This window comes from Salarias fasciatus, chromosome 10, assembly GCF_902148845.1.
Source record: "Salarias fasciatus chromosome 10, fSalaFa1.1, whole genome shotgun sequence".
NCBI classification, from domain to species: domain Eukaryota; kingdom Metazoa; phylum Chordata; class Actinopteri; order Blenniiformes; family Blenniidae; genus Salarias; species Salarias fasciatus.
In genome coordinates, this window is record NC_043754.1 from 3,591,186 (window position 1) to 3,735,364 (window position 144,179).

Below are 144,179 nucleotides of genomic sequence, written 5' to 3' on the forward strand. Positions count from 1 at the left end.
TCAGACAAAGGGAACTCATTGTAACAAACTATTTCACAAAGTGCTTGTCAGATTCCTTCATTTTTTTATGTATTTATTTTTTTATTTTTATAATTGTGCAGGTTGTTGTTCCAGCTCTCATACGTTTATAATGTAGAAATATTTGGGATTCTCAAGAAAATCACGGGGAACCGCTGCCTGTGACGGCAAAGAAAAATGTTCGCGTGCCTTTATTATGTGGGAAGTGTCGGCTTCCGCCTGTCGCGTGCGCGCGTGCCTGCCGCGCGCTTGACGCAACTCTGACCACGAACGAGCCAATCGGCGGTGGAAGGCAGAGTTGTCCCTGTGGCCGCCATTAAAGAAAGGAATCCATGAATTCAAATGGAAACCAACAGGAACCGAGGCTCCAATAATGATCGAAATAATCGTTAAAATATAGGCCGGCGCCACCTTATCGAGACGTCCGCGCAGGATGTGTTCCGTTTCTGGACTGAATTTGGCGATGGAGGAGTGAGACAGGACGCTTTTATTATTTTTTATTTTTTAAGCGGACACCGTTTTAGGGCTTAAGGGGGAGGGGGAGAGTTGCTTCTTTGCTCTCCTTTTCTTTTTGTTTTATCAACATTTTTCTGCTTCCTTCCACTGGGTTTGACATGTCGACCTAAAAGACCACGCCGTCTCTTTTTATTCTTTTTTCCCCCCCTCTCTCTCTCTCCCTCTCTCTCTCTCTGTCGCTCTCTCTCTAAATCGGGGAAGGTTGTTGAATTAACTCTCCTCCAGCCAAATGTTGCAAAAAATATCTCTCGCTGATTAAAGCCGTGCAACATCTGAGAAAACAACGATTGTTCTTTATTTCCACCGGGAAGCGACACGATGGAGAGTTGGACCTTGCAGTGAAGAAGGATGAGTTCTTGTTTTGTACCAAACGGGGCCAGCTTGGAGGATTGCCATTCCAATCTATTCTGTCTGGTAAGAGATTTAAAACTAAAGGAAAGCAGCCATTTTTAACTAGCTGAACGGGGCTAGGCTAACGTTAGCCACATCACTTGATAGCAGCTTAGCCAGGCTTACGGCCCTGTCGGGGCTCACATCGCTTTATCCCAATAATGTTATTACATACTTCCACTTCTTGTCTTTGTTGTCTTTTTCCTTTTTTTAACACTTTGTCTCACAAGTTGTAACGACCAGTCTGTTATAACCCCCCCTCCTCATGCCCCCCCCCCTCTGTCATCCAAACACTGAGTTTGTTAAAAGCTTCATCTTAAACAGAAATGAAATGTTTTTTGTTGTTTATTTTAGTTTTGTTGGAGCGCATTCTCCTTGTGTATTATTAACTATTTCACATGTTTTTACATTTTCGTGCGCTTGCAGCTCGGATAAAATTGTGAATGAAACGGATAAAGTAAACTAATATTATAGAACAGGCGTTATTATCATAATGCAATGTGCAACGAAATTACGGAGCTCCTTCTCTCGGTGCAGAAAACAACAAATGTAACATACTAGTACAGTGCAATTAACAGTAAATAGTTCACCATCTTCACAGTAGATGGTTGAGCTGTCATGATGTATATTCATACTTTATTAATCCCGTTTGGGAAATTCCTTTTTCCACATTTACCCATTCTATTTCTAGAATGCAGTGGGCAGCCACATTAAGGCTGCAGGTGGGGGTCAGGGGTCATGCTCAGGGTGGTCATCTGTCTCCTGAGTTCAGAATCTTGCTCAAGGGGATATAGAGATGGGGAATTGAACCGGCAACCTTCTGATTATGCGATAACCACTCTTACTAACTGGGCCCTGTCATGCAGGTTTCACATTTGTTTTTTAAATTAAATTAATATTTCATTTTGAGTCATCAACATGTAATTACATTGATTTTAGACACTGAAACCTATCAAAAGCATTCTTTCAAAAAGAATTTTCAAAGAATTAACCCAAAAATCATTCATTAGTATCACAGTGCAGTATCTGGCAATTTAGTGAAAAGTTACAATAGGAGTTTCAAATACATTTCAGTTAAGAGGGCACACAGCCCAATTTGATCTTGAGTGAGCCAGGCAGATAAAATACTGCCATATCATTTAAATTTAAACTTTAAAGTTTTTCTTAGTTGTGGCACAGAGTTTACATGATATAAATGTCTATTTTTCTAAATCTGAACAATTTGTTCAGAAAATTACTTCAGTCTCAACATAAAGCCAATTTTAAGGAGGCAAAATAGAGAGAAATATAAAAAAAAAAATTATGACTGTAGCACTTTGCAGCCTTTTGCATGCATGTTTTTCCAAACTCACCCTGACTGCATGGCTTGGAGATTGATGCTAGTTTTCATGGCAGCATCACAGACTCAGCTCAGGTCTCAGTGTTGCGTTTATATCTGCTTGTTGAAAGCAGAAGAAAGCTGCATTAAAAATTCAGTGCTTTCTTTGCAATTTTTACAATTTGCTTGAGCTATTTGTGGGCCGAATTGCAGCCTCTTGTACTGGATTGCAGCCTCTTGTAGGCCAATTTTGGCCCTCAGGCCCTATTTTTGACACCCCTGGATTAGAAGTTTAAAGCAGAGGTTGTCATGATTTTGAAAAGCTCAAGATAACTTTCATTCTGAGTTTGTTGTATATTTAATTTTTTTGATGATCCAGTGTCATGACACAACTTACACTAGTTATAAGCTCGCCACTTTTTTGTTTGTTTGCAGAACCTAAGCCATTAATGTATTATGTCATCGTGTTGTTTATCAGAGGCTTAATTTCCTTGGAGTTCATTTGCTAGTTATTCATCACACCAACTAAGGCAGAGGCCCCAGGCTGATTATATAATCTCTGGCATTCATTTCTGGGCATTACAAGCACCTTAGGAAGCTCCATACCTCAGCCTGCACATAAATACTGGCTGAAACCTATAATGTGTTTCTCAGAATATCTTCCTCATCATCGTGTTGCCACTTGTGGCTGACTCTCTTCACCCTAAATAGTTGGGGTTGTATGTACTCCCCCCCCCCCCCTCCTCGTGGAAGCTCACAGATTTTCTTTAAATCCCCTGTGAGCAAAATAGTGCAGAGACACTCTGTGTGCTTGTCAGTCTTTTAACCGCGGCAGCAAAAAATGCAAAAGGTGTTGGTGGAGTGCTCCTTCCCTTTTCCCGGCTGGATAATCAGGAACATGGTCTGGATGTGTTTGTTGTTGCAGTTAATTGGCTTGTCAGCAGGCTTAACTACAGTTGTACTTGTAGGTTAGCTGAGGAGTGGAACGCACGCCCCTCTTCACATCACGGCTTCCACGGGAGGAAGTTGTTAATGTGATTTGTCGAGTGCTGAAACGCAAGCCCGAGAAAAAGTAGATTTTCGGTATAGATTAAACGACACACGGCCACTATGCGGTGCAGAGTTGAGACCACAGGTTGTTAGATACATGTGTGAAAAAGTTAAATATGAAACGGGAGAGCATCATGAGTAACGCTCAGGTGCAAACCAGTGTAATAACAATATAGTGGAAATGCTACATTCCTTTTACTGCAAATTGACACAGCATCCAAGCTGTCCGCCCACCCTAAAGGTAACATTTCACTGCAGAAAATCCCCACTCTCCTGATCCGACTCAGTCGGGTCGATTGTGTGTGCTGAACTGGTAATTACAATGTTTACGACAGCACTCGAAGGCAGCGTTGGCTACAGTGGACAGGCGAGATCGGGGCTGGTAGTTGTAGTGCTGTTCCTGTCTGGCTGACATTTTCCTGCACACTGAGACTAAGCATAACACCACTGCTGTTATGACTCACTTGCTGAACAGACTCCACTTTGTGGTTTTATGGTGAAAGAATGTGAACACATTGTGGTCGTTTTTTCCTCCCCTTTCATTTTTTCTGGGAATAGTCTCCTCTGGAGTGTGGCGCTACTTGTTGCATACTTCTGTCTAAAACGGCTGTATTTAGCTTTCCTTGGAGAGTAACTTTATATCACTGCTTTTCAAGACATGTTTTGTGTTGAGGTCCTTTTTCAAATGGAGAAGTGACTGGAATACGGTAACATCCAGCATGAAATCCCATAAATTATGTGACTTAACCAGCTCAAAGGAAACAGTTTGCATTCCTCTCGATCATAACTGTAAACGCTCGCATTTGCTGGAATTCAGGGTTAACTGAGGGAGAGGGGGTGACAGAGAAGAGAGACAGAGACTTGGTGGAAGAAGCATCTGTGCTATGATTTGAGCAGCTTCACCTGTTGCTTGTCTCATATCTTGAAAGGCAGGAAGGCAGCTGCTTGAACACTATGTTCCCTACTGAGACCCAGAACCCAAAGTTGCCAGAGGGAAGGTGAGCAGCTGGCAAAATCAGGGGTCGTAACCCTCTCCTCCCAAGTACGCATCACCTCAGGAAAACTTCCTGCCTGTATCCCCAGGCTCTGGCCTCATATATTCCCGGCTCATGCAGCGGTGTGATTTTTGGCTTTGACATTTGAAAGATAAAACTTCTCGTGACCGACATTGCTTACCCTGCCGGGACATTTTATAAGCAGTTGCTGGCACACCTGAACATTTCCTAAGACACAGGCAGAGCGAGGAGTGAGTGCAGGATTCATAGCAACACCTCAAATGTTTGAGGCATTCTCATGCACATGGCCTGGAAAGCCCGAATGTTGGAAGGGAATCCACTGATATTCTTGGCAGCCTCTGTTTTTGCACACAGGCTGCAGCTAATTTCTTTTGAAAGGGACAGACAGAACAACTGCAGAAGGCACATTTCTCCTTGATGGAGCGCCGTGCCTCTTGGATATTGTTGATGGAGGAGCGGAGCACTGATGTGTCCAGTCTTTGAGGGAGGGTTTTGCACTCCTCGGTAATGCAGCTCTGGAGATTGTGCGGATGTTTTTTTCATTTTGTGCATAACTGTTAACTGCAGACCGTCCAGGGTAAATTCTTTAAATGTTTCACTGTCGTGTAATTCCTCAATAATGGAGCATACAGTACAGCTGTGCAGGGGGAGATAGCTTGTTTAACACAGTCCATATAAAAGCCTTTCATATCGTGTTTAAAGTTGTACAGCATGTAGTTTTTGATGGAGGCTGATGTGTACAAGATGCACTGTGTTGCTTTCGTTATCTGTGTGGCAGCTCTTCCTTCAGATACACTCACAGACACTCTTTGTTTATGTGTTTCAAACCCAGCGCTACATAAACCTTTATCAAATCATCTCCGCGTACTCTCCGTCTTTTGAAAATGGGAAGATAAACGCCGAGTGTTCACACAGTGACATTTGGTAATATTGTATTGTTTGTACAATCACGGCTTACTTAGCTACATTTCTGGTTTCCATCGTTAGGCGCGTCTTTATGAATCAGCAGCAGAAATACTTGGCCTGCTTCCTGTGTAAACAAAACAAATCGAGCCGCAAGACTTGCGGGAGCGAGATCAGTTTCTTTTAAAGTAACTTCAGACATTTTCCTATTAAAGCCTCTCGAATGGACTCAGCAGCTGCAGATGTGTGTCATTCAGCCGCTCTGTATCCACTGTTCAGATTGTGGATCAAAACTGACTGAATCTGTCCACAAAAAAAGTCACTTTACAAGCCTGCCGCTTCAGTTCAAGTCCAGTTAAATCCACCTTGTCACTACATTCACAGTGTTGAGTGCTGAGTGACTCACTGGAGGAGGGAATGAAAGACCCCTGTGTGTCCGTGGACAGATGTTAGAAATTAATCAGCTCCACACAGCTGATTATCGTCTTTACATATTCCAAATAATTTCGCTTCATTGTAGAAATCGTTTGAATGCTTTCAATTTTCTTGCAAACTGTCAGTTCATATCTGAGCAGCTTTTCAGATCGATATTTTTTTTTATACAGAGATCTCATAACTTGTGAGTTTTTCCAAGCTTCCCTGTGTTGTATAAATGGATTTGCTCTGAACACTCATTGCAGAGTAATGGTAAAGATTTTTGGCAGTGTAGTCAAACACATCTTAACTCAGGGGTCACATGTAGCCCAATTTCCAGGCCTGTCAACTAGTGCCATAATAACCTCTAAAGTTTTTCCTTTATTGTGGTGCAGAGTGTACATGAGGAAAATGTCTATTTTTCACCCTCTCACCCTGACACCATAGCTTTAAGGCCAGTGTGATAGCAGGTAGCCAGCTATCATGACAGAATCTCAGTTTCAATTGAAGACTGGATGAGAGCCTCTTGTGGGCCAGTGTTGACCTACAGGCCCCATGTTTGACACCTATGATTTAAAGGATCTGTAGTAATTTTTTTTCCTGTTGATAGTAGCTTTTGAATAATCACAAGTCTATGATTTGGTACACTTACACAGACTCAGTGATACACTTGTGTACAGGAACACAAACATCTGCTTGTGCATGTCTTGCGTTCTCTGAAGATTCAATTTATATATTTTTTCCAGCTGGATGATTCCTCACATGGAGAAAATGCACAGATGCAAACATCCTGATAGTTCACACTCTCAGCTCAGGTGATGACGCACAGTTTAATGTAGGATGAATAGACGAGCCTGCTGCTCTTATAAATGCTGTATTTCATTCATGCATTAGCGGCATTGCAGCAGCATTAATCAGTATTATATCTGTGACTGCCGCTACAGGAGTTAAATCTCAGGAATAAATCAGGTCAGCCTCTCGGTGGCCACAGGATGTGGCCAGTCAGTTCACTTCTCCGCACACGCACACTCTCACTGCAGAAAACTGTGGATAACAAGAGGAGGATCTGTGTGTTCTTTGCGTGTTTTATAAACGGTTTGACACCGAGCTGACAGTTAATTAAACTGTTTAACCTTGCTGTGACCGTGTGTTGCATCTCTGTCCAGGCGTGACACGGACGCATGTCTGTGCTGCTTCTTGCAAATGATCCTGACGTGCAACAGTGTGCAGTGAGGAGAGCTGGGAAAAGTTGAAAGATCTCTTTTAAAAAGCTATAATTGACCATCCAAATTGTCATCAGGTCAATTTTTCCCTGATTGAGCAATTGACTGTTTAATTATCACAGCACAGATTGCAGCAGGACTTGTATTTGATTTGATTGAATGTTGTAGTGCAATGCGTATTGCTCTTTTTTCTCATTAATATGAAGTAGTCTATTCAGCTGCTCTCTTTTACAGAGGTCCCTACTGCTAAAGTATTTACTACTTGCTCTGTTGACTTGGCCAAATATTACGTTGGATTTCTTTCCTGTTGGGACCGGGAGTGAGTCCCAGATCCCCCACTTTCTAGTTCAAGACCTAACTGATGTGGACCCAGGGGGACATCCCCCCATAGTTTTCTTACAAGAAGGAAAAAATAACAGCAGTGGATTAAAATTGTTGATCTTGTGGTCCAGGTGTGTCACATCATCTCACCTGAATATTAAGTATTAAATACCATAATTGTGTCAAGTTTTCTGAATATTACCTTAGAGCTGATCTTGTCTTTATTTTGCTTCTTGGTTTCAGTGCTGTTTGTTTACAGCTGCATTGCTTTCATATCTTTGTAACTCCATGTGCTGCTAACGTGCTTCCACCGTATCAGTACGTGTCACATTTAAATTTGTAGTATTTTTTTTCAATGTTTTTCTTTCTTATCTGAACTTCAGAGTTAACGTTTAACAAGTTGTCAACTCACAAGTTATGTAAGCAAGGTTGAAGGCTCAGAAAATGTTCACCATTCTACAGGTAAATTAGTCATGCATAAAAAGTAGTTTTTGTTGGGGTTAACCTCTGAATTTGCCACAAAGGAGCAGAAGTTACTGGAACACTTATTTGAATGACAGTTGTGTTTTCAAAACCTCAGTATCGGTCTGCTGTGACAGGTTTGATTCCTGCTTTCTGTGTGTGACACACACACACACACACACACACACACACACACACACACACAAACAATTCTAAAAGTGTGAAAGCAATCCGCCCAAGAAGATAGGCCTGTAATAAAATCTGAGATGCACTTAAGAATAAAACCTTTTATACATTGACGTGCGCGGTGCCATCGGGGACAGGCCACGGTCAGTGAGCTGAAGGTGATGCCGGTGGTGGCGATGGAGGAGAGGGGGGTTGTTCCCTTGCTAATTGCCGATCTGTACTGCTTATGATCTGGTTTCACAGTTAACCGTTGCCTCCACCCTCGCTCCCTCCCTTTGCATTGTGTGCACAGATGTTTCCGAGCGAGGTGCAGGTGTAAGGCAGCTCTGACTCCAGCAGGAAGGAGCAGCCGAGCCGCCGCAGCTCTGTCATTACACACAGACCACAGGAGCTTGTCCTGAGCCTGCGTGGCGGCTGTCGGATTCCTCAGGAGCCACATTGTTCACCAGATATCTCGGTGTTTTCAGCCTGCGCCCCGGCAGCTTCTGAGCTCAGTTTATGACATGACTGGAACACAACCTTTGGCTTTTTGTCAGCTCGCTTAGACATTTTCCCCCCCCCCATCTTGAGTTAGTGGTGTGTGACAAATTAAACACATGCTTTGCGTTTATTGATGGTGTGTGGTGTAGTCGTCTTAATTGTGAGGCAAGCACCGGGGCTGTATTTTGTGTGCATGCACAAGAGTCGTAAATACAGCCTAAACAGTCGGTTGTTTTGAAATGCAGGTTATTAATAATTCGTCCCCCTGTGTGAACAAATCATTGCCGTGTCTCATGGCTTTACTAACTTGTTGTTGTGGTTCGACTCTGCTCCAGCTGACGCCACACAATGCTCTGTTTTGACACTCCCAGCCCCCACATCCCCTCACACACCGCCACCACCGCCACCATCCCAACTAACACCACAAATCTCCCAGCTTATCCCTAGCCAGGCGAAAGACCACCGCTTCGCCACAACCACGGGTAATCACTTGTTCAGGCTCAGCGCCTCTGCACTTGAGTTAAGATATCCCCTGAATTGTAATGGATTAATTGGTTGAACGTACAGAGGGACAGCCTGCCAACTCAGCCTGAACGGAATAGGACTAAACAGCAAGAAAATGAACAGTCCGTGTTTTCAGCAGATTACTCCAAATGTCTACAAGGATAGATAGAGGACCCAGATTGCCAGCAGGAATGGGGCTGTATGCCTAAGGCATTGCGTGTGTGTCTTTTTGTGGTAGTTAGCATGTATCTGCGTCCGTGTGTTGAGGTAGACATGGGCTGTCTGTCGGCGCTCGGCTGATAAGCAGCAGCAGCAGCAGCGGCACTAGCTTGCAGTGGAGCGTAATGTTCCTGTTTTAACACTTAATAACCCCGCCAGTGATTTACTGCCTATGAGGCTTTTTCCTGTGTGTTTTGTTCTCTCTATAAAAGCCAGACAGCGTTTATAGAAAGGCAACGCATCCCCCCCAGCACTCTCCAATAATGAGGATTAAGGTGGTGAGACCACATTTACCAGCATTAGTTTTTTTCCTATTTGTGTTTTGAACATGTTGTTCAGGATGATATTGGAAGCACCTGAAGCACAGGTTTACAGAAAACAATCAAACGTCCCAATTTTAGAGGCTGTTTTCTCCTCAGTATCAACACACAAAGGTGTCCACTCCTTGTTTTATGTATATCTTTCCATCTTCCTGTTTTCCTTTTCTCTTCTTTCCAGTGTTGACAGAATGGCCTGTTGTGAGAAGTAATCGCTGGGTGAATTACCCAATAAAGAGGGATAGATACCTGTTTTTAACACTCCCAGGTACTGAGTGCATCCTCAAGCTCTGCAGGCTCACAGTCTGTCTTTCCCTCCCTCCCTGTGTCGCAGGCTGATTTGACCGGGATCAAATGGAAGAGGTTTGTGTGGCAGGGTCCCACCTCTGCGCCCATCCTCTTCCCGGTGACGGAGGAGGACCCCATCCTGTGCAGCTTCAGTCGCTGCCTGAAGGCCGACGTGCTGAGCGTGTGGCGGCGCAGCCAGCGGCAGGGCCGGAGGGAGCTCTGGCTCTTCTGGTGGGGCGACGACCCCAACTTCGCTGATCTCATCCACCACGACCTTGCAGGTGAGTGACTACTGGCAAACTCAGGGATGTAATGCTTTTTTAAAAGAATTTAGCTGTGGCACATTGTCTCAATGCTTCTCCCTTGCTCTGTGGAGGTACCTCGCAGTAATTGTGTTCATGCTGTTTGTTGCAGTTTAAGAGCAACTAATATACACTAAAACTGCAGGTTTGTGTTGTTCGGATAAGTTACTTTGATGGAGAATACTCGTATTTTATGTCATAGTCATTACCTTTTTTTAACATGTGATGCTCCTTTTGCTAGAAAAGCCCATTCCTAGCTCTGCTCAAGGTTATATTGCTTAAATTATGATGGATGTAAAAGGTAACGGTGCAGTGTTGAGAGCTCACTGCTTTTGTGAAAGAGGCTCTTGTGCTTGGATCATGATTCTGAGATACATTAGTAGTTGTACAATGAAAACTGATCTAGATTTTACAGCTTGGTTGTCAGGTAGGCACAGGGGAGACGCTCTGGAAGTGAGAACGTTTAGGGCAGCATTGTTATCGGTGTAATCTGATCCTCCTTCAATGCCCCTTACTCTTCTCTGGTTGATAACCTCGCCAGACTGCCAGTGCCAACACCTGTTGGGCAACTCCCTCTCCCGTGAGACACCGGGCCACGTGTGTGTTCGGCAGAGGGTTAACATTATCTCTGGTCCCATTTACACACGGTGTTGAAACGCTGTTCTGAATTTATTTTTGGGGTCCAGGTTTCATTGTTTCGCTGTTTTACATGCGTAGTCATCGAGCTCTGGGCGCTTCCAGCTCACCCTGTCCTGAGCTCGTCTTCATTTGGCACACTGTGTGGAACAGGGCTTCCAAACACGGGGCCTGGGGGCCAGAGCCGGCACCCTACAGTGCTTATGTAGTGGGGAACTTACAAAGGCAACATTATCTTTTTATATAAATAAAAAAATATCTGCTGTTTGTGATGTATATACTGCATGTTGGGTCTCTTTTTTACGATCGCAGATGCCACAGTGAAAGCCGTCTTATTGCTAGCAAAGTATCATTTGTAGAATCTGTGCAAACTGAGAAGCGGCAGGCTTTTATGAACATTAGCCTGAAAAGAAACATTGTGCTTTTTTGGCCAAATCAGCTGAAATATGTGAAGTCCTCTCTGCCACAAAGTCGAGTCATTTGTTGCATTTCTGAATGTCTTCAAAGAAAAAAATAGAAGCTGCAAAGGGAAGATGTGTCTTCTGGATATCTCACTGCAGATTACTTTTGGAAGAATGTTTTGTAAAAAACTTGAATGTGGCAATTATAATTTTTTTCTTAATGTACTTACTGAAGCAAAAGAAAGATTTTTTATTAGTTACTGGTTATTATGCTTATTTTTTCACAGATTTTATGACGTTAGAGACAGATGTTTTAGAACAATTTACTACTGTTAATTGTGGTTGCACTACTTGACAACGTCAAAGCTTTGCCCACATAGATGAGAACTGGGACTCATATCAAACAATGTCTTCTGAAATGTTCGGCAATGGCTGGTGTTCCCCTCCTGAAGATAAACAGTGTGACAGTCTGCGGTGTGGGTGGGGACAGTGTTGCAGTGACCGTTGGTATTGAAGTGGAACGGCATTACAAATGCATTTCCAATTCTCCTCAATGCAATCACATTGTGTCCCTGACCAGCCCTCCAAGTGGTCTGAGTAATCAAATCTCAGTGCATCCTGAGTGCATTTTCAGCTGTACTCTCATGTCATCCAGTGCAATCTGATCAATCTGAACTGATTTCAAGACGGATTTAATTGCCAGAAGTTAGATGCAGGCCGCTGTTTGGGTTTGCAGAAGTCAAACAAGTGAAACTTGAGTCACGTGGCGCCACGCTGCAGAGGATGAATATGGAAGGAAGAAGGTATACGACAGTGAACTCCATCCTATCATAGCTTGAGTGAGAAGCACAGCGTGCAGGGTCAGCCATGCAGAAATGAGGCAAATGCATCTACCCCCCCCCTCTTGAAGAAAAAGTAACATTAGCAGCGCAAGATGGAAAAAGTCATCTTTATGCACGCTCCCTGCCATGTAGATTGAACTATGGAGTCTGAGCCAAACACAGCCCGTCTGTGACCCTCCTTCATTACGCGACATTGTGCCTGAAGTGGACTCAAAATGGGAGCTGAAGGCTACGATGGGCAGCTCATTCAAGCCTAACGGGTCCTGGTAATAACCTGAAGCGTTTGGCTCAGGCCCCTCTAATGGAGTGTGCTACATTTCAAGTAAGAGGGGGTCGTATGGAGAATCTATATTTGGAAATTGTTGGGAGTCACTGCTGTGTTCTGACTCTGGCTTTGGGGAGATTGAACATGATATCTTGTGTGTTTCAGGAGATGGAAATGAGATAATTCAATATTGACTATTTAGGAAAAAGAGAAAAAAAAATCAGCTCATTCTTTCCTTCCAGGTATTTTAGCACAGAAAGATGGATCGTGTTTTGCTGGATTCCTGGCAGCTCACGCTTTCAGTGTGGGGTTCCTTAAATTTTCAGATAAAGCATGATGCAACGCTCCTCTGAGAGACGATGTTGACGTAGACAGTCACTGAAGATGCTCTTCACTGCTCCCACTCAACATGAGCCACTGTGCCTCGGCGTGCATGTTTCCCAAATGAGTGGCGTAATCTGTGTCTCGCTGTTTTGTAAAAGGCTACTCCTTTCTACTGGAAAACATCATCCTTGTCGTTCTTGAGAGTTTCCCGTCTCTGTGGGGCTCTGTCAGTGAAATGAAGCAGAGCGGCCTTTCTAGATGGATCTGCAGTAAGCCAGAGGGCTTCTCCCTTTTTCCTCCTCCTCTTTCTCCTCCTGACAACCTCTGATCCGCAGCTGCTGATCAGCCTGTTGAAAATGGAGCATCCTGAGACCCGTGGACATGGCGGACACGGCGATGGAGGAATGTCAGGACCTTTGTCCAGATGGCTTTGCCTGGATATATGAACCTGTGTGTCCCATTGAGGCAGTGGAAGCTGCTGGGCTGCCAGACAGCCTTGACTTGCAGACTTCTCAGTCTTTTCTCGTGCACAGGATTTCTTTTGCACTTCACTCTTGAAATAACAAGTGAGGCTTCAGATTAAGGCTGTTGAGTAGTAAATGATCTCGAATCTGAGTACCATTATTGCAGATATAAAGGTGCACAATCTATCCATTGGGAGCAGTTTTGGGGTTCAGAGTCTTGCTCAAGGATATTTTGACGTGTGCACAGAGGATCAAACCTGTAAACTTCTGATTGGAAAAATGATCACTCAACCAACCGAGCCACAGCCGCCCCATGTCATGTTATGTCATTTTAGAGAACCTGACTGAGTGTTCTTCCTCAACTAAGGTCAGGCTGAATGCATTCATATCACAGACTGGATTCATTCCTCTTTACTCTCAAGTCTAGAACAGTTCATTGACGATAGGTCACAGGTTTGGACTCTTTCCTAGGCGCCTTACCTGTGACTGTGTGAACTCAGGAATACCAGTGAGATTTGGCTGGGCAGACCGCAGCAGGACCTGTCCAAGCTCAGCGCTCCACTGGACTGTCACAGCTGCCGTCGCCCTTTAACCGCCACACACTTTTTGCTATTAGTTTGATGCCTTTGGTCCTTGCCTCTCGGGAATTTTCAAAAGCTTTCTTTTCTCTCTTTGTGTTTCAGGCTCTTTTTAGTCGTTAGTGCAATGTTGGCGGTAAACATGAAAATCCGCTCTTGTCCTTTCATTTCGGCAGCTGAAATGGCGCTTGCTCATTCCCTACACCCCCTTCCACCCTCATTAGATTAGCAGCCTGTGAAAGTCTTTTAATTTTGAGCAAGTGCCATTTCTGTATACTAGTGTGCCAGTAATCCCCTCTCTCCAGGGAGATGAGGGGAGAAGGAGTGAGCCAGAGAGATGGGAGTAGTGAAGGGCGGAAAACTTAAGGGATCTTTTAACGTCAGGCTCTTAATCACCATTGAAGGAATGTAAGGGGAACAAACCGCCAAGCCCCTTTTCAACACTGTTGGACAACCCGCTTTGCTCACGCTACCACAACCAGAAAACCAATTCTAATCTTCCCCTGGCCATGCATAGAAATTATTCCCAACAAGCAAATGCCATTCCTGAAATAAAAGGCTTGCTTTCCCCCGCCCCCTTCTACCAGTGGTTGAGTATAGGCATGTATTCTTATGTAAATGTGATGCTCTCTTCATCGTCCTCTGCCTTCAAAAGCTGGTGGAGTCTCCTGACCAGGGGCATCCAAAGTGAAAGATAAATGGCTGCCTTTTCCTCCTCTCAAAGACCTGCTGATTTTTTATTTTTTTATTTATTTATTTTTTTTATGCATAGAAATTAGGAGTGGATGTGTCTTGAGTGTAATTGCTCTGTGGCACATTTGTCCCAAGTTTGTCCCGGTCCCGTTTCCCCTCACGGTGTGTCCCATCCCATCAAGGACTTTCAACATCATGTTTTCGTGTGGTTCTCCCGTCCATGCACACTCGAAAAAGAAACTGGTGGAACCCCCTCCCAGTAAAATCAGTCCTTTTATTTGGAAAAGAGGGAGAAACCTAAACAATGGGAAATTGTTGGTCAATGTCATTTGATTGAATTGTTCAGTCTCAGGTTGGCATCCCTTCACATTTCTGTCGTAATTTTTGAGAGGTAAGGTGAAAAGGGAGAAGCAGTCATTTGCTATCCACAACAGGTTATCAGCCAGCCGTCGTCACTGTGGTCACTGGAGGCCCCACATCTATTCATTACTGGGTGCTGGGTCAGATCCCTTGTGAGTGAGAGCAAGGACTGATGGGGGAGGGTGGAGGATTGCATTTAAAATGTCTGAACACTTTGTCTGGGATCTATTCACTGATCAAGGGGGAGAAAAACTCAGTTTTCCTGCACTGTGCACTTGTTTGCACAGTACAGACTATTTTTTGTTGTTTTAGTCATTTTTTTGAATCATTCTCTTCACCAACTCCATAAAGTTTTATTTTCTTTGTTCTTGTTGAACGACTTTCCTCTGAGAATTTTAATCAAGAGTGAAATAAAATCAGTCCTGCTTTGTACCTCGGGGCAGAATCCCCACTTCCAAAGGGCATATTTCAGTAGTGGATGAGGGGCGTGTTGGCTCAAAGTTTCACTTTCTTGTAGGTCAGAATTTTTTTTTCCTCTCCTCTGAAGATCTCTCAACTTGAAAATTATTGAGCTGCCCACATATCTGGGAGATATGCTCTGTTTGAAGCACCACCAGCAGAATACAGATATTTGTTGACAAAAAAAAAAAAAAAAAAAAAAAAAACCCACACCATTCAAATATGGGAACGTGTCTTTGAACTGAACTGCACCTTTTTTCGTGCCACAGATGTTTATTGTCTATACAACAGTTTTGAGCTCAAAGATTACAATCACTACTGATTTTCTGTGTCAACTGGGAAAAGAATGCGATAGATGTGTAAGATTATCTTATTGACATTTTGAAACTCTGCACTGTATGTGGCACAAGGTTGAGTTGAAAAAGAAACAATAGTTTCCTCTTGTAGTCCTGTGACGGTCCCTTCTTGTCATATCCAGTAAAGCAGGCTGATCCTGAATCTAAATTGCTGCAGTTGAATCAAACTAAAGCGTTCAGGTGTGTGATTTGTTTGATGCAAATTCTAAAATACAAAGACGGCAGCATTATTTACTGAAGTGTTTGTTGTGTGCCGTTTCAAAATCGCAGCATTGAAAAACTTGGCTGTTGCAGCTTCAGGAAATCTTGTGTTTTTAGAAGCAAAAGGCTTTGGCCCACATTAGTGTGACAAGCTGATTCATTAGTTCTTTGGGTTGCTGACCTATTGTTCAAGAAAGTATCTTGTATTTAGTGAACTGAGTAAGTGTGCTGTGATCAGTCATCTCACATAGAGTAAAATAAATTTCCTAGCTGATTATTCCAGTGCACAGCTATTCTCTGGACTTAGCTCGAGGTTTTTGAGCCTTGTTCTTTGTGACCTGATTTTTTAAATTTATTTTTTGTTAGGGTGACAAAAGAAAAGAACAGTCTTTGGCATTAAAACAGCTACAGTCTTGAAGCAAAACGTCATATGAGTGTCTGACTCTGTGCTCCAAATCCCATTTTAAAGATTGTTCCGACATATTTGCTCTCTTGGATAGTGACAGAAGCGATGACACACAACAATGGCCGTGATACAGATTTGGTTCCACAATGATGTACGGCTCATTGTAAGCACTGTATCTCAGTGGATGCCCCAGGCAAGGATTCAGAGAGGAGAATGCCACTCACTCTTCAGAATTTTCAAATGTTATTGACTTGGACAGTCCGTGAGAGTTAAAATGGATTCTGAAATCTCCAGTGTTGAACTGTAAACACGGACAGAGGGTGTCTAAAAGAGAGAAATTGGCTCTCAATTCACTACTGGGGGGGAAAAAAAGCAGTTTCCTAGTGGAGCGATTCCTGCTAACCAACCCTGGAAGTGTCCGCTCTTAATGAAGCTCTGTTGGCCCTCTGCACTGGATTTGTGATGGTGTGAATGTGTATCATAGATAATTAGATCCACTTGGTTAACCTTAGCTAAGGATTGTGGTGTGTTCACTTTTGGTTCTAAACCTGAGTGTGTAATGCAGAGATTGATGAATAGATAAACCCAGACGAGCTCTTAGGAGGGAAAAAGTGGAGGAGGCCGATGGCTTTTGTGCTCAGGGATCAATTTTCCAGGGCTAATCTCCTGCCTGTGAACCACCCTCTGCTTTCCTTTTCTGCCCCCCTTCTCCTCCCGCTCCATCTCCCTCTCCTGTTCGCTCTTTCTGATGGATCTCCATTGGCTGGCACAGCGCGGGGACTCGGCCATGCATGCAGCTCTGGCCCATGGGTGCAGTCTCCCTCTCTTCTCTCTCTATATATCTCTCTTTCCCTTCTCTGCTGAAGAAATATTCATTAATTAGTAATGGAGACTTTACAGAGCAGCACTAGTTCTTCCTCTCTCTCCCTCTCTCCTTGCAGATAAGGAGGAACTGGAGGAGAGGAGAAAACCTTCTGGACAGACTTGGTAGAATCCCCCTGAGCACAGTTGATCACAAGGCATTAATCTTGCTGTTTAATGACTGACTGCTGCTCTAATTGCTTATACACAGATGAGCAACTGTGTGGAGGGGGGCACCTCTAAAATCTTCCTAAGCTTTCACAAAATTCATTAAATTTATCATCTGTTTATAACACTCTGGCGCTCTTACGTGTGTTCAGTAAAGTGCCGCTGCTCTATTGTGCAGCTGTGTTATGTAAAGTGGAGTGTGAGATTTCTTATTAGAGCTCTGAGAAAGGTCAGCTCATCTGGGTCTGCTTCACAGGAGCCAGAGACACGAGTGTCCGAACCGTCAGCTGAGCCCATAAATCTTTGTCCAAATGAGGCCGCTCATCTTTCGCCCCATGCACTGACCGCCGCCCACCATGCCCCACAGCTCTGAGCGCTCACCCATCTGTTAGCATGCAGGAACCTAATCTGAGCACATTTCCACATGATCACAGTGAATTTATTCATTGAGTTTTTGTATCATGATGACAAACTGAGCCTCTTGGAATGACTGAAAACAAGTGGATCAATGAGCCAGAAACATTTAAAGTGGGGCTCTGAGAAACACTGATTAGTGTTCCTTTCCTGATTTGTAGTTATTAAATAATTAATCAAGTGACAATATGTATTATTATTTACCCTTGAAGTTATTGATAGACATGACTGTTACCAACTTAGATATCATTTAGGCCTTTTATCAATACTTGTGTTTTATCCCCGTATCGTTTAACGTGTCTCTGCTTCGTCATCTCAAACACTGAATATGTGCAGACACTGTTTTTTTCTACACAAGGTTTAACAGAATAGGGACCTGTTTAGACACGGACATTCATATGGACAAACGAAAAAAGTTGGATTGCTGTTCTGGTGACTGACGATTTCTAGAATCGCCAAGTCCCAGGAGAATCTGGACTGCTACTCATGACACTGTGGAGGCAAACGTTGTTGCATTAACAACAACATTTGCAGCATTAAGACAGTAATGGACATAACGTGCATTTCATGCACTCTGAATTTGCAGCTCGATGCCGTCAGTTTAGCTATGCTACAGGATATTGACATCTCCACATGGTCTTAGGTTGGTCTTGCTCTGACAGGCACATGTTGCATAGATGCATGAATCCCAGTGGACAATGGACTATTGATGTTTTAGTCAGCGAATGCTGATGCTAAACATTATGTGAGATGACTCCTCCCATACCTATTACAGCTTCATCTCTAACAGAAGCCTGATGTTTTCTTCTGAAAGCCTTGTTGACATTTGCTTGTTACACTCATCAAAGTAGTTAAAGCTACAACTGCTTCTGGTTAGTTTTGGGTATATTGCCATTTCCCTTGGTTTTACTGTGTTTATTGTGACTCCTTCACTCATTATTTAGTGTGGCTCCAGTGTCGGTCATAGCTCTGAATACGATCACACGCTCGTTCTAAATTGGCACTACTTGCATATAATTTGTGATCTTCGGGGAGTGAAAAGTGGTTACCTATTTAGGCAAACCTCATAAGCTGCTGCATGTTTAGAGGCTTGATGTGGATTAATGTTAATGTGAGCTGAGGCTTGTGTCCCAAAGAAGGCTAATGGGTGTCACCGAGGGACTGAGCAAGACAAGTGCAACATGGAAAACAAACATGTTGAGGGATTTTTTTTTTTTTTTAAGTGTTTTGGAATTAGTGTTTTTCCCTTCCCCTTAACCCTGTGTGGAGTAGTTACCTTGTAGTTGTGACAGTCGAGTCCATAGACACATGTCAAGGGGGAGTCCTCCATTAAAAATTGCCAAGCTGAGTCTTATCTAGCCTGGGAGTTTGCTCTGCCGATCATGTTTCAGCTTTTTCAAAGTCTTTGGATGTCTCGGGGAAGAGACATTATTATTTTAAGTGAGTGAGAGTCAGATGTGTTCATGGGAAGGAATGCTAGATTCTGACTGCAGCGTCTTCTGTCTGCCTGGAGAATGGTGCAGTGAGGTTTGCATGATGAACACGGGGTCGTTAGCTGCTCCTGATGGAAACCAGACTCTTGTTTTAGTGCAGCTCCACACTGGAGGGAGGGACTGAGGAGTAACAGGCGACAGACAGGGAGGGGGACCGACAGGGCAGATGTAGTCTTGGCAGGGAGAAGCAGATGGGATCACCATGGCAGATGATGTTAAAATCGGCGTAGGGAGCTTTTCTGCCAGTTTCACGGAGGGCCGAAGCAGGACACTTTGTCAGATCTTTGTTTCGTCATAGATTTTTGGCTTTACTGCTCTCCTGAGTCAACCAACTTTCCAATGTTATAATTCAGACTGAACTGTGATCTGTGAGTGGGAACCTAATACCATTTAGCTTCCCCTCATTCTTTCTCCTGATCTGCCGTCAATGCCTTGGTGGTCCTACTTTTCCTTGAGTTTTTGCCCTCCTGCCCGCCATGTCTCTCAGGACAGCCGGACCAGCTGCTAAAACACTCTAAGCAGGCTTGGTTGTTTAAAAAAAAAAAAAGTCTGGATCCCACGCATGCTTCACCCCAGATATTCTAGAAAGTGGAATGGCTTCAATACTGTACATGATTTATTTTTAATCTGCAATTGCTGGTAGTTTTTAATGGGAAATTGCTGTTTTCCTTCCTTTTTCCGGTGTTGGCCCTGCTTTTGTGCTTTCCGGACCTGATCCCTCAAGATATTTGTGCACCTGATGAATTGGTTTGTTTCTCTTCAAAATCGTTGAGTATAGCCTCCCTTGCTTGGCACCTAGCCTGAGGTTGTTTTACTTTGGCCGGGCTGGCAGGAGTGGTTTGAAAGGGGAGCTGAAATTGCTATGTCTAGTAGAGCTGAGATGTTTGGGAGTGGATTTGGTCAGGTTGGGGGATATATTTGATCTTTCTCAGAACAAATTGTTGCTTTGCATTATTTTATGGATATATTTACATCTAGTGAATTGGAGAGAGTTGGAATTGCGACCTTTTTTTCATTTGGTACCTTGTGCGAATCAGAATGAATCATAACTAGCATCCGAGTCAGTCACTGGAATTTCATTGTTGTACAGTATTTAGTGTGGGAAACAGTATACTGACTTTACTATTTGCACTGTGATGAAGCAATGATGTGTCAGAAAGTGATTGCTCATGTGTCATTTGCATGGCATCTTCGGAGATAAACAAGACGGACTGCTTCAGTTGGCAGGGTTGTTTATTTTTTTGACCCACTGCCAGAGGTTGGCACGCAAGCTTCCGAATGTTCTTGGACAGGGTGACCTCTCTCCTACGTGTCGGCTTCTCAGTACGTACCGCACTGCTTTTTCAGGGTCAATTGTCTGTTAAGGGATATTCACTTGTAGTTGCATGTTTTTCCTTTGATGCTCTCCTTTATTCACATTTATGTGATGTATTGACCTCAATGAGCAAAGGGAATATATAAAAAAAAAAAGAAAAATTCTTGATCAGAAAAATTTTTACTTACCTTAAAAGTTCAGCAGAAACCACAGCTTAACTCAGTGATACAATAAAAGTTTGATTTTCTTTTGCATCCCCGACATACTGTAGGCCGCCTTTAAGGGTGGGTCACACTTGGTATTTCGTTCGTCTGCTCTCACACACTTGGAGATATTTGCTGCAGACTTGACTGAAAGGAGCTTAAGTGCTGTAAGATGTGAGCAGTGGCTGTTAATGAGATTAGGCCAACGTTGGGGCAAGCACAGACTGTGATTCAGAAAGCAGCTCTGATACGGGTCCAACGGAGCGTCTCTTCATCCCAGGCAACTAGGTAGAGTTTGGAGGGCGACTCGTTATATTTAGACCAGTCGAATTAGCCAAGACATGATAGCCCTGTCAGACTTGGAACTTCATGCAGTTGTGAATCAGCAGATGTTTGTGTCTGATTCAGATCTTTCTTACAAGGATGATCTTTTACTTATTTATTTATTTATTTATTTATTTATTTTTTAGCTTTGTTGTTTGTTATGGAAATGTCTCCATCCAAAATGTTATCTTCTTTAATTTGGAGCAGCCTCACCAACTGTCTGTTTTTGGAAGGAACCAAAACTCACGAAGGAAAGATTACAGGAAAAACTAACTTAATGTGTCTTTGTATAGTGTGAGGTTTCACTGCTTCTTGGCAACAGTTTTGTAATTCTCACGAATTTTCCTGGTGGAATCAGACACTAGGCTCCAGAAACTGTCTTCATTGGTTGTTACCATGATGAGAGCAATGCTCAATTTAAAGAACCTCCTTGTGTACAGCAGGTTTCAAGGTTCATAGCATACGATTCACATAGTGTTCATACTCATCATTCAATGATCCTTCATACTCTGAACAGTGGTGTGGCATAACAGGGCCATCAGATCCGTGTTCGATACAGATAAAGTCTTGTACTTGTACCATTCTGCTGTTGTAGGCGAGTCATGCCCTTGCCTTTCTCAAGAGGGATGAATCATCTGACCATTTCACTGTTTCTCACATTTCTCTGCCTTCAGTCGGCACCGCTGAACTCTCAAACATGTGCTCATTTTTGTAATTAGGTGTTTTGTGCAGAGCAGCCTAACTGTATCTTTGTGGTTTTTGTCATGAGACTGATCACAGTTGTTTACCAATAATTATTTCTTCAATGCATCGGTGTCGCAGAAATCCTATTTCTGTAGTTGACACAGTTTCTCACCGTTAGACCAAGATTTTATGCTATATCTAAGTGAAACACCAGGCGTCTGAGCCAGCTTTGTGACTGAAGCTCGTGCCATCTGTGCCCTAACAACGAACCGTCCCTTACAGAAATCTTCCACCCATCTTGATGCAAAATGAGACAGAACTGAGCGTGCTCAGCATTTTTTTAATCTGCTACAGAGCATGATCGAACGTTAACTGCCTAATTGCACCATACTGTGTGCTGTGGTGGAAGCATCTGCTTACTCTTTCTCTCCTCTCATTTCTTCGGGACGTTGTCTTTACTGTGCCACCTGTATGTGTGTGGATGCTGAAGTCAAACATAGCTATTAATGGAACCGCTCTTTCATTGCTCTCAGTAGTATTTGTAGACGATGACAGATTTCTACTGTAGACTTCTCATGTCTTCTTCTTTTTTTTTCTTTCTGTACTCTACATTTCATGCAGACCCACTGTAAAGGTTTGAGTGCTTTTTACATTGAAAGGAAAAAGCAAATTCACTCTTGGCGGGTTTTTCTCGCTTCATTGAAAACACAACCTGGCTGCTGGTGAACTGTGAATTTTCTGTACTCTCACACTTCTAAACCCTGGTATTAAAAGTCAATGTGCGGAGCAGCTGAAAGCCTCTGAAACCTCCACAGCCTAAAAGCAGGCAGCAGCAGCGGGTTTCTTACTTAACCTCTCTTTCTGTCTCAGTGAGCTCGCTCGTGTTTGCATTTACATGGCCCGTTGGCCATCTTTCTGTCATGTTGCTTCAGACCCGCTGCTTTGCATTTCAGGAAATGTGCAATTTCTGTATCAAGGTGCTCAGAGTGTGACACTCATCAGATAGGGAAAAGTATAACTTTGTCCCAGTTCTTCTTCAGTGTGTGCATAACTTACCTCTACACCTGATTAGCCTACAGCTACATTTGTTTATTTCTACCTACTTGTATTTATTAATTGTTGCTGTACTTAGATATTGCAATTATTGAACTCTTCTATAAATTGCTCTTCAAATATATATCAAACACAACCCTGTTTCTTGATATGGTATCACTGTTCTAACTCAGTAAAATAAGTGCAGTCCCGTCGTTGGGTTCCCAACTCAAGAGAGAGAGCTCAAGCAGTTTGCATCAAAGTGGCATCATATTTTTAACTACAGGGCAAGATGAAGTCTCCTTCCAGCAAGTCAGATGTGGGTCAAATACACAACCAGGAGTCTTCAGAAAGTCGTGTTTATCCACAATTGTTATTCTTGTTGCAGCCTCCACACTCAGGCCAAAAGACGGTGGGGAAACGTCTGTCTTCCTTTTCAGTTCAAAGCTGAAAGTAGCTTCAGGGCTAACTGGATTTGCCTGACTCAGCAGCCAGGATAGAAAACACAAAACTTATGTTTTGACTTGTGTCACCTTAGAATTTATTTACATTTAAAACTGTGCATTTAGTGCAACTTTTCATTTCTTGCAACACACTTTTAACAAAGTAATTTGTGTTCCCAATGCCTGTAACATCACTGAACATGTGACATTGTGACTGAAAACAGCTCAGTGCAACATTGTACCTTCTTGATGGTTTATCCACTGTTTAGCTCTGCTACATTTCCGAGTTGGATTCGGTTGGAGACAGCCTGCCTCGTGCTATTGCTTCACAATGTGCAGCAACGGTGCCACTCGGAGTTTAATCATGCACTAATTAACCAAATAAAAACTATTCTGATTACAATTAGCAATATATTTTAATAGGAGATGACAATTATTGCAAAACAATTTTATCTCAACACAAGGCAAAGCTCTTGATGGATATATATATATATTTTTTTGTTTAACTTACATCGTATATAATGTGACAATATGTTTGATGTGACAGTTGGCGCTCCCATATGTCATGTTGTAAATGCTGATGGATGTCCCGATTAGTAACTGTGCCAAGTGTTAGCCGACGTTTTGCTGTCCTCATTCCATTCACAGCAGCATCACGCACTGTCGTCACCACTGTTGTAAATGGAGTTTTTCTGCTTTTTGTGATTGACACGGTTTTCCCTGGAGAGAGTCCTTACAGGTTTTTAAAAGTGGGGTGGGGTGGAAACCCTCCCACGTCTTCACCCTCCTCTCATTATTTCACTCCTCTTGTTTTTTTTCCTTTCTTCCAGCCGAGGACGATGGGCTGTGGGAGAACGGCCTCTCCTACGAGTGTCGCACTCTGCTGTTCAAAGCCATCCACAACTTGCTTGAGCGCTGCCTCATGAATCGAAGCTTTGTCCGCATCGGCAAGTGGTTTGTCAAGCCCTACGAGAAGGATGAGAAGCCCATCAACAAGAGGTATGTTGGCTGCACTTGTTCCTGTCTAAATTTGCTTTTCTCCATGGCAGGGGTCTGCACAAGTACCTGAACTCTGGCTGGTTTTTATGTCACTCTTTAAGTTTGTTGTTGTTGGGCTCAGATAGGCTGTTTTACCCACTCAGCTGGCTCAGTGCTGCCTCACGGACGCACAGGGTTACGGTTTTATGTGCTATTCAGTGTCGAGGCTATTAAATCCTCACTCTCACTTTAGGGCTTCTGTTCCCACTAAACACTTGACATTACATGTTGTGACATTGCTACTTTAAATAGAGGCTCATATTAAACAGTATCCAGTGAACAGGGAGGTTCCTGTTTGCTGCAAATCTTGACGATATTGTAACATTAGGCTGTACGGTCCACATTTAACCCAGGGCAGTGGTTGGCAAGTAGCAAGCAATTCAATATCTCAGATTTCTTGAATGAAAAGTTAACGTTTACTCTTTTATAACATGCCATTTAGAGTTTTCTTGTTTACTGGAGGTAACTATGTAAATACCGGCCTGAGAGAAATGCCTATAAACACAAGCCTGAAAGCAATAATTTGCATCTCAAACACTCGTAAGTGGCAGACAAAACATGCCATCTTTAAAGATAAAAGTGTTGACATTTGAATGAAAGTGGTCACTGTTTGTGGCGAGTGGATCAGTTACACCGCTCTGACAAGTCTTTTTTTTTTTATAGAATGAGTGTTAACATACACTGCTGTAATTCTTTCAAGGGAAACATGTAATCTGCCCTTGAATGAGACTTCAAATCAAAGAATTTTTTTCTGCAGCTGCATTTACACGGTCACTTTTTTTGTCATTGTGATTGGATTCCGTGCGATTGCGATATCAGATTGTCCTTTTCATAGGAACACTGAATCAAATGATCGGGAAGAGACGATAATAAGGTCAGCTTTGGATCATGCTTTGCCAATTGCGTGAAGCTTCATGCGGTGTTAGGAATGTGCACCAAGCTCTAATCGTAAGAACCAACCTGACAATTGAGCGCTCCAGAGTGTCATCACTCAAAGGCATAATCCTCGTGCGTTTCTGCTGTTACTGTGTAAATACAGAACATTTCTGAAATAAAAAAACACAGAAATGATGTTTCTGCCTGAAACATTATGTAAACAGGACCAAAATGACATGATCTTAATTGGATTGTTCATGCCTCCTAAGGGGACGTAAATTCCTCAAAAAGAAAACTTGGGACTAAACTGCAGCAAATATCAGGTTTCCTCACCTGTGAACTTTTACTTCTGCCATGGGAGAGTAGTGGTTGTTCAGCAGTAGCTGTTTAAAGGTGCTTTTTTTTTTTATCTGCCATAGTGGAGGCAAAACAAAAGTAAATAGATCCGTCTTCATCTGGCATTATTGATGTTTCTGAAAACCGCCTGGAAGGAGCTCGGGCCAGATCAGGTGGATCAGCTCGCCACATTCATACACACTGCACTACAGTTGTGATATGAGAGTATTAAAAAAAATGCTGAAAGAGTCGCCGTTGCGCCGGCCCGGTGTGCCTCCTATCTCTCCTCTTTGCTCGGAGTGTGTTTGTGTACACAGTCGGCTATCTGCTGAGCTGGATTTCTCGCCGTCTGGGTGTATTGATAACGGATGGCGACGCGGTTAGTGAGGATAAAGTGACCAATGCAGTTTTTTCGGCCATTATACCTCCACCAGCTCCCTGATTTAACCTACCTCACCATACCTCCACTTTTTACAAATGGCGTGTTGTTTGAAAGCTCTTATGGAGACATTTACCGTTGTAATGTGAGCTGCTTCTGCTTTGTTTATTTTTGTATAACAATTGCAGGCTAATTCACCTAAGCATCTTGCAAACCCCCGGCTCTACATGCATCGGTTTTGTTATTGTTACGAAGTTGCCGTCAGTTGCAGATATAATCTTGTGTGTGTGCACAGACACGTGTTGGCCAGAACGGCTGCGCAGTCTGCTAGAAATGTCCGAAGCGCCTGCTATCTCCAGTCAGCTTGTCACTATCTTGAACACAGTTTTTCTGCAGACTCTCTCACAGCCGATCACTCATGTTGTCCAGAACAGGTGGGGTATTCTTTCATTCTAATGGCATAGTAAAATACAGAAGAGCAGGGAGAATAATACCAAGCTGAAGATGGTGTTCTCTTAAGCTGTGAACATGCCCTGTTTTTAAATCTTTACCCAGTATGTTGATGACACAGGGCCTCAGTCAAGGGGGGAAAAAACACAATGGTCTTTTCCTCTGCACTGGAATTCACAGTCCACCCTCTGTCTGTGTCTGGCTCGCTCCCTCTCTCTCCTTTCCCTTTCCCTCCACCCCCCCTGCTGTCACGGAGCAGACTGGGCAGGTTATAAATAGTGGTGCAACCACCCTGAATCTCAGTTGTCGTCAAGGATGTTTTTCCTCTGTCTTTTTGGTGCGATCCGCCGTGGCCCAGCCACGCCGGGATCTGGACTAACAAAGCACCACCGAACCGCATTCACTGGACCCCTCGGTACTATTTTGTCTGTTTGATGTTGCTGCTGTGCCCTGAGCAGAGACTGTGACAGTGAAGCATTTCCTGAGCTACCGTTGATGCACGGCCGGGGTGTTCACAATTATTAAATAGCTCGGGCATTGTTGGTTTCTGGAAGTAATGCAGATCACAGAAGCCAAGTCCCGTGTTCTTATCCTCCTTTGCATCTTGTCTCCTTGGAGATGTTGAGGCTAGTCTTACTTGTGCTGCCACAGAGCAGTGCTCACCCGGGGGGAGGCTTCATGCTCATGGGTGGCATGATGCTGCTTTTTATAACAGCGCTGAAATGTTACATCATGAACAGTGACTGACTGGCGTCAATGGGAGCGGGTCTGAAAATTTCCTGGGAATTTCCACGTTTATTGTCCAGAGAAAACCGCACTACACTGTACATTGTTTCATTGTTCAATCCCTTTCCTTTCCCCTGCTTTAGTAACACACACTAAACAGATTGCTGAACATTGTTTGCCAGCACCTCTGCTCATCTGTCTCCTTTAAGCACCTTGTTCACCTTTCATTGACAAGTAGGTCAGGGACTATTAGTAGTGCTTCCCGTTCTAAACTACAAGTAGATTTGCAGCGAGGAGAGCATCCTCAAAAGCACCTCTGTCATAAATTTTATTTGCACAATGAAATGGTTTCACTGTGAATGCAGTCTTTGGGGTTTGAGAAAGGCAAACATTTCTAATCGTGTTTTTTAGATGCTGAGCAAGACAGAGCCCCCGTTTACGTGACGTGTACTGCCAACTTTTTCAAGTGAAAACACAAAACTGTCGTTGGTTTTGGGTGTCCATTTACCAATGTCCTGACACAACAATACCCACTAGTGGCGCAACATGATAATTGCATTGTTGAAGAGCCGCGTTAACAGTGCATTCATCAGTGCAAATAGTGCAGTGTGAGGAGAAACAAACTGTGGTGCATTGATAAGACTTGTGTGATAAATCATCAATCGCAAAAATAGGAAGATGGTGCTCTTCTGTACGACATTTATTTGCAATGACTGTGTCACAGTTATCAGCCTGAACTTTTTAAAAGCGTTCTCTCACAGACATTAGAGAGCTCAGAATAATAAACAGTTGGGGCTCGTCTTGCGGCTCAGCTCGGCTCTGCTCATGGGAAACACTGGATACCCCACTGATCATCAGACTGCTCCTGTGCTGCATCCAAAGTTTCCAGTTGGCCGAGGCTGCGGCCAGCTGACAGCGCTCATAACCTCAACCCCAGACCTCAGCCTGTGTTGAAATGCTTACATCATCTATCTGCCCCTCCTTCTCAGTTTAACCAGACATGCGGTACGTAAACAATTCTCAGAGTATGAATATGGCACCGCTCAGCCACAGAAAAGGTGAACGAGTTGCTCTGTCAGCTGTCAGATATAGTAACGATTTTCCCTCAATCAGCATTATGTTTGATAACATCTGTAAATATTCTTAAATGAGATCCGTGCATGCTGATTGGTCGGCGCCTATGTGTTGACACGAGCTGAGAATGGAGCAGCATGTGTTGACAGAGCTGACAGTAATTCTCTTTGTCTGGAGTGCAGGCGGCTCCAAGTTGTGCAGCCTGCTCCTTTCTGTAAACCTTACACTGCTAGGTAGACTGGAAGCACAGAGAAAGGGAGGGAGGGAACCAACGAGCAAGGGAGAGCTCCTCTCGGTTGTCATGGCAGCAGGGAAATGCACCCTGGGATGGTGTGTTTCCAAGGTGAAGCGAGATGCTGGTGCTCGATTGGTCAGCTTTAGGCAGACTAACTCGTTGACTTGCTTCTAATTGGCTGCATTACCCAAATTCAGAGCAACATTAAGCCCAGGCTGCTTTGATGTCTTAATTTTATCAGGACAAAGGGGATATCGTTTCTTTTATCCGCATGGTATATGCGCCGCGTTTACGACACCTACAGTGTATTCCAACTGCTCTGCAATCAGCAGTGTTTGACTACTGCTCCCCTTTATTCAAATATGTGAGCTCTGTCGTGCTTTCAGTTGTCGTTGCCTGACTGAAGGTGTCTTCAGCAAATGAAACTGTTATGAAATGGGGCCACTCTGCAGCAGCAGCTGCAGCAGCAGCTCACATTGCAGGAGCAAAACATAATGAATGAATGCAAAACAGAGTTAAACAGTAACAAACGTGCCCGTGTAAACATGTGCAACTGTCTGCACCCTGCTGCCTGACTGTGGGTTATGTGGGTGAGCACATTCTTCCTCTATTGTTTGGTCCTAATGTTGGGAGGTGAGTGTGTGAGTCCTGGTGCGCTGTGGCAGGCGGAAGCCGAGAGCAGCACTCTGTTAAGTAGGACAGTGCAGGATAAAGGGCCACTGCCTCCAGTCTGGGGCTAAAGTGCTAAATTTATCCCCTCCCCGCTCCCAGCACAACACAAACACACAGGGAGACCGGGCACACAAACATGCGCGTCAACAATCGGCATGCAAAGACTGTCCGTGTGGAGGGCATTCGCACAGTTGGCACATGAGGTTTTCATTAGGACGAGCGGTGGAAGACGCAGGAAATTGCAGTCAGGGGAAGAAAAAAGAGCAACACGCTTGTAGTGTGCAGACAGTGGTCACACTGGTAGAGACGTACAGGACAACTCAGCAGGTCTGTTAAATACCCGATCCCCCACTCACACAGAAACACTCGACCCCTTTACCCCCTTGTCTTTGCCTTTACTTCATCAGTCTCTCTAGCAACAGAAACTCCAGGGAGACGAGGCTATGGGACCATGTGACCCGGCGCTCTGGATATATCATGTTGCTGGAGAGATCCTGTCCAGAAGATAAATATGGCTCTTAAAGGAAAATACCTAAGTTTTTGTTTATGTCCTAATTGCTGCACAATATTTTATTGTGCATTTCTCTTTTTGTATAGCTTTACAAAGACTGTTGGGAAAGTACTGAGCCATAAATTTGTATGTTGTAGCTAATTTTATCCAAATACCCACAATAAAACTAAATTACATATGCTGACTGCATTTGTTAAGACAATATTTGTACATAAAGTCTTTGCCAGAGAGGAACAAGTCAACAGTCTCTTTAAATAAATTTGCATCACTCAGTCTGCTTGAATGGATTAAAGCTTTCGATCTCAAAGCAGAATAATGTACAGTACATCTGAGTAAATTAGATCACAAAAAGCTAATATGCCTTTGATTAACACATCTCATGACACTGTGCGTAGTGAGCCAAACATTTAGATTAATTCAAGCTGCGTGAGGAAGCAAGAGACCATTAAAAACTCCTCGCACCTTATTGTAAGATTATTCACTCATTTCCGCTCCTGAATGCCGTCCTCATTTCCTCTAATGCCAGCTAGAGGCCCTCGGAGAACAAAGAATCCATCTCCCATTAGTAAAGTTAACAGGCACCATTGTCTTTTTATGTATTGCAGTACTAAGGAAGCCCATTTTGGTGTCAGCGTTGAATTCAAGGGGAGCAGCACGGACACATCTCTTATTCAGGGAGGGAATCCTGTGTCCTTAAATTTCCTGCACTGCTCCTCAGTTCCCTTGTTCTCCCCACCCTCCCGCCTCCTCATCCGCTGCATTCCTCCCATTCCTCCAGGGTTCCCATGTGACCACGGGGCTACGGCCGAGCACAGGGCCAAGCGAAGGTCTGAAGAAGTCGTCATAGTTAATCCGTCAGGCGTCACTCGCTCCCCGTTCACCCCTCCCGCCCTCTCTGTCCTCTTCTAAGTAACTGCGCTTGCCTGTAGCACTGTCTTTAATCCAGAGGTTCAAACAGATGGTCACATTTGAAGCTAATCCCTTATATGATTTTGGACTTTTCACCTCGGCTTTGTCAACTATTAGGTGGCCGCATTGTAGCCTTGAATGTCCAGATAAACCTGGAAAGGAGGTTACTCACTGTGAGCATTGCATTGTGTGGTGCCCGTCAAGTGTAGGTTTGAGTTTGAGTCCCCTGCAGAGTGCAGGTGGGCGTAATGGCCTAAAATAAAAAGTTGATATTTCAGGATATTGTGGGAAAACATTATAATTGACACAATGACTTAAAAGCATTCAACGACTTAGTGAAGAGGGACGCACTGATATCACTTTTTAGTACTTAGATTTGGCTACTTGCCGACACAAAGTACTGAGATGAGTACTTTATAATGCAATTACAACTCTCACTAAAAGAACTGCACCATTATTTATTTTTATCATTGACACTCAGATATTCACTGTTTTTTCAAACTGACACAGCACTAAGGCCCCATTTACGACAACTTTTCCCAGTGAAAACAGAAAACTTGTTTCTGTTTATGTCACAACATTCTGCATATGCACAGGTAGACAAAAACAAGGTGTTTTCACTTGAAACACTATGGTGTAAATGAGGCTTAAATTAAGAGCTGTTGTGGCAAATGTGCCATATGACATCCCCGAGCACCTCTTAGCATCCACATAGCAAGTCCCTGAGGGTAAAATTGTTCTGGGAAAAAGAACCAATCCAGTGTGATAGAGTCACCAATCTAAACAGCCAAGCACAATGATTAATTAGCTTCACTTTTGTCGTTGATGATCTGAAGTGTCCACATGGCTGCTCTGCTGACAGGTTGTTATAGCACTTTAATTTAAGTACAAATATCCACATACAGTATCAGAATCAACATCATTCATGCAACTCTACTAATGGCAATGCTGTTTCCTACTGTAATAGATTCTGAGATGATGATTAGGAAAGAGAATCATGACTTTGAATGGAAAAATTATTCTCATAAATCTCAACAAAACAGTCAGAATTGATTTATTTTGAGCTGAGCTGGTTGGATTTCTTTTTTTCTTTTGCTCTGCCCTAAATTTCAGCTTTTAATTCTGAACACAACAAGATTATTTTTTATTCTTCCTGCAAAACACATGTATTTTTGTTGTGTTAATAACTAAACTCGCTGTTTTGATGGAATACTTTATCTCCTTTTTAGTGGGAACGGTTCATAATAGACAGAATACACTAATTGAGATTGGCTTGATTCAGAAATTGCTTGATTTCTCTGAGAGTTAAGATCCTAAAGTGATGGTACACACATTTTCCAGGCATCCTTCATTTTAATAATACCGGTGAGTTTCAACAAGACACGAGGACTGTATGTTACTGTGGACCAGCATCAACAAGTGAATTTCCACTGCTGTAGTCAAAGAACATCTCGTTCCTCCCCCCCCAACAACCTTGAAATTTAAAAAACTGGCACACATAGCTCCTCAAAGACGGCTTCCAGTGTATCACTCACCAGAGCTATTGGTGGACTGATAAGGAAGCAATGTAGGAGAAATCTTATCATGCCTCAATTTGATGTGAAAGCACATCTGTAAAACCCGTTAAAGGTTGAATTTGTCCATGGTGAAAGCCCGAACATTAAAGAAAAGTTCATAGAAAAGCAATATTATGCTTTTTTCTCTTCCATCAGGTAAATTTATTAAGTGTAGAAAAAGAAAAAAAAATCACGTTTTGCAGAAATTTTCAGTCTTTAAGGCCACTCCTGTTTCCATTTATTTTCCCCATGCGTTTTGTCAAACACCCCAATGCAATACATATTTGTTGAGATTGACTCGATGGAGATCCTTTAAGACAGAAATTTACTCGGTGACTTTTAACTATGGATGAGTTTGAAATGACAACTGTTGACCATCACGATGAGCTGAACCTCGCTCAGCCTTACTTGCTACAGTAAGATAAAAGTCTCTACCACACAATAAGGAATTCTAAACTCAACACCTAAAACATGGTCTGACTGGCAGCTCTCCTCTCGGCCCCTTCCTGCCCAGTGGTGTTGCATCACCGATGGGACTTACTGAAGCCACTGGAATTGAACATTGAGAGCCAGGCAACGTTTCCACCGGAAATATGCCCAAACTGTCTGAATGCGTTCTTTCCCAATCCTGCAAACACTTGTTTCACAGAAAAAAAATCTCTGTGACCTATAGTGGCCACAAACGCTCCTCACCCAGATAGCGAGATGTGTCGAGTAGGGTTTCGAGGTCAACGATTATGCTTACATGCTCTAACGGGAACATCATGTACACTGCTGCTTAGAAAAGATCTGTCCTCACTATACGCTTCAGTCAGTGTTGAAGGAAAAAAGAGGCTAACGTGACCTCTGGTGCTCCTTATCTCTCAGCCAATAGATTGTTGGACAGCTGGGGAAACACACAGTTCTTCTTTGGATTTTGCGAGTCTTGTCTTCATGTCAGCAGCCCTGTTGTTTGGATCCAGCCGTCTGTAGCAGGTGTCCTGCGATGCAGCTGTTGGTCTCACAGCTGAGGATGTGTGTATGCTTTTTGCTGTCATGCAACAAAGAGTACATGGCTATTTATGAAGACTGTGTCTGGGATCGATCAAATTGTGCATGCCACAGTCCGATCAATTCAATAATAGTGTATTGTGTTGTATTCTAAAAGTACTGCAGTTTAACAGAAGTGCAGTACAGCTTAGTTTTTTTCAGTAACAATTGAAACAATCATTAAAATAATAAAAAAGTGGGATTAATGGTTTGATAAGTTTGTTAAAGCAAAACAATTTACCTCAATCCACAAACACAATTATATTACTGTCATGGTCTGAGTTTAAAACCCCATTTACATGACATTTCAAGCATAAACGTTTGTTTATTGCAGAAAAGTTTTGGTGAATTTGGACAGTCATGACACTGTGGAGGCAAACACTGATATTGTTAATTTCCTCATGCATGTGCAGAAGAACTGTGTACTGCGGCTGTGATACACGTACACAGTTGCGGCGTTTTCCCCTGTTTCAACAGAGACGGACTCAGAACATTTTCATAAACCTTGGGAGCTGTTTTGAAAAAGTTGTGCTTTCAGTTGCTCCGAGCACCGTTGTCGTGTACATGGATCCCAAAAACTCAATAGAGCTATTTTGTTTTCACATAAATGCAGCCTAAGACAAAGGTCTGAATGTGGTAACACTGTCTGAATTTGGTCAGCCCTCATCTGTTACTAATAGGACTCATTGATCATTGGACATGATGGATAAGCATCTAAACCTGTGAAGCTTGATACGGTTTCTGCACGGCGGTTCACTCACTGCAGGCAGATAGCCTGACATTGAAGTCCACTCTCCCTCCACAGATTCAGCACGCCTCTGATATTTATTCTGACATTCCTTTGCAAGTTAATTTGTTCTGCAAGACAAAGAGATTATGTCGCCCTGTTAACCTTTCCTCGCTTCTCCTGGACTCTCGCAGAGTAAACCCACAAATTCAGCCGTGGCATTCAGGTGCTTGTAGAACGTGTTGGTGCTTAGAGTCAAACCTTTAAAGTAATATTGTAACATGGTTTTTCGAAAAGCATTTCATCTTGTTTGAGAGAGATAAAAAAAAAAAAAAAGGCCAGAGTAGCTTCGTTGGGTTCTCTACAGAAGCCCAGCTTTAATCCAGGTTAAGGCTGACTAATTGCCCCCAAGCTCTGAGTAATGAATCTCTATTATTACAACTGAACAACACATTCTACTTACTTTATGTCAACAGGACGATTCAGCCAGATTTCAAACCAGCTCAGACGTATATTAATATTGAATGCGCCAATAACGAGTGCTCTATTTTCCTGCAGAAGGTCCTGCAGTGTCTTATACTACCCAGTTAATTCTCAGTATATTATGTGCTGTGAATAGAGTGCATGTTTTGACAGCTAAATGCATATCACACTAAATGCTTCCTTCACGAGAAGAAGCAGATGTTGTGTCACAGTCGCGATGCAGTTGCAAAGTGATTACTCGGATGTGGTAATGAGAGCGTTTTTACAGAAAAGCCAAGGTGTTTGACTCTGATTGAGACAGTGACTTTCCAGTTGACAACAGGTGAATTAGCAGAGCCCTGCTGTGCGTTGCTCTGAGTGTGTGTGTGAGTGAGTGTGTGTGTGTGTGTGTGTGTGTGTGTGTGTGTGTGTGAGTGTGTCGCTGTCAGGGTTATGTCAGTATTATCTTTAGTCGGCTCTGGCTGGATCCTCATGCGGTTATGATACACTCGTTGAGGATCGGATTTCCCCTCTTTTCATGGACTTGTCGTTCCATCTCGTCCCATTTCTCCCCTCTTTCCAAGTTTAATCTGACATACATAAAGAGGCTCAGCACCCCCCCCCCCCCTCGCCATTTGTGGCAGAGAGAAATCAATTCAAAGTAATAGAGCTCTGCGTGTGTGAAAGTGCTGGCCTTAAGAGTTTCAGTGAAGTGTTTTCTGCAGCACCTTCTCTCCTGTGTAAACCGACACTACAGCTCGAGCTGGCATGTCTCCCCGGGCCTCCTGTGTTTTGTTGTGTTTGTGTTACTTTGGCAGGCAGGAAGACAGCGCTGTTGTTTCCCAGTGGTCAGGTGACTCGACAGTGGGGAAGATTATATCACAGTGGAACTGTGTCCTTTTAATTCTCTGCGATTACCACCTTTGCTCTCTATCCTGTGTTTTCTCTCTTATCTTTCTGTCTCATCTTCAGCTCCGGAGCAAAACTCCACCAAACAAAAGTGTTCTCTTTATTCTTATCATTTGGCATGTTTCCTTTCCCCTGTCTAGAGCCTTTGAAGTGGAAAAGCCTAATGTGTGCTGCCATTCATTGTTGAGTATTTTCCTGATAGCTACAGCTGTGATGCAAACCAAACAGTAGTGCTGTTGTTCAGGAAGAAGGCCTCGCCGCTCTTTCCAAGAAAGAAAAAAAACAGCTTTGATAACTATGATTTCTGAGCGAGCTTCTCTTATGTCATTGTCCAAAGTCAAAACAATTTATCCCCGTTGACGCTGCATCTTCTACTGTAAGCATCCAATCATTGTTTATTAATGTTGTGCCAGAAACTGTGCCCATGCCGGCATGTCCCGTCTCTGCAGCGGCGGCGGCACACGACCAGTCAAAACATGTTTACACGCCCCAGCTCATCATAACAAGCTGCTACAAATGGCAGCCGGCCACGGACGAGTCGGACCAGAGGTGGCTGCAGTGTGTCGTACACCAGGGGAGGAAAAAAAAAACGGGCACAACTGGAGAAGTTTCCATTTCCCAGTAGAAGGCGACACTTGTTGTTGTGCTGGGGAAGTAGTCATCAGCGAATCGGAAGCTCGCTTGTTAGATCGCAGCCGGCCAAGCCCAGCAAACATCCGAGGAATGTCACAGCTCTACAGTGCCGTCTTTTTTCTCCCAGCCCCGTCTTCATTTCTCTCTGCTTCACTGGCTTCGTTGTCCGACACCTGACTCTTGATTCAGCTCACATCAAGTGTTGTATTTGTTTTGTAACTGTGTTCCTGTGTGTCTGCTTGTTATCTCATACCTAAGCAGAAAGGCATGTGACTTCCTTGCAGCTAATGGTCTGTGAGCGATCTGGCATCTTTTACAGCCTCAACAGTAATCGTTTTATATTTTCTTGCAACTCAATAAAACTCTGAAAGAGAGTGATTACCATAACAGTAATAAAAGACTGCAGCAGCACTTCGAAGTGATGTAAAACAGTTCATCTCAAAGCAAACAAAACAGAAAACCCAGGCATGAAATAGTGACATTCTGTCATGCTGGGGAACAAACTTTATTTGGTGCACATATTCTGAAGAGCCGAAGACCATTACAGAAGTGGAAAGCCAGAGAAATAAAATGTGCAAATGTTTCTATTGCTTGAAACTGTAGCACGAACTCCTATCTGTAATCCTCTGATAGAACAAAAAAAAAAAAATGCTATTATGCACGTTGCACATTAATTTATTGCAGCTCAGGCGATGAATGGGAAAATTTGGATGCAGTGTCCCCGTAGGTTTGCATGGGCAACTGCTTTTGTTGCTATTTGCTGGAACAACGAGCCACAAATTCATCTGCTGGCAAGCCTGGACACAGATAACACGCAGCAGATAATGGGATGATGTTGCTCACTGAGTAATTGTTTTATTCAGAAACAACCGTCTCGTTTCTTTCCCCCACTGCGGAGCTCCGTTGTTGATTCGTCAGATATGAAAATACGATTTTGTTAGGGTAAGAAATAATTCTCCAAGAATCAGAAGTTTGACTTGATTTGAGATTTCTTTTTGGATTTTTTTCTTTTTAAAGTGGATTAGTGTGCAGAAATTTGAGCTGATAACCTGGCTGACAGATTGTCTCAGTAGTTAAACTAATCAGGAAACTCGTGGTTAAGATGATCTGCATAATGTCACCTGTAATCCAGGCTCTGACACTTACCTGGTTGAAGTGTTTAGACTGATGGGTGAGGAAATAAATGTTCAGTGCATTTACAATTTTCTGACTTCAGTGAATAAATCACACTAATTGAAGATTGGGTTTATTGAATTTTGTGTCTTTATTTCAAAGTTACAGTACTCCGACTTCAACTTTTTTTACTGTAAGTGGTTCATTTTACTCTGTGTTAAAAAGCTGATTGAATAAGCCATGGTGAAAATGCAAAAATTATGCACCTTGCCATGTTGAACGGGTCTTTGCTCACTGGGATTGGTCCCAGAGTCTGCTGATCCTCAACTGGTTATAAAACTAAATAGAGGATGAATGATTTTGTTCTGGGATGAAACGGGTAGTTTTAAGCTACATCCCAAGCTTTGATACGCCGTCCATAAATCTGCATTGTGTTGTCTTTGATAGAACCTGTGAAACAGCTACACGAGTGATGGTGGTGCTGTGCTTCTACTGTAGATCATGCGTTAATATCCGGCAGCTGGCAGCACAGGATTAACACATGGAAAACACATCAATTCGCAGACATCTTGCAATCGGCTTGAGTTATTGTCGACCCTTTTCACCATCATGCATCCCTGATTTAAGTACTCAATTTTACAAGCTGCATGTGTAAATGACATTTGTAACACATCTCCAGGATGCTGACATGTTGGTCCTGTGCTCGTCCGTATAGACGGTGACTGAGGCTGTCAGTCACACCGGGTCACTGCTGGTCTTCGGCACCTCATTTCCATGGCGTACCAGCTGAAGGCAAATGTGCCCACCTGCCTTCCTTTGTACTCCTCCTCGCTTTTGAATCCCCTCCGGATTATCTTATTGTCTCCTCAGTGAGCCAAAGGCCACTGGCCATTTGCATGTGCGAGGCTGAGCGGGATGCGTCCGTGTGGACGATGAAAGTGAGCGTAGAGCAGAGAGCAGCCGCGGTTTTTGTGCCAGTTGATAGATGAAGAGCGGTGAAAAAAGAAAGGTGAAGACAGAAGAAAGATGGTGAAAACATCTTGTGGCTGGTTTGTGGGAACTGCAGCTTGACTTTCTCCTTTCTACAACGCAGAGAGGCAAAAACAATGAAATGAAGATCCACGCAGTTTTAATTAGGACTGCAATTTTGTTGCCATAATTTATCAAGAAAAAAAGCTGGAATATGTGTCATTATTCTACAGAAGTCTTAATATTGTAAACAATCATACTGAGGGTTATTTCTACTAAATCCCTTTATTTAGCATACAACAATACAACAGCAGAATTTAAGATTCAGCACGAACCTGTTCTTTGTGGAATAATGTCAGTGTTCATCAAAATAACCCTGATGACAGATTTGACTTTAATTCCAAAGCACTGCATTTTTCCAAAGGCTTTTCTTTCATATAGACTTAGCCTGCTCTATCTCCTGTTTGCTCACCATTGTTGAAATGTTAATAAAGTTCCTTTAATAATGTAGGAAACAAGCAAAATGAGACGTATTTATTAAAGGGGGATTTCTGAGTCTATTAGCTCATAGTTTGCTGCTGATAGGTGTTGTGATTGCAGGCATGCTCAGTCCTCTGTGGGACTGAACAGTGGCCTTGGGTTTTGGCCTCTCTATTTTTTTTATTTATTTATTTTTTAAGCGTAGGCAGTATTCCGCTGCAGGGGAAATGACATTCTGAAATCCCTCACAACGGGAGTCTTGAGGCACGTTCAGCACACTATAACAGACACAATGTGCCGTGGATTATGACCCTTAAGGGGTCCCTCAAGGAATTCCTGAGGACCCCTAGGCAAAGAGTGAAGTTTTCAAATGAAATCATCATAAATTTATGATTTAATTTAGAGTTAGGGCAAGAGGGGAGTGTTGGGAGGGGGGTTGTCTGCATTCCTCTAAAATGATACGGCACCGTTAAGACAGGCCGTGAAACAGTGGCTCATGATCTCTAAAAACACGAACGCTTGTGGATTTTGCACAAACAAAATGTCACAATTAGTGGGCTGAAGAGGACTGAGAGGTTTTGTGTGCCATCTTTACACAGACAGGATGGCATTTATAGCTTATGTGTTAGCGCTGTAGAAACTCACAGCTGATCCATATGGATCACCCCCTACGGCTGTGTGTGCGCGCGTGTGTGTGCTCGTGTGTGTGCGCGCGTGTGCGTGTGTGTGTGCGCGCGTGTGCGTGTGCCACAGACTAATTGCAAAGTTTAATAGTTTTAAATGAGGGTTTACTATGCAGTTACTTTCTTTTTTAAAGTGGCAATCCTTTAAATTTTGATGTGGATTTGCAATAAAAAGATCAAACTAAAGCTTTGAACAGAGGGTTTTTAAAGCCGTAGGTAATCAGTCATGGAGAGTGCCGATATAAATCATGATTCAGTATCATTTTGTGTTTTAAAATATATATATTTAAAAAAAAAAAATCCTCATTTCATGCAGAATAAGTGACCGATCCACCAAGCTTTTGACAGGATCTGAAAAAACAATCCGATTCATTCATAATTCGTTGATGCAATCCGATTTGTGATCTTTCACAGCTCGACTGCTTATGATCTTCTAATGCCCCGCTAAGCTGATCTGCTGCTGCATGTAGCTGTGTGCAAACCACGCCGACCTGAGAGGTGGCATTCATTCGCCTCGAACTCTCAGCAAGAAGTAAAGCAATCATGTAAAAGAGAAAAGTTGTTAAATCAGTATTGTGGTTTCCATTACCTACACTTGACCTGCCCACCTCATCTCAGCTACCACACTCTCCTTCACCATGCTTACCAGCTGTCCACAGGGTGAGTAGGTGTGTGAGTGTGTGTGTGTGTGTGTGTGTGTGTGTGTGTTTGCAGCACCAGCAGGCCGCGGGTGTTTGCAGAAGAATTGAATCTGGCACAATGCTGTGTGTTTGTGTGGACAGGGTTGTGATCGCCGCTGCTCGCAGACAGACTGGCAGATCCTGTGGACTCATGTTGCACTTTGTCACGGTGCGAGCTTTGACTGCATTCTGCTGTTCTGGTGTGTGTGTGTGTGTGTGTGTGTGTGTGTGTGTGTGTGTGTGTGTGTGTGTGTGTGTGTGTGTGTGTGTGTGTGTGTGTGCGTGTGCGTGCACGTGCGTGTGTCAGAGAGGAAAGCAGCAGCTAGAACACACGTCACATGCTGCTGCTGCTGTTGATGCTGTGTTGCCTGTTTGGTCAAGTAGTGATCAAGCACCTGTTGGCAGCTCTTTGTGGGGGGGCTTCAGTGTTGGTGTGTGAAACTCCCAATATTTACTACAAATATCCAGCAGGATTGCAGCAGCTTCTAAATTTAGCATTTGGTTTTAAAAGCTGTATAAAGTGATATTTTCCTAAAGACAAATTGCATTATCTCTGGGTGGTTTTATGATCATTTAGCATGAGAATGTGTAAATGTCAGCAGCTGGCATGCCTCATAATCTTCTTAACCTATCAGCCAACCCTGATCGAGCAATCTGTACAATCACATTTGTAAAGAAATTGATTTCAATCTGGTGTGTGCGCGTGCGGGCACGCTTGCCCGTGGGTGTGCATGTGTTTCCGTGAGCTGGGTTGTACTTCTGCCTGCTGAGCCACAGATGGCAGCCCTCTACCTCCAGCCTCCAAAGTGCCCTGCAAACACAGATGTGTGTGTGTGCATGTGTGAGAGAATGTGTAGCGTCAGGTTTTCTGTGCACGCCGTGTTTCTGCCGATGTCTGCAGAATACACCGGCACATTTTGTCTCACTCTGTAGCTTCTCCTCTTGCCTCTTCCTCCCCCTCCACCTCCCCTCGTCACTCTCTGGGCTGCTTTCTTTTCTTTTCACTGTAAACATTCGCAGCGCAGTGTTAGCCGGCCGGCCCGTTGGTCAGCACCGCGGATAACGGCCCCTTTCATCGTTTGACATACTAATCAGTTCTTTCATTTCTTGAAAATTGAGAAGGGGAGTCGGAAATAACTCACCGCCCTCGCCAGCCTGTCCTTTCTCCACTGTTTGGCTCTGTGCTGTGTCAATGAGACTCGCTGAACATCCCTACCTCTCCTCTCAGCGTTTCTCACGTGTGCTGCGTGAGGTTTGACGACACGTCCTGCTTCAGCAGAACACACACACTCTGCTTCCAGATCAGCCCTGCAGTCACGTCAGCCTGCTATAATTTACTGCCTGGACACCTGATCAGGGTTTACACGCCTTTCCCAGCATGTGGCCCAGTTCCCCACATGTCTTTTCGCTACCTCACCTGGCTGTACACTCGTGATTCCCCCTTTTACTTTCCTAGTTTTCCCTGAGGTGACGACTGCTAATAGCTGCTCTTTTCCAATTAAACCCTAACCCTATCCTGATGGAACACATGCATAGTGTCAGGAATCTCTTATTTTCTTTTTTTCCACTAAAGTTGATGCAGAAGTTGTTTTTTATTAATAGATTAGATAGGTTAGATGAATAAAAGCATAATTGCAGAACACACACAGTGCCTCTATACCTGTTCACTGTTGTTGTTCACTTCTTTTACCTGAAATCAGCCATGTTTATCAGCAAATATAGCCACACACATGTGAGTGTAAAAATTCTGATTAATAATGATTTTGTCATTACTTTGGGAAGCATTTTTCTATTCTTCATAATAGACGAGACTCATCGACTCACTTGTGGGCTTTAATTATCTTAAGGAGGCAAATAATATCTAGGACATAATTGAAACAACAAAAAGCAGGTTTTTGATTGTGGGTTTGATTGTTTGCTGATTTAGTGCAGCATTTATCAATGACGGCCCACTGAGTAAAAGTTCAATGAAAATGTCTTCAAATTAAAGAAAATAGGTTGATTGGTTGCCCACATGTGGATTCAAAGTGTGATCAGACTGTTTTTTTGTGCTGGTCAGGGTTAAATTTTTCTCTTAGCAGTGGCTGTAAGTAATAATGAACTTGTCACTTCCTTTAAGTAGCGTCTGTACGGTCACTGTTCCTAGTGACTAATTTCTTTGTTGACGTAAGCAGAAATTTTAAGATTAGTTGTCTAGTCACCTATTAAAAACTGTATATTCAGCTTCAAAATATCCTGTTTTCTCAAGTGAGTCAAACATATTTTAGTTCAGGGGCCACATTCAGCCTAATTTCACCTCGACTGAGCTGTACCAGTAAAATAGCGCAATGAGTCTTAAATGTAAAATTTTTCTTTGTCATGGCACAGAGTATACATGATGAAAGTTTTCACAAAAAACAAACAATTGCCACGAAAAATGACGACAGTCTCAACATAAAGTCAATTTCATTGAAACATTCTGGTGCAAAATACAGTAACAAATTTCTAAAAATCTCCTCTTGATGTTGCATTGTGCATGTTTTCACAATTTGCCTTGGTGGGTGACAGCTCGGATCGGGCCACCTTTGCCCCATGGGGATTATATTGGACACCCCTGTTATCCTATAAACTTCCTGTCATCTTGATCTCCGTGATCACAGAAAACTATGGCCTGAGTGTGACTTGCACCTTTGTTTTTTTCGACTTTATATGCAAATGAGAGAATTAAACATGATGGTGTGCTGCAATGACTGTACATGGCACCATATTCTGTAAAAACACACTGTGTTTTGCGAGGTTGCCATTCCTGCTTGTTGGAATGTTCATCCCACCATAGCTTCCCCGACGTCCCCTCAGGCCACGTCTTTCAGGCATGTCAGACAACAGCCCAGTTAAACTGTCGTCTGTCTCGGATTTACTTCGTTCAATTAACAGAACCGATTTTTGTCATTCCAGCCACAGAATGTGCCACTTAGTGTCATCTTAAAAAAAAAACTGGAAGCTTGCTAAATGATCTGTGCTCTGCTTTTTAAAAATAATTTTAGTGAATCTGTAGAATTTGTCAGCTGAGGTGTCAGAACAGAGCTGAGCGAGATTTCTCACATTCACTCAGCGATATATAGCTGTAGCACAGATCTGATTGTGCCGATAGCACCCGGTTAAAAAAGCGAAAAAGCGCCCTGTGATCAGGACATCCCTAATTACAACAGATAATGATGTACACCTCTTTCTGTGTAGAATTTCCCCACTTGTGAGGATTTTCCATCTGATTGCTGTCCAGCCTGCAGTGTAGAGGGGCTTTCTGTCTGAACAACATGTGACTCAGTCTGCCAGCCTTACCCTGTCCTCACGTGAACTTTGTGCTCCACAGTACAGTTTGTCTCCCCTACCACTTCCATTGCAGTTGCTTTAGAAGGGCTGCTCTGCCACGGCTCAAAGGAGGAATGATTACAGCCACAGATAGCTCTCCCAATTTGCATATGGTCGTGTGCATATTGTATTAAACGGGTCCTTGAACTTTATGGCAGTAGCTGTCCAACACCAAAATACTAAACATTTGCATACTCTGGTTGCATCGCTGAGCGTATTGCTGTCTGTCTGCAGCTCTCAGCCGTCTTCATTAAGCTTCCAGCTATAGAATTACAATATTCACAGACGAGAGCCTCCGTATTTTGCCAGAAAAAGAAGTCTAAGATGAATGTCAAACTCTGCAGGGCTTAGGGCATCTCTTCACTACGTAGGTGGTATTATCTTATTGAAGTGCTCGCTCTTTCTTCCCATCTCTGTGTGCCTCGCTCTCCTCCTCTGCTCCTTTTCTTTAATCCTCTGCAGAGTAGGTGTGTCAGAGCGCCAGAGACGAGGAGAGAAGACTGATATTTGCTTAACCAAATCCTCAGAGAAGGCAACCCTCTTTGATCCACTTCCAAATGCACTGCGTCCGCTCTCATTTGGTCGCTCGTCTGTCGTGCTGTCCCGGTGTGTTTGCACGCGTGTATATGTGTGTGTGTGTGAGTGGATGTGTTGAACAGGAGAGAGAAAGAGAGGAGGGAAGCCTGCAGACAATGCCCTGCGTTTTACCCAGCACCGCTCTCCTTCCGTCTGCCGTGTCCTCGCTTTCTCTTCCCTCTTTAACTTGTCTCTTTTTTTTTTCCTTTTCTTTTTTGTGTGCGCTGCTGAGGTCAGTCTGGCACAGACAGACAGTGCTGTAAGCAGAGCCGTGTGTGTGTGTGTAAAGAGGTACTGTTTTGTGGCTGTTTTGAGACTATTGGCGAGAACACCAGGGTTAGCCGGGGCTTGCCCCTTTGTTTTCACACTTGAGACGCACCGAAGCAAGCGCTCTTTCTCTCTCTCTCACACACACACACACACACACACACACACACACACACACACACACACACACACACACACACACACACACACACACACACACACACACACACCACCTGTGAGAGGCGCTGCATTGACTCACTCTCAGCCTGACTCAGGCGCATGCTATTTAGGGCCCCAAACTGTAAACTCCCACCCATATTGGGGGGATTTCTGTTTAAGGAGGAGGAGCTCGCCTCATTATTATATATCTGAATGAAAATATGTGCCGAACATTTCGATACAGGCGTCTTTGTATCAGATTGTAGCTTCCTCCGGTACAGCCTGTCTATCTATCACTGGTTTCATCTTTTCTATTCTGTCATGTTGAAGCAGAATATGAGTGAGCAGAGAGATCCCATTGTGTCCTTTGACTGAAAAAGACACAGGTTTTTCTAATCACAAATTCTACCTTTCCTCTCAGTGCTATTGCTCTCTGAGCAAGACTATCTGATGCCCCCTCCCTTCCCCTCCGCAGTCTATCTCACAGACTATTGGAGTTATTCATTGCAGCCCTCATTTCTTTTCAGACACGCGTATTAAAGCCTTCCAATAGCAAGTGAATCACTGGGTGCTCTGTTTTTCTCCCGTCAGCGAGCACCTGTCCTGCGCCTTCACCTTCTTCTTACACGGTGAGAGCAACGTGTGCACCAGTGTGGAGATCAACCAGCACCAGCCCGTCTACCACCTCACAGAGGAGCACCTCACCCTGGCTCAGCAGGCGTCCAGTCCCTTCCAAGGTTGGTCCCCACATCACCCAGCGAGCGCCACCAGCGGCACAAAAACTATTAAAGCAAACACGTTACACAACATCAGTAAACAGCCAGTCCTTGGTGAATTATGCAGCCCCCTGAGCCACTTAGAAGCAAATCCCGTATGTAAACTTGTTGAGAGCTGTAAATATAATGGCAAGTTTGCCTAAGGATTGTTGTTAAATAGGTTGTGTCAGTGCGTGTGATGCCCGTGTTTTTCCTGAAAACCACATCGGCTTCGGCGAAACAGACGAGTCATCCACTGCTGAGTCACTTTGATTTGACCCCCAAGTGGAGAGCCACACACAGCCTTCATAAAACACATTGTTAACCTCAGCTTTACTCACACTTGTTCCACTGATGTTTAGAATATAGCATGAGGCGTATTGCACAGATCACTTAGTTGCACAAGAGAAAAAAAATAGACTTCCATTTGTTATTTTATACATGAGCTGCTGTAGAACAAGCTGAGTGTTTCCAAAATTTATCAGTTGTCAGTGTCACAGTAATAGTGGTATGATTATTTAAATCATTTTAAATATATTCAAGCCAAAGCCTGAAATTATTCAAAATCACTCTGTTATAGTTTCTTTTGAAGGTTTAATGATACGTCTTCATTTAGATTGGAATTTTGAAATGTACAGTCAGGTGTTTCATGGCCACAACTCAGTCTGTGTGGTAAAGGCCTGTTGTTGTAGGCCCCCCTGGTATGACGTGTTTTCAAGTAAAAACACAAAACTTGCTTTATGTTTTGGGTGCCTCTGAAAATGCAACTTTTTGAAAACTACTCCAAAGGTGGATGTTTTTTTGAAAGCGCTTTATCGTAAAACACCACTAACTTCACCTGTATCAGCTATTGCAGGAACTTGAATTAAGAATCCAAACTGGTCGTCTGTCGATACCTACGTCCATGTACTCGCCATTGTTTATAGGATATTGTTCCCTGCGCCCATGTGTATGTGGTTTCATTCCAAAAACAAACAGCACCCACCATTGGCCCAACATGAAAACTACATTATTTTCAGCATTTCTGCCATTTCTGCAGAAATGGACATCACTTTCAAATCATTGCCTCGTAAACATGAAACATTTCTGAAACTGAAAATCAAATAAGTGCGAGTCTTCACGTTGTCCATGTCCACTCTTTAATCTGCATGTCTGTACATTTAGAAAGACAAGGATATTCACCTATAGCTTCTGTTTTTAATATTATTTTTTGAGAGAGCTCAGGATGATCTGAAGGGAATAAATGTCCAAGTATTAATGATTGTTTTCCTTCAGCGAAAAAGTAGCTTCTGATGATAAAATGCACCAAACTCAAAACTGTGAAAGCAATTTTCTCTGTGGCTTCAGCTTTAGGAGATTAATACTTGAACCGGTTTTTTATTGCAACAATAAATATAATGGATTATTAAAGGTTGGGAGTTTGGGGCCTTCTCTCATAGTTACTTCCGAAAGTTTGTGGCAAATACTTTGCCCCATTCAAGACGTCTTGGAATCATAAACACAACTTCTCCGCTGCAAAGCAAGAGGCGACAAAGGGCTGAGAATAATGTTCAGCAACTTGTATCAATTCAGCATATTGGGGTTGTCGAGTAAAACTATCGCAACAGAATGCTCGGTGCCTTTCAGCTGCCGTAAATAACAATACAACTTTACTTTTTGACTTTGTGACTGATGGGGCAGTAACTTTCATATGCATTTCATTATTCGGTCAGAGACGCTTTAAAATGTCCATCGTGTTGCTCACGATGACTTCATTCTCCTTTCATTCAATATATTTAACTTACATCTGAAGTAGAAAGCTCAATCAATCACGGTAATGAAATCTCAAATCACGCTGAATGATGGTGAGTGTGACACTTGGCTTGTTGTGGTTAGCTTACAGAGGGCTTCTTCTGCTTGGACTGACTTACAAGTTAAATTCATCAAGCGTCAAAGACCCCATTTAAGCTCTTCAGTGCAGAACAACCCTGCTGGCTCAAGTAGACGAGGTGGATTGGGCCACATAAATACGTGAGAGATGCTGTCAGAGATTTCTTGTTTTTTTTTTTTTTTGTTGTTTTTTTGTTTTATTTGTGAACAATAAATCTGAAATGCTCCGCGTAAGTGCAGGGGTGTAACTTTTGAATGAAATACATTAGCAACCTGCCTGCGCTGTGTTGGGAGCTGTTGCCAAGATAATGCAAATATAATCTGCTGTCAGGCTGTCTTTCATTACAGATTGGCTCGCAGCCAGTTTTAAGGAAAAGTCTCCGTAGTCACTTTAAATTATATTGTAGTGTAGTTATAAAAATCTGCAGCTCTAATGATATTCCATCATTGGCTCTAAATTCATTACACCCAGCCCAAGCCAAACACTGTGTAATCCCCAAACCATTGTCTGCGTTCATTTCCACTCACACACACGTCAAAGTGTTAATGTAATGAGGATGATATACATTCTGCCTCCAGTCGTGTACTATGGAGATGTTTTGCTTTCTGAATGATTAGGTTTAGCTCATCCATCCTGTCATCTTTACATCACGGGAGAGGTATGACTGCTCGCTCCATCCTGCTGCTCTCAGCTCTTCGGTCTGGATTCCTGCTGACTTCCCCTTAGTGGTCCCTCAGCAGCATTAAGTCACATTAATGGGCAATAGTTTGACTAAACAACATGTCACCTGAACCACTCTCAGCGGGCCTTATTTTAACAATCTGAAGTGAAGGATGCGCGTGTTATTTGTGCATGTTCAGCTTCATCTTTTTTAGTTTAGAGTTTAGATCCGTCCTCGCATCGCAAGTTTTGCCTTTCCACTTGGAAGACGTCATGTAAACGAGGCCTTACAGAGTGCGTTCTTCAGAGGGAAGTTCAGGAAAAGCAGTGATTTTTAAGAAAACATTTCAGTTTTTGGTTTTATGTGATACACCTCTTGTTCAGGCGGTGGAGTCTCTCATGTAATGACAGGTTGTGACATCGAATAAACCGGGGTAAGTTGCGTCTCCCTTTCCTTTTAAGAGTCAGGTGAACTTGTTGGAGCACATTGTTTGCTGCACACGTGAAAAAAAACTGACACCTGTGACACTGCAGAGGCTTAAACATAGTGATTGTTGAACATGCTGTAGCTGAGGTTCAAGGTCATATTTAAACAAAAATTAAGTGAGTGTTAAAAGCACCGTAACCCATATCCTGTATTGAAAAGACTTTGAAAAGATAAAATTTTGTAAATTGGCTTTATTATTTCCAAAAGCCAGAAGTTGAGTGACATACAAGCCTTAGATAGAATTTATTTTCCTCTCTTCTCAGGCTTTGTTCGATGTGATTCAACCCTACTCTCTGTGTAAACCCTCTCCACAGTGATAATAGTGATCACTTTGCCCATTTACCAGTAATTCCTGCAGAGCCAGCCCCTTCACTGTCTCTCGAGCCCCGCTGAAGTGATGTGATAATACCCCTCAGTCCTACTCTGCTACCTCGAGCAAAAACAGAATTATTATTATTGCAGCTTGTCATATGGATTCCAATAGGCTTGTTCCTATTATCATTCAGTCATTTAAGATTATTGTATTGTTTGCTGGTGGGCATCTAATAGTCATTAATAATTAATTATCTACTTGTGTCAGCATATACCACTGTGTTTCACCACATTTCACTACTATAAACCACCTTATACAGCCTCCATCAGTTACTCTGTTTTACTGTTTTTAGAAACCTGATGGCAGGAGTAACACTCGTCGCTTGCTGTGTTTGATGGAGATGTAGCTTGAACTGTTTGGCCGTGAGATTGAAATATTAAGAAGACGTTTTAATTCTTGTTGTGATGGGTCATGTTGGACACACCCTCAAACCCTCCTCCAGCACTCTGATTTATTCCTGCCTATAGTGCAGTCAACGCAGTGAGTACGGTATATGACACACAGGTGTGTGTCCTCAACACCGCAGTGCATCTCCTCCTGGCTAACCAAGCATAGCGTCGAGGAAGGGCTGACTTCCATCCTCCCTTCGTCCATCCATCTCCCGCTCCTCTTCCCTTGTCCCCCCTCTCTCTCTCTCTCTCTCTCTCTCTCTCTCTCTCTCTCTCTCTCTCTCTCTCTCTCTCTCTCTCTCTTTCTCTCTCTCTCTCTCTCTCTCTCTCACTCCCTCTCCTCACACTCACCTCTGCCAGGCTTGGTTTACTGTGCGGCAGAGCGCTCCGGCAGGGAAAGCTCTCCAGGATGTGACCTCATAAAAGGGCGCAGAGCGAATGTAATGAACTCTCAGCCCATTACACTGATCTGAGCACATTTGACATGTCTTCAGGGAGCCGGAGATAGACTCACGGCCAGAGAGAGGCAAAGGCAGGAGGAATGGATGGAGCGGAGGGTGAGGTGGGGAGCAGATAGGAGGGAGAAACGGTAAACCATTTCCGTAATTGCGCTGAATTTGATCTCTTCTCTACAACTGCCCTCAGGTCTTGCGAGTGTACGCGTGCGGCAGGAAAAGCCAAAATGAAAGCGTAAAAGGAGCGGGCTTGAATTTAATCAAGGTTAATATGATCGGCCGTAGCTGTGCGGCAACATAAATAACCCTTTGTTCTTGTCTGGGTTGTTTTTTTTTTGCTGACATTGTCCAAAGCACTTCCAGGACTGACTGAGCAGCTGCTTTTACTAAATGGTTGAATTTCAGGTGATCTGAATGCCTCTTGGGTTTATTTGAAAGCAAAAAAAGTATTATTCCTCAAGGTAGCAGACTTGCTGAAGGGCGCTCCCACTCCACCGCTGCCCGACTTATCTTTAGCTGCCACCTGCCAGCCCGCTCCTTCCAACATCCACAAGTGGCGCATCCGCATGTGAGATTTTATTTCAACCAATATTGTCCAAAGCGTCTCATTGTAAAGTGGTAATCCTTGATGATTTCAGCCCGGGCTGATTTGGCAACAAGCGTGGTTGCCTTGGTAACAGCGAGCGCGGCTGGCCACAGCAGAGCTACTTTGTCAGAAATACAGTTTGAGGGCAGCTGGTGCATCTGTTCACTGCACAACTGAATAAACTCTGCCTGATTTTAATGAAGCAGTCTGTCCATAATCTCGACAACTACAGCGTGATTTAATGCGTAACGAGTTGAGAGTCGCTTTGCACGTAGCCGCTTGTTGTTGGTAAGTTCAGAGTGTTCAGCCTGTTGATTCTCAGCCCGATCCACTGATGGAGACAAATATATTCTTTCTTGTTTTATAGATTCAAATTCAGCTGTTTAACCCTGAAAGTCTTCAGCAATTTTTATCCGTCTGGTCCCTCTATATATTGACGCATGTCTGATCTCAACTCTTTTAGCATAATCACGAATTACACAGAATTTTTTAACACGTGCTTTTTACTGATATCACTACCCGAAGCAGCTTCAGTCTGGAATAAGAGACCTACACCACACAGCTCACTTTTCCTTCGGGTACAATAAAGACCTACATACAAACTCAAACTCTGCCCTCAGCCATGCCAGTGGATGTTCTGTATGTAAAGCTTGAGCTGACGTTTTTATATGTCAGCATTGTATTTTTTCTTTTTTGTCTGATGTGATTTTATTTCAGATTAGATGCAATTAACAGGCTGTGCATTAACATTTTCATTTATTTTATTCATTTTATTTATAGTCTGGATGTTTATCACTCACAACACAGATAAATAAACAATTTCTGCATCCATAATTCAGCACATTTGATTGGTTTAGCGACAGATCAGAGGTCACCACTGCTTTCTTTGAGTGTTGAAGTGGAACTCAGTTATCAGAATATACTTTTCAAGGAGAAAGCATACAATCCACGATCTGCCTCCTGAATCTGCATAATTTTGAGTTGAACATTCAGATGAAACGCAAACACTCAAATCACAGGTACGCAGGTGCAGTCCTGTGCAGCCACTTTAACGAAGCTTATGGTTTTCCTGCTTTTCACGATGCTGTCAGGAAGGCAATAATTCAGCTTTATGGCTATTATTAAAGTTGCAATGGCTGGTGTTGGTGACCTTCACTGCATTACAGTCAGAGGTGTTTCGAATATTCATCCATGAGAAGAGTTCAAAGCTAAATTTCAGCATTATGCTCATAAAAACTCCATTTCTGATGTTAGAGATGATAATGCATTGTGCATGTGTGTGAAGTGGCCAATAAGTTTGTTTTCAACATTTATTAAAGCACAGACGGATTAAGATACACTGTCGGGGGGGGGGGGGACGCTCCAGAGAGATGGTTAGTGAGCACAGGCCTGCTTGAGGTAGTGTTAAACACAAATAGCAGCAATCACAGGTATAACGTTTTGAAATTGGAATTATTGGTTTAAATAGCTGGATGCCTTGGGGTTTAAAGCCTATAATTGGTATTTTTTTGCATCAGAAGGCCAGTCCACCAGCTCTCTCTTCACTAAATGACTATGGATGGATCTCTTCTTCCTTGCTGTGTCTTTTTCCCTTTCCATTGTCTCCTGCCATTTTCCTATCATGGAAGCCGTTCTGCGGTCCAGCCACTGGATCAATACCTGGGGACCAAGGCCATCCAGTCTAGTAATGACATACTCGAAAGGCAGAGCAGAGAGGGACATTAACAAATGCTCGCTCACACACCCACCCACCCACCCACCCAGCCATCCTGCTCGCGGAGCCATTATAACCCCTCTCCACATTCCAATGCATAATAGATACAGAAAAAGAGAATGGATGCATAGCAAGATGACAGGTTGTGTGCGCGCCTGTATGCATGTCGCCAGTTGATATGCATATGCTTTTTGTGCTCATATGTATGCATTATGCATGTTGGTTTATGGCGCTGTCTGCACCGGCTGATGGATGTGGGTCTGTTCTATAAGCAGACTGATGGCTTCTCCCGGCGACTCTCATATGTCTGTGAGGTCAAGTGTGTTTGCCAAGGAGTGGCCCTCTTTATAAGCCTCTGTTTATGGGCTCTGTGAGGCCGCGGCTGCCCAATAATTGGCGCCTGCAAAGGTCAGTGCTCTCTAGATCTGGATGGGGATGGCACAGTGGCAGTAAGAGAAGAGAAAGGGAGCAAGGATAATCAAGATCAGAGGATGCACTGTTTGTAAGAGGAAATAGAGAAATAGAGATAAAACCAGGAGATGAATTGAATGCACTAAATAAGTGAGGGTGTGTATGAACGTCTAAAAAAAACTTCTTTAAATATATAAAACTTAAATAGAAAAGAAGCCTCCTCAGCATTAGTAATCCAGGTTAACATTGTCTCATTTCTCTTTTTGTCTAGTTATCCTGAGTCCGTTTGGTTTGAACGGGACGCTCACCGGCCAGTCGTTCAAGATGTCAGACCCGCCCACCCAGAAGCTGATTGAGGAGTGGAACCAGTTCTATCCCATCAGTCCCAGTGCCAAGGAGTGTGTGTCAGAGGACAAGGCGGAGGACATGGACTGGGAGGATGACTCTCTAGCCTCGGTGGAGGTCCTCGTTGGTCAGTTCTCATGTTTGTGCTCATTGAAGATGTGAGATTGTCTGTTTGGAGTGTTATTCTGGTGCCTAAACATCTCTGTTTGTTTTGTTTGTGTGTTTGTAGGCGGTGTTCGTATGGTGTACCCTGCCTGCCTCGTGCTGGTACCGCAGTCAGACATCCCTGTCGTGGCCCCTGTGGGGTCCTCCCACTGCACTGCCGTCTACTCGGGTGGCCACCAAGTGCCTGCTTCCCAGCGAGAGCCTGCCATGTCTTTGGTGACCCTCACCCCTCCGACATCACCTGAAGAGGCGCAGACAGGTAGCGGAGGGAAAAAAAAAAAAACAACACTGGCTTTAAAGGACTTTGGTCCCCAGTAAAAGCTTTCTCTCGACATGGTCAGGTGAATCGGCTATTTCTTTGTGTAATGGTCTGTTAAACTGGCTCTTTCTGTCCCCAGTGGACTCTCACTCGGCCCAGAAGTGGGTGAAGATGCCTTCATCATCCGATGCGTTCAGCGTGGACAGAACAAGTCACCATGGAGGGAAGATTCCACGCCGGCTTGCCAGTCAGGTGGTGGAGCGTGTCTGGCAAGAGTGCAATATCAACCGAGCTCAGAACAAGTGAGTCTGCCACTGTTTCCTGGAAATCTGACGAGCGCCGCTGCACTGCAAGCGGCCTGAACCTCAAAATGTTGACTTTCCTGTTGTTGCTTAACATCTGCATCTGTGTGCGAGGTTGAAGTTGTTAAACATCTTTTTATTTAGACTTTTTATTGCTGCTTCTGAATATTTCCCACCTGTTCTTGATCTGACATCTGTTACAGTTTTAGGTGTCAGCATCTCCTTCATTGATACATATTTAATTCAAAGAAGAATAAACCTGAAGGGATACAATAATCAGAAATAATTAATACAAGCGTGTTCTCGCACTTTTGTCTCTTGGTCTTTTGTGCTATTCATGGTCAGTGGATCTGACACATTGGGAGCGCCCCAGTATCAGCGGCCCTTCGACCAAGCACAGAATGTCGGCTGCAGTTAGCTGCTAGCTTGTCAGGCAAAAGTCTCATCGCTCCAAGGAGGGTGATGAAATTTGCCTCGGCGCAAAGCCTCAACCGACGGTTACTGTATACCGAAGCAAAATGCTGTCATCATTTTATCATACGCATATCAGAAATTTGATTAAAAAGTTACCTGTCTATCAAACTAAAACACTGTGTGAATTGTTAAGCACTAACCTTCTGCAGAAGTGTGTTTTGAAGTAGTATGTGATGACTTTTTTTTTTCTTTTTTTTTTCAATCCTCCCCAGACGAAAGTTTTCGGCTGCCACTAACGGTACCTGTGACGAGGAGCTGAATGAGAAAGCGGGAGCCTGGGATTTCGTGGGGCATTCACAGAGGTCGTACTGCAGCTGTTCGAGGTCAGTCACTTTCCCGTGCCGATGTACGCTCGCGTGCACGGGCATTGCTCACCCACATGTGCGCTCAAAGACATTTCAAAGAGGTTGCACGGAGTCCGCGGGGCTTTGAACGGCGGCCCAGAGGGCCGGAGTCAGCAAAATATCAGCAAGTTGAACTCACGTCTAGACTCTGACAAGCATATTATTCTTCATATTTTTCAATTTATCACTATTTTGTGTAAGTGACAGCTGCGGCGGGGCTGAAACCTCCGCTGGGTTGCGCGTTTCTGTAAGTCAGACGTTTTCATTCCTGCTCTGATGGGCGTAATTTCAGGGGGAAAGAATAGTTTGACCTCTGATGGAGCTCCCCGGGTGTACTGCGAATGTGAAAAGAGCACATGTGTGGCTTTCACCCTCATAATGTTGACAAATGAGCTTAAAAAAAGTAAATAGGTTCACGAGTGTCTGTTTAATGTCACTGTTGTTTCACCTGCAAGGACAGTCGCTGCTGAAGTCGTCAGCGGTGAGCTTTTCTCTCCTCCATATTTCAGTTTCAAGCGCCCATCCTAAGAACACATTAGCACAGCGATGGCAAGCAAGAAGATCATTTAGCACATAATGATTTGACAGTTTAATGTTAATGAGTTTGTGTTGGTTTGGTTTGTTTATACCTGCACACCTGTAGTGTTTCTGTCTCATGAGAGGATTTCAGTATTTTCTTGACAGTCCTCGGGGGAATTTTTCTTGAATCAAATCGTCAATTTGCAGTGTTATGATTCCCTCAGTTTTCAGCTTCTGTCTCCTGATCAGCTGTATTAGCAAGCTGCAGTTGTTAGACAGGCGAGCACATGGAAAGACAAGTCAGTCCAGTGGAAATATCACAGGCAATCAGCCGGCTTATCACCTCGGCGGCTGACTGCTCTGCAATCCGGTGGAGAGGAAGGAAGCTGGGATCCATAGTTAGCGAGGCGCAAACGTGGGTCCGGTAGACCTGATCCGTGTGAGTTTGTGCAGACTTTACCCGGGGATTCCGCTGCGCTTTTTTTCTGACCTCACCTCGAGCGGGGAGAGCCGACTTGGACCACAGATGAAAGCAGAGTGGATTGGGCCAGTCAGCTGGAGCATGCTAATTTGCTGGAAGCCACCCAGCTCTTTGGCAACACGGGGACGGGATGCTCTGCATTGCCAGTTTTAATGGCCATTAGCTTTGTTTTGTAGACGTGTCCACTTACAGTGACATCTAATTGTCGGGGCACACTACCGATCCACAGCTTCTTCATCAGCATCCTCACGTGTGACACACGAGAACGCTGGCAAAACAAGCTAACTCAACGCTAGACAATGTTTTTCAGTAACAACAAAGTAACAACTGTTTCTCATTGATTCTACAGAGATTGTACTCCATTGAACAGCATAAGTCACAAATTATCCAACAAACCAAACCCCTCAACTCTAAGAAAAAATAAATAGTAAATAAAAACTATTGGAATTATATGAACAATGTAATTCCTATTGTATCTATCATACTCAAAAAAGAGGGGGGGAAAAGTTAAAAAAGAAAAGCAAACTGTAAAGAAGTTAAATGTAAATATATGAAGTGATGTTAATTAATGAATGAATAAGTCAGCACACAGCCAGACAGCATTAGATCTGGATTGTTTAAGTCTGCTGCCGCTGCACTGCATCAGTACTCCAAACAATCTTCAGTGAAAAATCAGCAGGGGATTCATCTTTTTAATTTGCTCTCTGAATGGATCCCAGATTTTTCAGAATTTGGTGTTTGTGCCACATAATGACACTGTAAACTGTTTCCAACTGGAGGACAACATATTCAGTCCAGTGTCTTTGTGAAGGAGGAGCTTTGGATTTCCAGTGAATTCAAATTAGTCTTTAAGTTAGTCGAGTGGTTAAAACTATAACACTTCTGTTGGGTGACGACACTCCAAACAGCAATCAAAGAATCTGGTGAAGGGATCACAGCTGAGAGGTCACTGGAGCAGCAGTGCAGAAAACTACCTTTCTTTTTTTAAAGTCACATTGGCATCAAAGCCATGTTGTGAGGGAGATTTTTTTTTTGCTGGAAGCTGCAAAATGCAGCAGTTGGGGGACATTGTGTTTGGAAAGTTCTCTGTATGTTACTAAATGTGTTTTATGTTGAGATTGCTTTTATTGTTATTTAAACTGTTCAGTTGTTGTCAAAAGGGTTTTATGTAAAGATGTATATCAGCTTTGTAATTCAGTCATTTTACTGGTCTGTCCCGCTCAGGGTCAAATTGGTCTGTACATGACTCATGAACTAAAATGAGTTTGACCTGACTTAGTTAGAGGATCACAAAGGAGGCTTTGGATGGCGACGGCCATGATAAAGCCTTCATGTGTTTTATTAAGTATTAAAGCACCCGTTAACAAGTCAATACTTAAGCTGGCGGAGCATTATACAGTGAGAATTAGTTTCTTTTTTCCTGAAAACACTTTATTCGCCTTATTGATTTTCTGTTTGGATCATTTAGAAAAAGATGTCAGAGCTTTTAGAGGAATTTGTTTATGTTTGTTATTGTGAATATTAAAAAAAAAAATCCTAATGCGTTATTGCTTTTGTGGATCGGACGTGACAGCCACACTCTGGATCAACGTGGCTGATAAGTGAAGTGTTGTTGATTGATTTGGGATGATTTAGTGCGGCTGTCTGTTTGCAGGTAATTGAGTTAATTGATGTTTTCTGGAAGGAGCAGATGTGAGGGTTTAGTGGGAAGCTTTTACATTAGCTGCTCAACATCTCTGCTTTGTGAGAGTGAAAAGTCCGGGTGAAGTCTTTGCGGCGTGATGGATCATCTCTGTCTCTGCTGCCGCTCTGCTCCGCGTCTCGCAGTCTCGTCATGTTTGTCTTCTCTCCTGCAGATACAAATCAGTGAAGCAGCGAGCAGGCAGCACCCCGGGCCAAACGCAGTCAGCGGGCCAGCCCTCCCAGCCTCCCACCAAGCACAAAACCGGAGGAGAGAAGCCAGAAAAAGGCGACAAGCAGCAGAAAAGACCCCAGACGCCCTTCCATCACCGCAGCCTGACGAGCGACGACGCCTCCATGGAGACGGAGACGACGGCGGGCCAGCGGCTGTCCATGAGGAGTCAGGATGGAAGCCGCTTCTCCAGCATTCGCTCTGCGGATGTGTCCGCCATCCAGAAAGCCCCCCAGCTGCACGGCGGGGCGGTCGGCGCCGGGCCGTCGGAGCAGGCCAACTCCCCCCAACCACCGCCACTTAGCCCCCACCCCTGCGAGCGCGGCGAGGAGCAAGGGGAGGGCATGAAGAACCCTTCAACCCCCAACAGTCAACACTTCTACCAGCCGCCCCCGGAGCCCTGCCTGGTGGGGGTGAAGGGCGGCGGCGGCGGCTCCGAGGAGCCGGGCGGGCCGGAGGCTCTGAATCAGCACTTCCACTCCCATCACCCCCACCCCCACCCCGGAGCCTCGGCCTACTCCGAGCCTCCCGAGCCCTCGGTGTACGTGGGCGCCGCCATCAACCTGGAGGACGACGGCTCCCACGCCCCGTGGAGGTTATTTAACCTGCCCCGCAGGAAAGAGGCGGAGCTGCCCACGCCGCTGCTGCCCGGGGACAAGCTGCGGGACGAGACCCCCACGTCGCAGGACAACCTGGTGTCAGTCACAGAGTGAGTGGCACCTGCCAATCGAAGTCACCGCCGCACATTCTGACAGGCTGCACTCACTTATGAGTTACTACAGAGCTTAGCCTTTTAGTCAGCCGCCCCCCACCGCCTCCTGTGTTACACAGATCCCACGGCGGCTTTGAAGCACTCTCATAGTGCAGAAAAAAATTGTTTTGAAAGACTAATGATGCAAAAAGCACCTTTTCCCTTTTTCTCCCCTCACTCTCCCACCCATCTCTCACAGTGTTCACTGTAGCGCTTAGCCGCTCACAGCATGTTAATCTCCTGCTATGTGCCCTTTTGACATCATACATCACCAATGTGCAGGGCCAGCACTACACACACACACAAACACACACAGGAAGAGTAATGTAATGATGGGGTCAGATAAAGATAAACCTCTGCTATTGTAATGGAGTTGAAGCCAATAGATGTACAGTCTGCTGCCAGGTAAGAAAAAAAAAAAAAAGATATCTGCTGGGAATCTCAGGTGGACGGAGCCAGGGAAGCGTTGCCAGTTTGAAGGCAGACGGGGCGTCCAGAGGGGAAGCAGTGTGGACATAGTGGGAATTATCGGCGGGGTTATGCAATCTCGAGGGGCCGGACTATTCTAGTGAGCTGTAATCCTCCCGGCCGCAGCGCTGAATGGTGGCTAATCTCCGGCCCAGGCCACTGCACACCATCACCTTGTATCAGAGCTGGACAGGCATGACGAGAGGGCAGAAGTACAGAAAAATGTCAGAGCCAGTGAAGGGGAGGGGATAACACACAAGTTGTGTCAGTCCTTCATCCTCTGCCAAGCAGCCAGTGTTTTTTTTTTTTGTTTTTTTTTTAACTTTCCCGTCCCACAAGTAGGCCACATTCCCTGCTCCACTAGACATTTTGATGAGTGATGTCGCAGCAACAGGTGAAAGCTGTCTGTCTGTGGGAGTGTGAACAGTCCGTGCTCCAGTCACCATGTTTTCATAAATCCAGCAGAAATGTAATTGTCTGACAACAAACATGATGCATTAGCTCTGCTGCGCGACAGCTGTCAGAACTGTTTGCTGCTGCTGCCACTTCTCCGACTGCAGGTAGCAGCACTGATACATGGCGAAGTGATGCACGGCAGGCCCTTCAAAAGCTTCTTTGTTTGAGTTTTTCCTCTTAAACTTTTAATTGCACACACATTTTGACTTTTTCTAGCAGTCCGTGTTTCTCTCTGTTTCACCTGATGCAATCCTGGAGTCCTCACTGCTCGCCGTTTTCATTTTCCCAGGGTGATGTCCACATCTAAATGGCCACTGAAGGTGTCAGAGGAGCGGGTTCAGATGTATCGAGCCAGGAGGAACCAGTACCTTTCTGCAGCTGTGACTGATGGGGACCACGAGCCCGAGGTGGACCCCTACGCCTTCGAGGAAGGAGACGTCAAGTTCACATTCTCCAACAAGAAGGATAAAGCAGGCGGGGAGCGCGAGCCCGGCAAAAAACATAAGGTGAGGCGAGCCGGAGCGGAGGAGTGAAGAATGTCTCTTGTTAGCGGAGTATCACTGGCGCGGGCCTCGCTGGATTGGTTGCTGAAATGGATGTATTACAGCCGGCTTTCTGCGAAAATGGCCTCTTTTTGCTTATTGTTGCTCTGGACAAGAGCATGGAGCAGAAGTCAAGGTAGAATGGATGGCTGTGACTCCCAAGCTATTGTATTTTGTCCCATATGTGCATCTACTAAAAGGTAAATAAATTGAAAACAGTTTTTGCAACATGTTTCCATAACAACAGACCGTGCGACCTTTTCTCCATTAGAAAATGTTATCTTTGTCCAACCCTCAAACACTGAACTGCATCCATCAGAACCAGCTGAGTCTGGGTTACACATTGCATAAGACATACAGATAAACCGATTTGTTGCTTCTTGATATGGTTATTTAATCATTTTCAACCTTATTGGCAATTTTACAGGTTTTATTAAGAATGTATCGACTCACTCAGCTCACAATTTTATTGTAATAGAGGATGTAAAAATAAAATGGGGGGCAACATCATGAATACCAAAGCATTAAAAAAAAAAAAAAAAAAATGAGCGCGTTAGTTTATCCTTAGCGAGTCGTATTGAGATTGCAACACTACATCATGCGGCCCTACTACCTGCCACTCCTCTATCGTGACAGCTTGACCTGGAAACGTTGAATTACACTCCAGAAGCTCAGAAATCAGCTCTGCTCCGTGCCTCTCGGCCGCTTTCAATCCCTCTCGGAGCCGCAGCCCGTTGGATTTATTACAAAAATGGTCGTGACAGTTTGAAAAATGTGCAGCAGCGTGAAGCCTTTTTAAAAGCAGTATAGAGTGTAACCACTTCATCCACGCCTTCTTCACTAGTTGCTCCGGGTAAAAAAAAAAAAAAAGGAGGGAGAGAGAAGGGGGGGGGGCAAACGCTCAGATTTTAAAGATCCGAGAGCAGGCGGGGTAGAAAATAGGACATCAGCATCCTCAGTAACACGGCACTAAAAATACCAGAGCAGCCACTTTCTACATACATCCGCTTTCACTGAGCAGGAAGCCATTCCTGAATCACCATTGTTATCAGCAGCCAAATAGTTCCACTTCTGCTTCCCTCGTCTTCCTTCACCCCTCCCTCACTTTATTCATCTGTTTCCAAACAAAGGCCACCTGTTAGCTGGTGCTGCCCCCACCCCTGAGGGGGGGGGGTGGAGGTAGTATGTGCTCCACAGCGCCAGAAGCCAGGCTCACTGATCCATTATGCTCAGATATATTTTTCTTCTTGTGTCCGGAGAAGACCCTGGCGCTCGGGCCCGATCTGTGCCGGAGTGCCGGGGTGAAGGCAGCTCTCAGCGGAGTGAAAAGTCCCCAAAGAGCAGTCTGTGCAATGGAGCTCTTCCACCATCTGTGTGCTTTATGCGCCGTGTGGATATCCATCATGTGCCAGCGGTTGTATGTGCGCACATGTGGATTCCCTTTCTCACCCGACAAATAATTCCATTGTGTTAGACTTTGTTTTTATTGGGAAACTTGAAATATTGTAGCTGCCTGTTTGCTTAGCCTCCTCCCCGGCTCATGTTTTATCTGAACCTGCAGCACCAAGAAGAAGAAGAAGGAGAAAAAAAAAAAACCAGCCTCCTTGTGATGGATGAATTTATTCTTTGGACTCGAAAGCTATTGACTAGGCTAGAGGCCATGTGACACGTGCTATAATGGGCCATCATTTGATCACTGCACAGAAGTGGTGCACCCCTGTCAGTGCCTGCTAAATTAAACATAAGACGCACACGTGGAAAAAAGAAGAGGAGGCTGGGATAAATGAGGAGCGCAGTGTGAGATGGAGGAGTGAGGCGATGGGATGCTTTCACGCCCGCAGCCTTGGAGTCAAACAAGCTTTTGCAATATGTAAAGAGCAGGCGCATACACAGTTTCCTCACCCAAGGCTAGGTTATTGACATGGGGTTAAGGCATCATTGCCACCTATAGATTGTGGCCTTGGCGTGGATGCTGTGCACTGCTGTGGATTGGGCCTTTAAGGGAGACAGATTAAAACCTGCGTTACTCAGAGAAAAGCCCTGGAGCATAATGAAATCAATGGCTGGGACATAACATTGCTGTTCCCCAGCTCGAACAGCTCAGCACACAGTGTGCACACACAAGCAGCCGTCGGGGCACACACACTCACACGGAGAGGGCCGGCCCTCCCAGATATTGATGTCTGGGTGGGAGCCTCAGAGGCCATTCCTTGGATCACAGTTTCACTCTGGTCTGTGCTGGAAATCTCTTCTTGCCACAGCACAGACAGACAGTCCCTTACCCCACTTTCCTCCATCATGATGAAAGAAAGCTGTTTATTTCAAATATTTTCATCACAAAGCATTCAAATATTCACAGTTTGATTTATCCTTTAACTTGTGTGCACATGTGATTGTTGTTTTTTTCTCTCCTTCTAACCCGCCTGTGTTTGTTGTTGCTCACAGGGTGAAGACGGAGGAGCGGGACAGTCGGACGGTAAGGAGCCGGATCACTCGGACCCCTCACACTCACGCTGTCTCACATCATCTACACACACTCTCACCACAGGACGCACTTCATTTTCAATCTGACAGGCTGGCAAACTGAAATCAGTTCTGTTGAGGTCTTTGCAATATGTCAGCAGAATCTGGGCTCAGCCTCTAAATAGGCAACACTCCTTCTCAGTTATTTTTAATTTAAATCTCATATAACAGATTTGTCATGCCTTGAGCATTTTGATAATTGAATTCAGATGAAAATCTACCTCAAGGATTGGTTGAAAGCAGAAGTGAATTGAGGCCATACGGGGAAGTCGGAGTAAACAATCACAGCTCAAAGCAAGACGATTTCCTTCATTAAGTCCTCAAGCAGCCAGACTATTTGTGGACATTAAGAGATAGAATCCCGAAACCTGCGCCTGTGCATGTGGATATTTATCACTTCAGTGGGGACTCAAATCACACATTTTATAGGGATTGGTTTTCCATATCCAGAGAAAACAAATTTAATTTTCATTCATTTCTTTTTAACCTTTATTTTGAACATGTGAAAAACAAAAATAAACAATGAAAGAAAAACGAAAAACACAGAACATCCACTTTCTGAAACAATATGAAAGAGACAACATGTGCCGGTGTTGTTTACATGTACGAAAAGGAGTGGGAAGAAGTTTACAGAATGAAAATTGCAAAAAATATTAGCGTTTCACTTGTTTCAAGTTAAGTTGAAATTCAGGGTCAGAGTTACGGTTTGGGCAGTTTTAGACATGAATCACCTGGACAAAAGCCATGCAGGCGCTCTGAGGTAGAACATGCACCACACAGAAAGAAGTGAAATCAGATAGGTTCAAAATCCTGCATCTCCACATATTTGAATATATCTTATTTTTGGGACCTGATTATCATAACTAAAATATGAATATCACTGAAACCCTTTAGAGTGGATTAAACTGGTGAAATAGAGCCATAATAACCTTTATATTTAAAGGTTTTCTTTGTTGTGGTGCTGATTAGACGCGATGAAAACGTCTGTTTTCACAAAAACCAAACAATTACTACTGAAACTGACTACAATGTCAACGTCAATTCAATTTCAATTTAAGTGGAATGGGTATCTGTTATAATTCTTTTTGCTCAATCGTTTGACCAATGTCAAGTAATTGTTCCACGTGTGTGTCTGATTTGTCCGCAGATGCTCAGCGCGCGGCCGCTCACAACCGCATGGCCTCCACCAGCCTGATCCACGAGATGGACCTGGTGGTGTCCATCAACGACCTGGACAACCTCTTCAACTCGGACGAGGATGATCTGGCGGTTAGTAGAGAAGCAGTGCAGTGGATATCCCGTGTGTGTGTGTGTGTGTGTGTGTGTGTGTGAATTTTCGTCACTTTGCCCGATAACTCCCACTTTGCCCTCCTATTACTCTGAGAAGATGTCATGTGTGATAGTGACTCTCAGGCCCCACAGGTGTGAGAAATGACTCTCAGTTTAGAGCAGTAATAATTAACTGACACCTCCAATCGCCTAAATGGTCAGGTGTTAAACTCTTTCCTTCTCTCTCTCTCTCTCTTGCTCGTCCGCAGCCTGGTTCCAGGCGACCGGTGAACGGAACGGACGAGAAATTTGGCAGCAAGGAACCGAAGCCATCCACTCTGGACCCCGTCTCCTGCATTAGTATGTATCTCTCCATCTGTCTTGCTCTCGCTCTGATTTCCCCGATGTGCCGTGTCCTTTAAACTACCCGGATGGATTTACCTCAAGTGTTAATCTTGAATCAGATTTGTCACACCTGTGAGCCCCTGGAAAATTAAGAATGGTTCTGAGAATTTGCCAGAAGCCACTTCGGCTCTAAACGGCGTATTCCCCCGGCTCGGGATCTCAACTAAGTGAAATGACATCATATCTTTTAATCCTGTAAATAAAATTAGAGGCTGCCTCAGCTCAGCCGGCGCTCACGCCTGACTTTGCCACCTAGTGGCGGAGCCTGTGTTTGACACGAAGCTGACAGTCTGTCAGCGTTTGGCTGCTAACTGACAGCTCGGAGACATCCTGTTGCTGCCGTCTTGCCTGCCTGCTTTGTTACTGTACTGCGGGCTCGGCGCGCTCGCTTCAGAGTCTCACCTTGAAGTTACAACCAATTTGTTGACTGGAGCACAGCTGAACTGGGCCTCCCTCTTTCCTGTGGAAAAACAAAACGCTTTTGTTACTTATTGTTAGGTTTGAGCTCAGGGACACTAATGGAGAACTGAAGAGAATTTAAGGACACGCTATACTTTACCCTGAAGGAAATTGGTCTCAGATCAACTATTGTCTTTTAGCTTTATAAACGGCTAATGTACAGTCTTCCACTCGGCTCTTTACTGTGAATTGTTTGTTTTCCCCCTGGATGCATCATAAAAGGCAGTCGCCAGTTTTGCATATTCCATCAGAGTGGCCGTGCTCACATTCAGTCTTTGCACCGGGAAACTTGTCGTTGTAGTGAACAATATGACCACATGCCAAATGCTGGATTTCCCCTTTGCAGCTTTAGACGTAACAAACTGCCTTGTTTTTGACATCTCACCGTCAGATCCAGCAGGAACTTCTGCGGCAGTTCAAACAACAGTATCGCCATCACGCCCTCTTTATTCTGCTTCCATTACTTCAGCTAGGACAAACTAATCACCTTCTGTCTCATACATCGTACACACTAACACATGCCGTGATGAAAATATAATCATCATCGTTATTCATTTATGTAGAGGCTGATCTGTATTTTCTACGTATGCGGTCGGTATCAAGGAGACGGCGCGTGAAAACGAGCACGTTAGCTGGTAGTTCTAAGTTTTCCCTGAAAATTGTCTCATCAAATAAATGACAGCTGAAAATAAAGTCTTCAGCTGCGTAGCTGCAGCCTTGATAGAGTCTTTAAGAAAATGTGAAAGATGAAAGCGGCACAGTTTTGTCAGTTTTGAGCGAGATATTAGATTCCTCAGTCTGCATCTCTGATTCTATTCATATTTAACATCCTGCTTGTTGTATTTAGCTTCAGAATAATGACACACATCAGGAAGCACGCTGAGAGTGTGTGTAGTACTGCTCAGAGCTTAAAATGACACATTTTACATTATGCACATTATTGTTAAGAAGCGGTTTGTGTCAGTGAAGCAATTTAAACGCAGTGAAGAACGTGTAATTGGGTTTGTCCTGTTAACCCCGGTGTCTCGCGGTGTGGGCTTTCTGATAACGCGCTCGCTTCTGACACAGCCTTTTGGTCTTTCGCTCCACCAGGTTCAGCAGATCTGCATCAGATGTTCCCCACGCCTCCCTCTTTGGAGCAGCACATCATGGGCTACTCCCCCATGAACATGTGCAGCAAGGAGTACGGCAGCATGGAGCCCAGCACGGGCATGACCACACTGGACGGCACCTCGTCGCTGGGAGGCCACTTCAAGATCGAGGTGGAGGAGAGTTTCTGCAGCCCCAAGCCATCCGAGATCAAGGTGGGTCCGCGCCCGCTAAATCTTCCAGGAGTTACTGCTCTGACGGCGAAACCTCAGCTGACATAATTATAGGCTCTGGCACAACTGAGTGAATCCGCGCCGGGAATTTATGGCCGGAATTAGAAGACGTCATAAGTCCCAGTGAATGATCGCCGCCGGATAAATGTTCTCGGGTGCTTATTTTGAGGCGGCCGGTCAGATTGACAGTCCGGTGCTCGTCGCTCGCCTCAGCGAGCATCTGATCGGTGGAAGTGCCCATGAGCAAAAACAGAGGGAATACTCACCTCTGCCTTCTGAGGTTGTACTGCAGATCGCCTGTTTTCTCTCGTGCTTCAGAGGATGTTTACGTTTCTGAGATCTACTGAAAACTACAAATTGGTTTTCTTGGAAACAGATGCTAAAAACGATAAAGACACACAGCTGTTGATCACTTTTTTAACGCCACAGACACTGATGCTTTTGGTCACAGTCTCCAGTGTTCCCTCCCTGTATCTCCCATATCAATGACAGAAAGGTTGGAAACCACTGTCCTCTGTTATGATTATCAAGATGTTTGATTGACTCAGTCACCTTTCTCTTGTTTCTTAATCCTCTGTAATGTTATGAAGAATCCAGCATTACACCTGGAGCAGAATATTAGACCTCATATGTAAGATGATCCCTCTTTTTCCTAAAAGAAAGCACAAACATTGTGTTTGGGAACCATGCTAAAAAGATGATCCATACAAGTCCACAAATCGCCTGATGAAGAGCAGATTTTCTGGCTTACACAAGCATGTGACTGTTGTAAACAGGAAGTGTTCAGTTCCTCACTTTGAATAGATTCATCCTGCTTAAGTCTGATTGAGTCACACTGTTTTTCATATTAATTTCATTCATTTTCTTCCCCCTCCATCCGTCGCGCAGGACTATTCCTTCGTGTATAAGCCAGAGCTGTGCCAGGCGTTCGTTGGCTGCTCCATGTTCGCCCCCCTGAAGACGTTGCCCAGCCAGTGTCTTCCCCCCATCAAGATCCCAGAGGACTGCGTCTACCGGCCGAGCTGGACCATGGGCAGGGAGATGCTCAACCCCGTGCCCGTCATGACCTTCGTCAACAAGGACAGGTGTGTCTCCGCCGCTGCTCGTTTTCCTGACGTCTCTCTGCCGTCTTCCGAGCAGAATGAGAAGCAGTGATTGGACTGTGCCGAGCGCCGGGCGCTGTGTGTGCAGGGAAGCGTGCAGTCATCCCTCTGTGCTCTCTTTCTGTCCACGCTCCCTCCGGTCTCTCCCTGGACACCACCTTAGCAGGCAGCTCAATTTCCCATGCATGGCTGCCTCAGGCGGAGCAGTGAAATGAGTGTAAAATGCCTTCTTGGTTGAAGATGAGGATTATCACTGGAGTGGTGAGATGGGCCCCCACAGCGGCTCCATGCCACCTCGCTGCTCACAGCGGCTTGGTGTCTTCACTGTATCCGTCACTGCTCCTCTAAGCTTTACAGCTGCTCCGCTTCCACTACCCTCCGCCTTCCAATTGTTCTTTATTGTTTAATCTGCATATTTATCAGAAGGAGTATTGGAGTGAGGCTGGATTTGCTGTATTGATTATGTGCATTTAATACACTCGGATGGACTGATCCATTACTACACATACGAGCTTACCGATCTTTTTATTTTATTTCCTATCCATCTCCGCCTTAATGTTCAAGCGCCAACGTTGAACTGCTCAGCCGAGCGTCCGATTTTTAACAAACGATACAAACATTGCGGAATCATAACTGGCCTGGAGCAAATGCCAGAGCGTTTCTCCGGGTGTGGAAGTGAAAATGTTTTGGCTTGTGAGAAAGGTAACTGCGCGGTGTGTGTGATGAAGCGTCGGTGCGCAGCAGGGATGGCACAAAAATTTCATCCTCTCTACCAGAGAGGAACAGAACAACTGCAAATTCAGCTTATTCAGTCAGATCGTATGTATCCTTCTCTAAGGACATTTATTGGTGGAATATTCAACTCTTCTTTTCACATTTTTCTATTGAAAATAACTAATAATGTTTAGCTGTGTAGGTAGCAGTGTAGCAGTAGGAAAAAAACTTTTTCAAAAAAAAGTTTCAAAATGTGGATTGAATTTCTCAAATGGCACGAAAGGGTTACATTTATTGAGAAAATGCATGTAAACTTAAGAGTTATGATGGGGACTGTAGCTGGTCAAAAGATTTAATGCAGTTAAATTGAGCTAAAACATGGTCTTGTATTTTTATCACACTTTTCAAGAACAGAACTTTTTTTGCATAGACAGTAAAAAAATGCCAGTGCTTTTTTTTTTTATCTTGTACGACTCAGTGCACTAAAATCAGCGTTGCTGTCTATAATTGGCATACCCAAATTTGTAATAATTCTCAGAAAATTCAATTTTGCATCTGGTATTCCAAAATATTTAATTTTGTGTGATTTTATGATTGAAAAATGTGGGTTAAAATTGTCTGAATTGCCTGAAAAAGTTGCATTTTTTGAGGAAAGGTTTGGAAATTTAGCACAACTTGAGCAGTCAGACAGGCTCCACATGTGTTCCACGTCTCATATGTAAGCTGCTCTTTTCGTAGCTGTAGATCTACTTCAGTCCAAACCATTAAGATGACTTTTTGAGAGTTGAGTGCTGTGTGGAAATGCTGAAGCCCTGTGCCCGGCGGTGCCTCCACCTCCACCTCCGCCTCCCTCGGTGCTCGTGCCCTGGCTGGAGACGGCGTTGTGCTGGGACTTCCTTCTAATGGGCCTGTGCCAGGAGTTGTTCCCCACATACTGCTAGGGACACGATGTGCTCACCCTCCCCTCCCCTCCGTTCCCTCTCTCACTCCCTCACTTGCTCCTTGCTTTCTCACACACACACACATACACTCTTGCTCTCTCTGCTTCCTCACAGTTGCTTGCCAGCCCAAAAATAACCCTCACCTCAGAGGGACTCTTGTTGAAATGTTTATTGAATGTCCTCGTCTCTCCCTCTGCTCCTCCTGGCTACCCGTTTCCCTCTCTCTCTCTCTCTCTCTCTCTCTCTCTCCCTCTCCCTCCTGCATTCTTGTTCTCTCATGTGTAAACATGTGCACAGTCTGAGCCCACTCTGCATTCCTTTTGTAGTGAATGTCGTCGTGCCCTACTGCCTTATTACTCCGACTGTCTTCACAAATTCGGTGGGACAGTGAGATAACGGCGCGTTGTTATCTGAAGCCGTGCTGTTCTGGGACCGAGGACAACGACTCTATTCCCCGTGCCAGTGCTGGCTGTGCTCCTTAGATACAATTAGACTTACAGCACAACAAGACCGCAGCTGATCGTACGCGTTTCTACACACGTGGCACATAATTTCATGACGAGGCTGGTTTTATATTTGTCTTTGCAGAGCGGTTAGGGTGTTGGTTGAATTTTTACCTGAGTTAAAGAAACCAAATCTCTGAATAGCTTAACTTTCTGAGGGATCTGGATGCAAGTTGAGCCTGATTATAAGATCACCGATCTTTTACAAGATTGAAAAATAGGAAAAAAACTAAACAGAAGTCGTCTTTTGAATTACATTACATAGTTATGTTACATTTTCTGACATTATTTTAAGTAGAGATGATGTTATGGTGGAATTAAAGAGCTGTTGGGAACATTTCTGAATGCCACTGACAGGAGGTTGACACAAAGGTGTTCATGCTTAACTAATGATATATAATTTTCTGTGCAGGCCTCATTGTTGTCAGCCCTGCTCAGAATCTACCGTCACTCACTGCTGTTCAAAACATTCGAGCTGCTGCATTTTAAAGCCTTAAAAAATTACTTAACAACAACTTCCAGCACCTGTAGCAGACTTCTCATCCTCACAGTATGATCTCAGGGTCGCTCTTCGCTGTGTGGACATAGCGTTAGGCTGACTCAGGCCTATAGATCACTTCCTGTGTGTGATCCACAGAACGGTTATAAGCCTTTCACAGTATTTGATTGAGCTGAAGATATTAGCGATGCTGTTCTACTTCCTGTCTAAATCCTGTGCTTTATGTTCTCTGCTCTCAGTAACATCCCCAGTGTGGGCAGCACCATGGACCAGGACTACAGTCAGACCTACACGCCTCAGACGCACACGCCCTTCATGTCGAACAGCGCTCCGCCCAGTAACAGCGGCGCGGGAATCCTGCCGTCACCAGCCACCCCGCGTTTCTCCGCCCCCACCCCACGAACGCCGCGCACCCCCCGGACGCCCCGCGGCCCCTCCAGCGTCCAGGGCTCGCTCAAGTACGAGAACTCGGACCTGTACTCCCCGGCCTCCACGCCCTCCACCTGCCGGCCGCTGAACTCGGTGGAGCCGGCCACCGTGCCCTCCATCCCCGAGGCCCACAGCCTCTACGTCACCCTCATCCTCTCCGAGTCCGTCATGAACCTCTTCAAGGACTGCAACTTCGACAGCTGCTGCATCTGCGTGTGCAACATGAACATCAAAGGCGCCGACGTGGGCGTGTACCTGAGCGACCCGGTGGGCGAGGCCCAGGAGCCCTGCAGCTGCGGCTTCAGCGCCGTGGTCAACCGGCGCTACGGCAACGGCTCCGGCCTCTTCCTGGAGGACGAGCTGGACATCATCGGCCGCGGCTCGGACGTCAGCCGGGAGGCGGAGAAGCGCTTCGAGGAGCTGCGGCTCCACTCGCTGGAGAAGACGGGCGTCGGGAGGGGCGACCGCGTCCCCGACGAGCTGATCCTGCTCCTGCAGGACCAGTGCACCAACCCCTTCTCGCCCATATCGGTCCCGGAGCACGACGCGGCGGCGCGGGGGCCGGGCGGGGCCCCCGTCCCGGCCTGCGTCCGGGTGGAGGAGAGGGACTACCACAGCGACTGCTACATGGCCCTGGAGCACGGCCGGCAGTTCATGGACAACATGTCGGGGGGAAAGGTGGACGAGGCGCTGGTGAAGAGCACCTGCCTTCACCACTGGGCCAAGCAAAACGGTGAGAGAGCTACGCAACTGAGGAAGTCTCTAAATGAGTCATATGTACACAAGACTGAAAAGCGAGTGTAAAATAAGTTAAAATGTTGGAACAGCGAGGCATTAAAGTGAAATCAAGGTCAAATAGAAAAAGGTTGGCTAATATGAATAAACACTTGAGCATGACGTTATAAGATCAGGAATTAAAAAGCTCCGCATGCTCGCATATATAATGTGAATGATCTCTTCAAATAAAGTTCAAGTGCTTATTTTTCCAACCTTTTTAAGGATTGCCACATTTTCTACCCTGATAAGTTGAGAAGCATCAACACTTAAGCATTCGTGTCAGACAAACTTGGAATACCTTCAGGACGTCTGGTTGGAAAACACCTGATTAAACTCGAACCCGGGAGACTTTAACAGCACGCAGAAATGTCTGCTCTAATTATTTTTCCCGCTCCCAATCCTCCGGTTTCTCACTCTGGGGTCACCTGTGTTCTCCAGCAGTGGACGTGAGTGCGCTGTGCTCTCAGGACGTGCTGCGGGTGCTGATGTCCCTGCAGCCCGTGCTCCAAGACGCCATCCAGAAGAAGAGGACGGTGCGGTCGTGGGGCGTTCAGGGTCCCCTCACCTGGCAGCAGTTCCACAAGATGGCCGGCCGGGGTTCATACGGTAAAGCTCTGCAAATGCATTCATTCGCCAGCTTTGTTTTCTTCTCTCTCTCTCTTATAAATAAATCAGTGTGTTCCTCGTCTGCCAAGAGAAGTTTTCACAAATAAGATTCCTGAAGAAACTCCCCGAGAGTGAAAGGACATAACACTTTTTATTATCAAAAGTATTGTGGCTGGATCCCCAGTATCCACTGAGATTGAAACATTTGGGATGTGTGTGTGTGTGTGTCTTTGGGCAGAAAAAGTGGATGTTGTGAGATCAATAGAGAGTGTGTGTTCCCTGCGGTGTGTCCCAGATGTCAGCTCTGCTGGGAGGAGCTGTCAGATCCTCGGGTGACCTCGCGTTGTGATGCACAGTGGAGGATTCAGAGAGGAGCTGACACCTTACCTGTTAGCAGCTCTCACTCCGCCGTCCTCCGTTTTTCTCGCTTCTTCCCTTCATTGGTGTCCCCCCGCCTCCTCCCCACAGGCACAGACGAGTCCCCGGAGCCTCTCCCCATCCCCACCTTCCTGGTGGGCTACGAGTACGACTTTGTGGTGCTGTCTCCTTTCGGGCTGCCCTACTGGGAGAAGCTGCTGCTGGATCCCTTCGGCTCCCAGCGGGACGTCGGGTATCTGGTTGTTTGTCCCGACAACGAAGCTCTGCTCAGCGGCGCCAAGAGCTTCTTCAGAGACCTCACAGCTGTCTACGAGGTAGGGAAAAAAGTGCTTTCACCTTCCAAGTCCACCATTATCTGAAATAACTTTCTTTCAGACTTTTGATGTTGAATGTTAAATAAAACAATGCTCTCACACTTGATTTGCTCACTGTTGGGCGTTTTCCTGCAGTCTTGTCGATTGGGGCAGCACCGGCCCATCTCCAAAGGCTACCCCGACGGCTTAGTTCTTGTAGGTGGCAGCGGATCCAAGAGCCTGGTGGATCAGCCAGTCAGCGAGTGGTTCCTCAAGGCTGCCAGTGGCAACAGCGACGCCTTCACCAAGCTCAAACTCTATGCACAAGTCTGCCGCCACAACCTCGGTGGGTACCGCCGGCCGCGGTGTTCACCGCCGCGCCTGTGATTCTGCACGGCTGCTCCCTCTTCTGTTGCTCAATGTCTCAGCCATTCAGCTCTTTGTTGCTGAATTTCACCTCTCACTTTACTTTATTATGGTGTTGATATGAAAAGGCTAGCTCAGAAACCTTGACTGCTTGAAGAGATTAGAGCTTTGAAATGCAGTGAAAGTGTGATCAAGATTATGAAATTGAATAAATTGAGTGTCTTTATAGTGTTGCCTTTATTGTTTCATGATAATAATTCTGTTTTTTCTTTCTCTTTCAGCTCCATACCTCGCGTCACAGCCATTAGACAGCTCCCTCATCACGCAGCCCAGCCCCCCGCCCTCATCCAGCCAAACGCCATCCACACAAGTGTCGAGCTCCTCCTCCTCCTCCTCCTCCTCCTCCTCCTCCTCCTCCTCCTCCTCCTCCTCCAACGCAGCCGGCCAGCAGGGCACCACGAACATCGCCAGCTCCTCGGTCCCCAACAGCACCACCAACACCAACAGCAGCAGCAACAACAGCGGGTCCGGAAACAGCTCTGCGTCATCCAACAGCCTGGTGACGTCTTCGGGCCAGCCGGGCGGCGCCATGCAGTCCGCCAAGCCCAACGCCTTCCCGCCGTTTGGAAACATGGGCAGCCAGAGCCAGGGAGGCGGACAGCTGGGACAGCAGGCTGGTTCCCAGAACTCTGGCACCTCAGGGGAGAACTCCAGCAGCCAGGCACCGGGGTCCACAGAGCCCCCCGAAAGGTAGCGCTCAGCACTGAGCCTGCGGCGGCGCCGTGTTCTCAGCAGCGCGTCGATTCACTCACCCTGCTCTTCTTGTGTTTGTGCCAGCACTTTGGAACGAGAGAAAGTGGGCGTGCCCACCGACGGGGAGTCCCACGCCATCACGTATCCACCCGCCATCGTTGTTTACATCGTGGACCCCTTCAGCTACGAGGAGGCGGACGGCGGGCCGGGCCCCGTGCCGGCCCAGTCCAGCGTGTGGACGCTGGGTTTGCTACGCTGCTACCTGGAGATGCTTCAGTTTCTGCCGCCGCACATCCGCAATTCCATCTCAGTACAGGTGAGCCGGTCTCTCAGGAAGTCCACCTTGATGAGTTCTGATCAGAAACGGTTTGATTTTCATCTTCAGAGCAAAAGTAACTGCAAAAAAATACAAACGCTGGAGCAGTTCGACGGGTTAACCTCAAGCTGTTCAACCTGTGAAACAGATGTATTTCAGTTTCTAAAACTTTCCTGCCTGTTCTGTTTCTCGGTGTATGGTAATGCAGGAACTTGGGGAGCTTTATGACTAATAATATGAATCACCAATGTTTATGGGGCAACTCTAATTTATGCAGAGTTGTATTAGATTGCATTGCATATGCATGATGCATTCATTATGAAAACACAGTTGCACCGCTGGAAATTAGCCATAAAATGTGGCTTATTTATGTGCCGTAAAAAGCTTTAATATACTGTTTTGTTGAATTTGTTCTCGCTTTGCACATTTTACGCTCCTCAGATCGTCCCGTGCCAGTACCTGCTGCAGCCGGTACGAGGCGAAGACCGCCACATCTACGCCCAGCACCTCAAGTCCCTGGCGTTCTCCGTCTTCGCCCAGTGCAGGCGGCCGCTGCCCACCTCCACCCACGTCAAGTCCCTGACGGGCTTTGGGCCGGGCCTGGCCGTGGACACCGCGCTGAGGAGCCCGGAGGTGAGCGCAGCGGCCGCAGTGTTACGCGCCATTCACACAACAGTATCTCATCAAAGAAGAGTCATTTTTTCGTGCTGGCGTCTGATCAGTATTCAGGTAAAAAAGCCGGAGCTTTATCCCCCAGAAGCAGCACAGTTTTGTTTCCTTCCAGCTGGAGGAAAGCTGAATGAACCTGACCTGATGCCGCCCAGCCTCTCGGCTGTGGTCGTGTTCAGTCTGCCCCCGGAAATAAAGACGACGGGAAGAAATAGAGTTTTTAGCACAAACCAAACTGATTTCTTTTTTTTTTTCCTTCTTCCCGTTTCTCTTTATGCTGGAACTGGACCAAAGGAACTTGTAACCCTCTGCCGCTCTGGAGTTTTCCTTCCATTATCTGCTTGGCTAGCTCCTCGAGACCTTCATAATGGGATCTCGACTCCCGGTTTAGACAAAGCGGCGTTTCTGATCAGCACCTAATTCAGTTGACTTCCTTCCTCGCAGCAAGTGCTACCTTTTACCCTAATACACACTTGATATTTCTGCTGCACGGCTGGCTGGACTGGAATACGACCGGGACAATGGGAGAAAGACAATGGCGTACATGCATTGTAAAAATATTTAATAATAGATATCCTGTGACTGTAGAAGGAAATTCTACTTGAGAAAATAAAGTTTTGAGCAAATAAATAACATTCATAATGCAAAGGAGGAGTAAATCATTAATACCAACACTTTACGCAGCTCTATGAACGAGAATGTGTTTGATTGGAACAGGCAGTTTAATTTGTCTCTCTCCCCCTCCCGCAGAGGCCGGAGTGTCTGCGCCTGTACACGCCGCCGTTCATCCTCGCGCCGGTCAAAGACAAGCAGACGGAGCTCGGGGAGACGTTCGGCGAGGCCTCGCAGAAATACAACGTGCTGTTCGTGGGATACTGTCTGTCCCACGACCAGCGGTGGCTCCTGGCGACGTGCACCGACCTGTACGGGGAGCTGCTGGAGACGTGCATCATCAGCATCGACGTGCCGAACAGGTGGGACCGCCGTCGGCAACGGGGGAAAAAGAGATGCGTGAACGAGGGTTACAGCACAGTTTCATTTGTTTTGATTTGTCTCAAACATATTCAGAAACACACTTCTGTAATTTACATAAAAGTAACCTACATAAGAGAGTTCTGCGCATTTGTTTGAGAAGAGAAAAGATTTTAGAAAATCTAGATAAGTTGGGTTTTTTTTCATCAGGTTTTATGACTTATCAGAAGAAAATGATTTATTGGAAACATACTCATCTTTCACAGTTGACTTAACTGTATTTATCTATTCTTATCCATAGTGTTTGAGGTATTTTAGATTACCTCACTCTTAAAAGTCCCATCAAGACTATTTCACAATTTGACACATTTAGATAAATGCATGATTTTCTTTTCAACACTTGTGTTTAAGTCGAGGTTGATTTTTGCCTCAATAAAATTCAAGGCAGTCAAAAGCTGCAGGTTTTAGCTTGTTTTTAACCATATTCTGCAACAGACACATGCAGCTTTAACTGTAGTGCGTTTGGATCGCACCACTGAAAACACCGTAAAAGGCCTCATTGTGCATCACTCACAGATCTCCAGTCTGGTGTTTGATGGAATTTTACCGCTCCTCGCGTTGAGGAAATGTTCTCGTCTGCTGATGACACAGATTGTGCCACAAAGTGTCAGCCGGTTAGAGAAATGTAATCTTACCACTGAGCTTTGTTGGATTTGTCTGAATCAGACGCCGCGGCGCTCTCACGGCAGTGAAGGCGTGAGAGCGCCTCCACATCGTCGACATGCTGCACACTCTCCACTTGTTAATCTTTCTCTGCGTGACAGAAGTCTGTGACCTTGCACGCCGCGCTTTTCAGCCGTCATTGACGCTGGAAATGTGTCTCCTTGAAATCCAGACTGTGATTCTTGTCTTTATTACGTTTGAGCTCAGCTGCCAAGTGACTCTCTGCCGAAATGCAAATTAGAGAAGAAAAACACACAGCTGTCAGTCAGGCCTGGACGTTGAGTGTATTCTACTTTAAAGCTGCCTGATTAGCCGCTGAGTGTGTGTGTGTTTTTTTTTTTTTTTTTTTTTTTTAAGAGGGTTTGACGCGAGTGTGTGTATGTGTGTGTGTTGCAGGGCGCGGAGGAAAAAGGGCTCGGTCCGGCGGCTCGGCCTGCAGAAGCTGTGGGACTGGTGCTTGGGCCTGGTGCAGATGACGTCCGTGCCGTGGAGGGTGGTGATCGGCCGACTGGGCAGGATCGGACACGGAGAGTTGAAAGGCGAGAAGAAACGTCGCGCGACAACAACAGCAACAAAATCCGATCTATTCCGGCGTCCGCTCATCCCCCCCGTGTGTGTGTGTCCTCCTCCCAGACTGGAGCATTCTGCTGAGCAGGAGGAACCTCCAGTCGCTCAGCCGCCGCCTCAAGGAGATGTGCCGGATGTGCGGCATCTCCGCCTCGGACACTCCCAGCATCCTCAGCGTGTGCCTGGTTGCCATGGAGCCGCAGGCATCTTTCATCATCATGCCAGGTACAGCGTGTGCAGACGACGGAGGTTATGCACACACCTGGCGTCTGTTTCGTCGCACGCGTCTTCATCGGAGTGCGTGTATGTGTGTGTGTGTGTGTGTGTGTGTGTGTGTGTGGCATGATGGATGGCAGGAGCATATCACAATGCGTGTCCCCTCCTTGTCCAGAGCAGATTGATGGCAGGGAAGATGTTGTACCTCTCGCTCATAAAGCACTGCCTCTCAGACGCCCATTGATCTCAATGCAGCGTGATGGAGAGCCAGATCAATGGGTTTATTTTGGGAGGCGGGCGGCGGATTGCCGCCGCATCATGCCGGGCTTCAGCTGAGCTACGCCGAGCCGAGGACGTCTCCTTCCTCCAAACCCCCCGACGCTGCGGGAGATTAGCGGGGCTATGACTAAAGGGGGTTGGCGCTGAACCCAACAGCTGTTCCGACACGTTAAATCCAGTTTCCTGCGTGATGCGCGAACGCGGAAACACTCCAGGTCTGTTTTTAAAGCTGCCACTGTGAGCGCGGCTTAGCCAATCAAAGCCCAGCAAACAGTGAAAATTAAGGTGCATTTATAGTTCAGCGTCATTAACATTTGAAATCCCTCCGTTTGGATTTGAAACGCCGCTGCTGTTAATCACGGTTACGGCTCCGCCGTGGCGTTCGGCTCAGACCTCACTCATTTATTTTTAACTTTGTGCTGCAATAAAATGAAATCGGTTCAAATCGGTGGAATGAGCCGAGCGGATCAACCACAAAGTCTTTCAAAATGTTTTTACTGCTCAGGAACCTCTTCGGTTTTTACGACAAAGCCACCCAGCGGTGTCAAACATGAGGCCCGTGGGCCAAAACTGGCCCGCTCCAAACCCACCAAGCAAATTGTAACAATTGCAAAGAAAGCATTGAAGGTTTAATCAAATTTTTTAAGAGCAGCAAACACAACGCTGAGGCCCGAGCTGAGACATCAGTATGAACTCCAGCTACGTTGCTGCTATTAAACGAGCATTAACTCAAATCTACGCTGTCAGGGGGAGTTTTTGAAAACAGGCAACACTGACATGCAAAATACAGTGAAAACTCCATAAGACATCCAGAACTGTATGTTTCATGGAGTTTTCACTGTATTTTGCATAATTTAAATTGGCTCCATGCTCAGATTGTACACATTTTTTGCACTAATATTTCAGAATTTAAAAAAATATGCAAGAAATAGTCATGGTGAAACAGCTGTAGGACAAGTTTTCTTGACATTTCACTGTATTTTGCACCAGAAAGTGTCATTATAATTTAATTAATGTTGAATTGGTCGTCAATTTAATTAAATTTTTGGAATTAAACCAAACATTTTACAAATTATGCAAGAGCATTACAGGGAATGACCCAGTGTAAAACCAGAGCTGAAGTGCAGATAAACTTGTGAACTTAAAAGATTCTGCAGCTTTACAGTGAAACATTCAGGTGATGGAGGTGTTTATGGGTAAATAGTTGGGTTTGCCACTTTTACAGACGTCTCTGCATTGATGCAGTTTTTGTCTCCAGTGCCCGTTTGGCCTTTCATGCAGACGTTGACGTGGTCTAACGAACCCCCCCCTTTTCCTTCCTCCAGACTCTGTGTCCACCGGCTCGGTGTTCGGCCGCAGCACCACGCTCACCATGCAGACGTCCCAGCTGAGCACGCCCCAGGACACCTCCTGCACCCACATCCTGGTCTTCCCCACCTCCGCCTTCGTCCAAGTCGCCAGCTCCAACTACACCAACATCGACACCAACCTCGACATCCTCAACGCCACCACGGGTCGGTGCCGCGTGTCTGACCAATTCCCGCTGCACATTCAGGGCTGATTCCTCCGCAGAAATGTTGAATCACTCCTCCGCATTCTCCACAGACGGGTCCGATGCCATCGGGATCTTTGACCTGCTGGACCAGGAGAACGAGTTAGTGGACCCAGACATCATCAACATCTCGCCCACCACGTCCCCGGTACACTCCCCCGGCTCGCACTACCACCACGGAGGCGACGGCAGTAAGGTGAGCGCGCCCGCCACTTGACTTGACGTGAAGCGAGCCACTCGGCGGGGAAAGCGAGCTAACCTGGAGTCTCCGCCCCCCTTTCAGGGTCAGAGCACCGACCGGATGGAGTCTCACGAAGAGGTTCCCAACCTGCTGCAGCAGCCTCTGGCTCTCGGGTACTTCGTCTCCACGGCCAAGGCCGGCCCGCTGCCCGACTGGTTCTGGTCCGCGTGTCCGCAGGCGCAGAACCAGTGTCCTCTCTTCCTCAAGGTACAACACCGGAGCAGCTGTTCACCTGTGACTAGTGCTGAAACCAAAAAATGACATTTTCATCTGACTCGTCCACGCTCTTGCTGTGTTTCGGTGTCAGTCTGCACCGATCTGTGAACACACACACTCGGTGTGTGAAGTTCTGTTCTGGTTGTGAGACTCGGGTTCGTACAGGCTGGATTAATGGTAATGTGCTCGCTCAGTCGCTCCTGTTAACGCTTCGCTGTCATGCGAGTGGAGATTTTCAGGTGTGTTTATCATCTCTACACTTTTCACTCTGGCTTCCCTGCACACGTGACATTTTTATCACGTTAGTTCTGGACAGAAGAGGTTTTTGACTTTTTTTTTTTTTTTTTTTTTTTTTTTCTATTAGAGGCTTTTTATGTTGGAGTTTCTTATTTTTATCTGCGTCTACAGACCGGGTACCATATGCTGCACAGATTGTATTTGAGATAAACGGCTTTCTGAGTAAAACTTACTGAGCTGGACGACTCCTTTATAACTTCAATAAAACACGTTTTATCCTTCTTCTTTTTTTCCCCGCTAAATACTGTATCGGTCTCAAATGCATGTCTTTCGGAGTTCCTGGAGAAAAGCCACATGCGCTCAGAGAGAACATGCAAACCCCACACAGCCTCGCTCCGCCTCTCACACTGAGGAGCTGACGACTGCAGAATGATTCCCAGGACTGTAAGAGTTAAGGAATGAAGTTCACCTTCTGGAAAGCACAAATCGATAATCAAAACCTGATTATCATTAAGACCTGAAGCGGCTCTCCGGAGGTAATAAAATCTACCAACCACAGTGCAGGCGCTTAAATAGAGGGGCAATTTCACGCAAATTGGGCCTCTATGGGGTTGAACAAAAAATGATGTGGTTATTTGATCAGGCAGTTGGAGAAGGTGTAATTAGGTGAGGCCTGACTGCGTGGTTTGGGAATCCTCCTGCGCCGAGGGAATCAAAGCCATCGATCCCTCCCTCCATCTAATTAGTAGAAAGGCAGAAGTGTAAACCGCACAGGAGGCGTCCGGACCGTAAAACCACCGCAGTGAAGACGTGAGACGTTAATGAGGCGCCGACCGCCGCGGTGGATCCCGTTCAGTTCAACCTTCGTCTTCTTTTTTCTTTCTTTTTCTTTTTTTTCGTTTTTTTTTTTTTGTGTGCGATTGCACGCAAAAAAATGCGAGTTTTGATTTGCGTCGACGCCCCCGGACGCGGTTCGGATGAGCCGTGATAGAAGGCTGCTGAATCCGTCCTAATGCCTCCTCTTCCTCTCTCTCTCTCTCTCTCTCTCTCAGGCCTCTTTGCACCTCCATGTGTCTTCAGTGCAATCAGACGAACTGCTGCACAGCAAACACTCCCACCCCCTCGACTCCAATCAGACCTCAGATGTACTCAGGTAAACAACACACTCCGCCTCCAGTCAAGAGCTCAAATTACTCTCACCGCCCTGCTGGCAGCCGGCTGCCTGCCGCCGCCGCGTTCCTGGACTTTGTGCCGTTTCTTAGTGCGTACGAGTTCGTCAAGGTATTTTATATTTAACCCCCGGGTGTCCGTCTGATTTACCACCCGCTCAAGTCATTAAGGGCAAATTTAAAAAGCAGGAAAACTTCACAGATTACCTTTTTTTTCTCTCTGCATAAATCTCTTAAACAGCTTCAGTCCTGCTCAGAAGTGTTATTAAATTATTTTGAGAACTTTTATTACTTGATCTCACTTCAGTAAAGTATGGAAAAAGAAAATGTTTCAAAGATGTTTCTTGATTTGTTGAATAAAATTTCACATTTTTGAATCCTTATTTTGCACTTAAGCAGAATTTTGAGTCCCAAAGTTTTTCAAGGAAAAGATTTTCTCACGCAGTCGTTTCAGGAAACGCAGTAAGTCCAAAGTGACGGACCGATTAAGTGAGGAGGAGAAAGTCTACATGGATGGAAATGTAGATTTCTGCTGCCTGAGGCTGTGAGAGCCTCCGGATCCTCGCAGCGCAGGCTGGATTATCGAACGGGGCTGACGAAATCTCTCGGCCGTCTCTCCACAGATTCGTGCTGGAGCAGTACAACGCCCTCTCCTGGCTGACGTGCGACCCGGCCACGCAGGACCGCCGATCGTGTCTGCCCATCCACTTCGTGGTGCTCAACCAGATGTACAACTTCATCATGAACATGTTGTAGCCGCGGAGGACACATTTCCGAGGCGCAGGAGGAACCGCCGAGCCGCTCCGGGCCCTCGCTCCCGCTCCTTGTGCTCCAGAGACACGCACACCACAGAGAAGGGAATCCGGAGAGAGCGGCGGGTCGGCTGTGGCGGTCTGTAGCGCGGCGGCGCGGCCGGTCGCCGGTCTGTAACCTTATCGGAAGAAAAGGGACGAATTCGATCAAAGGAGGAAAAAAAAAAAAGCTCGGTTTTGAGACGTGAAATTCCTTTTTAATTCCGTTTGGATGAGATACGATCCAAATGAAATGCCTGCATCTATCTTATTTATTGTAAGTTTTTAAATGTATAATTTGTCTTATTTCTTAACCTCTTTTATATATAAAAAATGGCGAAGGTTTATACCACCTTCCTGCTTTAAAGCAATTGGTCGAAGATATATGTAATCGTCTTAATTGATAAAAAAAAAACAAAAACAACCAGGACAAAAAAAAAACTCCCATAAAAATGAGATAAAGTTCCCAGTAGGTTGCTTTTAGAGTATTATTTTTTGTAATGGAGACAGAATATTTGTATTGTCACAATGTACAGAAGAGTTAGAGTTGGAGAATTATGTTTCATGCCTGCGAGCGTGGAGGACTTACAGCGAAGCTGTAGCTACAGAGGACTTTGTACAGCAATGAACTTCACTGTGTTCAAATAAAGAGGTACATTGTTGTATATAGTATTTTATACCACACATTTAGACACAAAAACCAAACGGCAATATATATAAATAATTCTATATGAAGGCCACGTCGGCAGTTGGTGGCGTGGCTTCTGTTTTAGGAATAAAGTGCGTCAACTTATTTCCCTGTGCTTGTGTTTCTTGCCTTGGGGGGGCGGGAAGGGCGAGGGGGGGGTGGTCAAGCGATGGAGTGTGAGAGTGAAGATGTGGTGTAAATGAACTTGAACCAGCTGGACATGCGGGAGAAGACGTGCTGTTGGGTAATCTTTTGTTTTTTTTGTCTTTATCTTGGCCGTCACAGTGTTCGATCTCCTTTTGAGAGTACACAAATACATCCAGCATTTAATACACTTTTGGAAATTAATCTGGCCGTGTTTTGTTTCTGGAAAATTGTGGTTTCTTTTGCAGTAAACCATCAGCTTCCACTTATCCTCCTAAAAGTGCACTCTGCTGTCGAGTGGGAAAGGCAGTGAAATAACCCTGCATGGTAATTTGAGGCGGATATCTTACTTGTAAATTGCCGGCTTGCCCCAGGGTCATGTAGTAGCAGCTGGCAGTTCATTCTTTGGAGAATTTTCTGCGTTTTGTCTCTAGCTGTCAGCGGCCTGTGAATAAACAGAGGTCCTGCTCTGTTTTTCCTTCATTCCACAGCGAACTGCTGTCAGCCTGCCCTTGAACGTGAATTCAGGTTTAATACTTGGATTTATACCAACATCGCTCGTGTCAGTGACAGGGCGGGTTCAGACGGTGAAAAGTCGGGATGTTTAAGACTGATGAAAAGGTTAAACATGCATCTGCTATTTATCTTGATCCAAATCTGGTGGGAAAAAAAAGAAAAAGGCCAGAAGCTAAGCTGTGCCGAGGTTGTGCTTTCTTGTTCTTCCATGGCTTTTCTTCACTTTTCTTCCACAGTCCAATGATGGATGACTCCGGATTTTTAAAAAGTCTCTTATTACTCATCTTCTTCACTGGGCCAGTGCTTCCCCCAGATCAGAGGTGTTAAACACACAGCTGACTGTGTGAAGGCAGGTTACACCCTGAACACTCCAACCACTCAGATTCACACCTATGCAACTGAGGCAACTGTGTAAATAATAATAATACTAATGATGGTAATAATCATTTAACTCCCTAAATGATTCCATACTTGGAAGCAGAAATCACAAAAAAATGAAGAAACAATTAAAACTCAATCAAAGCCGATGTAAATTTAGGGAAAGAAAAGAGCACTGTTATTTGGAACAACAGTATTTATTGCAAATCCTGTTAAAAGCAGGTTAAGACACAGGAACACACACAGTTTAGAGGCAACGATTATTTTTTTAAAAATGCATGTTTTTGAACCACACACCGTGGGAGAGAACACAGTTTCGGCTTCCAGCGGAATCGAACCCGTGACTCTCACACTGTGTCGGTCAGTCCCTGCGTCCTCTGCAGGGTAGGAGGACCCGAGCAGCTTCATCCAGCTCCTCCACACTGACAGGATCACTGCCCCGCACCTTCACAATGACACCGCTCACTGCACACACACTCTGCATTCAGCCACACTTTACAATCTCCTGGGAATAAACACAGCTCCATAATAAACATACCGGCATCTTCCCGGACCTCTCAGCGGGTCCAGACTCTCTGTGGCGGCTGCCGGTGCACAGCAGAGTCCGAGGTCTGGAGGCCTCCGTGCTCACATTCCTCTTTCAAACACTTACTTTATCATAATACATAAGGTAAGATAATTTCTGGTGGTTTTTATTATAACAGAAAATGTTTACACGGCGCAGGAAATAGCGAGTATTGTCTTCTAAAATGCTAGCCTAGCTTTAGCTGCTAGCCGGCTAGTTAGCATGCTAATAGCTTCTGCGATAATAACGGACGGAACAGCGAAACAATGTAGCCGCTAACAGCTAACTGCTAATACGAAGTTTCACATTGCCTCATTTTCATGCATTTATGAACGTATACTATTTTATTGTGATTTATTCTTTCAGCCAAGGTAACGTTTCATTGTTGAGTACTTAAAATTTTAATAATTTAAGACTTTGGAATGATTTCACCTCCCTATAGTACGGGAGTGTTAGCTCTGCTAGCTAGTAGCATGTGGTGTGTTGTTAGCAACGTGATTGTATTAACTTTTATTTTGCCACATCTGATTTAATAAGCCGAACGTAAACACCACCAACAAACAGGTTACCTTGGGTCAGATGTATACTAAACAATAACGTTTAAAATTATTGTGCAGACAGATTCTGTTGACACATGATGACAGCTGTTATCTGGATGGTGATGTGTTTACACTTAGCACAAAATTTTATGTCATGTTTATTTTGTCAGGTAGGTTATTAGACAATCATTCATCGTTTATAATGATGACATGGCCAAGAGGCAGTAAGGAGGCACAGAGAAAAACAGCAAAACAAATAGATGCACAGTGTTGCACAATCATCAGTATAAAGATGTTCATGGGAGTCACCTGCACCAAGGACAATGTTTTTGACAAATACCTGCAGTCTGTCTCTTCCATCACATCTTCTGTCTGGTTTCCTGCAGGTGTGAACACAGAGATGGCAGACAGCACCGGGCTGCTGCAGTTTGTCAGCCCCTATGCTTTTGAAGCCATGCAGAAGGTGGACGTGGTGCGCCTGGCGGCGCTCAGCGACCCGGAGCTGAGGCTGCTGCTGCCCTGCCTGGTCCGGATGGCCCTGTGCGCCCCGGCCGACCAGAGCCAGTCCTGGGCGCAGGACAAGAAGCTCATCCTCCGCCTGCTCGCCGGAGTGGAGGCCGTTAACTCTATCGTGGCTCTTCTGTCTGTGGACTTTCACGCGTTGGAGCAGGACGCGAGGAAGGAGCTGCAGCTCAGGTATGAACGACCTTCACACAGTCATCAACCTGCAGAACAGAGGACCCTAGATAACACCTGCATTCTCTCTTCGATAGACAAAAAGCTGGAGGCGCTAATGCAGAGAGCATCTTGGTGTCCCAGCTGCAGCACGGCCTGACGCTGGAGTTCGAACACAGCGATCCCCTCAGGAGGCTCCGTCTGACCCTCAGCGAGCTGCTGGCCATCATGAATAAGGTATAATCACAGCTTCTATCACTCTCTATCAATACCTTCTTGTTTCTAGAATTTGAATATTAGTCCTCCAGTGAACTCGCTGAAACAGAAGCATCACTGAGAGGTTGCTGAGGAGCTGCAGACTTTCTGATGACTGCTAATGACTCAAATCTGCAGTGTGTTTTATGTAGATGAGGGGAAGACATCTAAAGCATGTTTGATACTGAGAGACGGGAATAAATCCAGAGGAATTACAAAGGAAAATAAATTGCTGTATCTCTTGCGGAAATGGGTCACACATGAAAGAAACACACAGTTTTGTTTAATTGATCATTAAAGTTGAAGTTGGGATCAGAAATGACTCCTCATTCCTCTCACATCCTCTGGAATGAGATATTTCTCTGTGCTGAATAGTTTCCTCCTCTGATCGAGGGACGGGGATGATTGCTTCTTGTTGTTTTCTCAGGTGGCAGATTCAAACGGAGAGTTTTTCCTCAAGTCTTCGGAACTGTTTGAGAGCCCCGTGTACCTGGAGGAGGTGGCAGACGTCCTCTGCATCTTACAAGCAGGTAATGAATCCAGCTTCCGATCAGAATGAGACAAGCTTTTTTTTTTTCTTATTGGAAATAGATCTGACAATTATAATTGTTTTAGTTTTAACTTCTGCACAACGAGAAGATCATGCTAGATGTGATCCATGAATTCCTAACTGAGCCGGTTTTAACGGGTTTGTGTCACAGTGAGAATAATGCATTGTGGGAAGAACAGCTGGAAAAGAGAGATGACAGCTGGACAGAAACGTTTTAGGAACAGAAACTGTTAATCAGACATGTCAGTGTCATTTTACTTCAGGGGACGGACCAATAAAATAATTCAAGACACTTATTGTTTGATGTTTTACAAAACCAAACAATTACCACAGAAATCTTCAACAATCTCAGCATAAGGCCAATTTCAACAAGGTTTTTGTGCTATTTAAACACCGTTTTCCTGCTGGTTGGCTTCACTTGTCTCTTCTTCCACATGTGACCAGCGATGCTAATGAGCCGTGTTCCGATGACGGTTGATCATCACTTCGTGCTTTACATAGCTTCGTTCCAGGCTGGTCGTCTTTTTCTTCCTCTGCTCTTCATCTCGCTGACAGTCTGTACCGGGCTGACATGTAATCCCTCGTTAAACCACCGAAACGGAGCGAGCAACAAAGTGACTTCACGTCTGAGTCTCTTGTTTGTCGTGTATTTGCGGTGACGTTCTCCTTAAGTGCTTCCAAATGTTACAGGAGAGGAGAGTGGATGTTTTGTAAGTCTTCACTCTCTCCTGGCAAAGCAGACATGGAGGCTGTAAACTCCCAGCAATTCTCCACACACACACACACACACACACACACACACACACACACACACACACACACACACACACACACACACACACACACACACACACACACACTCCTCTGAAGCCGAGGTACTTGACTTTTAGTCCAGAAAAAACCTTGATCTCTTTTTAAACAGTGAGATGCTGCCTTGGGAGCAGTGAGATTTTACCACAGACGGACTCGTTATTTGTTATTACAGGTCATCTTCACAGATAAAACTGCCTCAGTGGAGGTTTTGGTGATCACTGGTGTCCTGAAGCCACAAGACAAGTCAAATCTGTCCAGAAAGTTCTGCTCACTGCATAAAATACAGATAAAACACTGAAAAGGTGGACTTTATCCTTCATTTATGGCTTTTCTATTGGATAGGTTCACAGTGTGATGTGATTTTAAAGATGGCCTTTGTGTGTATTGGCTGTGGATTTAATGTGGCAGTGTGCCGTCTGTTCATTGCCAGAGGACTCCAGTAACTTTACTATGAGGATTTCCTGTTGCGCTGAGTTCGTTTGGATCAAGACGTCTTTTTCTCCAAGTTAAATTGTAAACAGAGTGTGACTGAAATCAGTCTAACCTTATCTATCAAGCACTTCCAAGACAAAATTTCAAATGCTTTTCATGTTTCCCTCCTCTTCCCTTCAGTTCCTCTGTTATAAGGTGCTGAAATAGTCTTTTTTACTGTATATGCTCTGATATGTTTATAAATGGAGCCTCCATTAAACTGTGTGATTTTTCCCCTCAGAGCTGCCGTCCCTGCTGCCCATCGTGGACGTCGCCGAGGCTCTGCTCCACGTCCGGAACGGCGACTGGTTCCTGTGTCTGCTGGTGGCGAATGTTCCCGACAGCTTCAACGAAGGTAATCCAGCCGACTCTCAGCAACGCGGAGCAGAGCGGAGGAAGGAACTGTCACGTCCAGCTGGACGGCTCCATGGCTCGTTTCGAAGAAACGCTGAAGAGGGTTCCAGCTCTGGGCTGTCAGTGGACGAGTCACACTGGTTCTCTGCTAACAGAGCAAAATGAGTTCATCTGAAGGTTGACGGGTTGAAATCCCGCCATCCAGAAGCGTCAGACTCTGTCACGTTTAGTTTTTTTTTTTTTTTTTGATCATTTGGTTTGTGTGTCTAAAACCTAAAGAGTTATCTCAGGTTTGGACTTTTCCTGCTTTTGAATTGATCTGTTTTAATGAAACTTCTTGAAGTGAGGGAATTAGAAAAGTAGAGTCAGAATATTTTCATTCGTACTGATTGACTTCAATTAATTAATGTAACCTGAAAACAAGAGTGAAATGTTAATTATACTAAAGTCACTATTATGTCTGAAATTTAGTGGAATCTTACTTAGATTTTGTTTCAATGCAGAAGTTATAATATATGCAATATATGTGTCTTTTAATAATTCCTCATAAATGTAGAGCAGTTATGACGTAGATCTCATGACAAATCCACTTCATATGTTCGCCGTCTGATCACAACTGATACGGTTTCTCTCAGGCAAGGGTGGCAAACGTGAGGCCCGTGGGCCAAAACCGGCCCGGAACAGCTTTTCTTTTGTCCGTTGGCATTAATACTGAGTCAGGGCGTTTTCAAAAAGTTGGTCTGAGGAGAGAAGCCGTGATGAGTTCATGATACCTAAAGAAAATCAAAGGTTTAACCTGCACAGTTTACTGGAGTTCATTCATTCATCGTAGATAATCACTTCATTGAACTGAGCCTGTCCAAACCCAGCAATCCAAATATAGCCTCTGACTGTGTGTGTGCGTGTGCGTGTTGCAGTTTGCAGAGGTCTGATAAAGAACGGCGAGCGTCAGGATGAGGAGAGTGTGGGTGGCCGGCGCCGGACCGAAGCCCTGAGGCAGCTGTGTCAGATGAACCCCTCGCAGGCCCTCAACATCAGAGCCATGGTGGTGAGTTTCTCCCGGGTTATCGCCGCGCTCCACACGTCGCTGCTCGGCTTCAGACTCACACAGACGAGCTGCTCGGAGACGAAGACGTTTATTCCACCAAGCTGACGTTCGCTCCTCTGTGCCGGAACGAAACAGGATCGTCTAATCAACAGATCATAGTTTGCTTCCTTCATGTGTTAACATGCGTCCAAATAAACTCATTGGACTCAGGAACTTGTTTTCTCTGCTTGGATCAGCCCTCTTCACAGAGATTAGTAACACAGACGGTTTTTCTTTCTTTCTGGTGATTTATGTTGTGGTACACTTTGTGATGTGATCCCTGAGGGGAGAGATTTGTCTTCTCGCTTCCCTCCTTCTCTGGAGGAGGTTACAGCACAAGGTCAGCTATCGAACGAGGCCCCGGGAGGCTGTAGAAATTCATTGCTCTGCTGAATGATGCATACAGGGCTGGACTTTTGTTGACTTAGAAAACAGGGCTCCAGAATTTCATGTTAGTTCAGGGACTCGTCGAGCTAGTCGTCCGTGTCTCGTGAATGCAGGCTGCTGTGGGGAGGAGGGGGGCGGTGGTGTGAGTGATGAGATATTAAATGACCCGTGTTTGTGTGTGTCGTAGGTGGAGGAGTGTCACCTGCCCGGGCTGGGAGTGGCTCTCACTCTGGACTACAAGCCGGACACTGCGGACGACGCGGTCAGCCCGCTGGTCTCCTACGTCAGCGGCCTCCTGCTGGGAACCAACAGCAAAGTGCGCACGTGGTTCAGCATGTTCATCCGCAACGGGCAGCAGGTGAGCCAAACCATGGCATGTATCTACTCACACGACAGCAGACACATCCACACTCCAGTGTCTCGTCCGCCCGGGCCACTTCATCCGCCGCCAGCCTCTCTTCCTCCTGTATTATTCCTCTGTCGGCTCTTCAGTTGAATCCTCACCAATTCCGGATAATGCTGAAAATGTCCCAGAAGCCATAAAGGAAGTGCTGCTGTGTCCGCGATCTGATGGCAAATACACTCTGCAGCCGCTGCAAATGTCACCTTTTGTTTACGTTATAGAAAATGTGTGAAATTTCCTCCTCTGCCCTGAACCAGCGGGCCGCACGTCTCTGGAGAGCGCCGCACAAACGCACCGAAAAGCTTCTGGGTTAATTGATTATGAGCGGTGTTGTCAGTGAGGCGATTTGAGCCGCAGCTAGCATTAACGATCGCGTCTCTCTCGGCGCTGCCAGCGGAAGCGGGAGAGCAGCTCGGTGCTGTGGCAGATGCGCCGGCAGCTGCTGCTGGAGTTGGTGGCCATCCTGCCTCGCTCCCGCAGCACCCACGTCCCCAACGACGGCGACCCGGAGGAGGGCGGCGGCTCGGGCTACTCCGGCCTCCGGGAGGAGCACGTGGTGAAGGCCAGCGCCCTGCTGCGCCTCTACTGCGCCCTGATGGGCATCGCCGGGCTCAGGTAGGCCGCCGCCGCCATCGCCGCTCCGCGCGTCCACGTGTGAGGGGTTAAAGGTTAATCTGTGAGAACGAATCTCCTCCAGACCGACTGACGAGGAGGCGGAGCAGCTGCTGCAGCTGATGACCAGCCGGCCGCCGGCCACTCCGGCGGGGGTTCGCTTCGTCTCCCTGTCCTTCTGCAAGCTGCTGGCCTTCCCCACTCTGGTCAGGTACACCAAGCCCCGCCCCCCCGCTCTCTGCTGCCGGATCACAAACCTCTTCAGCTAACACTGGACCGCGGTTTGATTTGCTGTCAATGAATGCTGGTTATCTTCTTTCTCTGTGTGTGTGTGTGTGTCTGTGTGTGTTTTTCTGCGTGTGTGTGTTCAGCACTCCAGAGCAGGAGCAGCTCATGGTCATGTGGCTCAGCTGGATGATCAAAGAGGAGGAGTACTTCGAGAGGTGAGAAAATCAAAACGGTTAGCATGAAAACAAAACTGCAGCTCTGAAAAAAATAAGACACGCCATCTGAAACTATCAGGACTTTCTTTAGTGTTGTTAAACTTTTTGATTCATTCGACTTGACTGAATAATGCAAACCGAGCGTTAAATACTTAATATTGACAGAAACATTAATGTGGAGAAGTTGCTGCAGGTATTATTCCTTATTAATTTTACATACACTCCGACCGTGTGGTTGAGTTGTACTTAATGTGTGTGTGTGTGTGTGTGTGTGTGTTTATTATGCTGTTTGAATCAAGTAGCTGCGGCTTTAGATATTACTGCCAGTATTTTAAAAAAAGCAGTTTAAGGATCATCAATTGATAATACTGTAAATCTGTGAACTGTTCAATATGTAATGATTAGCAGTAATATACTGATGCAGCCTTTGCCAATAGGTTAAATCATTGAGTCATGTTTCATTTATTCAGCACATTGCAGCTGCTATCAGATCTCTCCACTTTTATTAGAGTGTTCCACACTGTTTCTTATTGATAGCACATTGTGTTTGTCACCGGACGGTCTGATTATTAAATATTTTTTACTGAAGTCATAATCTGGGACCGGCTCCTCGGCGTGCGCCGGCTGCAGCCGTAATTGAAACTTTATCACAAACCGGGGAGAAGTGAGGGAATAGTAGCCCTCGCAAGGAGCCGTTAAAGTTAAATGATAGGTTAAATGTGTTGAGTCCTGTGTGTGCAGTCACACCCGGAGCTTTGTTTATGTCCACTCTGAAGGGCTTTCGCTCCTTCCTGCCCCGGAATCTGTGGGAATCTGGAGCCGTAAACTCTGCAAAGTCTGTTTATTAGAGGCTGCCGGCGTCGCTGCGGCACACTTTATGAATGCGTGCACGTTCGTGACTAAATCATCACGGTGTGAAGTGACCTTTTTCTTACTTTAATCTCAGCTAAATGGGTGGAAGATGTGTGGGCTGTGTGTGTGTCTGTGTGTGTGTGGGTTGATAGCATAATGAGTTTATTAAAATTCTGCAGCGCATGATGCAGGATTAACGACGGGCCCGAGCGTCTCTCCTCAGTAAAGTGTGTGTCTTCCTCCTCCTTACAGCGCTGCAGGCGTCTCTGCTTCTTTTGGAGAGATGCTATTACTGGTTGCCATGTATTTCCATAGCAACCAGCTCAGCTCCATTATTGAGTTGGTGTGCTCCACTTTGGGGATGAAGGTAAGGTGGGAGGTGGGAGGACGGCTGATCAATACGTCAGTCTGGCTGACCAGCTCGTGGCCCCGCTCCTCCTCTTCCTCCTCCGCCGCCGCCGCCGCCGCTGCTCCGTCTATAAGGACCGTATCAGCTACACTAATGCAGCACTCGCAGCGTACACATATCTAGCGAGACAGTCCATACCCCGTGGCCAATTTGCTGTTTTATTACTTATTAAGTGCACTATTGTTTCCTGCCTGTGTGCTAAGTAGTTTTCCTGTCTCAGTGTATTTTCCACTAAGATGTGTAATGTAATTGGATTTAGAGCCTGTTTGTTTCCACCCCCAGGGCAATCCTCTCAATTCAGGCTTGTGCCTGCCATGTAGAATGTTTTTTTTTTTTTTTTTTTCCTATGAAATATGAAAGGAGGGAATTACAAAATATGAGCACGGTTGCCTGCAGGTTGTTTTCACCAGAGCTAACCTACCACTGTTGATGTTTCTGTGCAGGGCGGTTTCTTTTTTCGTTGTTGTTTTTAGTGAGTTATTGTTCATCTTCTTCCAGATTGCAATCAAACCCAGCTCTCTAAGCAAGATGAAGACCATTTTCACTCAGGAGATCTTCACCGAGCAGGTGCAGATCTGCATGTTTCTTGCTCCTTTTGCTGTTGTGTAATTTAATTTTGATTTTTTTTTTTTTATTCTATTTACTAAAGCTTGATTTGTGTTGTACGAGCAAATCCAGTTCTGTACAATGTTTGATCACAACATAGACTCTATAATATGTTTTCTTTACTGAAGTCTACATTTATTTGTCTTTCAAATATTAAACAGATTAATGTAAAAATAAATTAATAGTCGAGTTTGCATTTTCTCTTTTGCATTTGAGGATCATTTGTAACTCCAAATTGACTGAAAATGTGTGTGTCTTTGATTAATGAGTGACATCCAGCCATTAAATCAGATAATAAAACTCTTCTTTTGAAATAGAAATGCTATTTCTAATAGTAATTCCTGATCCAAAACCCTTTTTCTTTTTCTTTTTTACAAAGTATACAGAATGTGAACGACTTGTGTTATAGATTTGATCTGTCTCGTTCTGTTTGATTTGTGATATCTGTAATGTTATTGATGAACTCTGTGATGGTGATCGTTGAATGCTAAAAGAGTTTAATGAACAGATGACAGGGGGAGAAAAAAGCCCAAGTCGTTGATTACTTCTTGCTCTGCAGGTGGTGACGGCTCATGCGGTTCGAGTCGCGGTGACAAACAACCTCAGTGCCAACATCACGGGATTCCTGCCCATCCACTGCATCTACCAGCTGCTCCGGAGCCGAGCCTTCACCAAGCACAAAGTGTCCATTAAGGTAGAGCCGGCGCTCGATCGCACGTCTTCCCACTGCGGAGCTTTGAGTCAAATCTGTGTGTTTGTTGTGGTGTCTGTGTGTGTGTGTGTGTGTGTGTGTGTGTGTCTGTGTGTGTAAAACCAGGACTGGATCTACCGCCAGCTCTGCCAAACCACCACGCCCATCCACACCCAGCTCATCCCCCTCATCGACGCCTACATCAACTCCATCCTCACTCCGGCGTCCAAGGCCAACCCGGAGGCCACCAACCAGCCAATCACGGAGCAGGAGATCCTCAACGTCTTCCAGAGCTGCGCCGCGGTGAGTCCCAGCTTCACCTCACTGTCTGTTACACACCTTTTACTTTAATCTTATTATAGTTTCAGTAATTACTTATTTCCTTAATATTACTCTTCTTGCTTTTGTCCATTTCACCCTTTATAGTTCAACGATACGCTTTAATGCTTTGGATTAATTTAATAACTGTGATTATAAAGTGACCTAATGTTTAATAAAGAGACAAGAGAGTAACGTCGATGGCATTGTATTTTAATAGTTTTTGTGTTAAATGCATTTTTTATTAAATGAACTCGACTGAAAAGCTAATTAGTTGCGGCCGTAAGGTATTTTTTTTATGACACTTGGACGTGTTTATGACTCTATTATCAGCGTTAACAGTGGCTCGGTTCGGAGCCTCCTACTTTTTAGTGTCCTGAAAGGAGTCCATCGTTTCTTGCCCGTTCCTGACTCTCAGCAGGGGGAGAGCGGTCGAGTGGGGCGGCAGCGCTACTCCATCACCACGCAGCTCCTCGTCCTCTACTACATCCTGTCCTACGAGGAGAACCTGCTGGCCAGCACCAAGCAGCTGGGTGCGTACCTGTTCTCTCGTTTCCTCCTCTGAAGGAAGCTTTGTGAGTTCGACGGGGGGAAGAGGAGGGGAGCGTTTGTCCTCTGTGGAGTCGTAGGAGACGCTCTCACTCTGGATGTGCAGTCATTCATCCTCTCCTCTCCTGGCGCTGGATGCGGGCTGACAGAGAGCCGGGTTCCAGAGCTGACTGGGACAGCTGTAGGTTAGAGGCAGCATTAGCAGTTAGCCTAGTCAGTGTTTATTCTCTCCCATGACGAGCTCTCCTCTTGCCCTTCATTAGGCCAGATTTATGTGAGAGTTTATGCCCATCTCTTTAATTGCTGTGTTTACCCAAGTGGTCCCGCAGCCTTCAAGGAAGGAGTAATGAAGCCCATCAGCAGTGGTAATGAACCCCCGTCAATGAAAAATCACCTCCGTTTCTTGAAGGCGACGGCGCAGCAGCTCCGGCGTCCTTACACCGCCAAATAAAACGCTTAGGCCTCCACTTGTCCTTCTTTTGCCTCATGCGCTCTCTCCTTTGTTTACAGTCTCTCTGCTGTTGTGTGTTTTTTTTTTTTTTTTAGCCCTGATGCAGAGAAAACCAAAGTCCTACTCAGCAGCTCTGATGGATCAGATCCCCATCAAGTACCTGGTGACGCAGGCGCAGGGGCTGCAGCAGGAGCTGGGGGGTGAGACACCTCCCCACACGAACACATTCAGATCTATTTCACTAAATAAACGGTTTAAAAGGAACCGGTGCGCTGGCGTAATCCCCAGGTCTGCACTCCGCCCTCCTGAGGCTGCTCGCCACAAACTACCCCCACCTGTGCCTGGTGGAGGACTGGGTGTGTGAGGAGGAGGTGACCGGGACTCTGCCCCTGCTGAGGAAGATGATGCTCCCCAGCAACTCCTGCAGATACACTCAGAGCCAGCTGCACCAGGGTGAGCGGGCCGCCAAACGAGGTCACGACCCCGCTGGACGTCAGCTTTATGATGTTGCAGGATACATGCTTGTTGAAATGTTGCGCCCCCAGCCTTCCAGAAGTTGCCGTCCAGCAGTCCCCGCCTGATGCGGATCCTGGAGCGTTTGACGCTGCTCTCGCCGGGAGACCTGATCCCGTACGCCGAGGCGCTGACGGCCAGCATGGCTCTGCTGCTGGAGCCCGCCGTCCCGCGCCGCATCCTGCAGACGCTCAACAAGCTGTGGATGGGCCTGAACACTGTGATGCCCCGCAGGTACGAGCTCCGGAGACGAATGACGCGAGCCCGGAGTGAGAAACCGCTGAAGGTCAGCGGGGAATGAGACATGACAGCAATTACAACGCGGCGTTTGTTTACACACTGCTAATTTAATTTTGATAAAAGATAAAATAATTATTATGCCTGGCAGATATAATTATTCCATGGAAATTAATGTGTTCAACACTTCCGTATAAGACAAAGAGATGATATTTATAAATGTTTTATAAAATTACATTACTGTCTCCTCAAAAGTGTCCTCGTTGGATCGATTTGAGCCGTTAAAAACCACAAATATCTCTTTGTCTGGCTCGACAGAAAACTCATGTTTGAATAATACATAAATGCTCTCAAAGGTCAAATCCGGTATCGCTCTTCTTCACTGAAACAAATCCTCTTTTACACTTTCCGTCAAACAGCTTTCTGCTTTCTTTACATTAACACTGAGACTCTACGTTATGGTGTGGATGTTTCTTTGTGGGTTCGGAGGATAGGAGGAAACAGTCAAACACGTCCAGTATTTCTGATATCGCGTGTGAATAAACTACAACTAAACTGCAGCAGTAAAACAGCTCTCCTCCGTTGTTCCAGCACGACTCGAGCTTCCTGCTCCGCTGGGAGCTTCGTGCCGACAGTCCTTCACCGTTCACACAGACCGCTGACCACACGCAGGCCTATTGTCAACTTGTGTGTTTGTGGGTGTGTGTTGTGGCTCCAGATCCATCTCGAGTCCCAGTCAGTATTTTGTCCTCACTAATGAGACGCCGGGATGCCTGGCTGACCTTCCCGCTCCGCTGCCGGTTAAAGCGGAGCAGCGAGAGGTTAAGAGCGGCGTGTGACCTGGAGTTCTGTCTGCCAGGACGGAGGGAAGTTGCTCGGGGAGTCAGTAAATGGATTAAAGGAAGATCTGCGGTGCAGAGAGCTGTTGCCCTCGACTCCGGGCTGCCTGCTCCATGATTATTGTATGAATTGATCAGAGGTCCGGAGCCGGCGTGCGAGAGCTCGGCGGACAGACGAGGGCGACCCCCGGCAGTGACCCCGCGCCCGGAGGAGCGCTCCTACCAAAGCTCCGGGCCGACTCCGCATCGATTTATAACCTAACGAGAAAAACTGAGGGACAGTCTCTCCGAGGGAATGTCGTCCCGGACCTCCTCCTCCGAGGGAAACGCCGTCTGATTTCTCACAAATCTGCTGATTGATGCAGCAGCTGCAGGAAGGCCTGGAGCTCCGGTCGCTCCCTGCTGTTCCAGTTTAACTCCGCTCTCTGAGTCGGATGAGGCTAAATGAAGTAATTAAAGGCTGAGGTGCGTTTCACATCAAGCTTTCCTCTGATATCAGATTCCTTCAGTGGACATCATATTTCTGCCAGCCAACCAGCCCGATTCCCTCTTTTATCGGCTGTTTCGGGCCATTTCGCCTGAATTAATGACGCTCCAAGTCGGGTCCTCCATATGTCTCACCCCATAAAACCCAAAGTGGCATGAACGGAGGTAAAAAAGTGGCGTGTCTGTGTTGCAGGTTGTGGGTGATGACGGTAAACGCCCTCCAGCCCTCGGCGAAGCTGCTCAGGCAGCAGCGGTACACTCAGAACGACCTGATGGTGGATCCTCTCATCGTGCTGCGCTGCGACCAGCGAGTCTACAGGTAAAACGCCGGGAGACGGGCCAGAATCAGTCAGACAGGACGTCCTGACGCTCTGCCTCCCTCCAGGTGTCCCCCTCTGATGGACATCGTCCTCCACATGTTGAACGGCTACCTGCTGGCCTCCAAGGCTCACCTGCAGTGCCACCTGAAGGAGACGGCCGACTTCGACCGGCAGATCCAGACCGTGTCCAACCTGGGCGTCCCCGGCCAGCCGGACACCCCCGAGGTGACCAGAGAGGAGCTGAAGAACGCCCTGCTGGCCGCGCAGGTGAGACACGCCTCCCGACACGTCCGGAGCGGACTGCCGTAAACATTAAAACCCGAACCCTGACCCTCCAGGACAGCGCCGCCGTCCAGATCCTCCTGGAGGTGTGTCTGCCAAACTCCGAGGAGCAGCAGCTGGGGGCCGGCGCCGCCGCCACCGAGAGCCTGTTGAAAAGTGTCCGCGGCCCGGCGCCGGCCCGATCCAGACAGGGGGGCCCGGGGCCCGGAGGTGGGGCGGCCGGCGTGGACGACACGGAGCCGGAGGGGGGCCTGCTCAGCGACCTGAGGGAGGTGCAGTGTCTCATCTGCTGCCTGCTGCATCAGATGTTCATCGCCGATCCCAACATCGCCAAGCTGGTTCACTTTCAGGTAAACGCCGGCTGTGACTCATCAGCACTGATGAATTCTCCAGCAGAAACCAAACTGAGTCATGAGGCGTCACTTCCTGCCTGGCGGCAGCAGATCCGGCGGACGTCATCGGATTCCTCACTCGTCTCCCTCCACTGATTCTGACTCCTGTCCCTCCTCCTCCTCCTCCTCCTCCTCCTCCTCCTCTTCCTCCTCCTCCTCTTCCTCTCCGTCAGGGTTACCCTCAAGCTCTGCTGCCTCTGACTGTGGCAGGCATCCCCTCCATCCATATCTGTCTGGACTTCATCCCGGAGCTGCTGGCGCAGCCCCAGCTGGAGAAGCAGGTGAGGCCTCCCACCGAGTCTCTCTCACTGTTCCCACACACACAAACACACACACACACACACACACACTCCACCATTTCTTTGTGTACTTTCTCTGCAGATCTTCGCCATCCAGCTGCTGTCCTACCTCTGCACCCAGTACGCTCTGCCCAAGTCGCTGAGCGTGGCCCGCCTGGCCATCAGCGTCATGGGAACGCTCCTGACAGGTCAGCTGTTTCTCTTCAGCTCCATCCCTTTATTTCACTGCCACCATCTGGCCGCAGGCTGCTACTGCAGCATGGCTGAAGTGTACAGCGTGTACCAGCACGGTGTGTGTGTGTTTTTTTTTCCAGTGCTGACCCGGGCCAAGCGGTTCTCCTTCTTCATGCCCACCCTGCCCTGCCTGGTGTCGTTCTGCCAGGCCTTCCCGCCGCTCTACGACGACGTGGCGTCTCTCCTCATACAGGTGGGGCAGGTTTGCGCCTCTGACGTGGCGACGAAGGCCAGAGACGTCGACCCGCTGATCGCCCGTGAGTGTCCTCTCTCCAGATTCCCTCCCGTGAAGCTTCCGGTCGGTGAGACGTGTCTCTCGTGTGTGTTCAGGCCTGCAGTACCTGAAGGAGAAGCCGCAGGACGCCGTGCTCCCCGGACGGGGCTCCTCCTCCTCGCTGACGCTGCCCCAGAAGACGGCGGAGGAGCTGGGAGGCGCCGACCCCGACGTCCAGCTGTGCTACTGCATCGAGGCCACCTTCATGGACATCATCAGCTCCACGCTGCACGGACTCTGAAACGCTGTGCGGACTCGGCCTGCTCCACATCCACCACTTCTCAAACGGAATCAATTCACATTCACTGTTGATTTGGAGAAAGAAAAAAAAAAGTGTTAAATAGGTCCAGTTTTTGACTACGTATTTTTCTAAGCTGGAAGTGTCAATTTCTTTCTTTAATAGAGGAAGGAAACATGTTGTAGAGCTTTTATACTGTTTTTTTTTTTTTTTTTTTAATAAAACAAGTGAGCATTTGACTGAAAAGTGATTGATGAAAAAACAGCAGCAGCCTCTGATCATTTCAATAATTGTCAATGGGAAAAATCTCCTTTAAAGAAAAAAAAAATCCAGGAACGAAAAACAGCTTTTCACAGTTGATGTCCTGTTGAGACATCGTTCCAGATTCAGAAGCCTTAAAATATCCTCAGTTCCTTCTTTCAGTTTATTGTCATTCAGCAATGAAATATGTCATTTGGAGCAGATTTTTCAGCCTGATTAAATAGAAAACTGAATGTGAAGTATTTCTATAAACTAAATCAGACTTGAAATACATTTCAGTAAACCAGAAGCACTAAAACTTTATTTTTTAAGCTGTTTGTTCAGGATGATTGTAGTCTGTATTCTGATGATCAAGACTTGAGGCTCTCGTAAACTGTATTGTAGCACTTCATACAAAATCCCTCTGCTTTTTAGCTTTATACAATTTTTTTCTTGCCATGTCTGAAGAATTTCTCTCTTTTGCCTTGAAAAATTCCACCGGCGCGAATTTCTAATGGGGGATTTTTGGCTGTTGGGTGAATTTTATGGAAAAAGTGAATAGTTCATGCTACAGTGATCTTAGGTCATGAAAGTAGGGAATCGTGTAGTGATGATTTAGCCTCATCTCAAACAGTTCATTGAGAAAACACCAGAGCCACAACATGGACCAGTAACTTGTGTTTCCTGGAGCATCAGTTCACTTCCTGCTGTTCACCAGTGGACTTCCTGTCTGCTGAGTTACCAGACTCTACAGCCTCTCCGCTGGGCCAGAGGTTTTTTCTGGGATTCCGGTCGCTTCATTTGAAGTTCCTCAGTCTCCAGCAGCCGTTCCATAATGATGATTCCACCTCCATGCAGCTGGAGCTGGATGAATCTGGACTGAGGCCTGTTATTATGAGGCGTTCAATGACTGGTTTCATGACGTTCTTCATAAAATGTAGGGCAGATCTGTATTGACCAGACACACCCGTTCACGCTGTAACTCCTCCACCACTGAAGGCCCGTCTGCTGACAGCATTGACTGACGCAGAGCGCTCTCGTCTCCTTCACATCGCCAACATCATTTCTGCTCACTGTTAATGGATTTGAGACGATGAGCCTGTGCCTGGCGGTGTGTTCAGGGACACCCGGAATGTCTTGACAATTCCTGCTGTGTGCGTGTGTGTGTGTGTGTGCGTGTTTGATTTCACAGCTGTTATGTTAATGAGGCTGATTTTGACAGCCTTCCTTCCATGTGAGCGATGAAGTTGTTGTAAATATTGCAGCCATGCGGTAATTTCCAACACATCTCTTCCATCAGTTCATCACAGACATGAAAAATGAAGTAATAACAGTGAAACGCTAACATTTTACTTTATACTTTAAATAATGACACATTTTTTCAAGATTCTGCCATAAAATTGAAAATATAAAATAACATCTTCTATGATAAAAGTCTGACAAAAGAATTAGTCACTTAAGGCAGTCATGACTTTGATCACGTTCAATAAGAAGAGACGAGAGAATGTTTTCAGTAAGAGGAAAGAAGATTTCTTTATGATCATTTCTGATGCAGTGACTGTGTTTTCAGTGACGATCTGAATCCTGTGTCTGCAGGCTGCACACCTCTGTGCTCCACCTGTGTGTGTGTGTGTGTGTGTGTGTGTGTGTGTGTGTGTGTGTGTGTGTGTGTGTGTGTGTGTGTGTGTGTGTGTGTGTGTGTGTGTGTGTGTGTGTGTGTGTGTGTGTGAGAGAGAAGCGTCCTCAGGATCAGGACCTGTTTACGCTTCACACGCACTTGATCAGCAGAGGGCAGTCTTGCCACATGTAAAACCTCAGATTCAGCCTGCAGCTCTGGCAGGTTCAGGCAAACCAGGAGGTTTGCAGGAATGATGTAGGAGTTTAAAATGATCTTTTATAGAAGAATCACTCTCTTCTAACCGGGTTTTATTAGATCATACATGAACATTTCCACATTATCCAGCCTGTTTCTGCACTTATACACAGGGGATGATACATGTTGGATGTGAGGAGATGAGATGCTTCTGAGGCGGTTTATCTCCACAGCCTCAAGGAGCTTGTTGTTGAAATCCTCCTCTGACTGTTTGAATCAATCACACTAAGCTGATTAAGTTGTGCTTCGATTCTTCAGTGACACTGGTTTAATAATCCATTAAAACACAAAAGAGACATCAAGTGATTATTATACACACAAATCATTATGATCCTGCTGTGTTCTGTCTTGAAAACAATGCTCCGGCCTGCACTTCTCCTCTGAACACACTCAGCCAGGTCACATCACGGCTCCATTTGCTTCTGTTTACTCGGCGGTGATAAAAGGCGAGCGGAGAGAAAATCCCACTCCAGCTCCTCTCGAGCGCCGTGGAGGTTAGCAGAGCGTTCTTCAGGTATAATGTGGTGAGACGCCCACGTGGTGCACTCAGCGCTTCACTGTGTGAAGGACGTGGAGTGCTCTTTTTGACTTTTTGAAAAGCTAAAGGAAAGTAGATTCTCTCTCCCTCTTCTCCTTCAATTTTAACAACATGTAAGATGCTGATTTTGAAGCTTGAGCTGTCTATTTTAGGTATTATTTACTTTGCGTACAGTATTTTAGCTCCGATATACCTGTAAAATCATAACTTCTAAATGAGGCCTGCATGATGTCTGGTCAACATGTGATAATCTGGATTTAAAGAAGCTCCACTGCCACCAGTTTTCACGCTTCTATTGTCCCAGAAAGTTTTGAAAAAACACTTTTATTTTGAGAGATTTTAATTTAACCAAAGTAGAAAGCTTCAGCTAAACTCTGATGATACATTCACAAGATCTTCAGGAAACAGATTTTACTGTCAGATGCTATTTTTGCAACTTTTAACTGATGTAGCTAAATCCTTGTCAGATAGCACTTTTAGTCAGATTAAATAAGATCAGAGGTTACAAGGTGATCTGTATTGACTGTCGGATGTATTATTTCACTGTGAAAACTACATTTAAAGTCCTGCTATTAATCAGATCATCTGATTATCACTCCGTTGAATACCAAGTGATATGGGGGACGGGGCACATAGGACCAAAGTGAGGGTAAACTACACCAGGCCTCGTCGATTTTGGCCTCCACTTTCGTTCAACAGTGTTTCAAAAGGAGAGCAGTTGTTAATTTTCTTTCTGGCCATTTTTTCCTTAAAATTCCTGCTGTTGTGCCACTCTGTGTAATATTGACGTAATCTTGTCACATGGATGTTGCATAATAACAGTAAAATAAAATAAAAATATATATGCTATGGTTCATGAGAGGTCATCAGTAAAAGTGGTCATTGAAATTTTTCACATTCAGTTTGGTTTTGCTAAGAAATACACACAAACAACACATTTCCAATAAAAAACAAAATAAAACAAAAATTGATAATCCAGAGTGAATAAAGTAGATCTTTCACGCCTCCTAAAGCCTAGCTTTTTTGTTTTTTCTGCTTTTTTTTTGGCAGCCCTTGTATTTTGCAATTAGTAATTTAAGAAAGAACAAAAAAACTGGGGGAAAAAGGCATGGACACAGCACGCTGGGTTACACTGTCGACATTTATTATTTTTATGATTTACCACCGTCTCCTGCTGGAAAAGAGTGTAACTGAAACCCATAGACATCGTAAAACAATTAGCTTCTTACTTTCTTATTCCGCTGAAGGTCACATCAGCCAGAATACGCTTTGTTTCCCGGGGACAATATTTCCTGACGGAACCATAACGGGACCGAACGAGGGACGAACGGGAGAACGCATACATTTTTTTTTTTAATTTGACTTTATTTTAGGCAGGGCAAAAACTTAACGTTATGACAATTTCAACATAGCGAGACACACTGTTGATTTCTATCAAACACTTCACAGTACAGATTCTAATTTTAGAGCAGCAACTATTCTCCCATAAGTCCATCAGAAAATATGGTCCCCCGGAAACAAAGCGTATTCTGCTACTACAAAGCCAAAAACATTTTTGCATAATAAATTCACATAGTAAAGAAATAATTTAGCTAACAACACTGTTTTTCTCAATTGATTGAAAAAACAATGGAATTCAAGATCCAACATACAGAGAGCAACGGTAAAAACTGAATTCCCTCATTTCTGAGAGAATTATTGAATTATTTCCGGGGTTGGGGAGTAACGGATTACATGTAACGTCGTTACATAATTAGGATACCGTCCACAGACATTGCGACACCTTACTGCACAAACCACGAGTCTATCATACAAATTTAAACAATAGACGCCATAGATATATGAATAACAAACCATTGCATCAGCCGCGGTCGTGGAGGAGTCGCACGCGCCACTGTTATCTGTTCAACAGTGAAAGAAACAACCTGCGTTGTCATGGATTTTACCACCTGCGGCTGGAATCATGGCCGCTCCGAGGGAGATAAACTTTGGTTGGGAACTTTGACTTTTTTTTTTTTTTTTTTAAGTCGGAGGAGGACTATAATGTCTCAGTACAAAGCAAATTCTGCCTTCCAGCTGTGAAAATGCTCTCAACACCCAGGGAGTCCACGTCAAAGCTGAAGAATCTTACAGGTAAAATACACACCTGAACTCAAACTGCAGCTAAAGTTTAATTAGCTTGCTAACTTGTCATTATCCCGCAGCCTCACCAGGCTAAATTGGGAAAAGTGTGATGCTAATTCGGCTCCTGGTGCTTCTGTGGTACTGTAGAACTACCAGAGGAACACAGTTTAAACTGATGGTGCTGATCCTGAGTCAGAAACAAGGAAAGACTCTCAGCAGGTTTACATGATGTCATGTTGTTGGTTTTAATTTGAACTGAGCTCACAGAGTTCAGCCTGTATTCATAACACTCAGAGCATTTTGTGTTTGCTGTGTGAAGAGTTGTCACTACACTGACGGATGAAGCATTATATTTGTGTTTGTCTTTAATTTTATGTTTGCTGGTGAAGTAATCTAAAAGTAATGTGGTCCGTTACGTTTTTATAGAAGTATTTAGAGTAAATTGCTGATTACATTTTATGACAAGTAACTTGTAATTGTACCGGATTACATTTTTAAAGTAGCCCTCCCAACCCTGGTTATTTCCAGATGGATGCTAACGTTTCTGTGAATAGAGTTCATTGCTGGGGTGAATAGAGTACTCATCTAGGATGAGCACTATGAAATTATAGTCATCACCTTTCAACTGTTTGCTCATAATTTCTTGCTCCTGTTGCTTAAATAAGTGCTTCGTTGATGTGGGTTAGAAATTGTGGATATTCTGTCTTTGTAACGCAGTTATTTTGTTTAAACATAAGTTCATCTGTGTAATAGCAAGTACTTCATTGCTATGTTTATTCAGATTTTTTTTTCAGAAACATTTCTGGGAAGATCATCTTAGCTTTGATTTGAAATTTTAGGGGTGGTTGAGCCCCTAAAGATTGATATTGTGAGTTTGGAAACAAAAGAGCACTGCTGACATGTTGTTTTGAGATGTTTCATGTGGAAATGCATTGCTCTTGAGTTTCGGGAACATTTTAAAAATGGAGTGTTTACAGGAAAATAAGAGTGACTGAAAATGAAGTAGTTTTCTTGTTGGGCCACTCCTAAGTGTTGTTGGTTGTTTTTTTTTTTTTTTTTTTTTTTTTTTTTCCTTGTCCTGTTCGGCAGCTGGGGCGTGCAATATTGTATGATTGTAGCCTTTTACTATCCGAACAGATTTTAATGTTAGCAGCAGGACGAGACTGAGTCTCCTCCTGCTGCTGCCTTTATTTAAAGCTGGCATCCGGCATGGCTGCCGGACAGGACCGGGACGGAAATGCTCAGAGAGCAGGGACAGAAAGAGAGAAAGATAAAGAGAGGGAGAATGGAAGGGGGTGGGGGGGGGGGGGGGCGCACAACCTATGTACAAAGTCACAATACAAAACAGTGTTGTCGACGCACCACACGCAACCTAGAACAATCCCAACAGTCTTTTGGAAAGCATTATTGTTCGTCTACTCATGCAGAAGAACTATTTAAGGCGGGTCATGCCATGCAGTAGCAGCACTTCAGAAAAGTTGTATTTTCCCCATTTCCATGGAAATGAAATTAGAATGTTGTCAGAAAGTTGGGTTTTCACCTGTTTACATGGGAACAGAGCATTTTCAAAAAGTTCTGCCTTGGGAGCCATTATGCCAAATTCAGTTTTCAGTGACTCTGATTCAGAACACTCATGGCCATGTTCAGTGACGGCACCAGCTGGAATCCTGCACAGACTACAAATTTATTTGACTTTGAAAAAAAAACCAAAACATATTTTTTATTATCATCAAATTTTTTAATAATTATTTTTGGGGGGGTATCATAAAGATGCTTGTTTGTAATAGGCTAAACCTGGTGAGTCCACTTCTTTTTTACTCCAATTAACTGAAGCCAAACATAAAGACCAGTGACTGTTGTCGTCTGTCACTCTTCTTCTGGACTGGGTCGCCGACCGCCTATGTGGTGATCATGTTTCGGTCCGTTAATGTTATAGAGATGTTAAAAAGACAGCTGAGCCTTTTCCAGGCATTTGCAAGAAAAAGAACTAAGCCAGCTCCTATTACAGACACAGAGCAGGGAGAATGAAGACACTAGCAGCAGTCAGGATGTGGCTACCTATGCTGCTAGCACCTCTGGTTGCAGCCGCCGCCAGTATAGACCTTTGCTGTGTTAAGGCTGATGAACTCAGCATGGCATCTGACTCCGTTAAACTGAAAGCGATACAGTAGAGAGTCAAGCCTCCCAGAAGGTGGATTCCCCCAGTGAGAGTCATATGTGGGAAGCAGCGGAAAATACTGGAAAAGTTTTTTGATGACAGCATTTAACCCACTCTGTGTTCCAGCAATGGCGTTGATAGCATTTTCTGGTGTAGCTTGCATTCTTTTCTTGTTAGGAGACATTGTTCTGAGAACGAAGCCACTTACTGACTGGAGTAATGCGAAAAAACAACAAAAAAAAAAGAAACAGAAGTTTCCAGACACATGTCAACTCCAGCACACAGTAGTGCCCAACTGGTGCAGGGGAATTTCTTGATGTTGCTTTGAGAAAGAGCTCTTTAGATCGCTCACTGAACAAGCAGTAGAAAGTAATAAATATGGGCTGAAAGCAGCCATCGATCTAATCACTGTGTGGACAGCAAAACCTTCTCTTTCATGACTACACTGATGAGTGCAGTAGTTTCCAGGTGCTTCTGAACTACCGTGTTACTGGAGAAGAGAAACTGAAAGAGTATCTGGAAACAGCACCAAGCAATGTCAGATACTTCAGTCATCGGATCCAGTAGGAGTTGATTGGGCCGTGTGGTAAACCGATTCGAGACACAATTCTGAACTAATGGTTCTCCCTTCTGGCTGATGGGACTTCTGATATGTTGAGCATGTTGATGAGTGGGCTGTGTTGACTGCAGCTACCTTAACCCAGCTCCTGCTGGAACTAGATCTGGACCCTGCTTATATTGTTGGAAAGGGGTATGACGAGGCTTGGAACAGTATCCCATGACAGTGTACGTACACTTCAGAAATCGTGTGCTATACCTCGCCATTGTGCTCTCTGCAGAGATCACTGTTGCTCGCATCACTCTAAAAAAATGCCCTCAGTCGTTTTCGGACACACACTGGTTTCAGCTTGACGTGTGCCTGTCTACACTAATCAAAAATTACGAGGACGTGTTAACCACACCGGCTGAGCTGAAAATGGACTCCGACGCCAAGTGCAGCTCCACCGCGTCCTCGCTCACTCGGGCCATGGAGACATTTGAGTTCATTGTCTGCCTCATCAGCACCCAGGAGCTTCTTCATTGCCTAACACCACTGAGCAACGGGCTACAGAACCCAGAATGAGAACTGCCTATGGCTGCGCAAACAGCCACAGATCTTGTGACTGTGCTTGAGAGTGAAAGAAATTACTCTGCATATGGAAACATATGGGAAAAAGCATGCTTGAACAGGTTGTCCCATCATTGCCTGCAGGAAACTCACAAGAGTACTGGAAAAGGGCAATTTTTTTGCCGTTCTTGGACTATCTGAGAGACAGAATATGCCTTGCACTAGCAAGTCTTAAAGCTCAGTATCTTCTCACCAACGCCAAGTGTCTCGGCTACTGCACCGTCGCCTTAGCGTTTTGCTGGGCTGTGTTTGTGTGTCTCTGGTGTGTCGTCACCGCGACGCAGTCCTGGCGGCGCCACTGGTCATGTAGACTGATGCACACAATGCTATAAAAGTTTTCATCTTGTGATGTAAACGGGGCCTTAAAGCAAGCGTTCCTCTCAAGAGATGAATGACTAACGACGCCGTGCACGGCGTGACAGTAAACGTCTGCGCGAGTGTTTATTTACTCTGATAAATGAAGCTGACGGTGTGATCACGTTCGCGTTCATGTCGTCTCTGCATGTTGTTGTATGTCTGACTGCGGGCTGATGATTAGCGACCTTTTTAACTGCCAGCTACAACACCGGCGCTCCGAATGTTTGCTCTGCGCAGATGAGGTGCTTTTCTCTTTATCTGCATTTCTTTGCCGAGAGAAGACGCCTGTTTTCCCTGATCAAAGAGCACGGAGAGACAAGCGAGATGCCGGCTCCTCTCAGATCTCCCCCCCGCCCCGCCGCCTTGTGCTAGCTGAAGCTGAGGGAATTGATTACACGGAGCAGGAACACTTTGTCAGGCCTGAATGCATTTTTCACAATGTGTTGCCTGGAACAAAGGGACACTATTAAAGCTTTCATAACACCCTCTAAAACTTTTGATTTCCCCCTCGGTTGAGCAGAAAGCGTCAGGAAGACGGCGATTGAAAATTAATTGGCAGCGTGTCAGCGGTGTATTTACATTTTGTTCTTTTAAAGATGCAATTAATTACAAGAGATGAAGAAATCTACAGAGAGCCGGGATGCGTTGCGTTGGTTGCTCTCCTCCCTGCAGACCGTCTCCCGCTCTGAGGGAGTGTAGGCAGGCTTGCCAATTAACCACAGACTAAAAAAGACCCACAGCTCCAATGTTTCAGCAGGTGAAAAAAGGCCCAAATTTGAATTGGCTGGCAAGAGATGTAATAGTCAGACAGTCGCATGCCGTTTGCACACGCTCATGCTTCAAGCTACACTAAGAAGATGTAAGAAAAATGTTCTCTTTCAAGAGTTTTGTAACTCCAGGAAACTATTGCAAATGAGGTTCAGGCGAGGCACTGTAAGAGCTGTGTGCAATAAGGTTTTTTACCCCCTCCCTTCTTCTCATTGCCAAATGAGGTCCGCTTCGAATTATTACTAAAAGAACGAGACGAGACGAGAGAAGCGGTTCTGTCGTCGGCCTCATCTAAAGTTATTGTGGCATTCATCACCGTCCTCATCAAGGGAGCAGCTACGTCAGAGACGCTCTGTTTGGACGACTTATGTCTGGAATGAAGAAGAAACATGGCTGACTGTCACTCAGTAAAGAAAGGAAGCATTGTTTCCCACGAGTTTAGTTGCTGGACTCCATCCTGGTTTTGGCCTGCGGTGTTGCTTCTCTTTGACTGAGTTGTTAATTATGTATTTCCATTTTAAATTTGATCAATCACTTACTGAAAGAGCAGAAACCTGCACAACACCGACAATACCTCGGTCATGTTATCTATGAAAATGACCAAATGACACTTTTTTGTCATTGTGAAGATTTACCATTCAGATTGAGATGAGAAATAGTATCAGAGAGAACCAGATCTCAAGTGATCAAGCAGTTCAAGTTCCCTTAAATTCCTTAAATTACAACCAAGGATTCATTACATTCCTCTTCCTTAACTACTCTGACACACAGAACTGGCTAAACTCTCTCTGTGTTTATTTCATTACTTGTTTTCTACATTTAGTTTGCTGAGTGTTGTTTTTCCCGAACTTGAGGATTATTTATTGATGATATTTTTGCCACACTGTACAGAAGAGGAACGTTTTTACCGTCAGGAATGGAGACAAAGTTATTTTCCCCTCATGATTTATATATTTTCATTCTGAACTTCCATTTATACTATTTTGGTCATAAATATTTTCTCAACTGAATTAATTTGAATAAAATATGTTTCTCCTGTAGCTACCACTAGAGAGCGCTCCTTCACCACTGGTGGAACACGAACCACAATTTGAGAATTGGTGAATAAATGCATTCAGAGAAGTTTAGTTTCATTCAGAAATGGCACTTCTGGTGATATTAGTCAGTCAGTGAAGAGAATTTGCACCCCTCCATGTTTTAAAGTTTCATTTTAATGTTTTAAGATGAAAGCATCAAAAACAAATCATGTTTCCTTTGGTATCAGTCAACAAAAAGTTTCTAAATGTCAGATTAAACCCTCTGAGCTTGCTGTGCCCGACTCATATTTGAAATAAAAACACGAATACATGAACCTGTGTATTATATCGGTGACATTTAAAGAACATTCACACATGGAGTCCAATCCAAGGCACTACTTAGCGTCCTGTGTTTCTGTGGGAAGGGGTTCCCTGCTGCAGCTCTTCATCACTTCGAGGGTAGTTGGCCTCAAAAATGTTGAATCCCCCTGCTTTAAAGAATCCATCGAGGGCTTCTCCTTTGGGATTTCCCAAATAACCCACACACAGTCCTGTGGTCTGCTCAGACGTCCACAGAGAGCCCACTCCAGCAACATCACAACCCATGTCACAACAAAGCCGAGGGTTATTAGGCCCGCTCCTTCCTTTAATGCTGAAACACAAAGCGAGGCTGTCAGAAATGGCCCCAGGCAATTTAAAGAGTATTTTTGTCTCTTAGCCCCCCCCAACTCCCATCTGCCTGCTCCTCCAGCAACCACAAACACAGCGACAGCGCCCAGGAGCAGCCGCGCAAGTCTCTTTACAAGCAGCATATGCTTTTTGTACTGGAAATGCATTAGTCATAAGGGGAAGAAAACGTAAGGGAGCGGGGGCAATTGAAGTTTAGCAATAACATCTCAAATGCCCCACATTTCCCCACTCTGGCAGTAAGTGTGGAAAAGTTTGAAAAGAAAAAGAGAAATTTTGATGTTAGGACATAAAAAGGAATAATGCCAGACACCTCGGGAGCTCGCTCGCTCCGCACTTCTCTGTGAAGACCAAAGAGGGCCTTTTAAAACGCTTGTATAATTGATTCCACCCAGAGGTAACCCAAGGCAATCACCTAGCTCACCAAAAGCGAGCACTAAAGCCCTGTGTAAAGAGCGCCGGCGTTTTCTTTCTGCCCCCCCCCCCCCCTTTTCCCTCTTCTCCCTGCCATCTTTCTTTATTGGAGCTTTCATCTGCGAGTGTGAATAACTGCGAAGTGAGGCAAAGCTGAATAAACATTGTCTGAATAGAGGTGATTGATGGATCAATTTGGGTCCCTCGTTTCCCAGCGCTGGTGGCGGCATTCACATTGATTACGTCGCCTGTGGTCTCTGGCCAAAATACAGTCCTCGAAATGAGTATGTCTGTTGGAAAAGGTCCAGGGCTGTCTCCGCCAAACAGATGGCTCCCAATGCTGCAGTCATATCCATATTAATGGCATGATTACAATGCATTACAATGCGGAGATCTTGTCATTAACGTTGTGATTTAAGAAGCAATTACGGGTTTAGATTATCCTCCGCCGCAGCCATGAGGTGAGGAGGTAGCTGCGGTGCGAGCCGCCGGGCCCACGGGGACGACAGATTGATCCTCCAGTCCAGGATTGTGATCAGACTCCTGACTGACTGGCACATAATGGCAGGAGCGGCTTCTGCATAATGACAGAGCGCCGGGAAGCCGAAGGGTTGAAGATGAGTACATTATAATAGATTCCCTGCGAACAGGTGACGTATGTAATTGGCAGGATCAGAATGTGGAGACGCAGCATATTGTGTGCGATACGATATATCGAGGGTTTGGCGCTCTGAAAGAAGAATATCACCCATCTCTCAGCCGTCTGACAGGAAACCAGCTGCTTTTAACAGAAAACTGCATTTGCCCTTTGGCTGCTGGATGGCAGCTTTTAAAAGTATTTGTCAGAGTAAAGAAGAATAAACCAAAACGTAGTTCTTTCGTCACAGTCGAAATTCGCAGAATGGAGGATTTGAGTCTCTTGCTCTGGACTCCTTCAGATCCTGAAGGGGGAAAAAAACCAAGAAAGTCTTGCTTTCACGGCAAGAGGTATCCTAAGATCCTTGAATTTTTGTGTTTGTCTTTTTAAGCTGGAACTGGTCTCCGGGGAGTTTCCACCGCAGCATCTCTGCAGATACGACGGTTCACCGTGACACTGATGTCTTTAATGCATGAAATCTAATCACTGTACTTCTCCTGATTCTGAATCCATCCCCTTCATCAGGCTCCGTTTACCAATCAGACATCAGTTATCTAATTTTGTACCATTTTGAACCTCTCCCAACTTAAGAAGTTTGACAAACACTTGAGCCCCACTTTTCCCAAACAACCAACGGCAGTTTAAAGGAAAGTATGTGTTAAGAATTGTCTTCTTCCGCAGTTGCTGATAATGAGCAGTTTAAGATTTTTTTTTTTTACAAGAATTTCTGTTCAACCTAAAAAAAAAAAAATATATCTTTTTTCCAAGTAATCTCACTTAGTGAATAAGTACTAAAGAGACTGAAACGAGCCTAAGTACACTTGAGGGCGATGTAAGACACTGTGCTGCTCTTTTAAAGCATGCGCTAGTTTAAGACCTTGTAAAGGGTAACACGGTCTTCCCTGATGAAGAGAAACAGACGGGGAGCAGTGTAAAAATTTGATCCTATCTTCTACCTCCGCTCTGTTATTACCTCAGGTGTGAAATCCTTCCTCGCTCATGCCGGAAAACCAAGCGGGCGTGCTCAGCTGTGAAATTGTATCTTTTCTGCTCCCTCAGCCCCCTCCCAGTCGCTCCTTTCCCTGTCCTCCAAAAGAAGAAAAAAACGAGAGGAAGCTTTATTCTTGGCTTCAAAAAGGGAAGGGAAGATGCGGTGCTCTCCGTGAGGTGAAGCTGTTCTGCACCTCGGCTAAATAATCAGCCGCCTTGCCTTCCCTGCGTGGCTCTCTGTGCAGCTCACGACGGAGGGAAACACCTTGACACTGCCACGAGCGGCGGAGACGGCTGACTTCTCACATTACCCGGCGACTGGGCTAATGTCGCCTTGTGAGAGCACTCGGAGGAAATGAATCCCACACAGAGCTGAAAAGCTCCATCTGGGGACATTTGAATTGAGATGTAATGAAAGCGCGGAGCCGTCTGTTAGCATTATAAGGTAGCTGGAGCGCCACGTCTAAATGCACTCTGCAGTGTTGAGGCGGTGGAGGCGGCCGGGCCGCCGCTCGCCTGCTCGTCTCACACAGCTTCTCCCATGCTTGTCAGCCATGTCCTCTGGATTTCCCTCATGAGGCCGACTCCTCCTTTCTTCTAATCTCACCCCCAGAGTGCAGTCAAGCAGCAGTTTTCCCAGGACTGGCTGGATCGTGGTGTCGGTTTGAACTGTGCCCACAGCAATCCATGATGATAACAATAACAGACAAACAGAGACAGACAACCACACACACTTGCATTCAGACCTCACTTACATGACGACATTGAAGTGAAAATGCAAAAACTTTCTTTGCGTTTTGGGTGTCTGTTTACATAACGGCGCTCGGAGCCACTGAAAAGCTCTAACTTTCTGAAAACTGCTCCCAAGGTGGAACTTTCTGAAAATGCCCCAACTTCCATCTCCATGGAAACAAGGGAAAATGCAGATTTTCTGAAATGCTGCTCCTGCACGTGCTCACCATGTCCGTGGTAAATAGTTCTTCACAGGCTCAGTAGATGAAGCGTTGTCTAAACGGGGCCTCGGACTCCATTAATCACCATTAACCTCAAATCCCCCGTTTTTAATGTGTTTAGACTGTGGGGTGTACCTGGGGGGAAAAAAAAAATGCGCAAGAATGTGCAAACCCCTCATAAAAAGCCTCCAATCCTGAACTCAGTGATGAATATTGTCAGTGTGAGGCGAGAGAAGTGACCGGTCCAGCGTCGACAGGATAAAACCTTGCTGCTGGACAGAAACGGTGGACCTGGAGTGTGTCTCTGACTAAAGCCCACAGCGTGACTGAAACGAACCATTCTGATCCACCAGCAGCAGCAGCAGCTTTCCAATCACTGTGTGTCTTTTTGAAGGCTTTCAACAGGCAGCGCGAGCGGCGTAGCCTTTATAACGGGCGCGTGTTTCCCTTCGTGTCGCCCTCAGCGGAGCGAGGCTGACAGCGGGAACGCCTGCAGAATAATTGAGCGGGGCTGCGAGGAGAGCCGGGGAAAAAGACAAAGCCCTCCAATATGATCTCTGAGGACCCCGCAGCAATCCACTGTTCTCCTCCCGCCACCGCCATTACTGACACTATTGATTATGGCCCTGGGAGTGATGATAGCATTCGGCTCTCCCCCTCCAGCGGAAGCCACAATCACGCCGCCGTGTTGCCCAAATGATAGACTGTCTCGGAAATGAAAGAGGAGGTGAGGGCTGGAGAGAGAAAGATAAGGGTGATTGAGAGAGATAGGAGAGGGAGGTGGCGGGCGGTGGGGAGGAAGACGAGGAGGAGGAGGAGGAGGAGGGGGGGGGGGCATTAATGCGGGCCAGTTATTTTTCTTTTTTTGAGGAATGTAATGTTCCTGTCGGCCATATTAAAACACGGGGGCACGGCGTGTCAGAGCCGTGTCGGAGGCAGCCGGGCCTTGGCGGGAACATGAAAACGGCATAATTGCCTCTTTGCCGGTTTGAATTGCTAACGAGGGAGCGTGACATTCTCACACAGCCCTGATTGTGAGGCGCCCCGGACACCCAGGCAGCTGAGGCTCTCATACGTTATTGCTGTCTTTTAAATGAGACGAGAGACGGCTCGCCAGCGAGAAAGCCGCTGGAATATCATCTGGAATGTCTGCGTAAACGGGAAGGTTTCATCTCACACTCACACACACACATACACACATGCTGTACTTCACACGCCAGGTGGCTCCTTGATTTAATTGGCACAGTGGAGCTACAATTAGCTGCAACAGTGAATCAGATGGTGCTTTTCATCATGGCATGGAGCTGATGGGCCCAGCAGGATGGTATTCTCTGTCTCCTCCGGGGAAGACGGTGGATCATAGTCAGCCTTCAGTCCGGGATTATAGGCGGGATTATGAGGCCCGGTTTACACGACAACGTTTCCAGTGAGAGCGCATCGTTTTTACATTTTTGTTTCATAAAAGTTTTGCATTTACAGAACGCAGGACCACACCGGGCCATCAGGTGGCGCTGTTGGTCGCATGCTAACTACATTGTTTTCAGCATTTCTGACGCTTCTGTGTAAACGGTTATCGTTTTCAAAATTTTCGCAACTTTTCTGAAATGAGAACATGAAATGATGCATTTTCACTTTAAACCTCAAGTAAACGGCGCCTTAATTAACACGAGCTGCTCCCTTCCAAGTAGAAATAAAACTGCGACAGGGTGGCCTTACAGCCACTGTAAAATGTCCAGTCGTCACCTCCATCCTACTCCCACCGCAGTCAGGTAAAAAATAACATCCGTTCCTTGTTTTTTATAAAACTGTAGCACAGCTTGCTCCCTGGTCTCACCAGCGTATCACTCTGATCTGATGCCTCTCATCTGTCTGCACTCTGCTGTTGCAATCTCGTCTGAAATTGTCAGAAAAATCGAGCGAACTGCAAAAGCTTATTGTGTTGCGCTGTAACTTTAGATGAGATTGTGAATACAGCTGCTGCCTGCAGATGTTTTGTTTTCATGTAGATCCGTGACCGAAAACCCGCTGGCTATCCTGGCTCGTCGGTGTGTGTGCTTTCCTGCTCGGCACTGCGGCCTGAGAGCAGCGGGCGCTGACCTTTATCGCAGCCACTTCCCGCCGAGCTGAAAACTGCCGTGACGCGCGCTGCCGGCCTCCACCTGATGACGGCAGCGGGAGTGCGTCACCGACTGAAATAGGAGATAATCTTGTGTCCTCTATCGACTCGCTGCATCTTAAGATGCGACATCTTTGGTACTGTAAGGCCTTTCAGTTTGAAGGAGAGCTTTCATCCAGGGTTCACAAAAGCTGCTGGTTGAGTGTTTTTCTTGTAGCAGTTTCAGTCTGTGACTCAGTTTCTGGAGCGCTGCTGGGAGAAGACGGTGAAGTGTCCCGCTGTGAGGACTCAGGTGTCAGATCTGACTCATGCAGTCCAGATGAGGGATGAGTGACAGTAGAGGAGCTCCGGAGGCGTAGCGACACAGATTCTTCACGAGTTCCATCGGGCGTGGAGACGCTGAGCATTAAACCTGTTTGTGTGTGTGAATGAGATTCATCACTGATGACCTTCTGGCAGCGTTCACAGTCCCTGTAATCCTGCTCGGTGTTCATCGCGGCGAATTGGATCAGCGTGTAATTGCTGTTTTGACACAGGTGTCACACCACCAGCTTCCTCTGATTTTCTTCACGCGTGCTCATTTTGTTCATGTTTTCACACCTCGAGCTTCGCAGCGACGACGAGAATGAGCGACGGGCGCAGAGAAACGCGCCTTAACTCGACAAATGTGACCTTAATAAACATCAGTTTGCTCACATGTGAGGGTGAAAATGTGGCACTGTGGATGAAGCTGTGAAGCAGCAGTAAGTCAAACAGACATGAGGCTCTCATTTAGAAGAAACATGAGCTGAGAGTTGGTGTTCAAACTGTAGCGCGCTGCGTGGCAGAACTAACTTGAGAAACCGTCTTTCACTGCATCAACGAACTGCAGCAAGCGAATGCTTTTGTTTTGACATTTTTTTGAAGAGGAACAGTGGAAGGAGGACATCAAACACACAACACTTCGAACATTAAAGCTAGGGAAGACGATGTTGAAGAGCCTGCAAGATTTGAAAGTCGCACACCTCAAGCCATCCCCCCTAAGCTCCTCCTACTCCAATCAGTGCTTGGCCCAACGCCACACCCCCACGAACATGACCGCGCATCTCAACTAATGTTGTCAATGGGACCCCGCGCCAAGCCTAGGGTGACCACACGTCCTCTTTTACCCGGACATGTCCACTTTTTACGTCCTGTCCGGGGCGTCCAGGCGGGTTTTTTAAATTCAAGGTAATGTCCGGGGTTCACTGTTTCTCATAGCACTTAAACGTAAATTGACCAGCGCTTTGCACACAATACTGTGATACTTTGTTGCACGACGTAATTACCGAGAGGCGGTGTTGTGAGCCGATCTGCGCCGTGCGCTCACCACACACACACACACACACACGCACACACGCACACAGACGGAGCGGAGCAAGCGGGGCTGTTCAGACAGTGGAGCACGGCATCTGATTGGTTTCCTAAGAGCGGTCCGCGCCTTACGATTGGTCGGAGTTTTTACTGTCCTTTGGCCGCTACAGTAGCTCAGTTGGTAGAGGTTCGATCCCCGCTCCCGTAGGCGTAAAACTGTCGTCGTGTCCTTGGGCAAGACACTTCACCCACCTTGCCTAGTATGAAAGTTGTGAGAGTGAATGGTTGGTGGTGGTCGGAGGGGCCGATGGCGCAGATTGGCAGCCTCGCTTCCGTCAGTCTGCCCCAGGGCAGCTGTGGCTACAACAGTAGCTTACCACCACCCAGTATGGTGTGAAAGAATAATGCAATGTAAAGCGTCTTTGAGTGCCCTGAAAAGCGCTATATAAAACCAATGCAGTTGTCAGATTTTTTCCGCACCTTTTTCCGTACACATAATGTATTGACTTCTCCCAGGTGGCAAAGAGCGTTTCACTCAGTATGACAAAAAGTGCTTTTGGACAACATCGTCTACCCTCGCTTTAAACTCAACTAATGAGGATAACTGACCACAAGACCATATAAAATACAACCACTAATAACACTGCTAACATTTTTACATTAATATAACACACTATAGCAACATTTCAATCCCCACAAACTCCCATAGTGCATTGTGGCACAACAGTTCAGCCATGGCGACCAGCTTTGCAATCACTTTCTTAAAGGACTAAGACCAGTATGAATACTAACCTTTAGTCAGCTGACGATGCCAAGTACCAAGTGTTTAATTCATACTTCACATGCAAATGATACGTGAACGCTATGTGTTGCCATGAATCACCTCTACAACGGTGCTGCATGCCTCCTCTAACAGCTTTACAGTCTCACAGTATTCCACTGCGTCTACAGCACATATAGAGCAGTGCGTAGCGTCTGTCTACACACTGCTGGATGACTCCTGTAGCCCGAGGGATGGAGCTCGCTGTGTGCTGCGGCCACAATCGTGCAATCATAGTAAGAAAATAAGTAGGATTAGTCACAACATATGGTTTTTGCAGGCTTTTGGTCAAAAAAATGCAAAAATTTCATAAGCAGCTCATCTAAACAATCTAACACACTGTTTTCTGTTAATAGAAACAGAGAATTTGGAAAGTATTCACACTGCTTCACTTTCTCCACTTTTTGCTTTTTTGTTACAACTTTATTGCAAAATGGACAAAATGAATTATTTTCCTCAAATTTCTATACCAAATATCCCATAATGACTATGTGAAAATATGGTAAATTTCTCAATCTTTTCAAATTTATTAAAAAATAAAAAACAAAGAAATCCAAAAAATATTTCTTTCATTTTGAAAAAACAAAATGTTACATAAAAAAGTGAATACTTTCTGGATGCACTGTATAGCATTTCTTCTTCGTGTGGTCTCTTGGGATAATTAATTTCCCATCCCTGATCAATGCAATCAATTGTGTGGTGCATTTAAACATGGACAGTACTGTAGTCGTGCAGATTTTATACCGGGAAGCATCCTTGTGTCGGGAGTAATGATGTGCGCTCTTCAGCGTTTCATCCACAGCTGCAGTCTGAGTGAACTTCATCAAAGGGGCAGATGAAAGGCGAGCGACGCCACCTCAACCCGGCCCTTCAGTCCCAACACCGACATATGCCGCCGTGGCTCCCGGCTGCAGCCGCCGATTAAGGCCGAGCAGATGGAGGACGGCCCGGAAAGGCTGGATCCGCGGCCCCGAGCACGCGGCTTAAACCTCGCTTTCTGTTTGATATGTGCATTTTTCATACACACCTGCTGCATCCAGCCAGCTGAGCCTCCCAGATGTTGTGCACTGGACGTGAAAAAACCTGCACTGCCTTCACCCGTATACCTTTACAAAGAGACAGCAGGGGACTGATGGGGTTCTCACAGATGAATTCCAAAGTTTTGTATTTGTGTGTATTTAAACCTGCTGCTGTTGGATGCTGGGTGAAGCAGCTTGAAAGCCTCAGCCGAGGTTCCCTGGTCCCTTTTGTGCCATTGGCTGTCAGTCCCAGTTAACAGGAAACGGCCTCGTATCTGCATTTTTGTTTCAGGAAAGTTTCATGTTTATGCAGCGTGTTGAACAGACGAGGAAGCAGGATTGCTAATTCTTGTGACTGACAACTCTAAAGCCAAAATGCTTGCTTGAGGAACTCTTCAAACACTTAATGCCAGGACAGACCGTCTCCAGTCCACACACACCTCGTCTTCATGTCTCATTCTTCACTGCAGTGACTCCTGCTGCCAAAGTTGCTGAGAAGTTCAGAAAACTTCCCATTCAACTTTTCCTTAACCTGCATGACCAGAAAAACTTTGCGGCCATGTAAAAAGTCAGTCAGGTTGTAAAAAGCAATGTGATTTCTTGGATAATAGTCATTAATATGAATGATGGTTGGTCAGTGCCATTAAACGTCCATGTGACAGCAGAGGGAGGGCAGAAATGGAAGATGCGAGGAGATTAGATGGGGTGAAAAATGGGCCGTTATGAGGAATACTGCGACCATGTAAAGGAGCAGATTGACAAAGATGGATCTGCCATTGTCCCCCGCCGTCCAATACATCACCAGGAGCTGGCTTTGTCCTTCACTATAAACTACGATAAGTACATTGTACCTTAAAGAGTTGATGAAAATCGAGAAAGCTCAAGAATTTCCACGATATCCATCCAAGACACATTATTACAGTTCGTTTAACAACATAAGTACTCGATTTGATAAGAGCAAATTGGGTTGTAAGCATCTCCTGAACTTAAAGTCTGACGCTTTTACTGTAGAAGATGCATGAAATACATCTCAAGATTGAAGTACCTTTATTATTCTTCACTGTGCTTGAATCAACATTTTCTGACTAAACACAAATGAAAGGACTGAGTGTGTTGATGTTCATTTTGAGTTGATTTGAGGAGAATGCATAGCTCAGCAGTCTATTAAAGTCAAAATCTGTCATGTGAGCCCCACAGGAAGGTAAACGTGTTAGTGTGCTGGTGATTTTTCACTTGACTGCGTTTACCAGGTGTAGCTTGAAAGGAAATATTGTGAATAATGGCACAAATCAAAGAAAAACTTGGTTAAATTAGGGTTTTTGTTGTTGCAGACTTGAATCTTTGGCATCTTTTGGTGATGTCCCATTTAGTTGTCCTGTTTTATATTCTCTTCTTTTCAGTATCTGACGTTTATCTGAAATCTAATCTATTATTTCACTTACCCATTTTAACACAATTTACTTTGCAATCCATGCATTTATTTTCAGATGAGATTTAAATCTAAAGCACTGGGGTTCACTGAGCCCAGATGTTCAAAGTCATAATTTATGACCTTGGCCCCGTTTACACAACAATGGTTTCAAGTGAAAATGCAAATGTGTTTAGTTTTCAGTCTTTCTGCCTGTAAACGAACATCGTTCTCAGATTGTTGCTGTGCAAACGTGAAACTTTACAGAAATGAAAGCAAAGCATTTTTAGCCGAAACTTTGTGGCTAAAATAGAGCCTTTATCGTAATTAAAAAACAGTCACAGGCACTGATATCTTGAAGAGAAGAGGCCACCCTGTTAGTTTGCTTGTATCTATATGCAGCTTGGTCTCTAATGTAATCCCATCAAGCAGAGATGTAGCAGGCCTCCACCCAGCTGAGGCTGACTGCGCTCCAGGCATGTGGAGATAAAGGATGGTAGATTACAACAGCTCAAGACACTGAAGCGAGAGAAAGAAAACTTTGTGATGAACAGACAAGGCCGGGATAATCACATCTGTGGCCACCTCCATTTACATAGCGATCCATCTTTGATAGTGGAGCTGCAGCTCTGTTTTGACCAGAAGGAGTGGGAAAGCTTCTCTATCAAACACAACAGTTGCTCTCTAAACACAACCAATTAGGATGACGAATGACTCGCGCCTCGGCGAGCGTCCCGCGAGAGACATGAGCATACAACTCGAATAACAAGACAAACAAAGAAAAAACAAAGAGCGACATCAGAGAGCAAAGCGGAATATTTTTCATCTTGGGAATTTTGGCGCTTTGATTCCCTCCCCTCGCTCGATTGTTCTTCATCACGCCTGACACCCTGTTCTATTTGAGGAGATTTGTAGCGCAGGTTTGATGCATAATGGATGGGGTGCGACTCGGAGCGGTGCCTTGTGGGAAGATGGAGTTGAGCCGTGGAGGGCGTGCCGCCGCTGCTGATTGCTTCTTATTGAGCCCGGGCGCCCTTGGGACGGTCGTTACGAGGCGCTCGGCATGCAGAGGCGCCGCACCGTGTCACGCCTCGTGCTGTGACCTACATGAGTTACATACAGTACATCCACGTCCGTAAAAGAGCCCCTTCCTGTGATTTACAAGTCAGTAATGCGCCATTATTGGCTTTACTTTTGCGCTCTTCCCGGGACGGCGAAAGTCTCCTTGAAGAAATGAAAGTCTTTAGTAAAGAGCGTGAGGAAGAGCTCCAGGAAAGCAAACCTGCAAATGTGTTAGGAAAACTCATTACTGAGAACTGCTGAGAATTACTGGTGAAAAACCTCTTTTAATGAGCACGCATTACCCTGAGGACTGAAGGGAGAGCGGAGGAGTCTTTATTTGGTGTTTCTATCTTTGTAAATTAATATTCCAGGGGTCAGAGTGTGCCTGAAGGCTTTGAGCGAGAAATCAATCCATCATCAGCGTACTGTCGTGTTTCGATTGTCCAGTCGCTCATTTGACAGCAGAAGTGGGTTTTAAACTGGCAGCCTTGCCCTTCCAGCTGCGTCCTCTCCTTGTTCCTTCTGCCTCGCTCTGGTCCACTCCCATTCCCCCTCACGGCAGGGGTCCCCGTCGGAGCCGCCGTCAGCCTACACAAATACATTCTGGGCCCCGCTCTGCTAAAAAGGGAGTTATGTTCTGTGATGACAAGAATTGATTTCCAATTTCCTCCACAATGACTGCATCGTTTCCAGCGACTCGGGCAATTTGGCCGACATTACTGGATGTGCCGGCGGGCTGTAGATCAGAGTGACAGCTGTCTTCACCTGAGGCCCCTCACTGTGAGATCAGAGCGAGAGGGAGACACTCTGAGATTTACACTGTCGCTCCTCTCACGCTGCGATATGAGAATGGTCACGTTCTTCCACAGGAACAGCCATCTTCACCTTTATTTATTTTTTCCATATATGTGCTTTTTGTTTTAGGATGATGATGTTTTGCATCAGTGCTTTTCTGATGGAATCGGGATCATTTCTCTATGTTGGTTTCAGAAAAGATTCATTTTCAGACAGCAGTGTTTTGCAAATGCTCATCGTACACAAAATACTAAAAAAGCTGTAGGTCAGATGCCAGGCCATTAGTTGGTGCTCTGTTTATTGTAATACAGTCAACCAAACAGCCAAAACACAAAAGATGTGACTTGAAAACATTTTGTTAAGTATCCGTTCAATTCATATTGGGGGAAAAAAAAACTCCTGCAAGTTTAATAAACCTTATTTACAGGATGTTTAAATAACTTAACAATAATATGAATATTTCAATACTACAATAATAAGAGGGAATCCTTAAATATTATGTGAGGGCAATTTGTTGCATATTTGTGAGAAACTTGGTCGTTTTGAAAATTAAACTAAACTGCAGTTATTTGAATTTTACGTGATTTTTCATTTTATCTTGCTTCATCATTTTCAACACATTTTACATATGCAGAAAGTTTTTTTTAAAGGCTCATTGAAAAATGAAATATCTGCTAACTTAAATATAAATGAAGCAAGCCCAGTGAAACTCCCAGAAGCTCTTTTTGCCGCAGCATTGTATACTGCTGAATAATGAATGCACAGCAATGCTAGACAAAAAAAGTGTTCATCCTTTTAAAAATCCTTCTAAGAACAACTCTTTAAGGAAATACAGTTTTAATGATACATCCCCTGATGTACGAAGCAATAAGCTGTTTACCCCCAGTGGACAGACTGAGCGCCTTGCATGGCGGCTGCCTCCACTGGTGTGTGAATGTGTGTGTGAATGGGTGAATGTGATTATGCAGTGTAAAGTGCTTTGGGTTCTGTCAATGCAGGGTAAAAAGTGCTACATAAGTGTAGTCCATTTACAATTTACCAAATGTTAAAACAAAACAAACAAAAAAAACTATTCCACTCAGAACTTCAGATTTAAAAGACAAAATCAATACATAATTTTTAATGGCTTGACTCGTCTGGGTGCATCTTACACGTACAGTGTGACATTTTATCTGCAAATGAATCATTGTCTCTATTAATCAATACAATATGCATTAATATTGTTGTTTGCATCAACAGTTTATTGTAGTTAAAAGCATTTTTTGTGTGCTTTGTTTGAATTAAAACATGACGTTAAAGGGTTAAAAATATTAATGCGTGGCTTTTTCCTGTGGCTGGAATCGATAAAATACAAAAAATGAAAATAAAATATTGATATACTGTATATAATTGTCAGATTATATAATTTGTAAAGTTATGAAGAGCATCTCTGAGTCAAAGTACCAAAAGACCTTATTCTATTAGATATTGTAACATTATACATATTCTTCTTAAATATCATAAACAAAACGATGAAGAATCAAAGTGTTGAGAAATACAAAATACATGGCGGTTGCCTGCTTATAATAAAACATGTTAACTAATAGGAGTATCAAGTAATACATTGAAGTCATAACAAAAAAAACACCATGAATAAAAGTGAAAATCATGAAAACAAGTGGCTCTATAATGACAACATTGAATTAATTTTGCACTTTTAAAGTGGCGTTAATGGTTATCATCAACCCAGTATTTAAACTGAACTACTTCCAAGGTCCTTGTAGATTAGATGTTCAGTTTTTAACTTTCAGCTTGATGTCAGTGAGCAGGATAAACTTAGAAATCCTGGATTTACTGGATGTGGTGGAATAATTTAAAGGCTTACTGTATTTGCTGTTGGATATTTCAGATGTTGAGATATTACCTCGCAGGATGCAGTCTTCGGGTTTAAAGCTCTAATATGTGTGCTTTTGTAAGATCATCCCAGTGGTTCTGCTGATGCACTGAGCTTTTTGATGAAATTTCAACCACAGACCATCTTGTGCTGCATTGACTTGTCTTCTTTCCTGAAATTTGAAATCCCTTCAGTCACATGTGCTGTGGTCTTTACTGCTTCACCAGACTCGGGTTGGAGCGTTAAACTCTTCAGTCCTTTCATCGCCTGTTAACTTGCCATTAAAAGTGCTGGACCGAGGGTTGTGTGGGAATGCTCCACCGCGTTGGCCTCGTTCGTCGCTCTGTGTGTTACGAATGTTTGACTTGGATATCCGACTGCACCGATACTCTGAGATCGACAGCGATCCGACCAGTCCCCCGGATGCCAGCGTGGCAGTCGTGCGATTAAGAAAGCCGCCGCGATGCAATTTACACCGCACATTATGTGTGAACGCGGGCGTCTGTAAGGGTGCGAGGCTGGAGCAGGGGGGTAAGTGAGAGGCCATTTGTCAGCGCTAACGGATTGCTCACAGCAGTTTTAATCAAAGAGCACTTTGTCCGTTTGATGAATGGTGTTTCACCACTGAAACACTGGGTAAAGACAGAGGGCTGGACTCAGGCTCGGAGTTGTTGTTTTTATTGTTTCACACACATAAATGTCCATCACTGCGTCACATGAGTAGATGGACATCGTCCCTGTTGACACTGAAGCTGCGGTATCCTCGTGCGTCGCCGCCGTCCATCTCCATGCGCGCTCACGTCTTTTCCTCTCCTGAAGGCATCATTAGAACAGATCAGTCCCTTTTAGTCGCGGTATGTTTAAAGGCTTCACATGGCATTATAATGAGATGAGAGATTTAGACTCGTCCTCCTGATGGATCGCAAAGAGAATGAGATATAATTAAACTAATCCCAAGATGACTGTAGCCGGTTATTGGAAAATTCATTATCTCTCATTCGGCTGGCGGCAGGTTCACGGGTCATTTTGGTGGAGATGACAGAGACGCTCTGTGTCTTTCAAGAATTTGTTCACGCTTTGTAAACCGGTGCCTTTAACTGAAGCTGAAGCATCATTTATCCATCCCTCATAACTGCTTTTACCAAGTTATTGTTGGAGGAGTTTTATAGCGTGAGTAGGGGTGTACCAATGCCAATTTAGCATTAGCAACTAGCCGTGTGTGGTATCTATCTACACACTGCTGTGTGCGTACTGCAGGCTGAGGGATCAAGCTCGCTGTGTGCTGTGAACACACACAGGCTTCAGCCAGCTGTTAGTGAGTGTATCAGTCAGACTTGAATCATCATCACACTTCAGTCACTTTTAGCATTTAGCAATGAGCGCGGCTCAGAGGAAGATTCTCCTGCATCCTCTCAGCTGTTAACCTATTAAGCGACGTCAGGCTTTATGTGAGAGAGATAATAGCTAACTCAAACATCATCTATGAGTATACTTCGGGAATAATTAAATTTTTTCACAGTTAGCTATTTTATTCTCGTATTATTCACACAACTATGCCATCATGACTTTCTTTCTCTTAGACACTTGTTTTTCTTTGTCCATTAAATGCAGTTCCACACTTTGGTATGAAATGTATTGACGTGAGACTCAGGATATAAAAATAGTTCTGTGCTGCACATGTGTTTTCTCCAACTTTCTGCAAAAATATGATTTGTTTATCCAGAACTAAAACAGTCCGATTACCGCCACACTAATTGTTTTTTGACCAATAAGCATGGCTGCACGATATATCTCACAAATGCGTCCTTATCGCAGCGTAAACACGTGCAATACACACAAAGAAATGCGGTGACTAAACCACTATGAATTAGGTTTCCGTGCACTGTGGATTCAGGATCTCTAAATGCAAAATGACTGATGAATATTAAATATGGAAGAAAAGAGCGTTTAGTCATGTATTATTCACAATAACCGTGATTAGCTAATTAAAACATTTTTAATTAACAGCCCCGATTTTCCATGTCTTGTGCTAAACAGCACAAAAAAACTCATTGAAAGATTACAGTAAATAAAAAAAATCCCAAATCGACTGAATTCTGAAACACTGCAGATATATATGGAATGATAAAAGCAATTAAAACAAACAAACCAAAAAACATGACCCAGTCAGAGCTGGTGAGAACTGGGGCCAAAATACAAAGTACAGTTAGGTGAAGAAACAGTTTCCAAAAAAGACAAAGCAGAAATTATATTATTATTATTGAGACACCTGGTATTATTATTTCATGTTCTCCTGATTTTGTGAGTCAGTAAATCATGGAGTTTCAGTAAAATTAAACAGACTGAAGCTTTAAACAATGAAGAGGCAGAGCTATTTCAACACTATCCTCCTGTCATCTCTACCGGGAACACATCTAATCAGGGAACACACATTATAACTGTATTGGCATTTAATCGGTACTCTGTATCTACGAGTGTCAGAGTACTTGGAGAAAACCCTGGAGGAACATGCAAACTCCACAAAATCGTGCAGATACCTTGCTGTAAAAGAAGCCTGCTGGCCTCAACAGCACTGTGGTCCTACTGCAACTTTGTGCATCAAAAAATAATCTTCGTTTAAAACCCTGTGTTTCGTACAAAGTGCAGGCAGATATTGACCTGCTCAAGAAATCAGTTTTGAGCCGCTATGCCCATCTGTGAACTTTCAGACTGAACTAAGAAAAAAAAGAAAAGAAAATTATTAAAGAAATGGACTGATTTCACTCTAAACTGTTCAACCTGGCGCTGCTGCGAAGACACTGGGCTCTCCATTAAGTCCCCACCTATCCATGTCATATTCCAAATGGCTGAAAACTCCAAATACCGCTGACTAATGAGTTGGCAAATCCGAAGCGTGCGGCGAATCGATGCGGAGAGCGCTGTGTGGATGAATGGGAGCGGCTGCTCGCCGCGTCGGGGTGCTTTTCTGGTGGCCTCGCCTGTGATTAAAGCGAGGGAGGGAAATCAATAGCTGAATTCATCTCTCCCATCACGGGAATGTGTTAGCATTGTTAAACACACTCCACTCGAGGTAGCAGACGAGCGCTTTTCAGACATGAAATGAGTCATGGTGTAGAGTTTAAACCGTCTCTCAGCACCACGTCTCCACCAGCTATTAAAGGCTGCCGGAGCGCCATTAAGCTCCGACTCATTTCTTGTCAAATGACGGTGTCCGTGGCTCTGATTCACAGCCGCAGGCCGCTCCCGGAAAGCACTGGAGGGGCTCATCAATTTAAAGCTGTTTTGACCTTAACTTCCTCAGTCCTTCTCACTCACGGTCCGGATCGGTGATTCCTGAGCCGATTCGGTAGCGACGAGCTCATTCTTATCTGAGGATAAACTCTGGTTGACGCACCGTCTCGGGGTGTTTGGTCGACTGGTGCCACTTCATCTTGGAAAGTTTCAAACTTTAATTTGTCATTTTTTCTCAGCAAAAGATGCATTCAGCTCTAATTTGATCAATTTCTTCGATAAAGCCATTTTTTTTAATGTAAGCTCTTTTTTTCTTTTTCACAAATTTTCTTTCTCTTTAGCCTGACAGTCTCATAACATATGACACTTAACTCAATGGTTTTGTGACCTAAATGAATTAAATACTGACTCAGCTATTTTATTATTAAATTATTAAAATTATTACCCTTAAATCAGGGGTGTCAAACACATTTTGGTTGAGGGGCCATATACAGCATTATTTCATCTTGAGTGGGCCGGATTGGTAAAATGTTGCCAAAATAAACTATAAATTTAAACTTTAAGATTTTTTTTTGTTGTGGCACAGAGTATATGTGATGCAAAAAAAGTCTATATTTTTGCTAAAAGTATCAATTATTGTGGAAAAGGACTACAATCCCAATATATATTGATTTTTTTAATGAAACCTTTTGGTGCCAAATACTGTAAAATGTCCAAGAAACTTGTCATATAGCTGTTGGATGATGCATTTTTGGACAGACTCACCCTGACGGCTTGACTTTGAGGCTAATGCTAGTTAGCTAGCCTTCATAGCAGCATCACCGATAGCTCAGGTCTCAGTGTTGTGTTGTGTTGTGTTGTGTCCACTACTCTAAAGAAATCTTTTTAAAAAAAAATCAATGTTTTTTACCAAATTTTTACCATTTTCTTTGTAGTTTGATGGACCTGAATGGAGCCTCCTGCAGGCCAGTTTTAGCCCACGGGCCTTATGTTTGTCTCTGTACATCAAGAGCAGCTGTATGTAGTTTATTCTGAGACACGACCGTCAATACAGAGTCGTGATCCAGGGATCTTTTGTGTCCTCGTCACGGAGTGAAGCCTGTCTCCGTCCACACGGTGGGGATGTTTTCCTTTGGATCGTCTCTGATTGTCTCCATCACAGCCTCATCAGGGGCATCATTAATAACAGGAAGGTGGTTCTCCAGCACGAAGCCCGTTTGACCATCAGGTGAGGCTCTTCACACACCGGTCATCTTCTCCGGGCAGTGTGTGTTTTCAGGTTTGCACTGTGTGTGTAGGTACATGCGTCTGCTTTATGGTTGTGCAAATGAGCAGCAATCTTTCTTCACTGATGCTTTTTTTTTTTTTTATTCCCTCTCCACAATTCTTTGACACAAATGTTTTGTTGATGAAATATTGATGAAAACACTGTTGCAGTTCTCGCAGTCCTACTGTGAGGTACAAACAATGTGATCGCTCGCTATCAATAAATAATTACCAGGTTTTTTTCTCCCCTTTGTCAGGTTGTAAATTATGAAAAAAAACAATGTGTAATATTTAAAAACAAAAAATGCTGTGCATATTTTCACAGTGAAAGACGTCGTCTCGTGTGATTGATTCTAGAATTCTGTTAAATCTGACCTAACTTCGGAATTTTACCCCTCAAAACATTTTTTTCCCCCCTTTGAGTAATATTTCAAGGCTAAAGTCACATGATGCAAGTGTATCTGAAGCCTTTCTCCTTTCATTGAAAACAGCGCAGTGTGCGTATTTATGGTACGATATTCAGAAGTAATGTAGTCATGCCTTAATAATACCAGTATCTTTAAATTGAAGACAAAAAACACATCACCTCTTATTCCCTTCAAGATGCCGGTTGTTAACATGTGGCAAATTTTCCAGGGTAGAATATTCAATGCATGTTTGACTCTGATGTTTTTGTCATGTAGAATCTACTTGAAATGTTTGTATTATTCTCAGGAATGCATCTTTATGCACAGGTGCATATTAAAGCTAAACAATTAAATGCGAATTTATTGTCATTGTGATCAACATTCGTAGTACATACTGCAAAAGCCTGAACTGTATTTAAATTATGCTCTACTTGGACACAACAGACCTGTTAAAACATCATGTACGTGTGTGAGTTTAGTTACCTGCATGTTTCGGTAGCATGGTGCTCATATGGAGCGGGCTCAGGGAGGAACATGACGTTGTGATTGAGTGTGAGCTGGCTGAAATCGGAGCCGGAGGGAGGGAGGATGGATCTGTCTGTCAGGTCGGTTTTTCTCAAACCGCGCTCACATTGTGAAGCACCTTTACAGCCAGACGGGTCGATACTCGCGATACTACCAGACTTTTGGCAGCGGCCATGATTTTAACAAAACACAACATCCTGTTACTCTCGGTTAAAGCAAATCAATACTTCCCGTTTCCTTTCTTTGAGCGGAGCGTGCTCACTTATGAACCGATTGAAACAGGTCTGAGTGTTTCATGAACATGTGAGAGCCGTGTCAGTGGGACATAAGGTGTGTTACATAATTTCTGAAAGTGACAGCCTCATAGATTTGTTTACACCGACTCCTGTACTGCCTGATCACTAATTGACACTCTTCAGTGCGTCACACACACTCACACGCCATTAGGCCTGCAGGCAGCAGTGCAGAGGAGAAGAGTCCAGGAACGAAGGACAAGACTCGTGGAGGGCTTCAGCAGCTGCCCAGCCTTCCTCATCCTAATTAAAATCTCCTGTTGGGCCGCCCCGGCCTCATTAATGCAGCTCTCCTCCCTCTCAGGGAGACGGCCGCTTCCTCTCTCCTCTGGACGCTTTAATCTCGTCCTCTGCATCAGAAGGTGTTGCGTAGGAAGAAGGAGCAGCTTGGCGAGATGTATAGTGAAAGGCGAGGATGTTGACACAGTCGGCTATCAAAAGGCGTCGTGTTGATCAGGCAGGAAACACGGTTCACCTCCTGAGCGGTTACTTTATTTATTTGTTAGTTAAAACCTCCCTCAAGCTTTTTCCACATCAAACTCCACCTCTAATGGAGTGCTTTTAGAGCTTTCTGTCATGTGTTTTATCTCTCTCTCTTATTTCTTTGTATTTTCCTTTTATCTGTCTGTCTTTCTGTACTGTTCTTCTAAAAAAAAAAAAACATTTTTTTAATAGTGGTGTTAAAAATTTAGACCTAGCCTAAAGTTAAATGGCCTTTTGCTATTTAGGCACTATGGGAGAGCACAATGTAAATCTGTAAATCTTTCAAGAAAAATGTTATTGATATTGAATATTGATAAAGCTTTATTAATACTGATCTCTCAGGTTTCCCTGAGAACACAAGACTTCTGTCTCAGTTCCAGCCTCAGAGTTTTGGAGATTTGTGGTGCTGGGAAGGAGACTTGGGGCTGATCTGCTCAGGTATCACGATACAGTAGCGTTGACTGATGAAGAGTTTAACTTCCCGTTGCTCTGTTTCCTGATCAGAAGAGACAGGAGTGAGGGATGCTGGGCTTTCACTGATCAAATAAAACTCCACTGAAGTACCGGCGTTCTCTTAAACAGCACTGCTCTCATACTGTTTGTCTGTGCAGATGGGAAATTAGCTGTAGCTCAAAAATGACACACAATCTGGTGATCTGCTAGTATTTTACCTAAATTAACCTTTAAAATTGGATATTGTTCTCTCAACAGGAGAGAATGGACAGGGATTCATGCCGTTCTGGAGGCCGCCATTGTTGTTATCGTCCGTCTACTCGCTCATGTGCAGAAGTATTTACTACAGCTATAGAGTGTGTGTGCTGTGGCAGCGTCTCAGGAAAGTTTGGTTGAACGGGGCCTTATCTCCAGCTTTATTTATCGCCCTAACCTTAGACACCAGATATTTCTGTCTTTGCCTTTCCGCATTAGGACAGCATGTGTGTGTGATAAGGACGTGTGTGACAGAGAGAATAAAGGCCGAGCGGTGGAAGCTGCCTATCAGGCTGTCATTCAACATTCAGCTCAGTGCCTGTCATCATTTTTAGCCTAATCATTTTCCCCTGGCAGCTGATTGCTTTTTACCACACTAATAATCCAGCGCACACACACACAGATGCATACAGACACACACACACACACCAGCAGCAGCATATCAAAGAAGGATTCCTGTTGACGTCTGACAGCTGTGTTCAGCTCAGGATCACTCCACCATGTTGAGTTTCTGCCAGAGGAAATGGAGAGAAAGCGTTTGATTTCTCCTGCAGCGCGGGGAGGAGGGGGGAAGCGGGTGGGGGGGTGGGGGTGGGGGGGTGGAGGGACGGCAGAGAAATTCATTAATTCCAGCGATTTGCCAGTCAAAGCTTCTGCTTTTTTTTTTTCCCCTCCGAAACCAGACTGAACATAAACAAACACAATCATGTGCAAATGAGTCCAAATGAGATGTGACAGTTCTATTGGGCTTAATTTATTAGCAGTGATTATGCAGGCCGGCTTTCCACTGGCTGCCAGCAGAGACGACTGAGCGTAAATAAAGGAAATCAGCAGCTTTATGAAAAGTGGATGTTATTAATAGTGATGGCTAAAGCTGCTGGCATGATGAGATTCGTTTAAGAACTGATATGCTCAGCCTTGATGGGAGGAATTGTAGTTTTTTTTTTTTCTTTCTTTCTTTTGCTGCTTGAAGACTCAATTCAAGCCAGAAATGAGCTTTTCATTCTTCCCTTCTGGCACTTTTGTCCCAGCAGGGGTTAAAGGGACACTATGAATTTTTCATACGTTATTTAGAGTTTCTTCATAATGGCACACAGTGTGAAGTAAGCTTGATTTGAGGTTGGAAATAATAATGTATCGACTGTACTTGTCAGACTCCCTCAGTTTGATTGCCTAAAGTTAGAGCTTATGACTTTACACTTCAATGTGGAGTTAAAGTCACTGCCCGGCTGGACTGAAGCTCAGGAGCTGTACTTTAGTAGCCTCGTGAACCAGCCCCGCCCACTCCACATCCACAGTTGGATTTAGTAGCTGGGGTGGGTCTGGGGACAAGCCAATAGAAAGAGAATGCGGCTCGGCCATAAAACGGCAGAGCCAATCAGCGTTGCCGCTTTTTGTTTAAAAATTTTTTTGGTGAATTCTGGCGGCTAAACCAGAAGTGATGTCATCACTGAGCGTAGCGGAGATTACGGACTTTAACCATCGTCTGAAAGCTGCAATAAGTAAAGTTACAGCCAAAATACCAAGTATGACAACAATCAAGCAAGAGCAAGGGTCTGCGCTTGGTGAGTTTCTAACAGAAAAAGACGTTTTCGCGTGTCTTTGCGTGTAGAGAAGCTAGAGCTAAAGAGCTAAAGCTAACTCTTACAGACGCTAACGCATTTTGCTGACGTATTTGTTTTGAAGCGCTGATTGGCTGAAGTGCGCTGTCAGTCAAAGGAGTAACCAACGCCCCCTGCACGGAGTTTGTATTGGCTTGTCCCCAGACCCACCCCAGCTACTAAATCCAGATGTGGATGTGGAGTGGGCGGGGCTGGTTTACGAGGCTCGTACTTTAGGGCTTAGATGAAGAAACCATACTTAGAGTTAAACACACACAGGATTACTGTGGAGGTTTTTTCACCTGCTGCAACTTCACCAAGAGTTCAGAAGACACAAACAGAGCTTACATTTTGATGCATTCTCAGCTGCAGTTTCAGTGGCTCCAAGCATGATTTTTGTGTTTATGGACAACAGTTTATTTTCACTGGAAAACATGTAAATGGGACCTCTTTATTTCTCTCTATGGAAATTCATGCAGATTAGGGCTTCATGATATCAGTTCAACATGATATGTTATAATACACCCTCTTAAGTAGATTGTTATTGTCTTTGTGCTTTAAGATTTGTTTATCAAAGAAAACAGTGCTATTTTTTTTTGTGCTTCTGACTTAAGTTTGCAACATAACGTGTTGCCCTAATGTAAATACTCAATGCATGCTACACATATAAACATGAGTTTCCTTTATATAATTGCAACATGCATCATATCCACAATGTACACTGCAAAATAACTGTGAGAAACCGTTTCCATGCACTGTGCATTCAACACAATTTGCCAATCAGATAGAGCTTTATGTCCGGTTTTCAACTGAGTCAAATTAAAATGCTAACAGAAATGAATAGTTGTGAACCCTTCTTGTTTATATGGGCAATAATTTCGACACCGGGATGGTAAAACATTCCTAAATGTAGCCTTTTCTCATCTTTCAGAACAGTATGACGTGCAGCTCTCCTCCTGATCCAACCCATTCATTTCCGTGCTCAGGATATCGAACGCCCCCCTCTATATGATCTCACGTCATGCACTCGGTCTCACTGTAAATTCGCAGTCAAGACAGACGGACAGAGAGCAAAGAGGGTGAGATCCAGGCCATCGATTTGCTCGCCGAGAAGATAGCGTGCAGTTAATCATCTGAGCTGGCATGCTGAGCCACAATGTGAGCCTCTCACCTGTCACCTGCTCAACCATATTTATCCAGGCCCCTCCGATTAATAATCCGACTCTCTGTTGAGAGTCAGCTTATATTATTTCATCCACATGTTCCACTCCACCGACAGATGGTAATAAAGCTCAACCAGAAAGGAGAAAAAAAAAAGATGTCTGTTTACCGCCTCCTTATTATCATCCGCCAACCTTAGAGTTTAAAATAATAGCTTTTTTTTTTTATTTGTGCATGTTTGTTTGACAAGGTGTTTAATTTGCCAGATTAGAGTAATTTGCATGTTAGCAACGGAAACCAAAACAACAGACAGAACAACTGTTGAAGAGCTTTAATTAGGCGTGCGAGGAAGCTCGGCGTAATTGCAGTAGCTTCAGTGCTACTGTAAACATGCCTGCGCTCCTGTGTGTACACATCTGTTCACACCGCACACTTTTAATTAGGCTTTGGGATAATTGTGGAAGTTTCAGGGGAGGTAGCAGTAGATCCAATCAAAACCTATTTATCCTGACTTAAACTTTCAAACTCAAAGTTTACATGACTTCAATACTTTGTTTGTTCCCTGCGATTTTTTTCTTTTCTTTTTTTAACCAGGAGTATCAAACACATGTTAGTCACGTAAAACCCAATTCCATCTTGACTGGGACGGACCGGTAAAACAGTGACATAATAACCTCTAAATCTAAACTTTACATATTTTCATGAAAACTGAATAATTTATGGCAGAATTTACGAGAATTTCCTTAAAAAGTCCATTTTAATGATATTTTCTCATGCAAAATACTGTGGAATGTCCCAAAAAACTTTGAATCCGAGTCTGTTTCTACAGTTTTCTTTACATTTTAAGGGAATCTTTCCTTTCCACTGTCTCCTGTGTCTCCTCCTTGCTTGTGTGGAATTGCCGGGTTTTTCTCTACCTTCAACTCACTTTGTTGTGTTTGGCTCTATAGAAATAATACTGAACTGAAAACTACTTGAATAGTAGATGTGTATGCCACACTAGAATACCAAAGAAAGAAAAGCTCAAGTATCACAGTGGAAATATTTAAAAAAAAGGAAAAAAAAAAAAAAAAAAAAGATCTCTGCAGATGTTTCCAGAACAGCTGTCAGTGTCCAATGCACCAGTGGCTCCGGCCCTCCAGTGTGTGTGTGTGTGTGTGTGTGTGTGTGTGTGTGGACCTCCCAGCCTGTGTGAAGCAGCGCAGCGTGCTCCTGGTGGGATCTTCTCCCCTTCCACCCATCAAAGGAAAACCCCCCCTCTGGCGGTTCGCTGTAACGACCTTCTCCGGAGCCGTTTGCTGCGTTGACTGATGAGTTTGTAGCCAAGGACTTAAAGCCCATTACATGTTCTGATTGTGTCAATCTCATGTACTAATTGAATGCTATCCCTCAGCCACTTTTCATCAGTGAAGGGCCCGTGCTGGTGAACTGATTTGGATATAATTTGCTCAGTGAGAGCTTCAATCACAAGAGACAAACATTTTCCCTCTCATTAAAGAGCACATTAAAGATTATCTTCTCTGGTTGCCACAGTGACTCTATCTAATATGATTTGCTGGAAGTGTGCAGAGAACAATTTCCCTGTGTGATCCAGCGAGACTTGTATTTTCTCTCCTCTCTTCTCTCGCCTCCTCTCTTTTCTGCAGTAAGTGAGTCTAAAGAGACCTCTTTGATCTTGTCTCATTGCTCTCAATACTCCAGACTGAATTTAAATCACAAGGCCGACTATTTTAAGAACAAAGCTCTAGTCGTGCTGAACAAGGGAAAAGAGCGGCTCACTTTTATTTCTCCCACTATCCCGTCACAATGAGATTCACTCGACAGTGGAGAAGGCAGCGCCTATTACTGTGTGAATCCGTCACTGGGTTGTATGGAAAAGGCGATTTTATGTCCTGAATTGAGCTTTTTATCTGAATTCTACCTTGCATTCGTGCCTAATTGCAAGAATATACCGGCAATCATCGCCTGGCACAGGATCACAATGAGCTGTGATCATGATTAAAGCTAATTACAGTGTTTATGTAGGACCTGCTCTGATATGTGGACACAGATGACGAGGTTCAGATCGAGGAGCTGTTCTTTGCTTCTGAGAAAATTAGCAGCCATACATTTATCACTGCACCTATCCATCCATCTTTTTGTCCATCCATCCTTGCAATCATTCATCTCGCCATCCATCTCTCTAGTCTATTAATCCAATTATTTAATTTCATCTACCCAGCCATCCACCCGTGGTTTGTAATCATTCATTCATCTTAACATTTGTCTGTGCAATCATTCATGAATCCATCATCTGTACCTGAGTTTTTCTGAATTTGGGGGCTTTAAACTGTATGAATGAAGTTAAGTATTATTAAGCAGCTTCTTCTCATGTTGCTTTCATGAATTATTTCCGTAACAGCAGCTTTTTACCGCTGTGCTTTGAAACAAAGGATCAAAATCTCAAAGGATTTAAAAAAATATATGATTTTGTTTCAGACATGTCAAAACATATAAAAAGTACAGATAAATGTGTGTTTGTCTTTTTATTTGTGTGCATGCTCACACACACAAATGCATACATACACACAGGCACAAATGTCCACATATTCAGTATATTTAAGAGTAGAACTTGTTTTTTAATGCCCGGCTCTGTTGGTTTGTTCTCCCTTGACCTTCTGGTGGTGTTGTGTCTGCTCACGATCAGTGTTGTAATCAGCTCTGCATGCTTTCCAAACACTGTAAGCATTTCAAAAGGCTGGCTCTCTGCCGGTATGGAGAGACTTGCTCTTATTTTTCCATGGTTGCCCTTTTCAGAAAAGCCAGCAAACATGCCACGAGAAAAGGTCAGCGGGATCTGAATAACACAGTCTTCACAGTCTCCAAAAAAAAAAGACGTCCGTCTCCTCCCCTCCTCCACAGGTAACTCCTGGAGCGAGGATTTCTGCCCGCCGACCGTCCGGAGCGCCCGGCGATGGCTGCGTCTCCTCCCCGACTCCGGCCCTGACAGAGCCTTGGCACCGCTTCCTGCTTCCTTTTTGCTGACTGACAAGAAAATTACTGGCAGCATGTTCCTCGCCGCAAACAAGAAGGGTGAGTGTCAAAGGTCGGAGCGGTGGGGATTTGAGCCTGACAAAGAATTCGGGCTGAAAGGCAGACACACACACACAAACACACACACACACACACACAAAATCCCTGACTCATAAAAGAGCAGGTGTCGAACAGAGACGGTTCATGTAACGGCTCTGTGCTGATGGGAGAAACTAACAGCGCTTTACTGTCTGTATGCTCTCACATGGGGGCAGTGTTGCACCACCCGTCACACCTCCGTTCTCCACTCCATCATCTCCCTCCTCCTCTTCCTCCTCCTCCTCCTCCTGTCCTACCCACACTGCGGAGCCATGCGGCAGGCAGGCGTCCTCTGCTCTGGGTCTCCTCATTTCCTCTTGTCATGCCGTCGCTGATAAAAGGGAACCGCCACCAAGACAACCAAATCCCATGGCTGGAGAGACTTGAACGGGATAAGAAGGTGGCACTCAGTCACAGTCTTTCTTCACAGATAACAGAATTATTCCGATTACATATCAGATTTTTCTCCTTCTTCTTATTCTTCTTGGAAGACTGAGGCCTAAAAATCATTCACAAGCAACAAGTCCTGAAACCCAAATCTGGAACAATGTGGATGAAGTTACAGCTAAAGAATTTTTGCATAATGTAAAGAGGATCTGAGACAACTTTAAAACGGCTGTAAAGGAACCTACTTTCCCACAATGGCAGTGAACTCATTGAACTTTGAGAGTGGTGAAAAACGAGTGGCACCAGAGCGAAGCATCCATTTGATAATCAGACTATCTGTCATTTGGTACTTCCATTCATCCATCTTTAGTCCGGTCAGGTTAAAATACTGCAATGTTAATCTTCAAATTTAAATTTTAAGGACCTGTTCGGACTATGACCTCAGCATGAAGCCAGTTTTAATGAAACCAGAATGGATCATGGCGTTGAGGCTGGTTTGACAGCAGAGAGGCCGCTGACAGCTTGAGTGTCCGTGTGGTGTTGTGTCTTCTACTCTTACTTAGAATACATAAAACATGAAAACTCCATACAGAAAGATCCCGAAGCCTTCCAAAGACTTGAACTGGGAAACATTCTCACTGTGAGGCCAGCGCGCTGACACTACACCTGCTCAGGCCTGGATGGTTTTCTATGAAGTCTGGGTCTTCGTTTATGGAAAAGGTGATTTAGACGCTGGTTTGGAATCTTGGCGGGCCATGTCAAGATCTACTGTTTCTTTGAGTCTGCGGTGTGAAGAAATCCAGTTTTCGGTATTCTTTGGCTTCTCTGTGCTGGCAGAGAGTCATACACACAGCTTGGTGTTAGTGAGAAGTGTTGGCAGTGCAGCAGTGAGTGCACAGAGCTATTGAATAGCTAAAACAGCAGTGAAACTTTGACACATGACTCAGCAGCGTTTTGAGCACATGGCGTGGTTTTGAGTGTTTCCACTGGATCGAACTGGTTGACAATGAAAGAGTATTGTTGAACCCTGACATCCAGCGATGCCTCTGACCTCAGTGTTAAGCAGCTGCCTCCTCTTAGCATGAGCCAGGCAGCGCTGCGAGCTCCACCACATCCCAGCAGGACACTTTTCTTCCCGGTTCTCGGTACCTGTTTATCACGAGCCGGCGCTGCAGCCACTGGCATCTCCGCTCGCTGCTCAGCCGCCCCACCCCACCCCAGCCTGGCAGCAGCCATCTGAGGACAGCCGCAGTGCGAGGGAGAGAGAGAGAGAGACGGCAGCCCGTTGCTAGTGGGTGTTGTTTGCTTCATTAAACATGACCCTGGTGCGCCATAGAGTGAGCGGTTCATGCGGGCAACACGTACATTTGTTTTCATGGCGCTGGAGGCAAAGAGACGCAAACAAATTGAGTCTGAGGAAGCCTTAACAGCTGCGCATCTGGATCCTAATGAGAAACAGGATGTTTGCTAAATGAGCTCAGCAGGAAATATCCCTTATTAAATATTCCTTGTAAGTTGTATGTAGACTGTGATGAATTTCCACCACATCACATGGTTATAATTTACATTAATCTCAGACTGAATCGACGGAAGCAGACCCCGCTCTCGCGTTTTGTTTGATCTCTTCATACATTTGCCTGGTGTTAATCACACTGCAGTTAAGTTACGTCGATCTCAGCACGACCTTTAACTCAGAAAAAGGTAGTTTTGCAGAGCAGAGTATTGGGGCTGCTACTTCCAGCAGTCTGAATGTTCAAATCCCATTACATACACACATACGTGTGTGTGTGTGTGTGTGTGTGTGTGTGTGTGTGTGTGTGTGTGTGTGTGTATGTGTATATATATATATATATATATATATATATATATATATACACACACACACACACACACACATGCTTTATATTGACATTTGGACCTACTTCTGCTGAGCTGTGCACTTCCTACCTGCTGATTGGAAGAGTCTTCTCCTGCCTTTGGTCCTGGTTCAACAGCCTGCTGGATCTCAGGACGGATCGGATGGCAGGATGTGAAGAAGGTGAGTCGAGCACAGCCAGAATGAGAGAAGCAGAGCTAAATGAGGGCTTAATTTAAACACTTCTTGTATTCCTGCTGACTGAAACGAAGCGAAGCAGATAGCCATTGCTTTTCTTCCTCAAATCGTCTCTTGTCCCTCAGCCGTCAGCTCCCAGTTGTTGGTAACCTCGACATTCTTCTGGAGAAAAGTCACTGCTGGATCTCATTTCCTACATTCTGCTGAGAGCACAGTGAACCAAAGACACATGGAGGTTGTTACTGTTCAAAAGGCCATGTAATCCTAGCATGTCCCCTGAGGACCTCACCTTTTCCCCTGCTTTAACATATTCCTCTCAAAGTACCTTTGAAGCCCCTGAAATGCTTTGTGCAAGCTACGATACGCAGGTGTTTATTTACAGCTGGGCAAAGGACAATCCTTCCTGTGCTGAACACCCATGGTCATGTGGCTCCAATATTATGATGCAAGAAGAGAACGGTACAGTTTAATGAAAGGATCACTGGAGTTACTGTATCCTGAAATATTTTCTGGCTTAGCTAGCTGCACCGCTTTCAGCGTGGCTAAGCAGAAGTTAATATTGCAAAGTAGACTTGAGGCGTCAATATAGCCACGCTCAATGTGACTTGCGAGCAAAAAAAAATCTTGGTTTTCTTTCGGATGAATAAGTTTTTTGACTGTCTCGATGGTTCGTACACACGGATCTACTGCAATGCTTGGTATGTTATCTATGCTAAGAAAATGCTAGTTGAGAAACAGCTTTTCTGACCACATCCATACAGTTCTCTGACTGGTAATGTGATTTTAAGGAACTATACAACACAAGCTGTCAGACCGAAGGATATAAAGCAAAGTTAACTTCAGAGGAAATTGGCAGTAATACTTAGCTTGACTTTTTCCCTGGAAGAAACATGAAAATAGATTCTATTCCTGTCCACTTAAATGAGTAATGGTTTTTATTGAATCATTTGCTCATTAATGGTCACAGAGCTGTCTTGCAACAGCTTTTTCAAGGAGAAGAGGTTTGATAACAGCAACCTTTCAGGGCTGTGGTAATCTGATCTAGTACTGATGTACTAATGTGGGGAAAATGTCTTTAAACTTTCCAGTTGGTGTTGGATGTAACTGACATGAAGTTGAAGCCACAGTTCAGGACAGCTCAGAGGTCTCTATTGGATAGAAGCTGGATAAGAGTAGATATAGTTAGTTTATTGTTGGGTGTTTCTGCATTAAACTGTGGAGATGTGTTTTTAGAGGCCGAGCAATGTCGTGGTGTAAACAGACTCACAAAACTTCAGAAAGGTTTTCCATTTTCACTTGAAAGCGTTGTTGTGTAAATGGGGCCATAGACTGATGAATCTCCAGCTTTCTACCAGCTCGGCCTGCGTGATCCACAGGAATAACGAGGACTGCATTAAGGTTTTACCTGGTTTTGTTTGGAAACAGACTAAACCCTCAACCTGTATTTTCAGGTATATCATATAATCATATGGGAAAATCAATTTTACAGTGTTGCCCTGGTTTGCACTCTCATTTCACACTGACAGTATTTGATTCTGCACATGGGGATCTTTGCTTCTCTTGCTTTTTTCTCGGCAGTCAATTTCCTCTAACTGAGCCCAAAGTCGACTGACCTGTGGTTGAGTTTACGAGCTGGCACAGCGTCAGCGGGGATCAGGTCCATCGCCCTTCAACTCTGAATTGAATAAAGCAGCATAGACGATGGATGGGTGGAGTATTGAATGAATTTATTAGGTTCTATCTAGAATATTTGGTTTTAAGCCCTCATGGTGATGAAGGATGAGCCCGTTTGTCTCATACTTTAAACCACATTGCACCCCTCCAGGCTCTCATGCTGCTTGTTTCGTCTCGCACAAAGTTATAACTGATGGTTCAGTGTTGGATTCCCCCTTCAGCCCAGCTATCTCCTGCTGCTGCACATCCAAAAGCTCTTTTTTTTCCAGATCCAGCTGCTTTAAAGATGTATTTGGATGTCCCGTTACAGCTTTCACAGTGAAATGCTGAACTCTTATGAAGGTAAACAGTCTGAGCTTTTTGTGAACGTCATAATATTAATATGCAGCTGTGCTCCCAGTGTAAATCCACTCATTATTATCTGGAACCGCAGTGACAAACTTTTACTGCCTTTGTCATCTCTCTGTTTGATCACCTGCTCAGGTCACTTACTGCACAGTTAATCCACTCTAATTAAAGTATTAATGGGGGGGATGAAAACTAACAGACCTCTCACTCCTTCAGGACAAGAGAAGTCCATCTGTTCCATTAAACTCACTCCATATACCAACACAAAAAAAAACCCTCTTTGCTTCAGCAGCACTGTAGCACCAAGCCCAATGTTATCCCGCCCTTTGCACCCTTTAATATGAAACAGCTGCTGTCCTAAAAATGATAAAATATGTTTAGTTCCATAGTTATTCATTTTTCCCTGTCCTTAGTTGTGCCGAGATTCACACAATCTGTACATCCCATTACAGAACTGTGGGCTGCAGGTGGGTGTGCATGTACAGTGTGGATAATGTCATTTAGCTGTAGTCTGTGGAGTAAAGGGAGAGATATGGAGACTGTAAGTGCAAATCTAATGCTTGTTTTAATAGCATCTTATCTCTATGCAGTACATTTGCCATGTCATCATAGCCTTAATCTCATTTTCAGTATCAAAACACAACATGTTAATGACAACTCAATTTGGCTCTTCGAAATTCTTTTCTTTCTCAACGAAAGAACCACAATCTGTCAATCTAAGTGTGAAAACTGCACCTATTTCATGCAGTTTGAGCTGCTTCAGAGGCTTTAAGGATCTCACATGAAGGCTCATTTTAGATTAATATCACTTGATCCAAGAACGTTCTTGAGAGGCGTTGATGTACTTTTGGAATAAGGTGGAATTATCTCGCCTTACTGGCAACGTTCCACTTGTTTTCAATTAGTAATGAGATTTTAATACCTTTTCAGAGAAATTAAGTTGTTAACATGGACACATTTGCCAGTGTAAACACACAGTATTTGTATTTCTCGACCTCCTCTCAGTCTGTTTCTCTTGCACTTAAAGCTCAAAACTCACTTCACAGCACTTTGTGCAAAAAGCCAATTTTCTCCAGGATATAGTGGCTTCAGGAGACCAAAGGAAACCTTTTCCAAACCTAATCCCTCGCACCTCCAGAGACCCAGAGTTTACATGTTGAAGCGCCTCAATCTGATAAAAACACCTGCAGACTCTCCTCACGTCTGTCTGAGCCAGCACAACGCACCGATGGCGCTCGGCCAAGCTCAGCCAGCGAGCCTCACCAGTACGTTTCCAACTCTTATAGACCGGAGCAACTTTGCTGGATATGTGAGGACAAGCGATGAAAAACTCTTCCAGAAACAGAGTTTGTGATTATACTGTCGTGTCGCTTCTTATAAGGACATCTGTACAAAGTTAAAGAGTTTGAGGAGAATTTAGATTGCATGAGGACCAGTGTTGCCCACACCCTCATGAATAAGCTCTTTTAAATGCTGTTGGAGATAGCTATCGCTGTCTCCAAGCACACTCTGTCCTTTCTAACTGTTCCCAAGGTGCTTTAAAAAGCAGGACATTGACGCTGCATTACTTTTGGTTTCACTGCAGAGAAGTTTTTGCTTTCTTAGATGAAAGAACAGTGCCGCGGGTTTATCTTCAGACTCGCGTGCACGTGTGCAGAGGTTAAAGCGAAATCGTCACATTAGACGGGATGATCGAACAATGCTTAAGTAAAACCATGAATAGATTCAAGGCCGTTTTTGTCAAAATGGAATGAAGTCGTTGAGACCAAGTTGACAGCTTTCATTGGACAGTGAGTCGTTTTCAATTTACGCTTAAACCAATTTATCAGCAGCATGTTACTTTGCAAGCTGTTGTCTTATTATTATACGTTCTCTTCAATACACTACACATGCTCTGTCTGGCACGGCTTTAGTTACTGACCTGGAAACAGGTAGGCCGTGTTTAGACAGTTAAGGTCACTGATTCACCTCACATACATGTTTTTGGCCTGTGGACCAAGAAAACCCACATGCAAACTGCACACAGAGCACTGCCAAACCACGTGTGTTCAGTAATAACTTCGTGAGCTGTCTTCATCACACTTAAAATGAGCCTCTCATCTTCTTTGTTTTCACTGACGCTGTGAAAAAGGATTGATCTCTCTTTTCTTATACCGTCAGAGGCTGAAGTGGGCTGGATTATATTTTCTGACTGAAGTGCATTGAAAGCTGTTTTTAATAACAATGCCGTGTCGTGTATGAGAATTGGTTTGCAACAGTATTACAATTCCATTAAAAGTCACAGTTTAATAAGCAACACTCCACCTTTTTTCAATCTCTTAAATTCTGAAGTCACAGTGAACTGTATGTCTACCTTCTGCAGAGACGGATGACTTTTTCTGGAATTTTAATTGCATTATTAGAACAATTTGAAGTTTTCTCAGATTTGCGTGTTTTTTTTAAAAACTTTTACTCTTTAATTCAATTCAATTGAAATCAGTTTCAGCTCAAAGCACATCGCCTTCATTTCAAGGCACTTTTACAGAAAAAAACCCCGACAATTGTTCATAAGCAAGCAGAGAAGGCCATGGAAAGGAAAACGTTGATTTTAACAGGAAGAAACTTGTAGAACCAGACTCGGAGGAGGAGACTTTCTGCTGGACTGTATCTGTATTTCCTCGGCTGGCTCGGGGAGAAACGCATTACAGTAAACAGTCCACTATCTAGTATATTACTGCGGCTGCCCTGGCACATAGCCTGACCAAGTAATTGTTATCATTTCCCCTCAGAGAAGCTTTTTTTTTTTTTTTTCTTTTTCTTTTTTTCCACGTGGCTGTAAGCCTCGGGGACGTGCACAAAGTTGGTGCACTCGGTAAGTGGTTTTAATAAGAGCGGTCCTCCAGATACAACGAGCATTACAGGCAGCAGCCAGTGCAACACAAGTGCCCCTCCATTTCAACAGCAGGTAGTAAATCATCAGGAGGATTCGCCATGGCAACCACGCTGGTTAATGGCTGCGCCTCGGCCTAATGATACGCCTGGCGAGAGGAGTGGAGGAGGCAGAGGGATGATAATAGGAAAGTCTTATGAATAATCATCAGATTAATGTCGTCTTCATCAAGCACGTGTCAATAAGTGTGAAATTAAAGTCGACGTTTCTTTTAGCGGCCGTTAACAGTCGATCCAATTAGCTGGATCGGGGCGGGGAAACGTCTGGTTCATTCATTTGTGCGATTCCAGATCAATCTAACTCCAAGCCGGGGGATGAGGAATGCGTTCATCAGGCGATACCTGCTGTTGTGTTATTGCTGCAGAAGTAATGATGTGATATTACGGGCGTGTGTGTGTGTGTGTGTGTGTGTGTGTGAACACGGTGTACGCTACACACCGGCAGCATCTCCAGGTGTTGACGGCAAACAAATTAGCCTCTGCATTGTGATGCACGGCGCCGCCGCGCGTCTCACACCTGTTGAAGTCAAAGTAATGATCTCCCGGTCTTCATGGCGCTTTGTCTGCAGCCGCTCTCTTTGCCTCTCACTTTTCCATTTCTTGTCGCTGCCGCTCTGACACGCAGCCGAACCGCCAGCCTGACAAATGTCAGCTCTAATTAGAGTCACTCCAGTCAAATAAGTGTTATGAATTAAACCTTTTAAGCTCATTACACAGCCATTTGTGAATCTATTACATCCCCGCAACACTGATTCTATCTTTCAGTATTTATGGGTTGATTGAATGTTAATGTGCCACATGTGATGAGATCTGAAAGACCGCAGAGAAACACACAGTGATAGGTCACAGTGATGGATTAACAGGGCCTTTATTGATGTGTGACATAACAATAATTCAATGAGACGATGGAAAACTGTGATTAAAAGGTTCAGTTAAAGCTTTATCGCCATTGGAGCGAGCTGGAACAAATCCATTGGAATGATGGAGGGATTCTCCTCCTCAGCTGAAACACCAAAAGGCCTGATTCACTGAGATCTGTGAGAAGTGGGCTGAATTACATGCACACGCCAGCAGAAGGTCATCGGTTTAGTCCCTGGTTACACTGACAGTGTTTTTGAGTGAAAACAGAAAAGTTTTGTTGCATTTTGGGTGTTTTCTGTTTAAATGACAACGGTGCTCGGAGTCGGAGCCACTGAAAACACAACTTCCTCACAACAGTTCCCACGGTGGAACTTTTCAAAAACGCTTCAAATTTGTGTGGGGCTCCATCGATATGTGCTGGGTAAAACCTGACAAGCTCACCGAACTCAGGGTTCACAGTCTGGAAGACATTCCTGTGGACAGACGAAGGAGCTTATGTCTTTCTTGTATTTGCATCTTACTGTTTGTATAATGCTGAAACGAGCAGTATGAGTGAAATCTATTCATTGCCTCGTACTTTAAAGGACCACAGCTGCTCCCATGGTGCATTTCAGGATGTCAGGAGGACCCTCGCACACAATCTCCGACCTATTTCGTTGTTCCCCTTGTTTTCTAAATTGTTTGTTTGCAGCACCAAAGAGCCGAGCCTTGTTTTCTGAACTAAAGCGATGTCGGCCGTGTTTTGCTGTGTTCCCTGTGAACAAAAAAAGCCATTTGAAAACAGTTGTTGACTTGCGACAAAATCGCCCCGCTACATTCCATTATTTCTCAATAATATCCACTTTATCAGCTCCATTCAGAGTCTGCTGCGGTGACTGAACGCATATTAATTTTGTCTAAGGTATTAGATTAAATTTTTGCACACAGAGCGGGGCTCGCCCTGGCACTCCAGGCACCGGGTTCCTCTCATTCTGGAGAGATTAATTTAGCCTGTTTAATATATGATGAAACAGCTCAGAGCAGCTGCATTGCTTTGTGTGTTTTCACAGCTTTACTCAGTGCTTAAAAAGTGTCACAATACACTGCATTTATTTGCACTTGCTTAATGTAATCTCGATTGCCGCGCTCTCGCCGACGTGCACCTGCAGTTTGGCGCCGCGAAGGTGTGAATGTGGAGGAGAGCCAGCCATTGGCCACGTTTATGTCAGACTTTTAATTCCTGTTTAAAGTTAATTCTGCTTCAAACAGACTATGTAAACGCCTAACTCCGAATTAAAATTAAAGTGGGAGGTTTATTCTCATTATAATGCAGAATTAAATGTAAATTCGACATGTTTAACCTTTTTCTTCCACTCTACCTTAATTCTGGTCATCCTGCTCATTCCTGGAGACACATACATTCCAAGATTGCGGCCCTGAGGAAGCAACAGCAAACCCAAAAGGTTAGATTGAAATTAACCTGCTAGTTAATGAACACACAGCATTACTTCATTAGATATGAGTTACTTACACATTCTGTTACAGACTAGTGTTGTCTACTAATTATTTCTCTTAACCTTGACTTGAGGTGGAGCTCCCGGAAATTGCAATGCCAATTTTACAGTTTTATTTTTATATCTTTGCAGAGCTAAAAATCAGAAAAGCAAATGTCTTTCAGTTTTTGTTTGTTTAATCTTTAATTCTGATCAGTTCCTCTGTTTTTACATCTAATTACCTCGTCCAATTTAAGGTCAAGGCTCAGGAGGTTATGTTTTCGGCTGGATTTGTCTGTTTGCAACATAACTCAAGAAGTCATAGATGGATTATGTTGAAATCTTCAGGAAACGTCTGAAATCGTACTCAGAACAAGTGATTGGATTTTTGAGAGTTAATCTAGATTAAATCATGTATTCTGGATCAATCTCAATTTTTTGTTAACATTATAATAAATGGGAAGTAAAATTTCATTCAACAATATCTCGGTCTAAAACAGCAGGAATGATAGGAAAGTTGGCTGACCCCTGCACAACAGCTTTCTTAAACATTTATTAAAGTTTGATCCAGATCCTGGCATAATTGTGGATAATATGACACAGAACAGAAAAAATAGGGGGTATGTGGCATTTCCATCACTGTAGAAGGTAATAAATGAAGATTAGATATGCAACGAACACCCAGCGTCAGAAAGGATCGGCTCCAGCTATCCAGAATCTGTCCTCAAGCAGCTTCAGCAAACATGTGAATGGAAGCTTTTGTAAAACCATCTCCTTGTTTTTCCAGAGCCAATGAGCCT

At 44.8% G+C, this 144,179-nt stretch overlaps 2 protein-coding genes and 1 long non-coding RNA gene across 4 annotated transcripts; 2 read left to right on the forward strand and 1 right to left on the reverse strand.

Moving 5' to 3' along the window:
* The first annotated feature begins 286 nt into the window (after positions 1-286).
* On the forward strand, positions 287-80,120 carry med13a (mediator complex subunit 13a). The gene is made up of 30 exons (XM_030100181.1): positions 287-948; positions 9,672-9,906; positions 23,680-23,848; positions 44,238-44,383; positions 51,618-51,818; positions 51,921-52,115; positions 52,255-52,417; positions 53,104-53,214; positions 56,092-56,856; positions 58,112-58,328; positions 60,810-60,840; positions 62,035-62,156; positions 62,426-62,516; positions 64,113-64,324; positions 65,231-65,427; positions 68,342-69,264; positions 69,747-69,914; positions 70,383-70,606; positions 70,742-70,931; positions 71,233-71,701; positions 71,789-72,020; positions 72,462-72,653; positions 73,440-73,663; positions 74,781-74,923; positions 75,018-75,176; positions 76,772-76,960; positions 77,052-77,194; positions 77,282-77,446; positions 78,745-78,845; positions 79,485-80,120. Exons 1-30 carry the CDS (start codon positions 883-885, stop codon positions 79,615-79,617), a joined length of 6,576 nt encoding a protein of 2,191 aa, XP_029956041.1. The 5' UTR covers positions 287-882; the 3' UTR covers positions 79,618-80,120.
* LOC115394888 (uncharacterized) lies at positions 23,679-25,500 on the reverse strand. The gene is made up of 3 exons (XR_003932187.1): positions 25,097-25,500; positions 24,848-24,933; positions 23,679-23,815 (listed from the first exon to the last, which is right to left on the reverse strand). It is a non-coding gene; the product is annotated as an uncharacterized LOC115394888 (long non-coding RNA).
* Positions 80,121-81,761: 1,641 nt separating the features above from the next.
* Positions 81,762-96,790, forward strand: ints2 (integrator complex subunit 2). Of its 2 annotated transcripts, none has more exons than XM_030101246.1 (25): positions 81,762-82,048; positions 82,869-83,178; positions 83,256-83,394; positions 83,840-83,942; positions 85,488-85,601; positions 86,518-86,648; positions 87,262-87,432; positions 87,872-88,092; positions 88,175-88,300; positions 88,461-88,532; positions 89,637-89,751; positions 90,292-90,360; positions 90,959-91,093; positions 91,217-91,393; positions 91,830-91,941; positions 92,504-92,608; positions 92,697-92,861; positions 92,954-93,155; positions 94,677-94,802; positions 94,869-95,070; positions 95,142-95,435; positions 95,651-95,758; positions 95,859-95,964; positions 96,091-96,267; positions 96,341-96,790. In XM_030101246.1, exons 2-25 carry the CDS (start codon positions 82,883-82,885, stop codon positions 96,523-96,525), a joined length of 3,651 nt encoding a protein of 1,216 aa, XP_029957106.1. In that variant the 5' UTR covers positions 81,762-82,048; positions 82,869-82,882; the 3' UTR covers positions 96,526-96,790. The 2 variants fall into 2 exon arrangements, with proteins under 2 accessions (XP_029957106.1, XP_029957104.1); XM_030101244.1 differs by having other exon boundaries at positions 91,827-91,941; positions 96,341-96,788.
* The last annotated feature ends 47,389 nt before the right edge of the window (positions 96,791-144,179 follow it).

Coding starts and splice junctions, on each gene's coding strand:
- med13a (XM_030100181.1), top strand. CDS start 883: ATGAGTTCTTGTTTTGTACCAAACGGGGCCAGCTTGGAGGATTGCCAT. Junction 44,384..51,617: donor GGCGTCCAGTCCCTTCCAAG/GTTGGTCCCCAC, acceptor CTTTTTGTCTAG/TTATCCTGAGTCCGTTTGGT. Junction 58,329..60,809: donor AGCCCGGCAAAAAACATAAG/GTGAGGCGAGCC, acceptor TGTTGCTCACAG/GGTGAAGACGGAGGAGCGGG.
- ints2 (XM_030101244.1), top strand. CDS start 82,883: ATGGCAGACAGCACCGGGCTGCTGCAGTTTGTCAGCCCCTATGCTTTT. Junction 89,752..90,291: donor GCTCCACTTTGGGGATGAAG/GTAAGGTGGGAG, acceptor ATCTTCTTCCAG/ATTGCAATCAAACCCAGCTC. Junction 91,942..92,503: donor GGCCAGCACCAAGCAGCTGG/GTGCGTACCTGT, acceptor TTTTTTTTTTAG/CCCTGATGCAGAGAAAACCA.